Here is a 144,179-nt window from a genome sequence, read left to right on the forward strand (position 1 = left end):
ATAGATATTACCAAAAACATTACCAGTAATGGACCAATAGCTGAAACAAATATTAACCCAAGCATTAGTGGACTGATATCCAAAACAGATATTACCCCAAAGCATTAGTGGACCAATAGCTGAAAAAGATATTACCCAAAGCATTAGTGGACTAATAGTTGAAACAAATATTAACCCAAGCATGAGTGGACCAATAGCCGAAATAGATATTACCCAAAGCATGAGTGGACCAATAGCTGAAACAGATATTACCCAAAGCATGAGTGGACCAATAGCCGAAATAGATATTACCCAAAGCATTAGTGGACCAATAGCCGAAATAGATATTACCCAAAGCATGAGTGGACCAATAGCTGAAACAGATATTACCCAAAGCATGAGTGGACCAATAGCCGAAATAGATATTACCTAAAGCATTAGTGGACCAATATAGCTGAAACAAATATTAACCAAAGCATTAGTGGGCCAATAGCCGAAACAGATATTACCCCAAAGCATTAGAGGGCCAATATATAGCTGAAAGTAATATTACCACAAGCATTAGTGGACCAATAGCAGAAACAGATATTACCCAAAAGCATGAGTGGACCAATAGCTGAAACAGATATTACCCCAAGCATGAGTGGACCAATAGCCGAACTAGGTATTACCCCAAGCATTAGAGGAAAGATAGCCGGAACAGGTATTACCCCAAAGCAAAAAAAATACTTGCATTAAGACATATGAACTTAGGAGTATCAGTGAAGCATTAATGCTTTGTCATTAGTTTCTATACAGGTACACAGTGATCACGGTGTTCGTACATTCATCTATCCCCAGTTCTAAATCCCCAACTCCTCTGAAACTGTTGAATGGAATTTAATTTTAACAAATTTTTTATCACATGATGACATTGTGCACATCCTATTTTGCTTTTCACTAGAGAGGGGGTATCACTTAGTGAACTTCGCATCATTATATATTACTACACTACCTTATGCTGCTGATCGGTGCCGTAGAACTGTCAATTCTAGCTTCATACGAAATCAAAATGCACCTCTTAAATACCTTACGTATACATGTGTTCTACGTGTATGAGAGTGGCAAGTTTACATTAACAGGTGAAATAATCGATTAGCATTGAACTTTCTGTAATATTGCTAAGAAACACATAGTCTCTGAGTTGTTTTGATTAAGAAACACTCGGGACATCACGGTCACAAAGGCACCTGATTTTAAATAGAGCATTTCACTTCACTTGCAGTTTGCCTATCCTAGCCGATTGACGAACTGTGGCGTCACACAACAAAGTTCAAAAGTAAACATTAAAACACAAGTTCTAATGAGCTTTTTAAATCGACACAAGGAATACACTTATTTTGCTAGTAATGTACAAATAGTGATTGTATATTACCAATCGACCTAAAATCTGCAATTTGCAGTGCACTAAAATGTGTAATTTTTTTAAGATTCTGAACCAAGTCCATACATGTATCTACGCCAGGGTTTATGGTGAAAATGAGAAAATCACTGATTGATTGGGAGTTAAGTTTAATTAAGCATTGAATTCGCCTGGATGTTGAAAGAAAGCCCAAGTCAGGGGCATTGAGTATTTGAGGATTAGCATCATTATTCCTTTATGTTTAGGACCACAACCCAAGAAATAAGTCAAAAATTGGGCATCATCAAAAGTGATACCCTGCCACAAAATGGTAAAAAAGGGGGATGGCAAAATGTTCAAAATGGCCAAACTAGAAATCTGTGGCTGAAATTAAACAATACCTGTATTTCATGGTACTAAACAACTGCGCAAAGTTAAAATCATTTGTTCCATTCTCAAGTTATCACCTGGAAACCATCTATGCAATGGACAGACAGACAGACACACACACAACCTTTTGGAAGGATATCACATAATCACTCGCCACTTCATGGGTAATTCAATGTATGTTGCTACCATTTGTCATTCTGCCCCTTTCTACCTTATGCTAGATATATATTTGTTATCCATATTTTTAACCATGACATCATCTTGTTTTATCAACATCAAAACTACATAATTTTAATTCTTGTCACTAATAGATCAGTCATCTACCATTTTATTGTACAGAACACTTCATATCAATTTTACAAAACAAAACAAAAATCAAAGGATGAAAAACAAAACAAAAATGAGAAATCAACAAAGAAAAGAATATTGATTAATAATGTTAATAAAACAATGCTAGATGGATCTACAACAATTCCAATATTTCTGGGATGAAAAGGGAACAAATTTTAAGAACAAATAACAATGTCAAAGTGTTGTGTTATTTCATACCATGTCTCTGCCTGACACTTACAGAGACTGACACTTAAATATTGATAGTAATAAGATGTTATACCAGGTCTCTGTCTGATACTTACAGAGACTGACACTTAAATATTTATACAAATAAGATGTTATTGCAGTTAAATTAAAAATCTTTACAAATCACACCAGAGTTCCACAGTGAAGAGTATATGAAATCTGACATTTCATTCTAAGAACACGAGTTCCAATAAAATTAACACCCATCTTTCCACATAATGTCTATATAATATTCATCCTTTAAATCATTACTCCTCTTATTTACATAATAACACAAAATTCAAAGTCATCAAAAGTTCAGAGTTCAAGCCTTTTTAACTTTTTTATCTTTTAGTAAATCTTTTATCAATACAGGCAAGTTTATCAAAATTATTTTAAAGACTTAAATGGAAATTTAGAAGATTCCATTAAAACATAATAACTTTTATTAAACAGCTATATTTATTATCCAATGAAAAAAAATGCAGCAGTCACATGATCACTCTGTGCTCTTCTGTATTGAATAACCAGAAGTTTCATAAGGAATACTGTGTCAGTTAGTTACCATCCAAGACAATGATATAACTTTCCTATTGGACATACAAAACAGCATGCTGAAAAGACAGCCTTGTTTATACACAGTATATATATGTGACTTAAATGTTTATGGCACTATTAATTGATGATCATGACTAAATCACATATTTAACAGCACTGCTACCATGGAAACATAATGTAACAATACAACAAACCTTACCATACTACAATGTGATCAATTGGTGACTTATAAAATTACTAAAAACAAAAACATCATGTGATTAAACCTGCTAATCTCATCCCTAGCTGGACAGTACTAATTTTGAACTTATTTGATCACATGGTGTAAACTTGGACAATACTAGTGATAAAAAGAAAGCAATTTAATTTGTGTTAACAGAAAGTAGCAACAATATCCATTCCAGATGTGATACTGATTATAATGGATTTAATCTATTAGTATATCTGTTGTGTAACAAAATGAAAAAGGGGAATCAAAATCACACCTGGTCCCAAGAAATAAGTATAATCATTAACAATTAAAACAATGATCATATGAATGAAGTACATGTATATACACATTACAACATGTATCAGCTTGCTAAGTAGACATGTATGTATACTGAGAACTATCATATATATGTGGGAAGCAACAAATACTCAAAAAGAATGATAACTGTGAAGACTGTATACTGATGGTCCAAATGTCAAAAGTTTCAACTTCAGATCAGTGAAAACAAATTGCTGCATCTTCTGAAAAAACTTCATATCAATGTAGGTCAATGCAGCATTACCAAGTTGTGCAGAACAACAGATTTTATACTAAACATCTATAGCCAACATAAACACATTCAACAATAAAGAGCTGTGCCATCAGTGCATGATTCACCCAACCCCGCTCATCTTGTATGAATAAAGAAATAAACAATTCACCTAAGTTTCATGGATATTGCTATAAGCACTTTTTGGAGTCGTTGTCATTGTCCAAATATGAGGAAATACTCACTTTGTATGATTAAGTTCTATAGCTCGCAAAATATAAAAATCAGAAATTTATAAAGATCTAACTAAAGATAGTAACTAAATTGCTAAGTGTTTTTTTAGTTACCAGTAATGTAAAAAAAATAATGAGGAATAACTCCGTAATTTTTATAAATAAGTCCCCAACTCAAGAATATCAAATGCAAAATTACAAAAATTGAATGGGAGTTCACATCAATAAAGATAAAACAATTCATCTGAGTTGGAATCATTTTTTAGTTATTGACAAAGAATGGTAAGATTCCTCTGTTTATAGTCCAATAAATGGAAAATGTAACATTGAAATTTATAAAAATGGTGAAGGAACCTTCAATAAAAAATAGGAAAAAAAATCCCCAATATTTCATGGATATTGCTTGAAAGCATTATAAAGTAATTGTCCAAAGTGGTATTCAGACAGTGAATTAGGGACGGACAGACAGAATACAGTACACAATGTCCATTGTTTAAATGACCAGACATAATTTGACTTGTTTGTGATTAATTTTCTCAGCTAGGTTCTGTATCCTGACAAGTTTGACGTGGTCAGGGTTATTAGCATTAAATACTCGGTAGACATGAAAGCGATTCTTCTTCTCCTGTGCAAAGTTAACCTGTGGATAAGATATTTCAAATATCTCCTTATTGTCTGAAAGGGTACTCTTCACTTCAATATACACTGTAAATTCTTCCTCTTCTGTGACCACGCCAACTTCGAAGTCATAAGGGAGACCTTGTTCTTCAGACTCATTACACCAGTGGATGAATGAAACATTGGGATTCTCATCCTTTTCTTTTTCTAGATATTGATGAACAATACTTTCTCCCCATCTCCCTATTTCTGTGTTATCTGGACCAGATCCTTTTGACATACTACTATCCAATATTCCTTCTGGTAGTTTCAGATTGTCTCCCTTGGCTAATTCTTCCACATCATATTCTCCAACTTCTTTCTCCCAAACTGGTAAACCTGAAATACAGTACAATATCTGCACTGGTATAAGGTCAAAAGTTTCCTCAGTAATGTATACTTATCCATTTTGCCAATAGATTAGTAACACCCATTTTTTTTTAATGCAGGTAGAGGAGAGGTTCACACTCCTTGTGAAGTCTACTTTCATACCAGAAGATGAGGAGATTTTTATGCTCAAAAGTGCACAATATTCCCAGTTTTTGTTTTTGGACTTAATGAAGGAGTATGTTGTGGATGTGTTTTGTATGTTTGAGTTTTTGTGAAATGTTGTTGGGAACATGTAAACGACTTTTGTATGTCATGGATGCATTTTGTCTGTTTGAGTTTATGTTAAATTAGCTGCCATTTATCCATAATCAAACATATATTATAAATGATGATAATTTGTAGAAGCAGCTGAATAAATATATCTGCTTTTATACTTTGGTCTTATTAATTAACCACTTGACCCAGATTATTTTGCAACATTTTACAAACAATAATTATTTTGGTCAATGTTACTCATATTGTTACATGGTTTTTGTCCAGCAAAATTGAATGAAAAGGGGCATAACTTTCATAGGTTAAGGTAACATCGAATTTACAATTAATATGAACAACTATCATGGTGTTCTTTTTTATCTACACAATTATAGTAACTTCTGTTCAGTTGTTTAAAAGCAGTTAATAGAGCTGACAAAACTATCTTGTGTATAGAAACAGTATGTCTCCCAAAAGAAGAAAAAGGAGGGGGCATAATTACATAAAGAAATAGTTTATAGACTCCATCATAACAGAGACCATACCATCTAAAAACCTAGAAAACATATATATTGCTTTATACTTCAGCACAAACATTCCCACTTAATTAAAGAAAATCATGCAAAATGCAGTTTTAGATAAGCGTTTAATTTAAGCTAGCATTAAGTACAAGGGAAGACTTTGAGGAGTAACAATACTAACATTAAACACTCATGCTTTAAAATGTTTACAGATGTTAAAGTGAAGTTCAATCCAAGTTTTTTTTTAAATAAGATTGGAGTTTTGAGACAATTATTATTCTATTTAAGGAGTGTCATATAGGTATCATGAAGACCATTGTTTCTAGTTTGACATGTGCTAAAATTTACTCAATGTTTCAAACTGAAAAGATTTTTTGAAAAATCATTACATTATTTATACATGAGCACAATCTGCAATTTTTTATCAAAGAAAGTATAAAAATGGCATACCTAAGCACTCCACATTTAAGGAAGCAATTTAAATTTACAAAAAACATTTGTAGTAAGAATGCCACAATAACTTGATGGTGAGGAAAATACGAATGGAAACATATACAATCTCCTTTATCAAAAATAGGACACATAGGAAATGAAGTAATGTCCAAAAAAAAAATCAGAAAAAAATGGAAAGTCAAGAGCAGTATCCTTTCATAAAGTTATACATTCTACCAAAAATGTAATAAAAAGCATTTGGAAATATAGAAGTTACTGTATGGTAAAACTACATGTACTATGATAAAACCATTGGACTACATGTATTACAATAAACCATGATATGGTAGGACTACATGTACTCTGATAAATCATAGTGTCTAAAAGGTGAAGTTAAATGTTAACAAGATTATCAATGTACATGAATACACTGTCTTAAAAGTTCCGTGCATAATAACTAACCATACTAAAATCATATATAATTATAGTTCCTATTTATAATCCATAACTTCAGTAAAATAAACAAGAAATCAGTGAATGATGGCTCACAAGTGATACTCCCACTTTCAATCAAGATATAGAATAAATAAACAAAGTCCTTGATAAACAGTAAGTTATCAAATATTTTTTGAAAATAAGAAAAAAAGCAAGAATGTGTTGAATTTCAAGCCACTGTGATGAGCAGTTGCTGAGAAAACTGTGAAAGAAAAAAATGACATTGACAGAAACACAGACATGGATAAACAGTATACTCATCTCCTTCAGACCAAGGGTATTATATCATACTTACTATACTCTGTGTATAAAATATACAAATTCACAGTTTATCTATTACAAAAACAGGCAAGCACAAAAGTGAAAAGTGAAGTCAGTTAGAGAATAGCATCATCAATTATTGTATGGTTTCTGCTGAAGAAATGGCATGATGTATAAATAGATTATCCTTTAGTAATATGTTTCTCCCATTAAATATGCACTTGGAAAATGTAAAATGGCATGACACTCTAATCACCACAGTGTTACTGGCTTAGAATGGGAGAAAGTATCAATGTCCACCGCCTGACTCTTATGCAGACTGTATACTTGCATCACCTTACAATATTTGATAATGCCATGGAAAGCAGTAAATGGGAATGTACTATGCATAAAATACCTAAAATGGCAGGTTTCTTTGCCATAGGGTGGGAATGAGAATCACCTCCAGACGTCCTCCTCCTCTTCCCTGATAGATTTCCTTCATTATCACAAGGTTGTGCAGTCTCCTCTGGTTTGGGAGTAGAAGGAGTCTCCTGTTTGGTCTGATTCTCATTAGACTGACCATCTATTGACATTGGCTGATGATCATCTGATCGGATAATACTCTCTAAACCTCCCAGTCCTGGGATAACAGGTTCGGTGACACCATGTAAACCAGGAATTAGAGTTGGAGCCACTCGTCTTTCAACATTCCCAATGTCATTTTGGCCTGTAGGATGTGGCAATAAGCCACCTGTTTCTCTTCCATGTGGGTGAGGTAATAACCCCCCTTGTCCCTGTTGTGGGTGTGGCAATAATACAGTTCTGGGATGACCACCTTCACCTGAAGGCTGTGGTCTTCTCTCTAAAGGCTCTGTTGATAAATAAACATTGACATTTTCACTTTTCTATGGAATACACATAAAATGAAAATAAAACATATACGATACATGGGAAGACTTATTGTTGTTTGGTCAACCAATTTGAATTTCCCAACAAAGTATAAAATTTCCATGAAAACTTAAAAGACAAAAAACAAATCCATGAACTCAAAACTCCCCAAACTAATACAAATTTTACACCCCACAAAAATAGAAACCAACAAAAATAAGAACAGTGTATTATGTATTTTCAGTAGTTATTGTGGAACAACAAGCTGACAGCCGCAATGTTTCATCCACTTTTACTTACATAAGGATTTCTCAAGAGAAATATTTATGTACAATGCATTTTTTTTTTCAGATCTTTTTCTTATTCCCCCTTTTCTTTTTACAGATATGCAGAATTTCTTATTGAATAAAATCCTATATTTTAAATTTCTAAAAAATAAAATAAAATTTATCATGGTTCAATGTTTGTTTTGTACATGTCAGTCTGTTGACCTTTGAACCTCTAAACCTTATTTTTTCCATGCCTCAACTAGGGTCTTCATGTCGTAAAATGTGTTGATTTGTATAATCCATACACGTATATAGCTTGTAAATTTGGTCAAGTACTGCAATCGTATGTTGAAAGAGCAAAAAAGATGATCAAATCGACAAATAAGAAACATGTAATTTAATGAGAGCAGCTGCTCCATCATTATCGCTGTCTTAGTCAATACCACTGTCCTGTGGGCAGTAAAAATATCGTAATATTGACCAGTTTATCAAAACTAGTATGTTTATTTCATTGAGGAACCATATCCTTGATTTTTTTCATTTCAGAAAGCAATGCAAATCGTGTTTCTGCATCAGGAGAAGATGTGCGGATCGTCATATTTACATTGACAACTGCTTGATCACGAATGCGTTTCAATAAGGGGATAATCACATTGTGGTATTGACTGGTAAAATAAGGGGATAATCACATTGTGGTATTGACTGATAAAACTTCTTACTGCAGATTAATTAATACCACGTGAAAAGGTTTTATCCAATTGAAATTACTGATTTTCAATGATAAGAAATAATGGGTATTAATGAATGAATATGACAGTGCCATATAAAAGCATTCCTCAGTGCCAAATAAGCAACCGAAACAAAATTAAAGTACATTAACAATCGCTAGAAATACTTTAACAAAAATTGAAAATTGTACATACATTATCTCAGCCAACTGTTAACAAGTGCCTATCAATGGTATGTCATAATACACTCACTATAAACATGGTAGTTCAAACATATTGATTTTCGTCCATTTAATGTCCAAATTCAAATACATCATTCACAGTCTGAACAAGAGCAAACAACTATCAATTAAAAACAAATTAAATGAAAATTGGGAGGAATTAGAACAAGAAAAAGCTAAAGTATGGTTGTCAACAGAAATGGGAGAAATAGGTAGGGGTAGCAAATTTTTTTTTATCTGTAGTGGCTTTCAAGAGCCTTTCCTGAAAGAACTCTACAGTTAGGGTATTTCACATGTATGAAGTGTGGTGCTCTCCCAAACGGCATACTATGTTCTACAGTAAGGTTTGTCAAACCATGAATATAAGTAGGACAATAGGAATTTTTTTTTAGCATTTTTTTGTACCCTTTGTGGCCATACATACCTGATTCGTCTGTCTGTCTGTCATGCATGACCCTAACACCAGATGGTAGGTCCTTTACAGTTTTCATGTAGTCAGGAGCCTGTGGAGGTGGCCACACTTTAGACTCTCCTTGATCATCTCTCTTTGCTGAAATGTTAAAAGTCATTGTAGTAAAGCAAATACACTTCTGTAACTGTAGTTTAAGATAAGACATGATTAAGTGAGGTAATAAGTTTTCAGAAATATCATCATTGTAACAGAGACAATTTTTGCTTAGACAATATCATATGACAATGACTGTTCTTGGAAATAATGTTTGTTCTTTTTTATGAATAGAGGTGTCAAAAAAAAAAAAAAACAACAAAAGGCTCCCAGGAGCCTGAATTGCTCACCTGGTTAAATTTTTGCCTTTCAAAGGAAATAACTCGAACAAGTTGTTTGACAATTTTGACTCCATGAAGACTTCGGTAGGACTTATCATGAGGATCATTTCATCTACTGAAAGTTTCATTCTATTTATTATAGTTTTCAAGATATTGACTGAAAACTTCAAAAAAACATAACTGCTTGCCTTTCAAGAGTAATAATCCTTATATGGAGTCGTCTAACAACTTTGATCCCTTGAGATTTTTGTAGGCCTTATAATAAGAATCATTTCAGCAATTGAAAGTTTCATTCTATCTATCATAGTTTTCAATATATAGGCTGAAAACTTTTTAAAAGTCATTTTTCACCTCTCAAGGGCAATAACCTTTATATGGAGTCGTCTGACAAATTTGATCCTTTGGAGACTTTTGTAGGCCTTATAATAAGGACATTTCTGCAACTGAAAGATATTGGCCAAACCTAGCGGTTTTGGAGATATATGCAAATAACTTCTGTATGACCCCTATGTTCTATTTTTAGTAACGGAAGCCATGTTTTTTAACCGATCAAAAATCAAAATAGTCATTTTGTTAAGGATACTCTTAAAAAAAAATTTAAAAAATACCAACTTTCATTGAATTTTGTATAGCAGTATTGGAGAAGAAGATTTTTGAAAGTAATAACATCAAAAACGGCAAAAAACGTACAAAATGGGTAATAGCTCGGACATGGGTCAACAGATTTTCACCAAAATTTGACCACAGATAGATCTCATTTAACTGTTTCAGAATTTGACTAAACCTAACGGTTTTGGAGAGGTATGCAAAAATCTGCTGTCTGACCCCTATGTTCTAATGTTTTTTAACCGATCAAAAATCCAAACAGTCATTTTGTTTAGGATAACCTAAAAAACAAAAATACCAACTTTAATTGAATTCTGTACAGTAGTAATGGAGAAGAAGATTTTGAAAGTAATAACATCAAAAACATCAAAAAAACGTCCAAAGAGGGCAATAACTCCAACATGGGTCAACAGATTTTCACCACAATTTGACCACAGATAGATCTCATCATGCTGAATACTTTGACCCTATGTTAGAATTTGGCTAAACCTTTAACCTATGTCAGAATTTGGCTATACTTAACGACTTTGGAGATATATGCAAAAATCTACTGTCTGACCCCTATGTTCTATTCTTAGTAACGTCTAACATGTTTTTTAACCAATCAAAAATCCAAACAGTCATTTTGTGCAGGATGCCCTTAGGAACAGTCATTATAAGTTTCATGCAAATCTATTCAGTAGTTTCAGAGGAGATGTTTGAAGAAATTGTTAATGACCATGACGACGACAACGACGGACACCAAGTGATGGCAATACCTCACATGGCCTATGGCCAGGTGAGCTAAAAAACAAGATGGACTTATATGATTTATCCTACCTCTTAACCCGGGTTTGAGGTTATCCTACCTCTGAAACTGGGTTTAAAGATTATCCTACCTCTAGACCTAGGCTTATAGGCTATCCTACCTCTGAAACTGGGTTTATAGGTTATCTTACCTCTAGACCTGGGTTTATGGGTTATCCTACCTCTATACCTGAGTTTGTAGGATATCCTACCTCTGAACCTGGGATTGTAAGTTAGCCTACCTCTAGACCTAGCTTTGTAGGTTATCCTACCTCTAGACATGGGTTTGTAGGTTATCCTACCTCTATACATGGGTTTGTAGTATCCTACCTCTAGACCTGGGTTTGTAGGATATCCTACCACTGAAACTGGTTTTATAGGTTATCATACCACCATACCTGGATTTATAGGTTACCCTACCTCTAGAGCTGGGCCTGTAGGTTATCCTACCCCTAAATTGAATTTGTAGGTCAAATCTGGGTTTGACAGTTTTTTTCTGACCTGTAGACCTCGGTTCATAGGTTTACTTACCTCTAGACTTAGGTTTATCTTTCTTTACTGCATCTGACATTGGAGGCCAAGCCCTCATTGGTCCAGGTTCTTTTTCCTTTTGTTCATCTCCATCCTCAATTATCTCGCCTTCCTCAAAGTCTACCCCAACAGTTTCAACAGGTTCTATTAATAGATATAAAGCAAATGCTATATAATATCACATCAATCTCTTCTCAAAATATCAGACAAAGCAAAGAAGTGGCAACATTAAAATTAAAGCTGAAATTTTAACTGATAAAAAGATACACCATATTGAAAAATAAAGGCAATTAATACAAGCAAATGTGTCCACATGCCAAAGATGCCCATCCCAGGAACAATAAACTGGAGATGGATTCTGTACTGAGCCAAACATTTCAGATACAATACTTTCTATAGAAAAAGTTCTGTGACCCCCAATTTTCTTTTTTAAATATGAAATAATGTCAGCTGTTTTCATTATACAAATTTTTAAGAAATTTTATTTACTAGTTTTTGAACAGAAAGTGAAAACTGAAAATTCCCTACGGAATCTACATAAAATGTTGTAAAAAATCTCCTTATTTAGGCTAAATTATCTGGTTATTAAGTTTAGTGACCTACAATTTTACAGTGTGTTCCTTCAATGTCATTTTTGAGAAAAATTAGGAAAATCTATCTACTAAAAGTATAAGGTATGATGCACCTTAAATTCTATCTACCAAAAGTATTACATATAATCTACCTTAAAAGTATTAGGTATGATCTACCTTAAAAGTATTAGGTATGATCTACCTTAAAAGCAACAAAAACTCACCAGCAATAGGAAGTTATGCCTGACAGAGCCAAAAAGCAAAAACTACAATCACCTGAAGCTGTATACCAAATTTCAAATAATTTCTAAGAAGGTTGCCTGTAAAGTTTGATACAGGATAACAATTTGACAAGAATTTAAATGGCCCAATTATGGTTCTTATTCTCCAATTGTTCAACAATCCCAAAATCAATCCCAGTTTTCTGTTGGGAATATGGCACCCTGTGTAACAATTTCCATTGATATACATTCTAGTGAGATCCATTCACTTATACTTAAATCTAAACATCATGACATTGTTCATTATTTCTGAACCATTTTGGTCCATAATTCCTAAATGGTTCAAGTAACAACCACAAACCACAAACCCTTATGTGGTATGGCCCCTAGTGGTATAATTTAGTAAAGATCTATACACTCATATAATAAAGTTATTGTGTGAAGATGCCAAAATCGAAGATTGCAGCATGATACCATTAAATGTCCACAATTTCTTTGGACATAAAAATGAGCCCCTAACTCAAATTTCAAATACTTTTGTTATTTAGATATTAGAATTTTCCGAAATTTCAGTCAGTCCTGCCTAGTAGTTAACAAATTTGGTGGTCAAACTAGTATTTCTAACACATCTATTCACCTGGTTCAAGTTCAGGTTCAGGTAGAATTGGTTCAGGCACAGTCCATACTTCCATACTTGATGGTAAATCGTCAGCACTGTATCTAGACACACATTTATCTAATGTCTCAGTACCCTGGCCTGTAATACAACTATGTACGTCTGTCAGGAAGTTCCTAAAACATATAAAACAAAATATTGTGGCACGGCCAAAGTTATGATAAGAATGTTCAAAGGCACATATTTCTGATGTGGCCATGTTAATGTGTGTCATAATGATGAATCTCAACGACAAAAAGAATAAAATAACACAATGCCTCAAATTATTCCAACTTTGTAAAAACATACTTTAGTGACATTGACCATAAGAGTTTAGTCCTAGAACCAAGACTTTACTTTAGTGTCATTGACAATAAGGGTTTAGCCCTAGAACCAAGACTTTACTATAGTGTCATTGACAATAAGGGTTTAGCCCTAGAACCAAGATTTTGTGTCAACTTAGTACTGCAAATCATAAAAGGTGCATAAACATCCCACATATATGTAACATATACAAACTGATAAATAATGTAAAGTCCATGCATGTGACTTCTTAATCAGATTGGTTTAAGTTTGAAGAATTTGGTTCAATTCTTTTTACGGATTACTTAGTACCTGACTGAATATAATGGTGCAGTAGTGTCAGCTTGATGTTACAAGTAAAAAATTACATCACTGACCAAATCAACGGTGCAGTAGTGTCACCTTGATGTTACAAGTAAAAAATTACACCACTGACCAAATCAACGGTGCAGTAGTGTCACCTTGACTTTAAAAGTAAGAATTACACACCTGACTGAAATTAATGGTACAGTAATATCAGCTTGACATTGCGAGTAAGAACTATGCTCTTGACTGAAAACTATAGTACAATACTCTCAATTTATCATTACAAAAGCAGTTATTGTTATTGCAGACTGGAGCTATGAAACACACCTTAGTTCCCTAAAGCAGTGACTGTCATTGTTACTGAAGACTTTAGCTATAACTTTGTTTATTTCTCCATAGGACTCTATAGACTTGTTATGGAATATAAACTGATCATCCTTCAATGAACATATCTCAGATCTGATGGCATAAATATCTTCTGTGTTCCTAAACGAATATCGCACTTCTAATCTGTTAGTCTGAAAAAAAAATGTCAATGTTCCTATCTTTACTTTATAGCAGAATAATAAAAAAAGTAATTATTATTATTTTGCTATAAGCAATATTAAAAGAGTTCTCATTCACTTGTTTACTAACAGAAACATCTTCACAATTCGCAAATTTATTCATCAAAGTACATGTATTAAAAAGTAAACAATTTACATACTTCTTACTCTTTCCATAGTTTTACTATACAAAAGAAAACCTTGAAACAGTAAGACATAGTACAGCATTATCATTAGACATCCTCCAAATACCACAGATTCCCTGTCTAGTCAAACAAATAAAACAGACAATAAAACATCACTCACTGGTCTATTCCCTTCTCTACCATGGTATCTTACCTCAATACAGTGTAGTTGTCGTGATTGTATAGTGATATCATTGCGTTGTGTTTAGTGTCGACTGAGCAAAAGACGATTCTTAGACATTACACTTAAAGGAGGACCGCTAACTGATGTTTTTACATTGATGTGACATTTACACATAGAAACATAGTGGATGACTTTACAAAAGTGCTACAACGCTTAACATGAGTCACACAGTTCTCGTGATATTAAGAAAGTCAATAATCCTCAACAGTGGTTTTGTCATACTTTGGGCTATTCCATTCTTTAGCATGCTTCCTTACCAGTATCTCAATACAGCATAGTTCTGGAATACTCTGGCCTATTCCTTTCTCTAGCTGGCTGTCTTGACTCAATATAGAGTAGTTTTGCCAAGCTCTGGGCTATTCCATACTTTAGCCAGCTGTCTTACCTCAATACATTGTGGTTCTGCCATAGTCTGGGCTATCCCATTCTCTAGCTGGCTGTCTGACCTCAATACAGTGTAGTTTTGCCATAGTCTGGGCTATCCAAATTTCTAGAATTCTGTCTTACCTCAATACAGTGTAGTTTCTCCATACTTTCAGCTATTCTATTTTCTATAATGCTTCCTTACCACAATAAGGTATAGTTCTGCCAAAGTCTAGGCTATACCATTTTTAGAATGCTGTCTTACCTCAAAACAGAGTAGTTTTGCCATAATTTGGGCTATTCCATTTTCTAGCTGGCTGTCTTACCTCAATACAGTTTAGTTTTGCCATAGTCTGGAGTATTCCATTCTCAAACAGGTTGACATATACTAATCTATAGTTGTTATACAAAAATTTCTGTATCAGGGGAACACATTTACACATGTAAGCCTGTAGTTTGGGACAAGGTATAAACATTTCGGGGATGATATCCTCCTCTACCAAACCACTCAGATCCTCAATACCACACATCCTTAGCACATTAAGTCTGGCTTCATGGTTAATGAAATAATTTGATCCCCCTAATTAAAAAAGAAACAAAGATGATTTGACTTAAGTCTATTTAAATGACACCACACTGGACAGTAAATAGTACACCTAACAGGACAATAAATAGGACACAAAGCTGGACAGTAAAAAGAACACCAAAACAGGACAGTAAATAAGACACCTAACAGGACAATAAATAGGACACAAAACAGGTCAGTAAAAAGAACACCAAAACAGGACAGTAAATAAGACACCAAGCAGGACAGTAAATAGGACACCAAAAACAGGACAATAAATAAGACACCTAACAGGACAGTAAATAGGACACAAAGCAGGACAGTAAATAGTACACCTAACAGGACAGTAAATAGAATACCAATCAGGACAGTAAATAAGACACCTAACAGGACTGTAAATAAGACACCCAACAGGACAGTAAATAGGGCACCTAACAGGACAGTAAATAGTACACCTAACAGAACAGTAAATAATACACCAAACAGAACAGAAAATGGGACACCAAATAGGACAGAAAATGGGACACCAAATAGGACAGTAAATAGGACACCTAACAGGACAGTAAATAGTACACCTAACAGGACAGTAAATATGACACCCAACAGGACAGTAAATAGGAACTTAACAGGACAGTAAATAGGACACCTAACAGGACAGTAAATAGGACACTTAACAGGACAGTAAATAGAGCACTTAACAGGACAATAAATATGATACCTAACAGGACACCAACAGGACAGTAAATAGGACACCTAACAGGACAGTAAATAGTACACCAAACAGGGCAGTAAATAGGACACGAAACAGGACAGTAAATAGGGCACCAAACAAGACAGTAAATAGGACACCAAATAGGACAGTAAATAGTACACCTAACTGGACAGTAAATAGAGCACCTAACAGGACAGTAAATAGGACTCCAAACATGACAGTAAATAGTAACCTGACATGTTCTTACCAATAAAATATTCTTATTCATAAAAATCTTACGAAGGAGGAAGAATCCTATCTCCTGCTCTGGAGCTCTATTGCTTCTATTTAGACAAATTATGAGTTGTAAAATGAAATGGACATAGGGTAAATTTGCTGTAAAGACAAATAAAGACCTGAAAATAATAAAAATTACAGAACTGGACTCATGTCATCTGATGTACAATATAGTGCAGAGGTTTAAGATGTATAGGAGTTATTACTTTGATAACAGTTGAGAACCAAAGGAAGGGATAAGCTGAAGAACAAAAGGCTCCCAGGACCCTGAATTGCTCACCTGGCTATTTTTTTGCATTTCAAGGGCAATAACTCTAACAAGATGTTCAGGTCTCACTTACCACTTCTGGGTCAATTGGCCAACCCCCTATGTAATACCAAAAACAAAGTAATTGTAAGTCTATTTATTATGAGTGTTTTATTTCATTCTATTAATAGATATTGCTATCAAATTAAAGCTTAGAGAGTCTATTTTTAGAATATATGCATTATTTTTAACTAGTGCGTATGAATACTGCTGACATGACTCTGTAAATTGCCCCATGCTGCCATTTTTTTGTGAATGAAAACATGTGGTTTTCTGAGTATTTTGTCTTCAAGGTAATTTGGTGAAAAATTTAGACTATGACCGTACCATTTATACCCCAGTAAGAATATCCTCTTTTTTAAAGCTTCGTATTGGTATGCCACATTAAGGTCCCATTTGTCCTAGGAATTCACATTGGAACTTCGAAAATGTTAACTTTAACATGTAAAGTAATGGGAACGTCAGAAGTGGTTAGTGAGACCTCAACAATTTTGTCAACTAACAGTTTCTTTCTATCTATCATAGTTTTTAAGATATTGGCTGAAAAGTTCTAAAAACAGCATATTTCTCCTTTCAAGGACAATAACTCTAACAAGGAGTCTTCTGACAACTTTGATCCTTGCAGATTTTGCAGGTCTTATAATAAGGATAATTTCAGCAATGAAAGTTTCTTTCCTTCTATCACAGTTTTCAAAATATTGGCTGAAAACTGAAAAAAAGTATTTTTTTACCTTTCAAGGGCAATAATGCTAACAAGGAGTTGTCTAACAACTTTGATCCCTTGCAGACCTTTGTAGGCCTTATAATAAGGATCATTTTGGAAAATGAAAGAATTTGGCTGAACCTAAAGGTTTTGGATATATATATGTGTGTGTGTGTGTGTGTGTGTGTGTGTGAAAAACTTCTGTCTGACCCCTATGTTCTATTTTTAGCAATGGTGGCCATGTTTTAACAGATCAAAAATCTCCACATAAGTTCTATGACCACTGATAGATCATCATGCTATACACTAACAGGTTTTCAGTTACATGTGAAAAACTTCTGTCTGACTTTTTGTTCTTTTTATAGTAAAGGAGGCAACTTTTTTAAAGAATAAAAAATCCCCAAATCAGTTCTATGCAGAATACCAAAAGGACAATTTATACCAAGTTTGGTTTATATTGTTTCAGTAATTTCTGAGGAGAGGAGTGGAAAATTGCTAACAACAATGACAACAAGGAAGACAGAGACATAGACACCAAGCAAGCTAAAATGAATAGTCAAAATTGATTGAGAAATAAACCTTCGGCATCAATTTTAAATAAACATCTATTTTGGTCCATTTTTTGCAGAACGGAAGGGGCCAGTATCCCCATTTTAAAAAAGGAAGTTTCCTCTAGCAACAAGTAAAAATAAATCTAAATTTCATGACATTTGGTTCACTACAAATAAAGTTATCCTACGGAAACAAAAAAGTTAACAACACTGACAATGATAACGACAGCATCATAACATTATGCGACCGCAATTTTGTGGTCATATGAATATCATAAATCATTCAGTTCTATTTAAGCTGTATATAAACAGATTGTGATAGTATTGTTCAGTAACATCTATTTTCATTTTAAATCTAATACTTACTATGTCTATCAGAATGGAGACGCCTCTGATGGCTGGACTCCTCAAATAAAACAAAATGGACTTTGTCATTTTCATGGAAAATATTTTCATATTCCTTGCTATCAGCAATGACTGGTTTGGAATCAATAGAAACCCATGTTTTCCTCTTAGTCGGGATAACAGCCTGTCCCTTCAATATACCCAACATGCTCTTCCTCCAATTTTCACACAGAAGATTTTTGGTCTCTTTCTCAGGGTCATTGTCATCCACATACATCAGTTCACCAATTCTTGAGAATATTTTCATCACATCATCAAGCACTCTTGGTTCAACATGGCTCTGAGATCCAGCAGCATGAACTAGCAACTCTGCATATTCTTCAACTTCAGGAGATTCCTGAACAAACCCAAGCTTGAAAAATTCTTTAAGTTCTTTAGATTGAATGTACTTGTCATACTGAGAGAGAATCTTCTTCTTTCCAATATCAGCATGAATCTCCTCTAAAGTATCATGATATTTAACAAACAGTCCTGTTTTATCTTCCCACCAGACTTCTTGTCTGTTTAACATCTGTCCAGCCACATCAATTGAAAATCTTCTGTTTGTTTGAACACTACCAAAATCATATGCATGTATTCTGACTGGAACAAAAATGACTGGCTCCTTATCTAAGAAATCTTGAATCTGTTTCCTAGGCAGATTATCGCTCAAGTGTTTGTAGATCTTCTGTATGTGGTCATGTGAGGTCACAAAAAACAATGGTACATTAGGATCTGACCTTTGACCCCAACCTTTCAAACTGTTGAGGAGATCTTCAATGATGACTTCAAATTTCAGACCCAGAAACTTAGCAAATGTGCTTTTGCTGACATTAAACTCTACATCAGCATAAGTGACAGTGTAATGTAGAAGTTTGACTATATCTGTGAGGGGATAGTACAGAGTTGATGGAACTCTTGTTGTAACCTTCTCCTGGTATTTTGCAATGTTATTTTTCTCCATTGATGCTGTTACCTCAATGGCAGGCAACCAGTCAGTTTTTTTTAGCCAGATACTGAATGAGGAATCGACTTCTCGTTCCTGCTGGTTGTCTTTCCTGACTAACTTTGTTTTAGTGAACTTAGCAAACTGAGTATCCCACACCTGATCTAAGATTTCACACAAGGATGTCATTTGTGTTAGGTAAGAATTAGGAGCTGTGTTAGATCTTAGGAGGTCACGGATCTCATCACAACTATAGTCATCTATAATACAACCTTCCTTAAAATCTTCTGGATACAGCTGTTCTATGGCAACCCAAGCACTGTCTTTCTGCAACAAAACAAATGGAATAAAATTACCTCATTAAAAGAAAGTTAAACAACCATGATGTATATCATAATTCTAATTCCTAAGGTCCATCAGAAAAAAATTCTTTATATTTCAACATAATTATTAAATATTATTTCAAAACATATAGAAAACATAATGAGTTATATACCTAATCTACTAGTGTTTGTTCATGATGTCCTCATTGGTCAAAAATGTATTTTACGAGGATGCTGCAACGATGCAACATTATTTATGAGAACGAAAGTTGATTTTCTGAATTGTTCAATTACCTTGGTTTCTGTGAAAACTTTCCCCAAATGGTCAAACAAATGATTTGAAAATATATATATACTGAATAATAAGAATTCACACTTAAAAAAGCTTTGTTACATTTAAAAAACTTTAAAGCACATTTCTCATTAGTAATACTGTAATTCAAGAAGCCCAAATGACAATGTACTTAAGTTATCTTTACCACTGTGTTAGAGTCCAAGTCAACCTTCTGATGTCTAACTGTAATGAAGTCAGCTATACCAAGTCTAGAGAAAAATCTATGCCACTTCTGTTTATCTAAACTACTAGTCAGATTCTGTATGTACACACTGTCCAGTAAACACCAATCATATCCTGTAACAAATGGTTTTGTTAGATTGACAGTACAGGACCACATATTAACTGACATTATGACAATCAGTGTTGTCCTATTAAACAAAATTAGCACATTAGTTCGAACTAAAATGACTATAGTACTCGTAGGGAATTGTAATACATAAACAGATCTGTTTTTTTTTTTTCATAAATCTCATAAATCAAGGAAGTTTAAATGTGGTATAATCATCTATATTAAACAAGATTGCTACGCGTAACAATATGTACCGGCTGCTGCAAAAAAAAATTGAAATGCAAGAGCCCCACAACTTCTGTAAAATTGGTCAAAACAAAACTGTGGGGAAATATGATCAACTACATATGGTGACTACCAATCCTACCAAATTTGAACAAATTCCATAGAGGGCATTCTGAGGAGTTGCATCCACAATGAGTTCCTATAGTGTAATATGTATAAATTCAACATAGTCCCATAACTTCTGTAAAATTTAACAAACAAAATAGCGCAATATGATCAACAACATATGGTGATTAACAATCCTACAAACTTTGAACAAAATCTGTTGCGCAATTTCCGAGGAGTTGCGTCCACAAAGTGTTCCTATAGTGTAGTATGTACAAAGTCAACAAATTCTAATAACTCCCATAAAATTTGTCAAATCAAAATGTTCCTATAGTGTAGTATGTAAAAATTCAACAAAATCCCATAACTCCCGTAAAATTTGTTGAATCACAATAGCGGCACAATTTTATCAATTACAAAATGATGAATAACAATCCTACAAAGTTTTAACCAATTCTGTCAAGTAATTTTTGAGTAGTTGCATCCACAAAGTGTGACAAACACATGCACAGACGGAGGAACACCAGTATTTCTATGTCCCCTTCTATGTTGCAGTGGGGACAATTATCAACATAGTTGGAGACGTCAATTAAAAGCTTCCAGGAGCCTGAATCACTCACATGGTTCATTTTCCCCACACTCAAGGGCGATAACTCTAACAAGGAGTCATACTACAGCGTAACTTGAGAGAGATTTTGTGGATCATCTCATCAATTGAAAGTTTTTTTCTATCTAATATGCTTATCATGATATTAGCTAAATTCTGTAAAATACATCTCTTTTGCCTTTCAAGAGGAATAACTCTAACAAGGAGTCATCCCACATCTGTGACCCAATAAAGACCTTTCATCAACTGAAAGTTTTTTTCCTATGCATTAGGGTTTTCATAATATTGGCTAAAAAGTGCTAAAAACTGTCTTTTTTTGCTTTTCAAGGGCAGTAACTAACAAAGAGTCATCCTAAAAGTTTGGCCCAATAAAGACTCTTGAAGGCCTTATAAAGATCAATTCATCAATTGAAATTTTTTTTCCATCTATAATTATGGTTTTCAAAACTTTGGATAAAACTGCATAAAAATCATTCTTTATCCTTTAACAGCAATTACTCTTACAAGAAGTAAACCTACAACTTCAACCCCCAAAAAATCGCTATCATCGTTTATGAGATATACCTTGATATTAGCTGCTTTATTGTGAGCATGTTTTTTGACAGATCAAAATTTCCAAATCCAATTTTTGTGCAGGATACCTAAGGAACATTCATGCTAACCATCAATAATATCTATTCTGCAGTTTCTGAGAAGATGTTTGAAGAAAAGTTCACAGATGATTCTATGCTAAGTGATGGCAAAAGCTCATATAGGTCTTAAGGCCAAGTATAATAAAAATGTTGGCTGATAGACAGACATAACCAGCATAATGAGAAATATGAAAACCATACATGTATGTCAATTTCAAAGCAGTCTCCAATAAAGTTCCTTAAATATGTTTCAAAATCCCTTTCTGGGAAAAACTTCACCATACACCTAATTTGAGGTTTGATGAATGAATAGAAAGTTCCACAGGTAGTTGGCAAAGCATGAAACCAGATGTTCTAATTTTCTATGAAACAGGACAAAAAATACCTGGGAACTTCTGTGGTAAGTTGTACTTGTTTCCATAAACAGGTGTAAAATGTATGTTGTCACTTTTTGGATTTTTTTCTCCATGATTGGTCATTACCACGGCAACTTCGGCAAACTGATCCATATTAACCAATGAGCTGTCTTTTTCCACTTGTTCTTTGATATACACAAGATAGCTGATTAACACATCTCTACTCTTTGACTGCATAAAATAAATAATACATATTTAGTACTATCTTTCCTGTTCGTAACTAAAATGTTTAACTCAATTTTTTTATTATTTTTTTTAGAATAGATGCTTTGATTAAAGTCCAATAACTTGTCAACAAATGCAAAACTAAAGAGAGCTTTCTCTTATAAAGATGGATATTGTACTAAATAAATCATCAAACTCCATCAAGAAACTCTGAATTATCATACAACTGACCATAAGATGGACAAACAGACAGTGATACACCATAACACCATAACATGTACTGAAAAGGATGGGCATAAATTACAGATGGAAGTTAGAATTTAAAGGAAATTCCAGGATCAAATCCAAAGAACTCCATTGGAAAAAATACAGGAAAAGACCTTTTTAAAGCAAAATAGATCAAAGCTGCCTGAAACCAAAACTATAAACATAAACAAACAGATATTTGACTGATACAAACATATTAAATCATTAATACATCTTAACATGAAATTGATGGCATTGTGAAACTTGGTAAACCTCACTCAAAGTCAGTACCATTTCTGTCAAACTTGGTAAAACCCTCACTCAAAGTCTGTACCATTTCTGTCAAACTTGGTAAACCCTCACTCAGTCAGTACCATTTCTGTCAAACTTGGTAAACCCTCACTCAGTCAGTAACATTTCTGTCAAACTTGGTAAACCCTCACTCAGTCAGTACCATTTCTGTCGAACTTGGTAAACCCTCACTCAAAGTCAGTACCATTTCTGTCGAACATGGTAAACCCTCACCAATCAGTACCATTTCTGTCGAACTTGGTAAACCCTCACTCAAAGTCAGTACCATTTCTATCATACTTGGTAAACCTTCACTCAAAGTCAGTACCATTTCTGTCATACTTGGTAAACCTTCATTCAAAGTCAATGTCATTTCTGTCATGGGCTGCCTAAAGCTGTTATTCACTCTTTAGTGAAGTTGTGCACAAGTGTCCTTAAAACAATGTCCATTTCCATAAACAGTTCATTAACAGGAAGCTGCAAGCATTGTCGTGCTAGGGATATGCTCCCTGGTACAGGAAGAATAATCAAGGGAACCAAGGTTATAGCAGTAATCAAAAGAATGTAATCCAAGGACAAAGACCTGACATGAAAAATTTGAAATTGATCCATTCATTGAAGACAAGATGTCTGTGATGAAAATTTTCTTTATCATTCCATTTAGTGAAAATGGCAAAGTCCCAAGACACAGAAAGCACCCAAAATTCTTAACAACATTTGCCAAATCTATATAAAGCAACACATCCTCTGAAATCAATCCATCCACTGGATGCAAGATAACTGTGACAAATTTCGGACAGACTGATGAAAAAAAAAAGATGTACAAAGTGATTCCAATATAACACCCAATCACTGAGAAGGGGTATAAAATGATGTACAAAGTGATTCCAATATAACACTCAATCACTGAGAAGGGGTATAAAATAAAGTTGTAAACCAAATCATCCACATCAAATGGAGTTTGGTTTCCATACAACAAGAGGTTGAAATCAGACCAACATCACCTATATTTTCCATCACCATGAAGTAACATACCGAATTTCAAATTCATTTGACAAGAAGTAGTCTTAATAATTGAAATGGAGTAAGAATAAACAAAGAGAAAGGTGGATGGACAAGGATATTCCAAAATACCACACACAAATAGACATTCCAAGCTTAGACTGGAAGTACACATATATTATGATTGATAATATCTCGAGGAGACAATCAACAGACAGAAAGACAGACAGGTAGACAACTTATGTTCTAAACCCCAGACTTCAGTATTGGAAGTATATGATGGTTGATAACATCTCCAGGAGACAGTGTACAGACAGACAGACATACAGACAGACAACTTACCTTCCAAACCTCAGACTTCAGTATTGGAAGTATATGATGGTTAATAACATCACCAGGAGACAGTGTACGGACAGACAGACAGACAGACAACTTACCTTCCAAACCTCAGACTTCAGTATTGGAAGTATATGATGGTTGATAACATCTCCAGGAGACAGTGTACGGACAGACAGACAGACAGACAACTTACCTTCCAAACCTCAGACTTCAGTATTGGAAGTATATGATGGTTAATAACATCACCAGGAGACAGTGTACGGACAGACAGACAGACAGACAGACAACTTACCTTCCAAACCTCAGACTTCAGTATTGGAAGTATATGATGGTTGATAACATCTCCAGGAGACAGTGTACGAACAGACAACTTGTACAACAGTTTGTGGTTCTGAGAATTGACTTCATTATCAGGTGAAGCAAGGAACCAGGGATGAATGGTATTCATATCCTCCTGTAGTACAGACAGAGGATCTAAAATAGAAAAATAATCAGTACTGCACATACTTAAAAGATATGGTTAATTTAGAAACAAAACAATATGATATGGAAATAAAAGTCACACATATAATTTGATTCATCACGCTGAAGCTACATGCTAAATTCAAAACCATTCCAGTAATGAGCCTTTAGTTTTAAGCTAATGCAATTAAATGTAACAGACATTATAAAAACAGAACTGAATCTCTTGAAATTTAAAAATGAGATCAACACAGTATCAATAACTAACCTCTACTTCCAATCTTTGCCACTTGATCTTGAGACAGTGGGAAGAAAACAGTATTATCCTCCAAGCAAATATATTCCTGTGAAGCCAGGGGAATAATCTTCATCTTCCGTAGGGCGTTGTATGTCTCCTGGTTATCATGGAACTCATCTAGACTACGATAGACACAGGCTAACCATTTAGTTAGGGTCATCAGTCGTGTCGATGGATCTGGAAAACAATTTTGGTTTTTCGAATAGGAATCAGGAATCAAGTGTAATACACAGAAATATCCATATCACTGGACAACTTAATGAATCTGTACAACTGTTGTACCACAGATAAGTTAAGATGGAAATTTTCCATATCACTGTACAACTTAATAAACCTGTCAAACTGTTGTATCAAAGATAAGTTAAAATGTAAGTTCTGACAAATCAAAATAATAAGTTCCACTATTTGTAAACCTACCCATTTCCTCGTTACTAAGGGAGACAATTGCTTGACCAATCAACAAGAGATGTTTGGTTGTCAAGGACTCTATCCCTAAACATTGTATCAGGGTAGGGTTCAGATAATCACACACTTCTCTGTGAAGATAGAATAGGTCTAAATATTTCTGTAAAAATTCCGAGTTCACCACCTCCCTGACTAGACAATCATTCACTGTAACAACCTGCGTCGGAAGCTTCCATGATATAACTCCTGAAATATAAAAATATATTTATGTTATATTCTACAGGTATCAGTATCAGTTAAAAAGTGTTTCTCATATACATAAGGAAATCATGTACAGTTCTATAAACAAATCCTAAATCATCTGGTCATTACAAGGAGAAAACACACAAGTAGAAAGTTTTTGAAAGAGGACAAAACTATTATATATAAAGAATAACACAATTATAATCCATAAAAAAAATTTTAAAATAGAAGAAATAATAAGGAAAAGTGTTACACTGCTTTACTATGAACATGTTGTTACAGCCGTATTTTGGTGTGTATTATATGCACAATTTTACATCCAGGAATTGACAACAAGAGTTACAATCAAAACCAGAAATGTCCGATTTTCCCCGACTTTTGATTTTGTTTTATAAGCCATTTCACACATCCTGTGTCAATTTTATCCTGCTTCGAAATTAAAATTATCCAATTTATGTAGCTACTGATGTTTACATGATGTTTTAATCTGCATAGAAGTTTCTTTCCTTCACATATTCATAGGAAATACCGCATCAAGGTAAATAAATTGACCGATCAAGTGCAAAATATCAACTTTTTTTGTCTTACAAAATTTTACTGCAACATAAGTCTAAAAAACTTTTTTTCACACATTTAGACCATCAAAATTGCACTGCACACAATACATAAATGCACACTATACACACCAAAATACAGTATGTTATTTGGTAGGGTAATACCTCTGCTGTTAGGTTGTGTTGGTAAACATGGTCTTGCCCTGAGTTGTTTTAGTATCTGTGTAGAAACTGGCCTGAAGAAATCTAAAATTTCATCCTCTATTGGTACAAACTGCAGGAAGTTTATCAATGCCATCATTCCCTTAAATTCTCTATGGCTCTAAAATGAAATGATACAAATTAAGTGCTTCTAATGACCATCAAATATGTATTCAGATTGATCAGTACAAATACATATTCAGATTGATCAGTACAAATACTTATTCAGATTGATCAGTACAAATACATATTCAGATTGATCAGTACAAATACTTATTCAGATTGATCAGTACAAATACATATTCAGATTGATCAGTACAAATACTTATTCAGATTGATCAGTACAAATACATATTCAGATTGATCAGTACAAATACATATTCAGATTGATCAGTACAAATACTTATTCAGATTGATCAGTACAAATACTTATTCAGATTGATCAATACAAATACATATTCAGATTGATCAGTACAAATACTCATAGTCTTCCTTGGCAAGTAGTTTATAAATGTATTTCAACAGGCAGAAATAGAAGAAAAATTGTTTTCCAGATAGGTAATAAATAATTATAAGGTTTTTATAGCATTAATCAAAACTGAACTATGATAGTTGATAGATATAAAAATATGTTTACTAAAGCAAAATAGCAACAACAAACATTCGTACTTTTAACAGTGAGTATACTACTTCCACCACGTACCTTAAAAACTTCCAAGGCCTCCAGGAATAGTTTGTGTATTTCATTTCTAATCCACTGGTTCCATGCACTGTCTCTATCAACATCTTCTCTACTGGATGGCACATCAAAATCAGCTGTCAAATAGGACAAAACACTTAAGTCAACTTTCAAGCCATACATGGAAAATCAACCAATGAATATAATTTAAAGATTATTTTGCAATTTGTCAAGCATTTAAGTAGTTGTCTTGGTAAAAATCACACAAATTCAAATTGTGTAATATGTGATACACCCAAAAAAAAAGGCTACAATTTTTATTTTTGTTGGCAATTTGCTTTATAGGTCTATGTAATGAAATGTATAATTATTCATTCCTGCTCTTAGGAGATAATCAATATTTAATCTCCAACAGTTTCTATTGTATTTTAGTGTCATTTACCGAATTATCTCCCTTAATTTTGAATTCTACAGTCCATTCCATATATCTTTTTATCTCCTAAGAATAAGGATTATTTGAAAAACCGCATGTTAATTTCAGTTAACTATAGCATTTTAAACAAAATATTAAAAAAAAAATAATAATAATAAATAAGTAGGTTTTTCAAGCATGAATGACATTTTGCAGGACTCTTATCCAGACTTAAAGTGTCTTCAGATAAAAGACTTATTAATTGGATCTGTCATATGAAAGTTACCTTGTATGATGAATCTAAAACCATAACTTCTTAGAGGTAAGAAGGCAAACACTGGCTGTTTTGGTGGCATAACCTTTAAATAATAATAATACTCCTATATTGTTATAAAATAGAATGAGGTCAGAATTTGTCATGTAATTTGGCAGTTACAAATTTAATTAATAAGTTACGGAGTTACCAGTCACATTTTGTACTAACATTTATATGGGACTTGATTTTACTAAGCCAACCAAAAAAAGAGGAAATTGCCAAAATGAGAAGTAAACATACTTTAAAAAGATCCATAAAGGTAAATTCCAGATTTTAAAAGGCTGATTTCCACTTTACAGTGGAGGAAAATCAGGTTGGCATATACCAATTATTCACTGGCATAAGGATTAAAGTAACAGTAACTGATATGATCCTATAAAATTAACTAGAGGCTCATAGTCTTAGCCTGAATTCACTCACTGGTTAAATTCTGTCTTTCAAGGGCAATAAATTTAACAAGGAGTTGTCCAACAATTTTGACTCAAGAATATTTTAGTAGGACTTATCATAAGGATCATTTCAACAATAGAAAATTTCATTCTATCTATTATAGTTTTCAAGATATTGGCTGAAACTGTAAAAAAAATGTTATTTATCATCTTTTAAGGGCAGTAACTCTTACAAGGAGTCTCCTAACAACTTTGATCCCTGAATACTTTTGAAGGCCTTATAATAAGGATTATTTCAGCAATTGAAAGAGTTTGGCTAAGCCTAACCAGTGTTCTAGCTAGGATTTGAAAATAGAGGGGTGCAGGGAAGAGGGCACTTTAATGTGTGGCATGTTTTTTTTCAACAAAAAAGGGACATTGATTTTGTATGTTTGTGTTAAGTCAGTAATAAGAATACATTGATTCTCTGTCAGCGTGGTTAAAGGCCATGAGGTCTTTAATTTTGAAACGAATGAAAGTTTTAAGCAGGTCAATGAGTGCCAAGGCTACATCGGTTTTCAAAGACCCTGATGTAGCAAAAACATTGTCTACTATACATGACAAATATGTTGTCGTACCAGCAGACAAAGCCCAAAACAACATTGTTTTTGTCTGCAAAACGTTTTACATCCAATGTTTATTATCAGAGGTAGACATAGAAAATAATAGCAGTGATAAGACCTATACTGCTACCACTCTCTCCAAAGAAGAGATTGTGGAAAACCATAAATCTGTGCTATCCTCCTTAGGTCTCTCTACCAATGACGATGGCTGTGATTTACCGTCTATGTACTGGATTCCTCCACAAGAATCCATACAAACAACATTTCATAGCTGGATCTGTAAAATGTACCACCAAACCTCTTTCAAAACGTTTAACTTCTATACTCACAACTGTCAAAAAGGGTCTGCAGTCCTACCACAACAATTGTTACTCCTGTAGTGGTATCAATTCAATGTGGATCCTGAAAAATTCTTAAGATCTTTTGGAGACAATCAGTTCAAGACTATAATTTGAATATAACAGCATTAAAACCTATGATTTTTCAACACTGTATACTTCTATTACCTATACTCAGTTAAAATCCCAACTTAAAAACATTATACATCGTTGTTTTTCCAAAAAAGATGGTACACCTAGATACAAATATATAGTTCTTGGTAGAGATTCCTCATACTTTGTAAGAAATAGTTCCAAATCATCTTCCAAATATACAGAGGAAGATGTTTACAAAATACTGGAATTTTTAATCTACAACATATTTTTCCAGTTTGGTGGACGTTTTTCAACAAACAATTGGCATTCCAATGGGAACAAATTGTGCTCCTTTACTTGCTGACCTATTCCTTCACTCTTATGAGGCTGACTTTATAGCTGATCTGATCCGAAAGAAAGAATATCGTTTGGCTAGATCCTTCAATCTCAGTTTCCACTGTATAGATGACGTATTATCTTCAAACAATCCTAATTTCGGGGATTTGATACATCACATCTACCCAAAAGAACTTGAGATAAAGGATACTACAGACACTGTGAAGTCAGCCTCATATCTTGACCTACACTTAGAAATCGATGGTAAAGGAAAACTATTGACCATACTTTACGACAAACGTGATGACTTTTCATTCAGAATTGTCAACTTCCCTTTCATCTGTGGCAACATCGCAACTCATACATTATGCCAGAGCTTACAGAAACTATGCAGACTTTTTGTATCATGCTAGAACTCTAACAAATAGGCTTCTGGAACAGGGTTATGTTGCTACAAGATTGAAGTCATCACTACAGAAGTTTTATGGTCGTCATCATGAACTCGTGGATTGTTATGGTGTATCCATCTGCACCATGAAAACTGATTTATTCAATGGGTAATAGTTTTCCTTTCCTCGTTTGTCTACCCCGGACTTGACTTTTTATGAGCAACTTGGCAGGTGTTTCTAGAAAAGCAGAGGGTGCTTACTCTACCGGTGCACCTGGTCCATGCTCCAAGTTTTTAGTGGAGTCCGAGTTGCTCATTTGCTTTTGTTACTTTGTATGTATGATTTTAGTTACTTTATGTTCTTTGTTGTGTATGTCTGTTTTCCATGTCTGGTCTTTGTCCCTGGATTACATTCTTTTGATTATCGCTATAACCTTGGTTCCCTTGATTACTCTTTAATAAACAAACATGTGCAACATGCAATTGTTTACACTGGTAGTTCTACAAAATTTAGACCTGTTACCTTGAAAATATTTGTAAAATTAGTTGTGCAGTAGAAATTAATTATTAACCAATGATTGGCTGTCCATAAAATTGTTATAGATCCAATCGAGATTCATTTTCTACTTGTCAATGATTATCGGATAACCCTGGTCAGCTGATCATTACATGAAGTTTACCTGAAGGTTAATTACGACAGGATGTAGTTAATGAAGGTGACACTTCTTAATTGGCTTGGGGTAATTTATTAACAAGAGTGGAAATGTTAAAGGGCCATTCAGGTAATTGTAAATGGGCACTAAAGGGGTACTCAAGAGGGGCAGAGGGGCGCAGGCGTGATAGGGACGGGGCACGGCGCCCCTCCATTTTCCCCCAGCTAGGACACTGCTAACAGTATAGGAGATACATGCGATAAACTACTGTTTGACCCCTATGTTCTATTTGTAGTAACTGCAGTTTTTCAACAGATCAAAAATCCCTACATCAGTTCTGTGCAGGATACCCCAAGGAACATTCATACCAAGTTTGGTTCCAATTAGTCAAGTTGTGTCAGAGGAGAAGATTTTTGAAAGAAACATCATAAAATATAGCAAAAAACGTCAAAAAAGAGCAATATTTCCAACATGGTTTAACAGATTAGAATGAAAATTTTACCAGAGATAGATCTCATCATGCTGAACACTTATAAATTGGTCAAACCTAACGGTTTTGGAGATATATGCGAAAAACTACTGTCTGACCCCTTTGTTCTATTTTAAGTAATGGCAGCCATGTTTTTCAATGGATCAAAAATCCCTACATCAGTTCTATGCAGGATACCCCAAGAAACATTCACACCAAGTTTGGCTCTAATTGGTCAGGTAGTGTCAGAGGAAGAGATTTTTAAAAATTGTTAATGATAATGACGGATGCCAAGTGATGACAATAGCTCACATGGCCTACCGTCAGTGAGCTAAAAACTGATACTAAACAGTTGCATGATCTTATCAGTAACTGGTATTGAAAAAAAAGTTTTCCTAGAGATATTCAACAGTGACATAATGATTTCAGTAAATACTATTCAACAGTGACATATGGATTAATATCAAACAGTCCCATGGTATTACCAGTTACTGATATCAAACAGTCCAAATGAAATTATCAGTTACTGATATCAAACAGTCCAAATGAAATTATCAGTTACTGATATCAAACAGCCCAAATGAAATTATCAGTTATTGAAATTAAACAGTGGCAGTCAAATGTATTTATTTACAGACACATGATACAGTTTCTGATACTGAACAATGACATGAGAATTAATCAGTTACATCACTGAACATCAGGCACATTACTTACAATAAGATAAGTAGTATCAGAAGCTTTTATCAGCATTCATCAGTTATTGATATTGAAAAACAACCATGAATTACCATTAACTGGTATTGAACAGAAATGACAGGATAAGTCAGTTACTGTTATTTAACACTGACATAAGGATTTATCAATTACCAATACCAAATAGAATGACAGGTATTAGTATTGAAAAGAATGACTGGGAAATTGATATCAGATCTGAGATTTCACATATATCAAATTGAGGAAACACTTTGACTTTAAAGTACCTAACAGATATAACTGTAGCTTACCTTGCTCAGGAGTGACTGGTCACAAATTGGGAAGGCTAAGGCAATCTCTGTTGATTCAACTTCAACACCTGACTTAGCCTGTAAGTGGTGGTTTATATGTAAATCAAGGTTTTAAAAAAAATACACAAAAGCACAACATAACATTACTTCAGGTGTACAGAAACAAGACGACTACCATAGATATTAAGGTTTTATTCCAAAAACCTATGGAATTACGTGTAAAACATTTCTAACAACATGATATATGGTATACAATGTGTAGCCTAAATTAAGAACCTTGACCTTTGCAAACCTGTTAACCTACTGAATGTTCTAAATGGGAGATTTAGTGTGACAACCATTTTCATAGAAAAAAAGGCTAAGTTTGCTAGATATCAAAGTACAAAGATAAGGCAAATATACAAAATATATGATAATCTTGTTAAACTACCAAGGGATTAAAATCAAAATGTGAATAATATGTACAACAAGATGATGAATAATGTGTTGATTGTTTCTCAATTATTATCATTTTACATCAAAATTGTATCAATTTAATAAGCCATTTAAAACATAATTTGTGCAGAGGGATATTTTGGAGGAGAAATTAGTGAACACGGGAAACTTGTGTCCCCCACAAGGGAGACTTTGTCAAAGAAGGAGATTGATCCAAAAAGAAGGAGTCTCCCTCCTAAGGTTAACAGGTATGCCTTTAACCTACAACTTATGGTATTAATGGCTATACAAAAAACCTCTTAACTGTATTCATGAAGTGGGCAAGAATGAGTTTCAAATGGCTAGACATAGTAATCCTCCTAGTTAGGCAGTATACCCCCTATCCTTCGGAGGATGTATCAATAGCCTTGTTTCCTGCTACCAGCAAGAAATAAATAGGGAGAAAAAATTATTTTATTTTTCAAATACATTTTACATTGAGTTAAATCAGACTTGAAAAGTGCTTGAGCCAAATTGGCCACAAAATGTTCAGAGTAGGTAAAAAAAATAGAGTAGGAAGGGTTGCAAGATACAAGACATTTTTTTTTGGTTTTCTTGCCTTTAATATCACATTACTATATTTTCCACTACAGTTTAGGATACTTTACACAAAAGACAACAAGACTGTTGAACATGGTAGTTATGTGGGTCAATACTAAAACAAAAAACAACATAATTGGTGATATTAGTGCACCACTGATAATTTTTCAGTCAAAAAATATAAAATAACCAGCAGTTCATATAATGATGTATATATGAGAATTAAGTTAAACAACAAAAAAAACATATGCTTCCTAACTTTGATTTCAGAGAAAAATAAGTGTAAAGGGAGTTCTAAAAAAATTGTTTAGAAAAACTTAGAAGTAAATCTGATATTGTTAACATTACCTGTAATGATATCTTAGAAGCATCCAGCATCTTTTTAACAACCAGCCATCTGTCTATACCATCACTGTGTTCTATTTCTACAACACCATCACCTAAATCTCTCCGTCTCATCACCTGGATAGAGTTCTCCACCTAAAATATGGAGATGAGAAACATGAAGCACATCATCACCTAATTCTCTCTGTCTCATCACCTGGATAGAGTTCTCCACCTAAAATATGGAGATGAGAAACATGAAGCACATCATCACCTAAATCTCTCTGTCTTATCACCTGAATGGAGTTCTCCACCTAAAATATGCAGATGCAAAACATGAAGCACATCATCATCTAAATCTCTGTCTCATCACCTGGATGGAGTTAAAATTCAGAATATAGTACATGAAGTGCACCATCACCTAAATCTCTCCATCTCATCACCTGTACTGTTCTCTACCTAAAATAAAGAATAAGGAAACATGAAATGCACCATCAATCTATTGATAAACACTGGAATGATTTACATCTCACCTCAATGCTAGAAATATGAACTAACATACAATATAAACATCAGCTGTCTTTACCTTGTTGTCAATGGTGATCTGTCTCAGTCTGTGTAGAAACAGTAGCAAGGATGGGTGGATATCATTAAACCTGGCAGCTAAGGATCTGGTATGAACCTTCATTTCATCTTTCAATGGTAACACAATTTTTGTTGTCCATCTGAAAATAATCATTTTTTAATGTTTAAAAACTAGAACTATGAGCAAAACTCAATTGGTGATACCTCAGGCTCCCCTCCACCAGAAAACATATAAGAGACCCCATAAGTGATTTGCAGCATTCCAAGTGAAAAACAAAATTAAAGGTGCATAATGGCATCATGTGATAATGAACTTGTGAAAAGTTCCATAGAGAGGTTTCAGAGGAGTTACAGATTAAAAAATGGTCAACAAAATCCAAGTATTGCACCAGGAAACCTGTAAAGTCATTTAAATGAAAATACAAAATAGAAGGTGCACAATGGCATCACGTAATAAAGAATCTGTGAAAGTTTCATCAAATTCCATAGTGCAGTTTCATAGGAGTTGTGGATTAGAAGATGGTCCCTTCTTGGTCAACCAATGATATAGTCCATGTCCAAAGTCATTCAGATGGAAAAACAAAATAGGAGGTGCACATAGTACAAATGGCTCATTTTAACTGAAGTGATCAGAAAAGTTAACAATAAAATCTGGGATTGACACCAGAAAAGCAATACCATAGTCTCCCCTTCTGCAACTTTTGTCACAGGTTAGACAAGAATAAGAGTGTCCAGAAAACCTAAATCACTCCACTGGGTACTGGACTGTACACAAGTTATTTGTTATGACAAGTAAGGACAGAAGATTCCCCATAGTGTCGTAACTAGTTTGTAGTGGGTATTCAGATCAACAACCCTATGAAGTTTAACAATATTAGACCTGTGAAAACAGGCCAATCAGAATCATTGATAGCCACTCGTTGCATCTTGTCTAATCAAGCAGAACCAAAAAGGGATCATTGCATAAGACCATCCATTAATCGCTGGCAGAACAATCATTGTTGTGTAGTGGATCAGTTGGAACCAATCTAGAAAAATCATACTAAATAAAATATGAATCATACCCAGACTCCGTGTCCCACTTATCCTCTATCCAGTGGGGTAGAATGTATCCCATAGGGCCACTCTGTACATCAAAACAGATATGGTAGCCTTTAGAGTGTACTTCTGGTCTATCTGTCACCCGAAACACAGATTTAAATCCTATTCCTTTCTGACCTGAAATACAAATTTTTGCATATTTTATTGTCAGAATGCAGAAAACATGCAAACCACATCCTGACAAAATAGCAAGAATTATCATATAGACAGGAGTGATTTACCAAATGTTCCCTGTGTAAAAATTTTGGATAATTCACATAGTGAAATAAATTTGGCAATTTCAATCTTGGACTTTCCCACCAAAATGTCACAAACATCACAACATGTATATCAATATGCAGTTCAAAAAAATTTGAAGTTTATGTCATAAAAAGGATCAAATAAGGGAGAAAATCTGTGTAATAAATTGGATAATTAACTGGTAAATAAACAATAATACAATGTGCCAAGAATGCATCATCATTTAACTTATGAAAAAGTTTTTAACATTTTTAAAGTAAAATGGGATTTTATAAAATAAATACTTACCATCATAAATTCTGAGTAAGTCCATCTGCGCAAGTCAAGCAGGCGGAATCCCCTATCTAAAAATATCATCCAATGGGATGATCTTATAATAGCCATCTACCATTTATTCATCCATTTAATTTTCAAAAGTAAGCACGAAGCTATACAAAAAATAACAGGGGATGAAGGGGAGGCTGGGAGGGACCTATAATTTATGATATTAAGTATTTATTTTATAAAATCCCATTTTACTTTAAAAATGTTAAATTTTATTACAATAAATACGTTACCATCATAATTCTGAGTAAATTTTAAAATTAATAAAAAACACAGAATCTAATGTAAAGCTGAATCCCCTGAACCAGAAGATGCAGGAGGTAAAACAACTTTTTGTGCCATTATCAAAGGTCCCAATGAAAATAAGCCCTTGGCTTGGGAAGACAATGATCTTAGGTAATGAGAAATGAAGGAATTTTCAGTTCTCCAGAAACCTGCTGATAAAACTTTCTCTACAGAAGTATTATTAAACAGTGCCCAAGATGTAGAAATAGCTCTAACATCGTGGGCTTTAATGTTCAGACTAGACAGAGATTCTTTACTAGAAGAATTGTAAGCTAACTGAATGGTCTTACAAATCCAGGTAGATAATGTTTTTTGCTGATAAATCTTTAACATTTTTCTTAATAGGAATAAATAGCCTAGTATTGGTCTTAGCTCTAATACTACGGGTTCTTTGTAAATAAATGAGTAAAATTCTAATAGGACAAAGAAGTTTACAAGTAGTATTGATAGGCAATGAAGGTATAACTATTGGCTCTGAACCTCTACTAGGAATCTGATTTTTGCCTATAAAAAGCTGGATCAGTTAAAAGAGTGACTGAAGATTTATCTCTATTGAACCCTAAACATGAATCAGAAGTAGACAGAGGATGTATTTCGCTTCTTCTCCTACTTTAAGCTAATGCCAGTAGAAAACAACATTTGTATGACAGAAATTTGATATCTACTTCTTCACCTGGTTCAAAAGGAAAGGGTTTTAAAAATGATAAAACCAAACTTAAATTCCTGGAAGGAATTAAAACCTTCTGTCTAGGACGTTTAAGTGTAAAATTCTTAACTAAAAGAGAAATGTACTCATTACTACCAAAAACAGGACCACCAGACAAGTGTATAGTTCTGGAAATAGCAGAACGATAACCTTTAATTGAGAAGGGAGACAATTTATTATCTTCAAAAAGGTAAATAAGAAATTCCGCTGACCGCTGAACAGTAATTTTGAGAGGATCAATTTCCTTCTCACTACACCAATTACTGAAGATTGTCCACTTAACATCGTATACGATGTTGGTAGAGTCTCTGACTGCTCGGTAGAGATGTCTGGCTGCTTGTTCAGAAAAGCCTCTCTCCTTGAAACTATCCCTGAGAGAAGCCATGCAAAAAGATGTAGATTCTCTGGATTGGGATGAATCTTGCCCTTGAACTGGGAAAGAAGATTGTGTCTTACCGGTAGTAAGAGTGGACAAGCACAAAACAGTTGAAGAAGATCTGGATACCAAGCTTGCTTGGACCAAGCTGGAGCAATAAGAATGATCAGACATTGTTCCGAAGCAATCTTCCGAAGAACTGCTGACAGAAATCTGAATGGAGGGAATGCATATCTGAACATTCCTTCCCAAGGAAAACTCATGGCGTCTACTGCATAAGCTTCTGGGTCCGGGACAGGAGACACGAACACCTGAAGTTTGAAGTTGAGACTTGTTGCAAATAGGTCTACATGAAGAGATCCCAATAAAGAGTAATTGCTTGTAATACTGACTGAAGAAGTTCCCATTCTGTATTCACTGGGGCTAGAGTTCTCGATAGAGTCTGCTAAGACATTGAGTTTCCCAGGAACATGACGAACTACTAGCTGAAGCTGAAGTTGATTGCAAAAAAGAAGAATTCCTTTTGCAAGAAGAAAAAGAAGAAATAGCTTGTTCCCCCCTTGGTTTTTTAAGTAAGCAACAACCATCGTATCGTCTGATGCAAGAACAAGGGACTTGTTTTGCAGAATATTCTGAAAATGAGATTGCCAGAAGAACTGCTTTCATCTCTAGAAAATTGATGTGTTCTTTCAGTAAGTCTGAGCTCCAGACCCCTGATACTGAACAACCTTCCAGAAACAACCCCCAACCAAGGTTGGAGGCATCTGTGAATAGAGTCTGATTGGGAACTGGAAAGGACAGAAACTGGCCTTTCAAAACATTCTCCTGAAGAGTCCACCATAAAAGGTGGGGAGACAATTCCTGAGGAATAATTGGAATTTGATATTCCCAATTCTGAGAAGATGGGAGCCAATGTTGAAGTAGATAAATTTGAATAGGTTGAATGTGTAGTCGACCAAGAGGAACAACATCTGCTAAAGAGTTCAAGAGACCTAGTACCTGAGAAAATTGGTGAGCAGAAACTGTTTCCTGAGAAAGAAACTGATGAATTTTCAATCTGAGGTTCTGAAATTATTCCTGTGGAGGTAGAACCAGTCCTAGATGAGTCAGGTAATGTTCTCCCAGAAAAGTAAAGTCCTGAGAAGGAATCAGATCTGACTTTTTCCAAGAAATTATGATTCTCAGGGAAAGAAACAGTTTGATGACAAGATCCATGTTTACAAGAAGCTTGTCCTGAGAAAGGTCTTTCAACAGAGAATCGTCTAGATAAGAATGAATCTGAATGGCCTGAGAGTGAAGATGAGCTATGGCAGTCTGCATAACCTTGGTGAAAACTAGAGGTACAAAAGATAGCCTGAACAATAATGCTCTGAATTGGTAAACCTTGTTGTTCCAGACAAACGAAGAAATTTTCAGTAAGAAGGACGTATTTGAATATGGAAATAAGCGTCAAATCTAGGGAAGTGGTCCACATCCCTGGATGAATTGAAGCTCTGATAGAACAATTGGTCTCCATCTTGAAATGGGGAACAACCAGATAAAGGTTGAGAATGGACAGGTTGATGACTTGTCTCATTCCTCCTGTTTTCTTTGGAACAAGGAAAATCTGAGAATAGAAACCTGGATCTGTTGATGATACAGGAACTTCCTCTATTGCTTTCTTTGTCAAAAGACAATCTATCTCTGCTGACAGAAGAGATATTTTTTGCAGATGAGTCGTGTTGGACATTGGAATAGGAACTGGTGAAAGAGGTGGTAGTTCCTTGAATTTTAGAGTTGATCCCCCCCGAATTACTGACAATACCCAATAATCTGAGGTATTATCTTTCCATTTTGACAGAAAATGAGTTAACCTCCCCCCTACTGGGATATGAGAAAGAGTAGTTTTGTAAAAAACCTCTGAATGATTGAGTTTTGTCAGTAACGTTAGGGAGGGCAGCTTTCTAGGTGGAAGGATTAGACCTCTTACCACCTTTAAAATTACCTGTTTGGCATTTAGAAATCGTTTTCTTAAAACTACCTTTCATACCACCCTCAATGAAAACCTTCCTTCTCTTTTCTGTGGAAGGAAAGGAAGAACCACCAGTAGACGAACTACCTCTCTTATAATTATTTCCCGAGAGAGAAACGTTCATCTTTACTGGTGCTGCAGTATGATTAAGCTTTTTCTGAATCTCGACAAGAGGAAGACCAAAAAGTTTGCCTACCAATGGAGATTTTAACAACGAATCCTTCAGGCTGTCTGAAACTCTAGCTTATCCAGAATCTCAAATCTTTTGGATAAAGTAAAATTAGCCAAACTTCCCATAAGTAAAAGCTGAGAAGAGCCCAGAGCTTTATCAACCTGAAGTAAAAATGATTTTACTTCAGGAGGAGGAGCAATATCTTTCAGTAAGGGAGCTACAGCAGACAAATAATGTTCTGCAGTACCTAGTACATGAGAAGCATTTCTAAGAAGATTCTCAGTTTTAGACCAGACAGACTGAGAAAGACACAGTCCTTCCACAGGCTTTGAATTAACTGAAGAAGAAAAAGCTTTATCACAAGAAGGAACCAACTTACCCAAAGTGGAACTGAAAATATCATAATCCCTAGATCAAAAATGATCATTAAAGGAAGTTATACCAAAACCACTTACCTTGGAAAAATGAGACTCATTGGCTATGATACCTTCGTTAATAGTTTGAAGAGAAGTGGACATGTGATTGGATTCTGGGAAACTAGTATGAGACTTGGGTAGGTCATTAGACATACCACAAGAAACTTAAAAAGTTGAAGTGAGTCTCTTAGGTTTGGGAGGTGACTGAAATGGCACCTTATAGATGTCTCTCATAATAGAGTAAACTGAATCTCTAAGATCCTTCAAAGTAGAAGAAGTATCCTCACTTCCAGCAGCTTTGTTGGAATTGGTAGGAGACCGACCAATAACAGAATGAGCAGTATTACAAATCAAAACATTCTGAGGAACCTGATCCCTAATTTCACCTTCTTCACCAGAGGAAAAATGACCTTCCTGACTACCTGGGACCAATGAAAAGCATTCCTCATCATCACTATCCTCATGTTCACTTTCAGAGTTGTGAACTGTAAGAAGTGGAGTCACAGAGGAGCTAGGTGTGGGTTGGTTGGTATTTTTCTCCAAAGCTGTGAGGCGATTGGAGAGAGCAACAAACTCAGAAGATATGGATTGACGTAAGTCATCTAAAACACTCTTAAACCCATCTAATGAGGGGAAGAGTTAGTAACCAGATTAGACTGACACCTAACAGAAGAGGTAGGTGCAGTTGCAGGTATAGTAACACCACCAGAAAGCACTGCTACAGAAGGAGCAGGGGTTGACAAACTAGGTGTGAAACTTTGAGGACCAATAGGTCCAAAGTTGTTACCATCAGGCCAGAAACCTGGAAAAACCTGAACAGGAAAACCTGGATAAAGGTATGACTGAGGCCAAAGATGTCTTGACAAATACATGGGGTTATTAGTCGAGGAGGGCAAAGTAACACCACAGTAAGATACTGGAAGCCTTGAACCAGGTAAATTTAGACCCATAGAAACACCAGGGGTACAGGAAACTGAACCCGTGGTGTCTACTGGCCTAGATACTGTAAGATTTACCGCACTTATAGTAGGGATTACTCAATTATTATCCATAGAAATTCTGATTGGTTGACATTTTTTTTAACCAAGTAATAGATATGTTGTGACGTTGTTGATTTTGAATCCAAAAGAATGACAAGAAATAACTGAAATATGTTTTCTGTCTATTCAAAATAACTTGAATGCATGTGGTGCATCACTTACCAATATAACCAAATTTATGTTTGCCCTTTGTACTCCTGCCCACATCACAGAGTGCTCTGATATTCTTCTCCTGGAATCCCTTTTCATTGTTCAGTACTATAACACCATCAGTCTGCATAATAAATTTAACTCCTGCAATATGGTTATTTCTAGTGAGAAATTCTGGGTAATCATTGTCATCTGCATTTTGAATAAGTTCCAGGACAAAGTGAGTGTCTTTACTATAGAGATCTTTTGACAATCTATCTAAACTTCTTCCAAGCCTTTCATCTTGAACTTTCTTCAATCTTTCACCATCCTCATTTAATTCTATTCCAATACCAAACTCTGACCTTCTGATATTATTGACAACCTTTTCACATTCCTTCTGTTGCCTCTCTTCCTCTGTCATAATTTCCATGTCAGAATCAGAGTCTTCAGCAACATCACCCTTTTGACTATCTGTGGTTTTCTTGGTAACAGTTGTCTGCTCTTCATTCTCTACTTCCTCTTTAATCTCATCTAAAACTTTATTAGCTGCAAGAAAAACAAACGAACATTAGTTGTGCAGTGGATGTGACAAAATACAAGACCAATCAAATTGTAAGAAAAATATGAAAATGTAATACATGTACAAACAGAATGTTACTTCGCAAGATGTAGCTTGATATTTCCACACTTAATGCTTACAAGATGTCTGACATTTAAGTTGGAAAATCTCCCTTTGCAGGTATTGGACAATAATTTCATTTCTTTATGCACATCTGCATGTGATACATAACATTCCCTTAGTTTTTTTATCATAATTCATTGAGCATTTAAAGAGTTGCTCTTATGAGATTTTTGACATTTAAACCCTTAATTTTCCTTTGAAGGCATCAGATGTTTATCATATTTATTCATGCTTCCTTGATTCCTAACCCTCTGATTAAGTTTAATTAAAATCCAGTTCAGAGGAGTTGTGATAACAAAATAAGTGGACAGATGAATAGATATATTATACACTTGTGGAAGCCATTGAAGAACATAACATATTTTCCTGTTGTTTTTGTACTAAATTCTCCTTCAACTTAAAGATTAATGATGTCACAATTTAAATTATATTGTTTCACTAACACCAAAAGGTTATATAAAGATGAAGCTGGGGTAATTCAGAGCAAAATGACAAGTGTGAATTCATGGATGGAGGGACAGACAAGGTAATTTCTATATACTCTCAAACTTTGTATGTGACATCAAAATGTTTATATTTTACTTCTTTTCGGTAATTTATTCCCAAATGATTAAGACATTAATCATCTTTAGTAAATCAATACCTTTCTTTTGCAATCTGGAGGGTGTGTAACAATTTTATAGAGATCCATACATTTTAACTAAGTTGTTGCTGGAAACCAGACAAATTTTGGATTAATGGCTCCAATTCTCCCACAGATCATAAACCACAAATCAGGGACAGATTTACAGATGACAAATAAATTCACTGACAGAAACACTACATCTAGAATACATTAGGTCCTTACTATTATCTTGTTCATTCTGAGATTCCTCATCTCCTGTAGATAGTTCTATAATACTCGTTTCTTCCTTGATTTCAGTCTTTATTTTCCCCTCCTCTACTGATACAATCTGTATATCATCATCATCATCAGAGAGTATCGAGCAATGACTGGATGTTACTGATCTAGAATCGCTATCTTTGTCCTGAACAATATATAATAAACTGTTTACTGTAGTTAAAATGGATTAAGTTCAATACCTTTTGGAACCTCCTTAATTTTTTTATACATAAAAATGTAGCTTCATTTTAACATTTCACTTCAATTTTGGTATTTTCAAACCTGATGATAGCAGCCAAATATCATAGTATATGAATCATTTTCTAACAACATAAAAAACATTAGGGTTGTTGTCTCCTTGACATATTCACCACATTCATTTTTATTATACTATCCTTAAACTGACCTGTCCTTCCTCATCATAGTCATCTAGGACAATCAAATCTGCTTCCTCATCATCCATCATGACATCATCCTCAGGTACAATCTCCAAATCAGTCATCAATATCTGACATTTCTTTGCAATCTGGTTGGTCCATTCACCAACACCTAACATACATCCTAACTCCTGCAGACGGTTCGTCTCTTCTGGAGATTCACAGGCAGATAGAAGTAAGTACTTAGATTTGGATGATCCAACAACCTGACCAAGGGGCTCCAAGAATATCTAAGATTGTACAATGATAAAGTATCAATATTAAACAAGTCAACAAATCTACTACATGTATATAACTGTGATGACCCTATCAATCAAGTCAATGAGGTCAATTCAGAATGAACCAGGGAAGAATTGGGTAAAATAAATCAGGAAATTTCAGTGTTTGCCATTAATATTAAGTCAAGTGCATTCCTTTACAATTTAAATTTGTGACAATTTTCCATATTTTGTATGAACAACTAATTGATTTAAAGCTGCATTAACTAATCAGATGATCACTTCAGGGGCATTCATTTTACTTGGATGTGACAAGGAAGAGTTTACAAATACTTTTACTTTCATGTTATGTTCACTTCGATGTGAAAAAGTTTACCTGATTAGCTATTGAAACACAGCTTTTGATTGGTAAAGCAGTGAAACACTTTAAAACAAATCTAACTGCCTCAGATATAGCTTCTGATGGAGGTGCTCCTGAAATAGAGTCAAACAAAATAATAATGCTTCACAGGGTGCACCTTGATAAAATCACAAAAGTCAAACCCTGAACAGTTGGGCCAAGTAAGGACACACCATTCAAGCTTGATACATCACTGAATTTTGATTGAAATAAAATATCTGAGACAGGAAGACTTTGACCAGAATCAAAGTCCCCCTTTTGACCTTTGTTCATAATGGTTCTAGACACAACCCCCAGAAATCAACCAAAATTTCCTATGGTTGTATGTGACCTTGTGAAACTATTGTAAAGAAATCCATTCACTAAAGTAAAATAATTGTCTAAACATAATAAAAATGCTTGTTTCTGGCCTCTTTTTGGCCCCTAATTCCTTTACTGTTTTAAAAAGTCACAACCTCAGAAATTAATCTAAGACTTCCTTTGGTGGTATAGCAAAGAGATCTATTTATTTATAGTCCAGTAATTGTTCCGCTTGTTTCTGGTCCCTTTTGGTCAATAATTCCTAACTGATTCAATTCACAACCCCCAAATTTATTTCCAGCCTTCCTTTTATGGTATGACATCTTGTTTAACAACTTCAAAGATAGCTACTGTGACTGTCCAGACATAAAGGATATTCTAGTTTCTGGTCCCTTTCTGGGCCCTTATAACCATACTGGGTATTAAATATATCTTGGTTTAATGTGTACATGTGTATGCTATTGTTGATGTTAATGTCATATAATTATAACTGTTTATAAATTATTCAGGCCCTTAATTGGAAAATAAAACTTGTTAATTTATATAAAACCAAACTGCAACACGACATTATTATTAATGGATATACATTGTTTAGTTCTTTAAATAATTCTCAGATCATTACTTCTAAAAAAACAAGTGCAGGAAATCTCAGGAACATAACATACTACTGTGAACATTCTATTGTTCATGGGGTACCAATTTTCTTGGTTTTTGTGGGAAGGTCAATCCATGAAATTTGGTACCCATTGAATAAGAGATTTCCATTTATGTGAATACTGAAAACCTCAAAACGATAAATTCAAGAATCCATGAACTTGTGTTGAGGTTTTTGTCTTTTAGACATCATACCTTATTATAAGTGAATTCCTTGTAAAACTAAAAGAATTGTGAGCAAAGCTCACAAGGTGATACCCCCAACACCCCAGATACCATATAGGATATCCCAAAAAAGATTTAAGCTAAACTAGGGGTGCACAATACCACAATGTAATAAAGAATCTATGAAGGTTTCATCAAATTCCATTCACTGATTTCAGAAGAGTTGTGGATTAGAACAGGGGACAGACAGGCTAACAACGGACACCATGATCACTTTATATCCCCACTTTTCAAGCAGGGATATAATAATGAACTTGGTGATTTTTGAGCAAGATTAAATACTTCATATTTTCAGGAAGATTTATAACTTACCTAATTAATTTACAGTATGACATACCTGGTGAATTCTCAGTAGGATCACTGGCATGGATGGTAAACAGATGTGATTTCATCTGATTAGCTAGCAGTGCTAATGGTGAGTTCTTCATTCCTTTATTAGCCACTATCAGTGATAACAACTGACCACACACAGTCCTTGGATCGCTTTGCACTAAAGCTTCATCAAACAGCTCAGTAGATGTCATGCTGGTTAATTTTAGCAGAACTCCTGGTCTGGTCTCCATACCAGCAATGTGATAAGTGAACAGTTTCTTCCCACCTTTTAACAGAATTGTAGATAAAAAACTGAACTTGAGAAAAATAAAAATTGATGTGTAACTACGATAAACTACAAATGGTGACTTAATTTGAACAAAATCCGCCAAGCGGTTTCAAATGAGTTGCGTGAACTTGTAAGACCAGATGGACCAACTGATGTCCCCTTCCACATAGTTTTCTTCTTTTTGAAAACTCACAGTATCTACTTCTATGAATATTGTCAATAATGATATCTTAAGTAATTTCTCATATAATATTTTACTTCACAAGAACAACAAGTATACTAACCATCAACAGAAATAGTACCAGTACCACCATATTTCTGTATAAAATCCTTCAATTTACCAAGTTCTGGTTCAAACACTAAAGACCAATGACTCCATGTAGCCATATCCTCTAGCAAAGGACAGTTATGTAAACAGGCTAGTGCGGACTCTTTAGTCTGATGTCCTAACATTCCTATCTTAGAAGTATGGCTCTTCCTGTAACATAAATAAATCTGGTTTCCTTCTCAACAGAATTCTTTATTTTGTTGTTTTGAAACAGTAACCTTGACCTTTGATCTACTCACCTCAAATTCAAAAAGTCCCCTCATTCAAGCTTCTATTAAGTGCAATACTTTTAGCCACAGCAGAAAAGTAAAGAAATCAGCTTTATGTCCGTCTATTCATTCCAAGTTTAGTAAGATGTGGCAGTTCTGATGAAACTTATATAAGTGATCACTTTAGGGGAAGACATAAATCAATTTGTGTCAGTAAGAAAAAAGTCATACAGGTATAATGAAATATATTTAGAACTAAAAATATGTTCAAATACCTGACTTCTCTGAATGAAATTTAAACAGCTCAGACAATGAATATGGAAAAACTTTTTATAATTTTGGGGTAAGTAGGTCAAATATCAAGGTCATGCATACATACTGACAGAATTTTAGCAATAAAAAGTTGGTTTCCAATAGCATATCTTCACAAACCCTCATAAATTTATCCTAATATAAACAGTGGTAACACTATACTATATCTCTAAGGTGACTTATCACCCCTTTGCTTTATAAACTGATGAACCATTTTGTTTTCTTACTTATATCATCTGTCAAGTTTAAAATTTACCAGCAAAACAGCAGGCACAGAACATCTTATCATTTTAATATATAAAGTACCTAATTTCAGTTCCCATGGCAACTTCAAACACCAATGAATGTTCCTGATACTGGTGTTGTCCTGGTTTCTGTGCTGCTGTTATTAGGTTGGCTGTTTTACCATAACCCAACTGTCTACCTTCCTTAACATGGAACTGATTACATAGGGCAGAGTCAATGTCTTCCTCCTAAAATATAAAATACATCAATGTCTCCCTCTTGAAATATAAAGTATATCAATGTCTTCCTCCTGAAATATAAAGTATATCAATGTTTTCCTCCTAAATTATAAAATATATATATCAATGCCTTCCTCCTAAAATATAAAATGAATCCATGTTTTCCTCCTTAAATATAAATATATCAAATGTATTCCTATTCAAATATAAAATATATATGTCATCTGTATAAATTAATGTTGAATATTTTTAAAACAAAAAATAATTTTGCATTATGATTCACATCCGGAAGGTAATAAAAAGCCATTTAAAACTACTTTTTCAGGTCAAGATGATGAAGATGATAAATTCTATGATCTTAACCTTCATTTAACTTAAGGATGTCAAATTGACAGCATATCAGTTTTTCTTGCCAAGTCCCATATTTGCTATGAAAAGGTCCATAACTCAAAAACAATAGCAGCAAAAATTATGAAAACAAGTAATTACTTCAGTCACTTTAAACAGTGTCAACTGATGACTATCTATATATAAAATATGACTTTTACTCTGTGCTTTATGTTGTTATTAGCACTAATGTTATTCACATACCCTTTTATTGAAAAATAATTACAAAAAAGTATAAAATTGACCACCTTTAGTCCAGCAAAACAGAAAGAATTGGGAAAAGTGTGTTCCTGCACTGTGAAATAATACTTACTGACTCCTTGCCACACTGGAAACATTGGTGTATAAAACTGAGGACATCAGTATGGCTGGGTTTATATCCACTCTCAGCTTCACTGCCAGATGATCCTCCTCCTACAGATGTACCACCACATTCTTCTATCAACTACAGAACAGAAAACACTCAAATATAGTACTGTAGGACAAATACAATATGTATAGAGGTATGGATTTCTCATCTAGGAAATATGAAACCAGGTGGGATCAAATACAACATATATAAAGGCTTGGATTACTAACCTAGGAAATATGATATTGGGTGGCCAGAAACTTGATCAAGTAGAACAAGGTAAACCATTTATAGTGGTCCCTTCTTACAATTTCTAAATCTTGGTTATATAAGCATCAGCAAAGATACATGCAAAAATTTGTTCCTCCAATGGTTTTAACTTTGAGCAACTGCAGCCATCCTTGGAGTACCTGTGCCACACAAAAAGTGGATCAATTGTAGACAAAATTAAAGTTCACAACCTTATGAAGTTTCAAAACATAGGTAGCTGTAATTTCAGAGAAGTATTTTTTTTTAAATGGCCAAATAAAAGCTTGGATGGCCTATGTGGCAATCTTTCAATATATCTATTGTACTCTTTTGACTACTGATTTAACCAACTTTGCCCAGTGGCAATTTTGAGCTGCCTGTTTGAACTGCAATGTATCAGAAACAATTCACCATAATGGAAGAGGGAGATTTGGCACTATAAACATGCTTTAGCCTATCATTTCCATAGTAAATATCTGTATCAAGTCAGTGAGGTTCTTTATGGTTTTGATATAAACTTTCCTTCTTTTGCCTTAAGATTTTCAGTTCAGTAATTTTGTTATTACTGTTTATAGACTTTGGTCACTGACACAAAGTGATGGCATAAGTTCTCTTGGTTTAGATAAGCTAAAATGTTTAGTTAACTCAGTCAGACACACAGATGTAACAATCCATCATGCCTAACTGAAAAACAATGCTTTTGTTCAAAGTCTGGAAGGAATTTCAAATTCTTACCAATAAAAATCATAGGGATACACTGGTGCATACGGGAAGCAGTACAATGAATACAGAAAGAGATATCATGTTTCAATGTTAACAGACTATGGCATTATTTCTTCATGTAAATATTTACCCCTTTAGCTTCTCGTAGTATAAAATGAAGAAACCTGCCATAACCTATCTCCGCAAAACATGGGAAATTATGTTCTTCAGCAATCTTTTCTTCAATTTTGTCCAGAAGAATCAATGTCAATGTTCCATGCTGCAAACATCTTGTAAGATATTTCTCTACATCAGCAATAATGACAGCTAAAACAAAACAATAATAAAGATATACCTCACATCAAGGAAAAAGAGCAGATATAAAAAATGTACAATACATCAAGCTACCTTTGTGTTGTTCTCTCTCTTATTTTCATTATAAACCTGGAATTAAATATTAGGACAAAATGACTTAATCTGGGCCAAGCATGTAATATGTTATTCAGTCATTACAGGATTAATTCCTCCATCCTAACCGTTTGTACCATTTTAAACATGGGGGATCTTTCTTCCAATATTTTACTGCCTTTCCCATCAAAAAGTTATATGGCAATTAGAAAGTGCAAACAAAATACAGGCTGACATTTTTGCACTTGAAAGAGTTTGAAACACTACCTGATGGAGTTTACATTGTTTTTGAAATCGAATATGTTCTTTTATACAAAAAAAAAAAAGTTTAGATAAGATACATGAATTATTTTTATATAGTGAACACAATGATATTTTTCTTGGATTATTGGTTAATCTGTTCTGATCAATTCAAGAGATCCCCTGTATCCAGCTGTCAGTAAAAATATATATGAAATAAATAATTTAGAGACTTTTGCCATAAAGCTCACCCTTACCAACAATATCAGTTTCCACAAATTTTTGAATATCCAAAGTTTCAGTTTACTAGTTATGAGACCTAGTGCCAAAACATTGAACTGAAATATATCCAAGGTCCAACCTTTATAAAAAGGAGAAAGTAAGACATTACTCTCTTACTAATTTTATACAGGATACTAGTTTCAGTTACATGTGAAAATAACTGTTGTAAAGAAAGAGAAATCACATGATTCACCAAGATGTTGCTGACAGATGTTTACCTTTTGGTGGTTTTACTTTTTCTTCTGTGGTAATATCCACAATGTTTTCCTTCTCAGGAGGAGCTAGCAGCTCCATGGCAGATTCTTCCAATACGGAATTACTAACACAAATAGCTAAATGGAACAAATTTCTACCCAAAACATTGTCTCTAATCAGCTCTAAAAAACTGTCTATAGTTGACTTTAACTTGTGTTGCTGTCTCTTCTGTTTTTGGCTTTGAGCATCATCCATTACAATTGACATTATCAAATTAAACTTCTGGAAGATCTCCATGATAGCAATCTCTGGGGAAAGTTTTAAGTAGTGGTTTCTAACTTCCCACTGAGCATCTGATGAAGTGTGCATCACAGTCATTTTAAACTTCTGAAACACATTCTCAATGTCTTTTTTCAAACGTTCCTTAAATCCTTCAGTCAATGCTCGTGTAGTTGATCCAATATCTCTCTGGGCCTTCTTCAGCACCTAAATCATAAATAATTAAACAGATTTCGGCATGAAAATTCAAGTTCACAATGCACTACAGTAGTCCCTCTATTATGTGGCCACCCATGCTTCAATCCAAATCTGGCCACATAATAGAGGTGGCCTCTTGAGAGAGGTTTTGCCAATGGAAGAATAAATATTTGTTTATTTATAGTATTTTTCAGATTATATAATGTCTATATTTTTATTTTCATAAAGTCGTCAGCTCAAACTTTCAAGGCTTGAGCTTGGGACCTTACGCTGAAAAATGATTTGATTACAATACGTTAATTACATTCGTAATTGGTGTAAACTGCAATCACATGACTTAGGAAACCAAAAGCTGCCATTCAAGGACTTTTATAGTCAAACCAGCAATCGATTGACGAAGATACCGATCATTGAAACACGCTGCTATCAATTTCATGAATGAATATGACAATGTTATATAAAATCCTTCTTCCTTGTTTCATCCTTATCTGAATATGCAACTTTGAAACTGTTAAAATATATAAACTATAGAAAACATATTTACAAAATTCTTTACTGGTAAAAATATTATTGGATCTAGTACTACAGAGTTATCAATCCTAATATGCAAATTTATGCCCATTCATGTAAGGTATGTTGTAACACATTCACACATGCCACAAACTAAAATCAATTGAAAGTGTGACCTAAATGGCTAATTGCAACCAGATTAAAAGGTTCTGCATCTGAATTGATCAGATATGTTAGATACATCATTATCTTAATATGAGTTTTTCAGCTTGTTGGTACAAAATGTACACTGTGATTGAGAAATTTGTTTGATACTAAGAGCAGTTTTCTAGGGGGTAGGGGTAATATTTTTAATTTATTAAGTTATTATGAAAATTCTTTCGTGAAAATTAGGTTTTCATAGTTTTATTATGAAGACAATTGAATTATCTATTGAATGATACCAAATTTAAGACATTTTGGTTAAGCAACAACTTTTGTAATCAAACTTGTGCAACTTTTAATATGAGAAAAAAGAAAATCCTACATTTTGCAATTTTAGATAAATTCTGACTATGAAAATCAAAAGCAGTCCAGAAGTATCAACTGAGATAGTACTAAACAGAAAATACCAAATAGGCCATTTTTCACTGAAGCATAAATACTCTAGGGGTTTTGACATTGAAAATTATGTCAATTTAAGAGATTTTTTTCGGAGGGGTAAGAGTATAGTTTTTTCATTTTACTCAAACACCTAAGTGTTACTGCAACAATTTTGATATACATGTAATTGGATACCGGAGATATTTGGCTGCCTGATGACACCTAAATACAATGTATGTCAATTTATCTTGTTTTGTAGAAAGAAGTAAGAAGTAATTTAAGAAACCCAAAAATTGGATTTTTGCCTAGAACGAGGTACAAAAAGTGACCAGAAAAAAAAAATACAAAAAGCTTCAGTTTAATTTTGCAAAAAGAAGACTGATAAAAAGGGGATATAAGAGTACCTGAAAATCATATTCTGGTTGATGAGTGGGGTGTATGTGGGGGGATGTTATCTCAGTCAACATACCAATAAACCAATTATATATCTGGCTGATGGGGAAACACCAGTATTATAGGGGTTAAAACGAAAATAAAACACACAACATCAGGATGCATGGCACAAATATTTCATTCTGCAAGAATTACTGGTTATATTGTGTAAAAGTATAGAAAAGATAGAGAAGACATTAGAAAAGTAACTTATTTTGTCACAAAATTGTTTACCATTTTTTTCAAACAGTTTTACAGTATACAATGTATATTTGTCAGTACTTACTTGTACACCTAAAATGAGACTTCTAATCCTGACACCAAGCTGGAAAGCATTATCAGCTTCATACTTGTCTACTAAATACTCCATAAAATCTTCTAAATCTACCCTGGCCATCCACATCTGTTTCTCTGTCAGATAGTTCCTCAAATGTTCCAGTACATCAAGTGTTGTTATGTCAGGAATCTCCTCCATATCAGTCGGAAACTTGAACATTTGATAGATAACAGGCATTCGCTGGAGGGGTCCAATATTTAACTTGTTAAAATCACTCTTACCTGGAGCAAATTCTTTCAAACATTCCTTTAACTCATGTAAAGTGCAAATGGACCTCACCTTAATAAATGCATGTACATAAGCATTAACTTTGGCCATCAAACGATTATGTACATTGACTGTTTCTATCTGGTCAACATATCTAACTCCCAGGTGGTTCATGTGTCCTACTTGAAATCTTTGTATTAACAACTTCTCTATCCTTTCACAAGAGACATAAGAATCAGATTCAGCAATGATCTCAATACATTCCTGTGCAGCATTATCTAATTGATCTTTAGTTGGCTTGGCGTAGTGATTTACTCGCCGAATGGGAGCAACACGTAACTCCTTCTCTTCAAATCTTTTCTTATTAATAGGTTTGGCAATAACATGTAATGTTTCGTATGAAGCTGGTTCATTAGGGAGGAGATCTGACGCTAAATAAGAGTTTTTCTTTGGAGGAACTGGAGTTTTCATGTTGCTCGGGTAACCAACAACTTGTTTAATTGTTCTTGGCCTGGATGTGGATGCATGGGAAGTTCCTGACATCTCAAATGAGAGAAAATTAGAGGATAAATCCTGCTTTGATGGTTGACTGTCATCAGTAAGATCAATGACAGATTCTTGAACTTCACCTATCCAAATATTCATGGGTTCTGATTTTACTGCACCTTGACCCCACTGGGGACCTTTAAACTTTGACTGAATGTAACTCTCTTTAACTCTATATAAATTAGTTCCTTTACTATTATTCAATTTGGTTCTTTCAATGGCATCAGAAAACTGTTCAAGTAACTGATCTAAGTTCAACCCAGCTTGCTGTGTCAATTTCCCCTTGTATTTTCTGGCATACTTCCCTAACAACTGTCCATGTTTGAGAGGACCACTTTCTCTAAGCAAATCAACCAGCCTCATTTTGATTAAACTTGCAGCCACTGTTCCTTGAGATGGTTGAACATTCATCTCTTCTGATTCTGAGCTGTCATCATCAGAATCACTAGACAGAATCTCATGACAGGGTTGGTGGACTGGTGCAGGAGGAAGACTTGGAGTTATCAACCTTGGTGCTGGCATTCTCAAACTTTGTGGCTGCATGCGGTAACCTGGCATTAGCCCTCTAGAAGCAGCTGAAATCTGTTGTGCTAAGAATGCATCAGTGGCCATCTTGGGTGGTTGCACAGCTGCTCCCAATGCAGGCCATTGGGTATTATCAAGTGAAGGAGCTGCTATTGTACATGGAGTAGCCACAAATGTCTGGTGTGGGAAAGAACTTGTCTGTCCACGGTCAGTTTGTACATCAAGTTTTACAGCTGAGAAGCTTGGTTTTAAACAAATGTAACCTTTACCATCACGATTCTCTTCATAAATCATATCCTTAAAAAGATGAAAGGCTGCATCCATACTGGCGATTCTGAATTCAGAATTTCTTAGTTTTAAGTTTGAACTGCCCATGAGAAGTGACCAAACATTGATTTTGAGGATGCCATCCTTGTGTTCCAAAAGAAGTCTGTAAAGGTCTCTCTTTAACTCCAGTCTTTTTTGTTCAGTTTCTGGTGGAATTAAAGGCATTATGATTTTATCATAAGTACTTCACCTAAAAAAGACAAACATATGTAGAAAAGTTTAAATTATTCTTTCAAAAACAATAGTATATATTTTATTTGTATAATATGTTTCTCTATGGTTGTCTCATAAAAATATTACATATTTGATTTCTAATATTAAAAAACCCTCTTTTAATATTAAAAAATCTTTTTTTGATATTAAAAATTCAAGTGAATTTCTAATATTAAAAAATCATTTTTTCAATATTAAAAATTGATTTTCTAATATTAGACAATGGATTTGTTGTATTCAATTACAATTTTTTAATATTAAAATCATTTTGTAATATTAAAAAATGTGACTGACTTTGCAATATTGCAAAGTGATTTTTTAATATTAGAAATTCATTTTCTAATATTACAAATTCAATTTGCAACCTTATTAAATGTGTGATATTTTGTAATATTACTAAATCAGGAATTTGTAATATTAGAAAATGAATTTTTAATCTTACAAAATGAATTTCTAATATAAAAAAAACATTTCCTGATATTAAACTAGAGGCTCAAGAGAGCCTGAATCGCTCACTTGGTTAACCATTTGCTTATTTGAAAAACTTGAGGAAGGAGACAGGTTAAGTTAAAATCAACTAAATTGTCAAATGCAGGAAATGCTTTTCATAGCATTTTCATGACCTGAACCAGAATTTTGCTTAAGGCAACAATTTTGGAATTTTTTTTCAAAAACCTGTCTTATGACCCATAAGTTCCATTTTTAGTATAGGCAGTCATATCTATTCACGGATTAAAAATCACAACAGTCATTTTGAGCACAATACACTAAAGAATTATTATGCTTATTATTATTCAATGATCTTAAATGGTTTTAGAGAAGAATATTTTCAAAGCTGTTCATGTGAAAAAAAAAAAACAACAAAAACTGTTTCAGGGGTCATGACTCCTACTTTAGTCAATGAATGGTTATGAAAATTTCAGCATAGGCCCTTCTCATAATGCTTAACAATTTTACCCAATGGTAGAAATTTGGCAATGGTTTTTGAGTTATTTGCAAAAAACTGCCATCTGACCCCTATGTTCTATTTTTAGTAATGGCGGCAATGTTTTTTTCATGGATCAACAATCAAAATGGTCAATTTGTGTGGTATACCCTAAGAAACATATATGCCAACTTTCATTGAATTCTGTGCAATGGATTTTGAGAAGATGATTTTCAAAGTTGCATATGTGAAAATACAAAAAAACTGTTTTAGGGGCCGTAACTCCTACATCAATTGACCAATCGTTTTGAAAATTTTGGCATAAGTCCGTCCCATGATAATGGACAATATTACCCAGACACAAATTTGCAAAAGCCAACGGTTTCTGACTTATTTGCAAAAAACTGCCATCTGACCCCTATGTTCTATTTTCAGTAACAGCGGCAATGTTTTCTCATGAATCAACGATCCCAACTGTCATTCTGTGTGGGATACCCTAAGGAACATAAATGCCAACTTTCACTGAATTCTGTGCAATGGATTGAGCTAAACATGACTTTGTAATATCAAAAAAGTTTGTTTTCTAATAATACAAAATAAGTGTTTCTAATATTAAAAAATGATTTTTTAATATTACAAATTTATTTACTAATATTATAAATTCATTTTCTAATATTACAAATTTCATTTCTAATGTGACAAAACCCTTTTTTAATATTAAAAATCCAATTAAATTTCTAATATCAAAAACGATTTTTAATATTAGAAATTAATATTTTTTAACATCAGAAATTTTTTTTGTAATATTAAAAATGTGACTGATTTTGCAATATTGCAAAGTGCTTTTTAATATTACAAATTCATTTACTAATATTAAAAATTCAATTTGTAATATTACTAAATTAGGAATTTAGAATATAAGAAAATGAATTTTTAATACTTTAAAATGAATTTCTAATATTAAAAAATACCTTCTAATATTAAAAAAATGATTTTGTAATATTAAAAAATCATTTTCAAATAATACAAAATTTTGATTTTTGTCCTACATTTTGCATTGCCATGTCAGACATTGATAATTTAGATAATATATCATTTTGTGAACATATAAATGTGCTATAACACTTCCTTGGTGTTAATGTTATGGACCATACCTGTAATTCATCTGTTAATCCATCTACCTTATTCCTTCTGTCTCATCTAAGTCTAAAATCAACAAATTATAACTTCTGACTGCTATTTACTATATTCATATCTGCTTTCAGTTTTCAATTATTAAGAAATTAGATTGTCTGACTGATGTATGAAATTAAGTAAATTTATGCAGTATTTCCAGGAAGTAAATTATCTATGCAACTTTTGAAAAATTAAAAATCTGTTTTTACTTTCAATTTCATCACTATTACATGTGCAAAATGTACACATCTGAATCAACAACTGCATAGGTGTTAAGGTTACAGACCACCAATTCAACCAATGAGCATTTGGAACGTACGCAAAAATAGTCCTACGCAGAAATTACCCCTGTTCCTCATAGTGCTGTGAAAAAAGTTCTCATCTCATTTAAAAAATTTAAACAGTTTCTGAAAGGAAAAACATTTCTGTACATTTTATAGGTGCATTTTGCTTCTTGTGATGTGAAGCCTAATCTCCATAATGATTTCTAAATATACCCCTATCTTGTGAAAACACTGGGATTTCCCATGCTATTTATAGACACTTCACTTCCGGTGACCAGTACTGCACTGCAAGTCTGCTAACCCCACATGCCATTCTGAGGATTGTGAGCTGACATATGTAGAATCATGCTGATATATAGTCCTCTGCAGGTTAAAGTTAAGGTAAAGTCCAGAGAAGCCATTGAATATTGTGAAATTAGCATAGAAGCCTATGGGAAGTGGAATTAGTGGTTTTTAGCCTTAAGCTGAGGCCATGGAAAAATGATAAGTTTCTTGGAATAGCTTTAAACTACTTGAAGATCTTGTAAACTTTGCTATGAGAGGAATACACTACAAAAATCCTTCAAAATATGCAATTTTTTAAGTTATAGGTCCAAATTATGGGAAATTGGTCTTTTTGGCTGAAATTTATGTCCTATCTTGTGAAAAGTGTAGAAAACTTAGTAAAAATATCAAATATTTAACTTTGAGGGCTATATTTACTTAAATATGGTGGTAATCAGCACTTGAAATCAAGTTTTGTGTAAATTTGAGCAAAAATTTGATTAGAAATGAGGAAAAACTCACTTTCATTACTGCGGTTAAGGACATATAAGCATTTCCCTATGGCAACATGGAAAATGCATTTTTGAGTACTTTTTTTGCTTTAGGTGCCCTTAACTTGCCATGTTTTATTGTGAAAACACTGTATTTACAAATTTAAAGCCAAAGATATCACCTTTTGCGAAAATTTAAAGATTTAGGGTTTTTGACATGTGATCAAGAAAAAGGGGGAGGCATGTCAGACATAAATTTTTAAAAATAGACCAATTTTTCAGAAAATGACTACTTTTAAAGGCTATCTCTTTATAAATATTGTTAAAAAACAAGTTGTGATTGATTTTTTTTTATTTGAAAAGTCAGAAAAAGTTCTTTGCAAATATTTAATGCATTTAAGTATGGTAGAATATTGTCACTTTTTTGCTCGCGCAACTTGGTTACCCTATATTTAAAAATCAAATATTTAAAAAAGTGCTTGTCACATTTCACTGAAACTTTGCAAATGCATGCAGTATGTGTATAGGAAGATACTTGTATAGTTATATATTTTTTCTAAGACAGAAAGTGACCCTTTAGGTTACAGACCACCAATTCAACCAATGAGCATTTGGAACGTACGCAAAAATAGTCCTACGCAGAAATTACCCCTGTTCCTCATAGTGCTGTGAAAAAAGTTCTCATCTCATTTAAAAAATTTAAACAGTTTCTGAAAGGAAAAACATTTCTGTACATTTTATAGGTGCATTTTGCTTCTTGTGATGTGAAGCCTAATCTCCATAATGATTTCTAAATATACCCCTATCTTGTGAAAACACTGGGATTTCCCATGCTATTTATAGACACTTCACTTCCGGTGACCAGTACTGCACTGCAAGTCTGCTAACCCCACATGCCATTCTGAGGATTGTGAGCTGACATATGTAGAATCATGCTGATATATAGTCCTCTGCAGGTTAAAGTTAAGGTAAAGTCCAGAGAAGCCATTGAATATTGTGAAATTAGCATAGAAGCCTATGGGAAGTGGAATTAGTGGTTTTTGCTAAAGGCAACGGTTTTTGAGTTATTTGCAAAAACCTGCAATCTGACCCCTACATGTATGTTCTACTTTTAGTAACAGCAGCCATGTTTTTAATGGATCAAAAATCCCAACATTCAATTTGTTCTGAACACCCTAAGGTACAATCATGCCAAGTTTAAAACCTGTCAGCCCAGTAGTTTCAGAGGAGAAGATTTTTTAAAATTTGTCCACAACAACGATGACGACGACAGACGCCAAGTGATGGCATAAGCTCAATTGGCCTTTGCCCAGGTGAGCTAAACATGACTTTGTAATATCAAAAAAGTTTGTTTTCTAATAATACAAAATAAGTGTTTCTAATATTAAAAAATGATTTTTTAATATTACAAATTTATTTACTAATATTATAAATTCATTTTCTAATATTACAAATTTCATTTCTAATGTGACAAAACCCTTTTTTAATATTAAAAATCCAATTAAATTTCTAATATCAAAAACGATTTTTAATATTAGAAATTAATATTTTTTAACATCAGAAATTTTTTTTGTAATATTAAAAATGTGACTGATTTTGCAATATTGCAAAGTGCTTTTTAATATTACAAATTCATTTACTAATATTAAAAATTCAATTTGTAATATTACTAAATTAGGAATTTAGAATATAAGAAAATGAATTTTTAATACTTTAAAATGAATTTCTAATATTAAAAAATACCTTCTAATATTAAAAAAATGATTTTGTAATATTAAAAAATCATTTTCAAATAATACAAAATTTTGATTTTTGTCCTACATTTTGCATTGCCATGTCAGACATTGATAATTTAGATAATATATCATTTTGTGAACATATAAATGTGCTATAACACTTCCTTGGTGTTAATGTTATGGACCATACCTGTAATTCATCTGTTAATCCATCTACCTTATTCCTTCTGTCTCATCTAAGTCTAAAATCAACAAATTATAACTTCTGACTGCTATTTACTATATTCATATCTGCTTTCAGTTTTCAATTATTAAGAAATTAGATTGTCTGACTGATGTATGAAATTAAGTAAATTTATGCAGTATTTCCAGGAAGTAAATTATCTATGCAACTTTTGAAAAATTAAAAATCTGTTTTTACTTTCAATTTCATCACTATTACATGTGCAAAATGTACACATCTGAATCAACAACTGCATAGGTGTTAAGTAAGAGCCTCCAAATATTTTATAAAAAAAAATCAACATTTTCACACTTAAGTGCCTGCGGGATATTTAGCCACATTTGGTACTAGGAAGTATCTTCTGTCTTTTTTTAATCGTACTAAATTATTTCATTCTTGTCAAAACAAACTGATCTTGAACCTGTGATTAAAAACAATTAAGTAACTATCATTGTAACTTAGAGAAACATTGTGTGTCTCGTGTCATCCTTCATGGGATGAGATGTCACAAGATATCGCCACAGAGATATTGGAATTAGGTTCAAATAAGGTCTATTGCAAGACAATATGTCATGATAACAAACAAAAAAAAACAGCAAATCTGTGGCTTTGAAATTTTTTTTTAAGGGAGGGCTCCCACTTCGTGTATGCAAGTGATAAAATATTAGTAAAATATTGCTACCTAGTTGTTGAGCACTTTAAACAATATAATATTAGTAGATAAAAATATGTAAACATCAAGATAACACTCTAGTGTCAAATATGAAATAAATTGCTACAAGGGTCAGAGCTTAATGCAGTTTATTACAATGCACATACATCTCTTACAAGAAAAAAGAAGATACGAAAGCAGTTGAGATGACACTTTAGTTGTCCAATTAAGAAAAGAATGCTTGAAATTTTAAATTTTGACACAGCAAATGTTTCTAACACAAAATAAATGAGGTTTAAAAAATTAAATGGGGAAAATTGTTTATTTATGGGCCAAAATCGAAAATTAAATTACATGTTTACATTTGACTTATCAAGCAATCCAATAAGAAATTAGCCAAAAGACAATGTATACACTGATACATATACAGTTTTATCAAATGCTTGTTTTTGCGTACCCTTTCGGCTATTTGGCCAAAATCGTGAATCGCGTGTTTCCAGGAGTGTATGCAAACATTTACTGTAGTCTGTACTATTACTGAAATAGATCAGGGAGTGTAATATAAATCCCTGAATAGATCAACAACTAACAAGTTTCAGTAATCTGCACTTTTGCAGCGAAAAGTAGTTTTACTACTTGTTAATGTGGAAATCTTTAAACTAAGTTTCACTTTCCCTCACGTTTTTTTTTTTTTTTTTTTTGGAAACAAATAATCTTTCGTTACTTCTCTCGCTTTGTTCTTATCATTACAGATATAAGATAACCCCCGAAGTTTACCGATTTAAGAAGTTGCTAAAACATGGTATTTCAAATTCGATAATTTTAGTTCTCGCCAAATCGAAACAACCTATGAATTTTTAATCGAGTTAAAACTATTTTGTCTAACATCAAAATCTAAGCACTTGGCCTAAACTTGAAAACAGGAAACAGAGCAAACAGAATAAATACAATTACAAATGAAACAGAAGATGAAGTGATAAAGTCATCACACTAAGAAGTATTTTCAGCACTTTAATAATTATAACCAGAGAGCTATGATTTAATTCATTTAACAAAGTTTAACACAATTATATTTGAAATGGTGAAATTTTATCCAAATATAGGCAAATTAAATCTAAATGATACAAATACGAATACGAAAACTTCATTTAGATTAGGTACAAATAATAAGACAACATATGCTCTGTTGAGCTTTTAACAGAATTTCTAGGGATAAAAAATCACATTAATACAGTAGACAACTAGACGTTTTATTGATCTTGAACTTTATAAACCATAAGCAAGTCAACTACTCCCACTATCGAGAACTTATTTCTATTTTTTTTTTAAGGAAATCGAAATGTATCTCTCACCACCTTTTAAAGTTCCAACGTCCTTACATGATGCATGGTCGTGTGATTACAGATTGCAATAGAGAAAATGTATCTGCACTGATTTTAGTAATAAGACCTAGCTATGTTGCTCATTCGATAGTGTATCAATCTAGCTATTGAGTGTCAATTTCGGTGGGTTCTCAATCTTGTAAAACGCACACGTAATTCTACATGGAGATATCTTGTCTCCGTGAGAAAGAAACTTCATATCAGTCAATTAAATTGTGATGCCACCCGTAAAACTTCTGTAGTGATGATATCAACACCGGATGAACATATCCCTGACTTTGAAGCTTAGTTGACAGTATCTGTACTTCACAATGAAAGTCCGTGTACATATCACATACTCAACAATAACGGATCAACTGTGAAAAGTGTATTTTCTCTTTAAGCTTGTGTAGGTATATTGCCAATAAGAAATGGGAAATTTACACAGGGAAAGTCGGAATCATTACGTTCGTCATACAGTTTTGATTTCAAACGCACTATATAATCTATTTTAAAATTAATTTCTAGGTGTGAAGCAGAAGAATGTGTTTAAGTTGTCTCTTTAATATCAAGTTCATTTGAGTAGATCAGATGTAAATAACCCAAATAAAGCTTTTAATTTTCTGTTACTGAACCCTGTATAAATGTTATTAATATTGTTTCATGGAATATTGAGAGTTTAAAGACAAAGCTTTATAGAGATCGTAACTCAATTGACCAAATACTTGTGTCACATGATATTATTTGCTTTATAGAAACATTCCAAAAGTTTGAAGGTGAATTTATAACTGTTTTTCCTGAATTTGAATGTTTCGAAAATTTTCGCAATGTAGATAATCAGACTTATGGTAAAGCTTCAGGTGGTTTACTTGTGCTGGTAAAGAAGTCACTTTTAAACTATGTAAAAATCAAACAAATACTTAAAAAATATTCAGACATGATTATTCTACATTGTCAAATGGGAAAAAATGATGTTATTTTTCTATTTTTGTACATCCCACCTGAAAACTCAATTTTTTATAATTACCAAAATACAGATAATGGTATAACTATTATTGAAGATGTATTATTTGAAATTCATACTATGTATGGTGATATAGAAATTATTTTAGCTGGTGACTTTAACGCTCGAACAGCAGAAATATTTGAATTTGCATCTGAAGACAATGACAATTATAATCCTGGTCTTCAATATATTTTTGGTAATGGCATAAACGAAGAATCAAACATGCCCAAACGTAAAAACAAAGACAAAATTGTGAACACTTTTGGTAAATCTTTAATTGATTTATGTAGTATGTATGATTTGTGTATTATAAATGGTCGAAATAATGGTGATATAGATGGCAATTATACTTATGTTTATTCAAATGGAGCTAGTACAATAGACTATATTATAACTAGCACTAGTTTGTTCAAAAGAGTCACAAATATGTCAGTTTTAAATTGTGATTTATCTAAGCATTTTCCTATGTCTTGTGCTTTAAAACTTTTTTGTAATGAAAGCATGAAAACATGCACAGAGAACACAGATGAGTTGATAAGATTCAGATGGAATGTAAATAAAAGCCAATTTTGTAAGGAGCTTTATGATGATACTGAATCTGCAGAAGCAGTTTCAAATCTATTAGATTTACTTGATGTAGATGTAAATGAGAGTGTCAATTGTTTAACAAGTCTTTTGCAAAACATTTGTAAAAAAGCTGGTTTGTTATGTATTAACAAAGGTGGTAAAAAGATGTGTAATCAGCCTGATTGGTTTGATAAAGAATGTCAAGGCTTAAAGATTAGAAAATGTAAACTTCTAAATGATTTTAGGGCTACTTATGATAAAAAGATATTATCTGAGTACATAGAAACAGATCAACATTTTCAAAAATTATGTGATGTAAAACAAAAAGATAAAAAACAACACAAGAAAGAAGAAATTATTAGTGCAGCTTCTAGTAATGATGCATGTAAATTTTGGAAACTTGTAAAGTTATATGTAAATTTTCAAGGTAAATCTGAAACTGATATTTCTTGTGTTGAGTGGAAACAATATTTTAATGATCTGTTAAATCCAAATACTACAGATAAAGATATTGATTTTTCAGACTTTGTAAATTTTTTTGTGAACAATCATGACAATAATTGTCAATTATGTGACGAAGAGTTATCTTTCTTAGACAATGACATTACTGAAGATGAAATTATATGTGAATTAAAAAAGCTGAAAAACAATAAGTCACCTGGTGATGATGATATACCTAGCGAATTGTACAAGTGTTTGTCTACTAGAATGTTACCTGTACTTTTAAAATTGTTTAATAAAATTTTACAAACTGGTGACTTCCCAGAAAGCTGGGTCACTGCTATTATCATTCCTTTATATAAAAAGGGTGATAAAAATTATCGTGGAAATTACAGAGGTATTTCTTTACTATGTGTCTTATGTAAAATATTTATGGGTGTAATAACCAAACGTCTTACATTATGGTCAGAATTAAATGAAAATATTGCTGAAGAACAAGCAGGTTTTCGAAGTGGCTATTCCACTATTGATGATATATTTATTCTTACAAGTATTATCATGAAATATTTATCAAAAAAGAGAGGTGTATTGTACTGTGCTTTTATAGACTTTTCCAAAGCGTTCGATTGTATTAATAGATCAAAACTGTTTTATTTATTGATAAACAAGAATTTACATGGAAATATGATAAGACTTTTACAAAATATATATAGAACTGTTAAAGCAAGGGTTAAAAGTACAAATGGTTTAAGCAATAGTTTCAGTTGTGATACTGGTGTGAGGCAAGGTTGTGTTTTGAGCCCTTAGCTGTTTGCGATGTACATTAAGAACTCGCTAGTGAGATGGAGTCAAATGGTGGTAATGGAATATTTATTCATAAAGACTTTCATGATTTAATGTTGTTACTCTTTGCTGACGACCTTGTGCTTATAGCCGATACGGGTATTGATCTTCAGAGATGTTTGAACTGTCTAGCATCATATTGTGATAAATGGAACATGACTATAAACATGGACAAGTCTAATATAGTTGTATTTAAAAATGGAGGTGTTCTGTCGAAAAATGAAAAGTAGTATTATAAAGATGAACTTCTCAAAGTTGTAAGCTATTATAAATATCTCGGAATCGTGTTCTCAAATCGTCTTAAATGGACCGTTTGCTGTAGAACTTTAACTAACCAATGTGAGAAGGCTTTAAATATTATTAAACATTGCTTATGTAAGCTTAATTGTAAAGATATGAACATTGGATTTAAACTGTTTGATTCTATGGCTGCCCCAATATTATACTATGGTGCAGAAATATGGGGTTTGGACAAAGTAAATGACATTGAAGCAGTACAGAATAAATTCTGTAAATGATTATTAGGAATTGGTATGAAAACGAACAATAATATAGCTAGAGGTGATTGTGGTCGTTACGAACTTTTCACAAATTATCTGTGCAGACCTATAAAGTACTTTTTACGTTTACAACGACTTGAATCCAACCGATTGCCTCAATTGTGTTATAAAATGATGTATGAAGCAAACAGTAATGGGCGTAAAAACTGGTGTACAAAAATACAAACTGTATTATTTATGTATGGTTTTGGTGAAGTATGGGAAAATCAAAGTGTAGAAAATGAAGTATTATTTTTTGAGATTTTTAAACAGAGGCTTAAAGATGTATGTTTGCAGAATTGGTCAGAATATTTATCAAATTCCTCTAAATGTGAGTTTTATACAAAAGTTAAAGATGGAATATATGTAAATGAAAACATTCAAAAGTTGTCGTATAATCTACGTTGGTATATATATTCTATTTTATGTTCAAATCATAAACTTGCCATAGAAAAAGGTAGACATGAAAACAAACCACGTGAAAATAGGCTTTGCCAATTATGTAATTATCAAGTGGTAGAAGATGAATATCATTTTGTTTTAATATGTCCAATGCTAGCTGATATTCGAAAATGTTTTTTACCTTCTTGGTGTCAAAACCATGTGTGTACAGAGAAACTTGTAACTTTGTTCAAGTCAAAAGATGTGAACATTTTAAGAAATCTGGCAATTTATATAAAAAAGGCATTGTTAGTTCGAGAAGAAATGCTGTCAATTTGAAAATACTTGTCAATTTGATATCTTGTATTATGTTTTTATTTTTTTTATATTTTTTTTTGCAAACATAAATATTGTTATGTGTAATGTCTGTATGAGCTTATAAAGCTATTGTATAATATGTTGTGTTAAATATTGTTCAAATGATGTAGTTGGCACAAATTATTAATTACTTATTGTAAATTGGTACCGTGGGCTGGAGGCCTTTATAGTACAATAAACATATCTTATCTTATCTATCTTAAAGCTTTTAATAAGAGACATCATCTATACAACAGACTGGGGTCGAAGGACTGGGTTACTTGTTTCTCTTTTTTTTTACTGTAGTAACCCTGGTAAAAATCCCATTTCATACGAATATAGGAGTGCAATTTGTTCTGCAGGTATGCTAATGGTCTGCTGAAACATCTGTCTTCTAAATTCAACAAAAACTTGTCAACCAGAAAGTCCACCATTTTAGCCTGCTTCAGTAGAATAAATTATCCTCAGGCATATAAAAATAGCTAATTGAAAGAGTAATCAAGGGAACCAAGGTTATAGCGGTAATCAAAAGAATGTAATCCAGGACAAAGACCAGACATGGAAAACAGACACACACAAAGAACATAAAGTAACTAAAATCACACATGCAAGGTAACAAAAGCAAATGACCAACTCGGACTCCACTAAAAACTGGGAGCATGAACCAGGTGCACCGGTCGGGTAAACGTCCTCTGCTTTTCTAGAAACACCCGCCGAGTTGCTCATAAAAAGTCAAGTCCGGGGTAGACAAACGAGGAAAGGAAAACCATGACCCGTTGAATAAATCAGTTTTCATGGTGCACATTTATACACCATAACGATCCATGAGTTCATGATGACGACCATAAAACTTCTGTAGTGATGACTTCAATCTTGAAGCAACATAACCCTGTTCCAGAAGCCTATTTGTTAGAGTTCAAGCGCAATACAAAAAGTCTACGTAGTTTCGGCAAGCTCTGGCATGACGCATGAGTTGTGATATGAACACTCCATTCACAGGTGTTGAAAGGATGTTGCCACTGATAAAAGGAAAGTTGACAATTTTGAATGAAAAGTCATCACGTTTGTCGTTAAGTTTGGTCAATAGTTTTCCTTTACTATCGATTTCTAAGTGTAGGTCAAGATATGAGGCTGACTTCACAGTGTCTGTAGTATCCTTTATCTCAAGTTCTTTGGGGGTAGATGCGATGTATCAAATTCCCGAAATCAGGATTGTTTAAAGATAATACGTCATCTATATAGCGGAAACTGAGATTAAAGTCTAGCCAAACGATATTCTTTCTTTCGGATCAGATCAGCTATAAAGTCAGCCTCATAAGAGTGAAGGAATAGGTCAGCAAGTAAAGGAGCACAATTTGTCCCCACTGGAATGCCGACCGTTTGTTGAAAAACACGTCCACCAAACTGGACAAATATGTTGTAGATTAAAAATTCCAGCATTTTGTAAACATCTTCTGTATATTTGGAAGATGATTTGGAACTATTTCTTACAAAATATGAGGAATCTCTACCAAGAACTATATATTTGTATCTAGGTGTACCATCTTTTTTGGAAAAACAACGATTTATAATGTTTTTAAGTCGGGATTTTAACTGAGTATGGAGAATAGAAGTATATGGTTTTGAAAAATCATAGGTTTAAATGCTATTGTATTCTGATAATAGTCTTGAACTGATTGTCTCCAAAAATCTTTCGAATTTTTTATGATCCACATTGAATTAATACCACTATGGGAATAACAAGTGTTGTGGTAGGATTGCAGATCCTCTTTGACAGTTGTGAGTTGAAAGAGATTTGGTGGTACATTTTGAAGATCCAGCTATGAAACTTAGTTTGTATGGATTCTTGTTGAGTTTAGGAATCCAGTACATAGACGGTAAATCACAAACATCGTACTTGATAGAGAGACCAAAAGAGGATAGCAGACTTTTGGTTTTCCACAATCTCTTCTTTGGAGAGTGTGGTAGCAGTATAGGTCTTATCACTGCTATTATTTTCTGTCTACCTCTGATAATAAACATTGGATGTAAAACTTCTTGCAGACAAAAACAATGTTGTTTAGGGCTTTGTCTGCTGGTACGACAACATATTTGTCATGTATAGTAGACAATGTTACATCGAGGTCTTTGAAAACCGATGTAGCCTTGGCACTCATTGACCTACTTAAATCTTTCATTTGTTTCAAAATTAAAGATCTCACGGCCTTTAACCACGCTGACAGAGAATCAACGTCTTCTTGTTCTCGTTTTATCAATTTATTTGTAAATAAGACTCCTGCCTTATTATTAAATGATATTTCCCTTTTATGAGCAATGACCATTGTATTAATATTAATGGAGAATACCACAAGTAAGAAAGCCCCTTGCTCAAAATTAGATGTTTAATGAGATTGGTACATTATACAAAGGAAACAGGGTAATTTTTAGCAATTGATATTTTATGTATTTAGAAACAAAAAAGACAGAAAACTGTAAGTAATTTAGTTTCGATACAATGACACGGTACCATATTACACATAAAAAATAAGCAACTTGTGTTTCTTTGAGTCCTTAATTTATTATCATAAGATACGTTGACATCCAGGCTGAGGTATATAATATTAAAAAGATCAAAGAGGGCATATAAATATGTAGTAAATTGATGACCATTGATAGGCAATAAAGCATCCACTAAGTCTAGGGAGTGTATATTAAAGTCCCTGGACTTAGAAAATCTAAAAAAAAAATGCATACTCCAACATTCACTCAAACTGTACCTTAACCATTTTACTTCATCCAGAAAAAAACAAGATTGAAGACAGGTTTACTGCACACATATAAAATAGAGAACTTGACAGGTTATAACATCACATATACATTGATTTAGCTCATTTTATATGTATGAAGAATTGAAACTCAATAAGACTGGATTTATTTGTCGAATTTGGAATAATTCAATATAAATCACATAAAGCCCAGCACCTTGAATTTAGCAGATAGGTTGGGATTCATCTTTTTAATGTGTGGGATACAAGTTGGCTGTGAATGTATTTTTTAGGACTAGGTTACTTTTTTATTATCTTTGAAAATTCTTGTATGGAAATTAGTTTTTATTGGTTTCAAGATGTAGAAAACAGATTGAATTGTCCATTAAATGGAACACCATTCACAGGGGATTTACAAACGTGAATACTAGTACAGCTGCATATTTGAAAATGGGAGCAAACCCCTGTGCCTAACGTATAAATTGTGATACTAGCTACTAAACAGAAAATACCAAAAAAAATAAGCCTTAACCTATATAATGTAGTTTTTTTCATTTTTGGTGGGGTAAGGGTATATATTTTAACTTTTTTGGTGGGGTAAGGGTGTATATTTGACATTTTAACTTTTTTTATACCAATAGAAGGCTAAGATAATAACATATCAATAGAGAATTACCCAAATGATAGGCCTTGATAAGCCCCAAGGAGGGTAGGGGGCTTCTTCATGAAATATATCTTTATAAAACATGAATTCTGAGAGTATTGTGTGCACACCAATGGTGTCCTCGTCCATCTGCACATATCACAGAACCTGAAATTTAACAAGTACCACCTTGCAAGGGCTTGATTCTAAAACACAAGTTAGATCTGTCTAGCAGAACAACTCTTAATTCATCAAAATGTAGCTACATACCAAATATCAAGTTTATGTCTCGAAAAACAATAAAAAGTATATACAGCTTGGAATTTGTTTAAAATTTATACTTTCAAGGGTCACAACTCAGCAAAAACAAAATTCAATCTTGAACTGTAACTCATTAATACGTGCATATCTAAGGAAAGGCAAGTTGGGCACACGCCCCCTTTAAAATTGATATATAAAACTAATTTTTCACAAGTTCATTCCCCCTAAAAATATTCCTGTCTTTCTTCACTCTGTCCCTTATCTCATTTATACCACCCTAACCTGAAATCAATTCAGAACTGTGGATGGGAAGATGATCCCGCCCCTCCTGATGAAAGTATGGCTAAGTCCACGTTTTGCATCATAAAAACCAAATTGATTCAGCTGAACATGCAAAATATGAGGTGGAAAATGGCATCATGTGATAAGTTTGAGCAGTTTCTGAGGAGTTGCAGATGAAAACTGTGAATGGAAGGACTGAAAGCTCACACACTAAATAGCTCTTGCTTTTCAGAGAATGTAGTATGATAACTTCATATATTGTAGTATGAATAAAGCACTAAAGCTGTTACTAGTTATTTTAGAAAAGGCTTATTTCAAGTTTGGAGGGATTATATTTAGTAAAGGCAGATGTTAATATAAAACAAAACTTCCATGAAGTATTAACGTTTATAGAATAATATTATACAAATTGAACAGACATCAGTAATGTTCTGAAGAGTCCTCTAAATTGTTACCAATGTCAAATTTACTTATTTGAACAAGTTGTACCCTAGACTACCTTAAATGATAAAATTCTGTGCATTTCTTGAAGTCATGAAACTATATAATATTCCCATGCAGTTTGTATCTGTTCATTGTTTTACTACTTTCAGAGCTTTTCTGGCATTTTCTACAATATGTTTTTTCCATTCCTCATAGTCTGATTTAGTTGTTTCTTCTTCATTCTCATCTTTAGGTCGTTTTTGTGGGGATATGTCTTCTGTAAAATAATTTCACATGGCTCATATATATATATACATGCCTATATGCACAACAGTAATAAAAATCTAGAGAGAACAAATTTTGGAATATACATGTGAACCTTCTGCCAGATTGGTGAAACCTCCTGTCTTAAAATAATATATATTGTAAAAAAAATAATTTCAGATTTTAACTGAGTGTGAAATTACCGGAGTACCAAATTGGGGTGATTATGTAAAAAACAACGAAGTGTTCAACACTCATTTGCCTGTCAGTCTTCCATTTGCGGCACGGATGTTAGAGGTGAACATACAGGTCTATCTTTACCCTCAAAGCAAAAAGGTTAACTTCTAAAGCATGTATGAAAGTATTAAAACATTTGATATCCAGTGTTCACATCTGACACAACCCAGGTAAATTAGATTACTTCAAGTTAATTCATGATGTAATAATTTTAAGTGACCTTTTGACATGTGACTGGATTACGTCACATTCCAATGATAAGGAAGGCTACAAAATTTGACAAAGATACTGAAAAAATGTTGAATGTCGCTATCAAAAGACTACATAAAGTTGCAACCTATTATGAAGAAAATTTGACGATTCAATAACTTCCTGTTCAGATGTCTAAACTTCTAACCATAAATTCAAAATCCCTTGGCGTGAGTTTCAAGGTTAACACAGGTATAAATAAGTGATATACATCTTTTTTTTTTATTATGTCGATAAGGTCTGGTGGTAAAATTATTCCAGAAGGAATATAGATGAAAATGCAAACCTTGACATAATTTTTCTATTTCATCAGCTATTGCAGACTTTCTTTTCTCTTGAACAACCTTTTTATTTCCTGAAAGGTAATGAATAACACTTAATGACTACATTTAAGAAGAACTAATGTTACTATAGTTCTATAGTACCATAGTTCGTGGGGTATCAATTTTCATGGTTTTCGTGGGAATGCCAAAACATGTAATTTGGTCTCCAAAGAAAATGAGATTTCATTGGTGTATATACAGAAAGCATTAAAACCAAGAATTCAAGAATCCACGAACTTGGTTTTTTTTCCTTAATTAACAAAAATTGCTATCCACGAATTAAAGTACTTTCACAGAAATAGTACAAAAACAACACTTAACATGATTAAATTTCATGTCTGATTTTTCTTTGAACTTCCACATTCTTAAGGACATCAGTAAGTGGTATTTAAGCAGTTCACAGACTTAATAATTATGGTCTGAACTTCATTTTAACAGCACATCAAATTTTATATAACAAAGATGGTTTTGAGCACCTAGATAAAAAAAGAAATAAGTAAACACAACACAAAAATACATCTATCTTATATCCCTCACTTGTCATGCATTCCGGTATTCAAAACATTTGAAATTTCTATTTAGAAAGTTTAATCTTTAAACTAACTAAAAAGTAATTTAATTTTGCAACATTTTTTTTATTATTTCATAGTTACTGAAAAGACACTGGTTGAACTTCATAGAAAATGAAATGTCATCTCGATTTATAATAGATATGCCTGCAACTGAACATATTCTACACTCACCCCCTTTTCTAAAGTGTTTAACATGGAAATGAAAATGAAAAACAAAAGAAAGTTTTCTTTCATTATTTTACCTCAAAAAATTAAAAGCATTTTTCAAATCATGTAATGAATCAATAGAATCAACAACGTGGATCAAGAGATGGTTGAATAAATGGAAAATATTCAGGAAAATTAAAAAATTCAATAAACCATTGAATACAGCATTCTCACAAGAAGGATTCCAATTATTTTCAAAAATAAAGAGTATAAAAAACAAAACACAGAAACAATAAGTAACTAACCCAGTAACTTAGTAGCTATTTTCTCTAACTCTGTCATTAAAATATCAAACGTTTTCCTCTTCACACTACATACTTCAATCAGTTTGGATCTGTCGATTTTAATCTTTAAAACTCTACAATAGATTACAAATTTAATTAAAGGATTATCATATCAACTGAAATTTTCTCTATATCTTTTATTATCATTCAAGATATCAGCTTAACCTGTCATTTTTTGGTCATTCAAGGCCAATAACTCTAATAAGGAGTTGACATCCTAATTCAATCCAATACAGACTTTAGTGTAGTGCTTCTACCTGAACAAAAATGGTCACCTCTGTTTTCCCCTATTATACATTGTAGTTTTTTAAGAATGAACTTATAATATAAGTGATTTTATCCCTGTGTCAAAAAAAAAAAAATTAAATTAATAAACATGGCAGCAATGTTTGTTGCTTAATTGGTATAATTAACACTTGTATTTAAGACAAAAGCACTAATCATGATTTGGCTGAACTTTAAGTTAATATGTGCGGTGGTTTCAGATGGAATTTTTTATAGTTCAGGTTTTACATTAGAAAAGACAAAGACAACACATTTCAAGAGATGATAATAGCATAATACATGATCATTCACTTGAGGTATTTGTGGATGCAACAATAGTTATTGACACACTAAACATAGGGACTTACAGTTCATTATGGACACAATATTCAGGGTGCATACATGGATCCCTTTGTACCTCATTACCTCAAAAACAGTTAACAATATGGTTAATTCAGTAAGCAATCTTCTTAAAGCTCTTGTATTTAGGCTGGGATTTTCATGTAGAATCCCATAAAAATTTTTCTATAATGCGCTAAAAATAAAAAAGTTTTTGGGGTGTGGTCCTCTTTGGCCCTTTATAATTTGCAAACTGTCAAAGATATCTGAAATTTGATTGAAAAAATGCAGACAAAGATTTTCACGGAGGATCTACGAAAAAAAAAATTCTAAATCAAACCAGAAATAAATAAGCAATGATCAAGAAATCAGAAAAAAATACTTGTTTCTGGCCCTTTATTCTTACTTGGCTCAAGTCACAACCCCAAAAAACAATCCCAGTCTTATTTTTGAAAAACAAGTGTCTACTGACAATGACGATACGGATGACAACAACGTCATACAATATACGAAGTCAATACTCACCGTCAGCACAAAGTGAGACGATTTCATAAACATTGGACTAGAGAAGTCAATACTCACTACAGACAGCACAAAGTGGGAATATCCCATAAACATTGGACCAGAGATGTCAATACTCACCTACAGACAGCACAAAGTAAGAGGATTTCATAAACATTGGACCAGAGAAGTCAATACTCACCTACAGACAACACAAATTCATAAACATTGGACTACAGAAGTCAATACTTACCTTCAGACTGCACAAAGTAAGATGATTTCATAAACATTGGACCAGATAAGTCAATACTTACCTACATTGTACAGACAGCATGAAGTGAGAGGATTTCATAAACATTGGACCAGAGAAATGAATACCCACCTACAGGCAGCACAAAGGGAGGATGCCATAAACATTGGACCTGAGAAATCCATATCAGCTCCATTAAATGTATCCTCATATCTAAAAAACATCATGTAGGCTATGTACATCCTAAGCAGAAAGAATTGTAGAAATACTTTATGCATGGTATAACAAACAATATATAATGGTATTTCATGAACTTTGTATTAACAGGTAACATGGATGTGTTAAACAAAGGTTAAATTTTCAATATTGAAATGAGGTAGACTTGAGATTATCTTGTTTCCTAAGGTTTGATTAAATCAGAGTAAATTCAAAATTGAAGAGGAGAAAACGGAACCTTCTTTAAAAGCAAATTTTTAGTTGTTTCAATAGATATGTCCTTGTTTATGCTTTAAGAAAATAACAGGTACAGACAGCTCTATATTAATGTACAAAATTTTAACCATAAATATCCTTACGTTTTAAGAACTTGTCTTGCAAGGTCTGCTGCTGGTGTACATCCAAATTTAACAGCTAAATATTTGATTGTAGTGGGTTCCTCAAGTCCAAGCATGCTTTCTAAAGTCTTCAATCCATTGATATAAATCTTTTTGTTTACCCCTGATAGCCTCATGGCCTCTGTCTATTTTTGGTTTTTAGGAGAAAAAAAAAGAACCAAAGTTTACCACTATGTGCAAAGTATTAATAAAATCTCATTGTGTTAACATTGCATTCCTCCATCTCAAAGCATTTCAACTCTGAAATTTCTATGGCAACACACAATGTATTCTGCCAGCCTACCAAGAAAACATAAACATTAAAATATATATATTTTTAAAATTTAATGCAAGAACACACTATGAGCACTGTGCAGTTCTTTTGATTCAATTTTAAATTAATGAGAAAGATACTGCTTGACTGTAAGTCGTCCTACATGAAACTTGCTTCTGAATATTTAGTGCATACAGTTGTAACTGTATTATATTAGAAGAAATCAAAAGAAAAATTGGAAAATGGATGTTTGTAAATAGAATTTACCGGTAATGTGTCAGCCGCATTAGTAAAAGAAACAAGATCGTGCTTAGAAGTTAAAAATGGGTAAGGAGACACAGTACAAGTCATATCATGCAAAAGCAATATACAAATATCTAAGCATTCCATGTAAAACAAGCTGGAAAATCTGTTACAAAAATATCAATTATATACCACCTGAAATATCAATAAGTCGATTGTTAAATAGGAAGTAGATGAGCGAGGAATCTGAAAAGGAGAGACATAGTACAAGTGATCATGCAAAAGCAATAAACCAAATATTTAAGCATTATTTGTCATAGAATCTGATTCATAGATTGATTGTTGTTTTTTAACGCCGTTTCGGCGACTAGGGCCACATCTCGGCAAGAGCATTAAATAATAGAATCTGAGAAATCTGTTACGAAAATTTCCATTAAGTACCACCTGAAAAACTACTAAGTCAATCAGTAAACAGGAGGTAGATGAGCAAGGAACCTTGAAAGGGGTGGCACAGTACAAGTCATCATGCAAAAGCAATATACCAAATATCAAAGCATTCCCTCCGACATTAGCTGAAAAATCTGTTACGGAGAGTATAATATACAGAAGGATGGAATGACGTCAGGATGGACAAGGTGATTTCAATATAGCCCCACTTTAATGAGTGGGGTATACCGATAATATTAACAATCATTAAATCACCACAGGACATTAAATTATTAAAATATGATGTATGGTATAGTAACTTTCATTCTAATGTAGTGAATACATGTAATTGTATATTAAGTAATGCAGTGTTAACTATAGTCTAAGCTTCCTACAACCCTGCAACCAATCTCATTAAAATCAGATCTCTTACAAACAAAAACAAACAAAAAAACAAACACTATTTATCCTCAGACACTGAGGTGTACAAGAGGTCAATCAGTTTTATACATACATGTACATGTTATAAATAGCAACATATATATATACACTGCCCTGCAACCCTCTTCTTTTTTATTTGGATACTAATTTGTACAGTAATCCTACTCTTTTGACCCAACAAATCAATATCCAAATAAAAAGGAGATTTGCAGGGTCAGAAGAACTATGTTTACAAAACAACTTAATTATCAATTTTCTCAATCATCAAAAACTTGAGCTCCATGTTCTGTTTATTACATTTCATTTGTATTTAGTTCCTTTTCAACTTGGCTATTGTTCATTTATTTATTATATTATATTCAATCATGAAATTGACAACTTTAAAATAAGAATTCAAGAAATTACAAAAAAATACTACTGTGATAATAAAAATATTGTCAACTTCCAAAGATAACACTTTGTCAAATTGACTGTGATGTCACCAATAAATAGAATCACTAGTTTTTAATGTCATGATAGAACATCACATCGCATCCTATCAGGCACTCGTGATGCTTTTTGTCTAGACTTCAAAACTGCCATTTTTCTGTAACTACATACTACACCAAAAAATTACCTTGGCAACTGGCTGACCTGATCCAGAAGAGGCTAAATCTAAACACATAACTACACAACATGACCCGGTTAGATTCAGAGCACCCAAACTTGTACTCCCAACTCTTATCTCAACAAGCTGTAATAATTCTTCTGCCTTTCTGGAATTAAAAAAAACAGTAGAGTTAAATACAACATACTTGTAAAATGTCTAAGTATTAACAGAAAATTAAATATATATGTGACTTTCTACTCTAAAGGTTAGCAACAACAAAACTAGAGGCTCTACAGAGCCTGGCTTGATCAGCCATATTCTATTTTTGTAAAAGTGGCCAATTCTTTTCCATGATAAAAAATCCAAATGGTTTTTTTGTGCAGGATACCCTAAGGAATAATCATAACAACTTTCAATGAATTCTGTCCTGTAGTTTCTGAAAAGATTTTTTAAAGTAATAAAATCAAAAATAGCAAGAAACGTCCAAACAGAGCAATTACTCCCAACATGGGTAAGTAAATTTTCATGAAAATTGACCAGATAGATATCTTCATGATGAACACTTTTATTCTGTCAAAATTAGACCTAACAATTTATGTACATGTACAATGTATATGTGAAAAACTGCTGTCTCACCCCTTTGTATTATTTTTAGTAATGCCAACCAATGTGTAGGATACCCTAAGGAACAATTATACCAACTTCATTTGAATTCTGTTAATTATTTTCTAAGGAGAGATTTTTGAAAACTGTTAATAGACAACAGATGATGGTGATTGATGCCAAGAGTAATCAAGGGAACCAAGGTTATAAATCAAAAGAATGCAATCCAGGGACAAGGACCAGACATGGAAAACAGACATACACAACAAAGAACATAAAGTAACTGAAATCATACATACAAAGTAACAAAAGCAAATGAGCAACTCGGACTCCACTAAAAACTGGGAGCATGGACCAGGTGCACCGGCAGTGATCACAAAAACTTACATGGCCTTTGGCCAGTTGATATACAAATCTAAAAAATATTACTCCTCTTCTGTCATTTAAATTTCATGCAAAATTAAGTACATTTTGTATCTACATGTATTATTATTAGTTGATAGAGATGACATAACTTTCATGTAATACAGCAGGGGACTGAAAGAGTTATCAAGGGAACCAAAGTTATAGCGGTAATCAAAAGAATGCAATCCAGGGACAAAGACCAGACATGGAAAACAGACATACACAACAAAGAACATAAAGTAACTAAAATCAAACATACAAAGTAACAAAAGCAAATGAGCAACTCGGACTCCACTAAAACCTGGGAGCATGGACCAGGTGCACCAGTAGGGTAAGCGTCCTCTGCTTTTCTAGAAATGCCCGCCAAGTTGCTCATAAAAAGTCAAGTCTGGTGTAGACAAACGAGGAAAGAAAAACTATGACCTGTTGAATAAATCAGTTTTCATGGTGCAGATGGATACACCATAACGATCCACGAGTTCATGATGACGACCATGAAACTTCTGTAGTGATGACTTCAATCTTGTAACAACATAACCCTGTTCCAGAAGCCAATTTGTTAGAGTTCTAGCACGATACAAAAAGTCTGCGTAGTTTCGGCAAGCTCTGGCATAACGCATGAGTTCTGATATGTACACTCCATACACAGGTGCTGAAGGAATGTTGCCACAGATGAAAGGAAAGTTGACAATTTTGAATGAAAAGTCATCATGTTTGTTGTAAAGTCAATAGTTTTCCTTTACCATCAATTTCTAGATTTTAAAACTTTCCAGAACCTTTACGTATATATCTCTGATTAAATTTATTAAGTTTCTTTTAACCAAGTTGGGGTAATAAAGTTAATTTGTCACAAAGAGAGTACAGAGCTCAACTGCAATATGCAAGTTAGTAGGGTGCTGCATCATACAGAATGATGAGAACAAAAATCCACCATCCTGAAGTGATATGTTGCAGAGAGAATGTAAAATAACAACAGATGACCCTGAAAATTATTTTAAAAAGTAGAACAATTCCTTGAATGCCCACAAATTTACATTGTAACTGATAAGCAAAAACAGACTGTACTTACACGTACATGTACAATATGTTTACATTATGAGAATGTCACATTGCAAACCATGTCATCCCTATTACTTTCATTCCAAACCCAGTTCTGAAGACAAACAATATTAAAATGCCAGAATTTAAGGTCAAGGAACAAATGCATTTGCCACTCAAAACATGTATATACATTTTATGTATTGAAATAATAATTCATATATAATGACAATTTGTTTTCAAATAAATATGATTGAATTACATGTACAATGTATCAGCTAAGTACATGTATGGCATGTGCCTACGACTGCTTGCCATTTACAATGAAACCTTATACTTTCGAGAAATACTGTGCTCGCTTATAGGCATGAAATACCTATTCCATGATTAATACTTTTTAACAAATTTTTTTAAGGCTATTGTTCATGAATTTCTATCATATTTATAATAGTTGAGCATGATGGACTTGGCAAAATTCACAACACCAAACAAAACTGAATAATTCAAGAACACATTGTTTGTATGCACCACCAGAGTGTGTGTATCAATAACCTGGGGAGTTGGTACTGAGTCATTTCGCCTACATTCCTGTTCACCTCTATATGAAATGTGTTGAACAATGAAGATTTCTGTGTATGGGTACTTTATATAAAATATATAATAAAGGAAAATAAATAAATAATAAAAAAAAAAAAACAAGTGGGTTTATTATGGTTTTCATTGAAAATATGTATTTCAATACCGATTTTTTTGTCTCTTATACATGCATATGCATAAAGAAAATGATTATTTAACAATAAGTAAAAATGAGGAAAGGAAATTATTTCCAAAAACAAAATGCCAAATAATTAAGTTTCTGCATGCAATTAATCAGTTTCGCAATTAAATTAATTAAATGAATAATTAATTGAATACACAAGCATGGCTTGGTTGTTTGTTTAATATATAAATGATGTTTTTTTTTAAGATCAAGAACGTTCTAGTTGTTAATTTAATCAATTAACATTTGTTAAACTAATTAAACTGTAATTAAACATATTGAGAAATTAAATTGAAAAAAATAACTTACTTGAAAGTTTCGAGAAATGTGACCGAAAAAGCAATTAGAAATATCAAAGAAATTCACATTTCACAGCTTGGTGCTTTGAAGTTGTCCTTTTCAGTATATAAAGACGACATAATATGGAGAGTTCTCATTACTCCCCAAAACTATGCAGGTGAACTTATGTATTACGTGCAACAAAGAGGTTCCTCCTCGACAGAATGCAGTGTCTTGTGACGTGTGTGATAAGTGGCAGCACAGACTTTGTGGCACTGGTATGTACGAGTCTTATTTTTAATGATAAATTTTTAGTTCATTTGTATAGTATTTCTTGTTATTTTCATTTCAAATATTTTATTGATATAAAGCAAATGGATTAGACAACAGGCAATTGTTATTTTGAATTATTCATTACTTTGATCTAAATTTTGGACTTAATGGGCTCCTTAACATTTTTGTAACTTTTTAGACTTACTTAGGGATGGAAAGAAATGAAATAAACTTTTTTCTACTGGTATCACACTCCAGACTTACAATCAGGCAAAACATGGTGATGGTCTGAACTTCATATGTGCACCATGTGAAGAACGGAACTGGACGCAACCAGAAGCACCAGCAGAACCCAACCCAGCACAAGCAACCCACCACCAGCAGAACCTGAGCCAGCACCAGAAGAGGTACCTGATGACCCAGACATGTCATTAGATGGTTCTTTTGACATTTCCAAAAGAATAGCTGACCATGATCCCGAACCACAAGAAGTGTGAGTATATGAATATTGGTCAACATGGCAGTATAAAAATAACAAACATTAATTTTTGATGTCATATAATCTTATCATTCATAATTTTAAGAATTTTTCAATTAAAAATATTAAAATTTCAGAATATAGGTAGTAGCTCAGCCCTTCAAGAACGGTAACAGAGGTCAGCTGTTTTCTATCAACTTTTTTGTACACATAAACAAAAACATGAAACAGTTTCCCTTATTCTTCGCCATCATGTCAAGTAAGACCAAGGAAGGCTATGATGTTGTAAGTATTTATTTAGTCCTTTAATTTATTAATTAGATGTAAGACATAATAAAATATGCTAAAAACTTGCTGAACTTTACAGATAAAAACATATATTAATATTTAATTATAAAAATGTATAATATTGTCCATACAGAATTTCATTACACCAAAAAGAACAGCAATATTTGCAAGTATTTATGTGTATAATATGTTGATTATATATATTTCAGGTTTTCCGGCATTTGAAAGACAAGTTGGAGAATTTTGTTGTGGAAGGTTTTGTCCTAGACTTTGAGCAGGGTAGGTTTATGAATTTTAATATTATTTTTATATTTGAAAAATGTACATAGCTTAAGTTGCACATGCATGACTATATAATTATTATTAAATTTCTCGCACATCATTTATTACAAAATTATATAAATATTTCAATATGGACAATTCACATTGTTTATATTTATAAATAATAATTTATTATATTTATTACACATCGTTTGTTATAAAATGATCAGAAATATTTCAATATTGAATATTCACGATGTTTGTCTTGTGTAGGAGCCTGGCTTTCTGTGAGACAACAGTTTCCTGGTGTTCCAATGGAATCAAGCTGTTTGGCAACATGTTCAACAGTGTGGTCTTGTAGCAACTTATGGTCGGCATCAGGCAAAATTATTTCACATGATCTTCACATGATTTTCACACGAATTTAGCAAATAAACTAAGTGACAGAGTTCACGTGAAATTTGGGTGATTGGAGCCTTCACCTCAAATTCACATGAAATGTTCACATGAAATTTCTGTTTAGTGAATTTCACATGAAAATCATGTAAACTTCATGTGAATTTCACAAGAATTCCATGTGAAGCTCGATTAACATGAATTTCACGTGAAAAATATTTGCCAAGCAGGTCATGGCTCTGCATTTCTTGCTACCTGCTCACATCAAGAATACATTCAACAACTTTAAAGACCATGCCAACTCAGACAACCTACGAATGCTGACACAGTACATGAGAAGACAGTAGTTTAACACCACCACCATGCCAGTACCATCCTGGTGTGTGTTCCAACAGCAGATAAGAATCAACTATGATGTTGAGGGTATGTACAGTGTTATTCTTTTACTCTTATTTTATTTGATTATTATTAAATCATTTAAGTATTTATTTCCTCAATTTTGTAAAAACTGAAGACAATACTTTCATGTTCATTCTACATTATGTATATCACTACAAATTGTATTTATGTTACCATATTCTTGTAATTTATTTCATTCATATTACATCATAATTTTATGTTCAATTTTTTATTAAGGTTGCCATCACAGAATCAACAAGATATCTGCAGTAGATGGTGTTGGTCTCTACAAACTCATACCAAGGCTTTGACTTGAAGAACTGATAGCAGTTGCAGTCACAGCAGAAGATCTGCACCAAGACGTTGCCTGGCAATACACCAGACTCCAAACCAAGCTCCAGGAGACATGGGATAAGTACATGAAGAATGATATGTCAACAACCACTTTCCTGAAGACAGTGGGTCATCTCTATGGGGTTGACCACTAGTGAAATGACAAATGTTGACTTAATTACTATGTGCTTGTGTTGCATGTGCTGTTGACTGCTTTTCTTATAATGCAATGTGCTTTAAAAATATTAGTGCTCTTTTACCCGTGTGTATGATTGAATGTAGAAAGTACTGTTTTATGTTTGAATATATGAATATAAGTGTATGAATGAATGTGTATGTATGAATATACGAATCTGTTCTTGAATATATTGTTATATTAAAATTAAATATGAAAAAAATGCATTGTTATTGGTTATATTATAAGTTAAAATTACCGATAAAAAATCAAAATAAAAGAATAAAAACAAAAAACCAAAAAAAACCAAGCAAACGAATGAACAAATTAAACAAAACCTTAAAAAAAATGATGTTTCACAAGAGAGAGAAAATACAATACATTTAAAGCCTCATATCTGATTTACAAATAACTAAAATGAGTGTGGAAATTCCTGTTCCTAACCTACGACACATGTTGATTATTTAACGAGGTAAATACTTAAATAAACAACAAGAACATTCCTACCTGCAATTAATTGATTTATCATTCTTGATCTACGACTGGCGTGTGCCACATGTTGAGTAACACTTAAATATCCACAAAATAAAAAAAAGTTTTTGTACACATATAAGGTGCTACTGGAGGCTAAACTTACATGGCCGAAGTTCACTTAATGTAATTTAATATATATGTTGGTAATTGTTATATTGGCTTTACTTACCGCATTATAATTTTAAATTTCACTTTCTGTATTGAGCATATCTATTAACTAAAACATCATTCTAATCGTAAATGACAAGTTGCAAATGACAATGACACCATAGGCGAAATAACCCAAGGCGAAGTAGTATATAGGCGAAACGACTCAAGGCGAATAGGGAAGTAGGCGAAACGACTCTTTCAACTGGTTTTGTGGCGAAACGACCCGGATTCAGGAAGTTTGATCAGTAAATCACTGCTCAGCCTGCGCGATTAGACCATGCAGACCACCCAGTCACTCAGTAGCCCTGCAGGGAAACTGATGTACTCATACAGATAAGATACCCTTGTTGGAATCGTGGAATGACCAACCAAAGAATTCTACCACACCAGAGGCTGAGTGGCTGATAGCTGCGAAACGTAGCTCTATTTTTACGCATTTTTTTAACGTTAGATCGCAAAATCCAAAAAAAAAAAAGATCAAGAGCTACGATTTCGCAGCTAAGTGGCAGAGAACAGTCAGGCCACTCAGGCCGTCAGGGACTCGTAAAATTAAAATTGAAAATTTCTGCGCTGTGCTCTCAAAGTCAAATGCTTAAATATCAAAATTAAAATGACCTGACGATGGACTGGTTTGATATGTTAAGTTTCTGTGCTAAATGTTTCAGTGCACTTTTATTCATTTCGCTTACGACAGCAGTTGTTGTAAATCAGCTGGTCACCACTTCCTCTCCTAGAATTCCCGCGTTTTTTTCTGGCTATTGTTCAAAACTTAGCCGATCGGAACTACTCGGAAGTTTCCGTGTACATTGAGATAACAGTTTTACTGTCTGAGGAGTTCCGATTTTAGATTTGTCGAAAGGAATGCTAGACGTTTCGAAACCTGGTCGTTTCGTATCAGATCGATTCGTACCTCAATTGAGACGTTTCTTACCTGGGTAAATTTCTAAGTGGAATGTTTCGTACCTGGGTTAAATTTCATAATAAGATGTTTCGTACATGGGCAAACTCTTCCCGACATAAGGCAAGATTGTGAAGACATGGTCATGTTTATTAGATATATTGAACCATTTAATATATCAGCTGACCTTTAAAAGTTTTCAAACTGCACTGGCTACGGTCATATTTTTCAAATCATTTAGATGAATCTTAAAGGTGAGAGATAATTTGACAGAAAATAACTGTGATGGAGCGTACATTAACGTAGTAATCTATAAGGACCCTTTAAAAAATAACAATTCTGTATCTTTCTTTTTTCTTTTCCGTTTAAGTACAGTCCTCCACTGGAGTATCGTCGTACTTTTATGGTCGATGCGAGAAAAACATCTGTGCAAATTTGTACAGTGCTGTGAGTGATCCATATGTACAGTGCGATTAAAAACGACGATAGCTGTTTATCTGACTTGGACGGACTGCACTCCTGACTTGAAAGTATCAAGAGAGCTGCTGGATATCAATGTGTCTGGTAGCCCGTTCCACAATCTTATAGTGTCCGGAAAGAATGAGTATCTAAATACTTTTGTTCTTGCGAATGGGACGAGATAGCTGAACTGGTGGTTTCGTCTGGTGTTGGTTGTGCGTGATTTTAGATATGCACCTGGTGGCAACCAGACCATGTACTACACTGTATGTTAAACAATAGGTATTAAACGTCTCTGTGTGATATAACCTAGGTACGAAACATCCCACTTTGAAATTTACCTAGGTACGAAACGTTTCAACTGAGGTTCGAAACGACCTGATACGAAACGTCCTGCATCCGGGCGTCGGGTCGTTTCGCCCTTTTTCCCCTTCGCCCTCTCGTTGTTTCGCCCTTTATCCCGTTCGTCCGGGTTGTTTCGCCCTTACTGCAGGGTCGTTTCGCCCTCATTGGATATACATGTGTTTAATTGGCTTGTGTTGTGACAGGTAAGAATACATGTTTATTCTGTGAATAAAAACTTGAATGTTTGTATAGTAGGGGTTGATCTAATTGTTAAATCGATAGATACTTGTACTGGTATTCCTTTTTCTTTCAGATAAAGCCCATCAGTTGCTGATTCTGAGGCAATGTCACAAGAGATATTTATTGAGAAATGAGAAAATTGGAAGATATTGATAACCAATTATGTTATTATATATCTTTTTTGGCAGGGCCTCGAGAATAAATGTGATATATGGTGATGACAGAAGAGATTAATATAAGTTCTGAACATTTATTTAAATAATTCATGAGTATAAGAGCACAATTACTAGCACATTGTTACAACAAACTGTTTACATAGTAAATGACAGGGTTAAAAATACAACATGATCATGGGAATTATAAAAGCACTAATTATAATAGTCACTACATCGTTCAAAAACACTGGATCACAATATCATCAGTCGCAAAATCGGTATATATATCCAATCTTCTTGAGGAACGTTGTTGTCATCTGAGTGGAAGGTCCTGGTACATGGTCCACAGTTCCTTGAGTTTGTCGTCCAGTCGGTTGTAGCGGCGATTGGTCTCCCTCGCAAGGTCATCGGAAGCAACACTGATGGCGATGAGTTCAGCCTCCCTTCTCACCTCGGTGAACGATGCCCAAGCTATTCGATCTTAAGATCAAACGATTACCGCAATCAATGCAATTACATACGGGTTAAAACATTATATACTATTACAAATTAATTAAGTTTAATACTGAAGCGGTGAATTCAATTAAACAAAGGTATAGTGTAGATCAATTTAGAACTAATTATGTTAAATGCCGTGAATACAATTAAATATGGATCAATAAATTACCTACTATTAAACATTAATTGATTTAATTGCTGAAGCTGTGAATGAAATTAGCCAAAAATTTAATTGAAAAGAAAAGATAATGCATTCTATATTGTTTTTGACGGGTCTCACTAATTAGCGACAAGAAGTGACAAGAGCCGACAAGAAGCGACAAGAAGAGAAAAATAGCGACAAGAAGAAAACAAATAGCGACAAGAAGAAAATAATAGCATAAAGAACAATAAAAAGCTACAAGAACCCTCAAGAAGCGTCACAAAATCAGAAAAAGCGACAAGAAGAAAAATTATATAGATAAGAAAATATATTTTCATTGTTTACAGTAATGGTATATTAGATTCTGCTGCACATTTTTGGCTAATATATTAAAGTCTCACCAGTATTTTTTAAAGTGTAAAGTTTCCTTTTTTAAATTTAACATTTATTTTTAGCTACAAAACTTGACAAGCGACAAGAAGCCGACAAGAAGCGTCAAGAAGAAAAAAAGATCCGAAGAACAAGATTTTTATGTGTTGCCTGTCTTTACATTCGTGCCAATATTGACTATACTTGTATCCGTTTTAGTGCACATGTTTCGACTACTTAAGTCTCATCAGTAACGCTCTATGCCAATTTTTTTTTAAACTAATTAATTTTGCGTTAGACATGTGCTGAAATTTTGCCAAATATAAATTTTGAATATAAATCTTTGATGAGAAACTTGAATGTTCTTTTGAAAATATTTACTTTGGAATTGTCAAATATCAGTTTTAATGCACATGTTTCGACTACTTAAGTCTCATCAGTAACGCTCTATGCCAATTTTTTTTTCAATTAATTTTGCATTAGACATGTGCTTTAATTTTGCCAAATATATAAATTTTGAATAAAAATCTTTGATAAGAATATTTAATGTTTTTTTTTAATATTTATTTAATATTTGTCTTGGATTTGACAAACTGATCTTTTTGTAAAGTTTGGTTTTCCTTGAATCAAAAACGAAATAATTTAGATCAGTTGTTCTTATTTTTTTTTTTTTCATCGATTTAGTAGGATATTTTTATATATTTATTTTTGATATATATTTAGGGGTTTTCCAAAAATAGTGTTCGTAAGGTGTGTACGTTTTCTTATGAAACAAAAACTTTTTTTCAGAATTATGAAGATTTTTAAACGAATATATACATATATATAGATTTTCTTTGTTCGTTTTTTGTTTTATTGACATTACATATATACATATTTACAAATTCTAAGCCAAAACGTGTTTAATGGACACAAGTCTCTGTTCCGTCACTGAAATTTGACTTTCTTAGCAGACATTGTCTTAGCCGATCTCACTCGTTTTCTCTGCCCTGGCTTTCATGCACATGCATTTGTTTTGGGGATTACCAATCCCCCATCGGTAGATGTTGTTACTGTGCCCTTATCAATAGCCTTGCTACCGTGACTCAAGAATTTTTGAAGAACAAGTGCTCTCTCTTTTTCAGATTTGCTCTGCCAGAGTGACTTTGTACACTGCAAGTGGCTAACTTGTGTGTTTAATTCGTAGTCTCCGTGTGCGTACAGTGCACCTACGATTAAGCTCTCTTGCAATTGAATTTCCTTATGGATTTTATTTACCAGCTCCGGCAGTTTTTCTGGTTTCCAATCCTGATTCAGTTTCAGGATGTGGTTCATCGATTCGCAGTTGTTATTTTTCCATTGCAATGGAATTCTTGAGTCACCTTTTCTTGCTTTGTACACATATTCCTTGATAGTAGGAATAACTTTGTTTGTGAGATATGGACCGACAATGTCTTCGTACTTGCGTTCAATATCAGTATCATGATAATCGGACTCATACCTTTCCCTTTTCGTTTTAGCTTGTGTTCTTGGAACACTGTTGTTGTGACAAAGCAAGCGCCATGATTAAAAGTTTTGTCAACACCAATGATAGAAGACCTGCAAGCATTGGCAAAGTGTTTCATTTGAAAATCTGTATAACAAATTATATTTGGTGGCTTGCCAGAGGTCTGCACTATCTCTTTTAAAAATGGGTGTTTTGCAGAATTCATATTGATGACAGTTTGCATATCATCAGCAACATTTTGTCTATGCGAAGGGTCGCTGCTCTTTTTCATGTTATATTTTAAGTTCTGTATAGACTTTGAGTCTCGAGGTTGATGTTCAGAACTAAAATTGTCTGTGAAAATTTGTTTAACTGACTTGCCAGCTTCAATTTCAGTTTTTACTTTATTCTTAGTCTCTGGTGAAGTACGAATGTACTCTTGTTTTGTAATCCTAGCATTGCCATGTCTATTTATATTCTCAATAGGATATGTTCCTAAGTATTCAGCAACTGCTTTATTCATAGTGTCAATAGAATAGCCCGGCATTTTATCGAACCAGCTGATTCTTTTCTTGTACATGTTGTCCCTTTTAAGGGAAGCATAATAGCGTTTTAAGACAAATATATTTGAATCATCTGGTTGCGGTTCTAAAGGGACAAATTCCCTTTTAATTTCTTTACAGAAAAGGCCATTCTTTTTGACACATGATTGCAGAGTGCCATCTTGTTTCCGAACATAATATGTAGTTTTGGTAGATGTGGTTTTCGTATCCCATGTTCCACAATCGTCCCAAAACTCCATTTTCTTCGACTTCGTTTTCCTATTTATGTTCTTTGTGTGGTCCAACACAAAATAGACATTATCTTTGACAATACGAGGAATGTCATCATGAGTAGCATTCTCATTCACCAGTGTATCTATTATTCTGTCTAATGATAGGAATTTATTATTTTCAAGTTTGCGACATGATTCTGCTGTTTCTGTTTCATGTGTAGACAATGTGTGCATAGGGTTGTCTAGATCTGACGAATTAGTGCCCGACTGCAGGTCGTTTACCTCACTCTGATCGCCAAGTTTGTTATAAGAGTCATGGCTATTGTTTAGGCAAGATGCCTCATGCATAGATAATGCAGTGGTATCATTGTCGGACAGACCAAGTGAGAGTCATTGGCAGTGCTATTAAGAGGAGGAAACTCCTCCGTGCTCTCTATATCAATGATAGATATATCTGCACTGGGTTTCACTAAAGGAACAAAATGGTCTGGTGTCCATGTACCAGTTTTATTAGATGCAATGCAAGAACCTGTCCAAAGTATTACTATAGGTTCTTTAGCTTTCCCTTGCAATGGTTCAAAAACCGTGTTTAAGATGCCAATAGCCTTGTCCATGAAGCCATTTATTGGAGGATAAACAGACTGAATCGGACAGCCCATAACTGTTGCTGATGCTAGTATTGTCCAGGCAGACGAAAAGCTTCTATTCTTTGCTGCTTTTAGGCATGACTCATCATATGATTCAGTTACTATACTTAAACGATCATTTAAGCGAGTTTCGTACTTGGACTTATTGCTGACAAGTTCAATGCAAGTTAAAACACGAATTCTACTGGCTAGATGTTCATTACCCGTAACATCGACTGATAGAGAGTTAAAGAGACAATTTCCATCACTAGACACACTGACAGGTTTTCTATCATTTATTAGCATATTATGTTCATTCAATATGTGTCTAGAAACCTTATCTTCTGTCAGAGCAGACTGTGCCGTATATGTAAAATCAGTCTCATTTCTTATTCTAGTCAGTGGTTCTCCCCTGAGTAATATGGTTTCAACTTGCACTGCCTTTGTCAGTAATTTGTTATTTGCAGCATATTTCTCTAGTCTACTTAGAGAGAGATTGTAATCAAAAGAACAATCGCTAGTGCGACAACATCGTGAACAGACAAAATCAATGTTTTTGCATTTAGTTAAGACTCTCAACTGATCTTTGCTTAGTTTCTGACATTTGCTGTGATACCAAGCTTCACATTGCTCACAGAATACACAAAGATCTATGCAGTCTAAGCCACAGTCACCACAAGGATTCGACATCCTTATTAAAAGTTATACTTTTACATTTACCCAAGCTAATTATTACATTAATTACATGTTCATTTGCATAATTATATTCATTTTATTATTCACTCGAAATGATCAAAGAATAATTTGCTTGCAAATTAAAACTAATTAACTTAATCTGACCCACGTGCCGTCGTCAATTACACGGCTTCATGTTATTTCCTGAAGGTAAACACGTGTGTATGAATAATTATGCACAAGGCCGCCCCAAAACAATATACAAGCCAATTAAATTACAGGAAAAAATAGACAGAAATTAATGCTTATCTCTTAATCAATCTGAGGTTGCTAATTAATTTTTCTTTTTTCTATTTTTAGTAGTATATTTCTTTATTTTATTACTTAATATCTTTTGAATTTGTATAACAATTCTTATTGGGTTGATTTATTTTTTATTTTTATTTGCCTTCTTGTCACTATTGTTTCTTTCTTGACGCTATTTTGTGCCTTTTTATCACTAATTTCCTTCTTGTTTTCTCTCTTGTCCCTAATTTTTTCTTCTTATCGCTATTTTTCCCTTCTTTTCGCTATTTTTTTCTCTTTTTATCGCTAGTTTTCCCTCTTGTGGCTATTTTTTTTTTCTTGTCGCTATTTTTTTCTCTTTTTATCGCTAGTTTTCCCTCTTGTCGTTATTTTTTTCTTCTTGTCGCTATTTTTTTTCTTCTTGTCGCTATTTTTTTCTTCTTGACGCTTCTTGTCGGCTTCTTGTCGCTTCTTGACGCTTCTTGTCGCTTCTTGTCGCTATTTTTTCTTCTTGTCGCTAATTAGTGAGACCGTTTTTGACAAGCTGTCTATGCAGTTACGCAATATTCCGAGAGAGAGAGCAAAATCTTCGATCTTTTTTTCTCTAAATAAATAAATAAATAAACAGATAAATAAATAAATAAATAAATAAATAAATAAATAAATAAATCGAGAACGAAGGCTAAAATAGAAGTAAATAATATTTATAAGGAGAAATTCCTTATTAATATGGAAAGGGCGAAACGACCCACCATAAAGGGCGAAACAACTCGCATAAAGGGCGAAACGACCCGGAACCCTGCATCCGTCGAAAGCACTTTTGTCACATGACCAGAACATGGTGGGAGTTCGGTAGCGGAAGTTGATTTATGTTAATGTTATCGACTGATTTTCTTTGATTTTGAGTAGATGAAAATGGTAATGTACTTCCAAAGAGAAGAATTAATTATATAACAACATAATTGTTCGTTACAGTTTGGCTTGGCATGGATGTAGGTAGTCACATGCTTGTAGTCAAATTTTTTTTCTTTTTATGTCAGAATTCAGATTGACATCGGTTTTTCTTAACCACTACTCGTTGTAATAAGAGCACTGCTGCTGTATGACATTGTTTAAATCTTTGGCAGTTTGTAGTCGATATGGTTCTGACTTCTTTAACTACATAAAGATGTAGATTAGTGTCTATAGTTCTGAATAAAAACCATTCTACATATGTTCATTATGAGTGACAGAATTGTCTACTTGCAAGTACAGTTTGTAGATACACGTAGGTCCAAATATGTGTGTATTATAGGAGAGTTTTGCCAATCACATTGATAATGTCATATTCACTAATTTGCATATCATTATGAAGTGTCAAATAGGTTGGCAATTAAACAACTAAATAATAATTGGCAATTTAATGATAACAATTCACATCTTCATATCTTTATAAATACATGTATGTTATTTTACATCCAATTTTGGTTCTAAAAAATGTTTCATTTTGATAAAATATTTCATATTTTGTATGTGAATTAAAGTATAATTCTTTCAATTGAACAATAATTTTGTATTGATATTTATATGTAAACCTTTATATAAAATTGTTATTAAAATTTTATTGCTCATACAATCTAATTACCGAATAGTTATTTAGAAATTCTAACACTAGTTTCAAGCCTACTATTTTGCCCAATATTCAATTTACTATTTGAATTTTTTTATTTGCCTATTTTAAAGCTGAAATAAAGCTACACAGGCCTTTCATTAAGAGGCGGTACCAGGTATTTTTATCCTTCTAAACTACTGAAAGGTACATTGTGTACTTCCAGAAATTTAAAATTTCATACATTTTTATCAAAATTATGAAAAGTACCTCCTACAAAACCAAAGGTACCTGCATTGCAAAAAAAATAATGAAACCCCTGTCTGCATACTAACATACAGAAAATAGAAGCTGTTGTACCATGATCTAGTCACAAGGAGGGTACTGAACTTAGCTTCTACACAGTTTTCCAAGAATTTTCATAAAATTGAGAAGAGTAGGGTTAGTTTTAAATAAAATGTTATTCCTTTCAAAAATCTTCTTCTCTGACACTACTTGACCAATTTGGAGCCAAACTTGGTATGAATGTTGGTTGGGGTTTCCTGCATAGAATTGGTGTGGGGATATTAACCCAAATAATCCAGTCCCTCTCCATATCCATTTCACTTCACTCTTGAGGTTAATGGAGTGATCTTAGGGAACGTAATATAACGACTGGATTATTCTGGTTAGTGGGGATGTATGATTTGTCGAAAAACATGGCCGTTTTTACTAAAAATCGAACATCAGGTTCAGACAGTAGTTTTTCACATATATCTCCAAAACAGTTAGGTTTAGCCAAATTCTTTTAATTGCTGAAATGATCCTTATTATAATGCCTACAAAAGTTTCCCGAGATAAAAGTTGTCAGACAACTCCTTGTAAGAGTTATTGCCCTTGACAGGGGAAAAATGATGGTTAGTTTTTACCGTTTTCAGCCAAATTAATATCTTGAAAAATATGATAGATAGAAAGAAACTTTCAATTAGTGAAATGATCCTTATGATAAGTCCTACCTAAGTCTTCTTGAGCAAAATTGTTGGACAACTGCTTGTTAAATTTATTGCCCTTGAAATGCAAAATTCAACCAGGTAAGCGATTCAGGCACCTATGAGCCTCTTGTTTCTGTATAAAACCATAAATATTATGGATATCTTATGTTGTATTTTGTAGCCAACCCAACAATTATCCCCCCAGGAAGAGCAGGAGAAGTTATTAGAGGAGGCTATCAATATTGTGAAGAATCAATCATTCCAGATGAAAAGATGTCTGGTATATAAAGTTTTAATCATCTTAATATTTCAAAATTATTATAGTGGTTAGCCTGAAATACATTGTATATTTGTCTGTAATAATCATCACTTGGTAATGTGTTTAACTTTTACATATGTAATTTAAAGAATTTTATTTTGTAGCTTTATTTGATTTTCATGTATTTTAAAATACATTCATTAAACACCATCAACATTAAAAAAATACATTAAGTTCAGAATATACATTTAACTGTACAGTTAACAACATACAATACTATAACTGTATGAATCACTTGTTTGATGAATATATTCTCTTTCAGGACAAGGGAAAACTGATGGATGGTCTGAAACACGCCTCTACAATGTTGGGAGAACTTAGAACGTCAATGCTTTCACCAAAAAATTACTACGAATTATGTATCCTTTGTTGTTAATCCCTAACACATTAAAGACAGGGAAAGGAATATGTGTAGACATTAAGTCATTTACTTGTGATTTTTTAGTGAATAGCTATGGATGTAAAATGCAAAAAAAAAACACATTAAAATGTGACGTTTTTATTATAATTTTTGGCAATTGTATGGATCTAACTTGTGAACCCAAGCCAATTTGTTACTTATTAATAATACATGTACATATATGTAGTATCATTCTAGCAGTTTTTTTTTTATCTTTCAAGTTGATTTGGTTAAAAATGACTTTACATTAACTATGCCAAGGAAGTGAATTTATTTTCTTTTATTCCTGTGTGGAAATATCTGAATTAATCACATGTAATCATGAAGTAATAGAATTAATTTGACAAAAGCAATCACATGTATTCAGTAACATTTGAATTTATGAGTAATCATGTAATCAATTACATTTTTAACCCCATGTTATCATGATGTAATCGATTACTACATTTGAAAGAAATCTGCCCAAAGCCTAATTTCAACTATACACTTTGAAAGAAATGGTACCCATTACACCAATTTTCTTAAAAAGGCTCGGCGACTTATATTAAAGCTGCTGGGACAAGTTTATGTTGCTCTATAGATTAAGGTCATCATTCTAAATTATATGGTTGTCTCCATGACCTGAATGTCAATTTCCTATTTGATAAATTACTTCCATCTGTAACAGATATTCTTCGTCTTTCACTAGACTTGACCATCAACAAGAAGCCTGTCAGGTGTCTTGTATGAAGTAGGAACTTCTCACCCTTCCAAAGCACCTAGATTTACCCCTAATATTTAGTGGGATTTCTGTTGTTTTTCTTTGCCTACTGTTTCAGATTCTTTGTAGTTAAAATGATTGGGTATAAGGAAGATATGATGGTTTTCTTTTGTAAAATCTCCTACAATATCAATGATTTATAAATCATTAATATATATGTGTGTGTGTGTGTTTGTGTGAATATTTTTGCCCTTCACTTCCTTAACAAATAAAAGATATGGCTATATCTGATGAACTGAGATATCTAGAACTATATCTTGTGGATGAATTTCAGAAAGGTAGAAAAGTGGCAGACCTATATGAATTAGTCCAGTATGCAGGAAATATTGTCCCTAGATTGTAAGTACTATGTGTGGCTGTGACACATTAATTTCAGTTCAATTTCTCAAAACTCATTAATTTCAGATTTTTCATTTTCAAGTTATGACACATGGAAGATTTTCCATATTTGTGCAATACTTTACTAATACTACTATTGGTTTTCATGAAATTTTGGTGAATGGTTATGAAATAAAAAGTTCAAGACTTCAGAAAAACAAGAACATAAAAGGCTGTAGAGGTTAACCTTCCTTTGAATGAGCAAGTATCTGAAAAACAAAATTTGAAATATATCTTTTTTTGTACTGCTTGTCTTATTTCTTTTTATGTTGCTATTCAGGTACTTGCTGATCACAGTAGGAGTTGTATACATAAAATCAAATGAGCTGTCCCGTAAAGATATCCTTAAAGATCTGGTAGAGATGTGTCGAGGTGTACAACACCCATTGAGAGGACTATTTCTCAGGAACTATCTGTTACAATGTACAAAGAATGTCTTACCAGATGTCGAGGAAGAGGCAGCAGGGTATTTATTCACCATGCTATATTATATATAAACTTTCTAGAATGTTTCTTGTCATTCTGTCGGTAATGAATAAAAAGACATCATATACAAATGTATGTTTACCTGGATTTAAGTCCTTTACATATGTTTTGTAGAAGTTATTACCTTTTTAAAATAAAATCTGATAATTGTTACATACTGATAGAGCAAAACTGTAAGCAGATAATATTCATACAGGAGTTAAATCTGTAAAAGTATGTACAAAAATTCATGACACATATTTGAAATATTTAGTCTATTGAACATTTTTCAAATCAAGATTTACAACATTTTATTCCCAGAAAAGACAGTGAAACTGGAACTGTAATGGATTCCATTGACTTTATCTTATTAAACTTCTCTGAAATGAACAAGCTCTGGGTCCGTATGCAGCATCAAGGTCATTCAAGGGACAAGGTCAAAAGGGAACAAGAAAGAAGAGAGTTACGGATTCTTGTTGGTACAAATCTTGTCAGACTCAGTCAGCTAGAGTGTATTGATATTGAAAAATATAAAAAGGTGATTTTTATCTTTATGGTAGTTGGAAAAATAGAAAAAAATAAAATTCATATTTTATCGTAAATTTTCATCAATGTTTTATGTAAATTTATATTTGACACATTTCACTTAAAAATTGATTGGTCATTGCTATAAATGATATTCATTTCCTACAGAAAAATGTAATGCAGTCTTCTATTTTAGGTTGTATTACCAGGAGTTTTAGAGCAAGCAGTCAGTTGTAGAGACCCTATAGCACAGGAATATCTGATGGAATGTATCATACAGGTAATAAACTTTATGGTCAAGAAATATAGTATGTAGATATCAGTGTGTGTTTAGATTCTGCTTCACTCTTGTTAAAAGTTCAAAATATCTCAAGTAAAACATTGTGTAAAAACCTTTTGTTTTTTTGTAGGTTTTCCCAGATGAATTTCATCTTCAGAATTTAAACTCATTTTTGAGAGCTTGTGCAGAACTACATGAAAGTGTTAACGTCAAGAACATCATCATCTCCTTAACTAACAGGTAGGTGTCAGGTCTGTCGATTGACAGGTAGATGTCAGCTCTTTTACAGACATGTACATTGTAGGTGTAAGTTCTGAATGACAGGAAGGTGTCAATATAAATAATTAGCATTTAAGTGTCAAGTTTTGCTTTTGAGAGGTAAGTGTCATTTTTGTTTGGCAGGTGTCAGTTCTGTTGGTTGACAGATAAATGTCAGTTCTGTTGGTTGGCAGATATGTGTCAGTTCTGTTTATTGCCAGAAAGGGGTAAGTTCTGTTGGTTGACAGATAAATGGCAGTTCTGTTCATTGATAGATAAATTCAGTTCTGTTGGTTGACAGGTTAGATTTCAGTTCTGTTGGTTGATATGTTAGATATCAGTTCTGTTGGTTGACAGGTTAGATCACAGTTCTGTTGGTTGACAGGTTAGATAGCAGTTCTGTTGGTTGACAGATGGGTGTCAGTTCTAATTGTTGACAGAAAGGAGAAAGTTCTGTAGTGTAAAGGGTAATTGTAGGTCTATTACTTGTACCACCTTCCTGAAAGATAAGAGGTAAATTGTTTTACTCATTTGGGATGAGTTCATGTGTGTCTCTGTTTGTCTGTAACACATTTTTCTGCTATACTTATCACTTTAATTACTCTTCACTGCATGATATTTCAACAACAAAAATTCTACTGGAATGCACCTATCAAAGAATGGGATTTTAAAGCCTTCACTTCCTTTTTTTTTAGATTTTGTTTGGATTTGATATTTCCTTTAGACTCTACCTACAGCCATTTGATATATTAAATCCCAAAGTGACGGAATATTTCAGAGTTAGATACAGGTGTCTTTTAAATTCTAATACTATGCTCATGAAATTTCATTAATACATTGTATTATTTTCAGACTAGCACAGTTTGCTCAGAATGAAGAGAGTAGTGGAATACCTCCAGAAATACAACTGTTTGACATATTCTCACAACAAATAGCACAAGTCCTACAGGTTTGTTACTACAGATTTTAGGAGTTATTATCATCATTAGATAAAAATTTTTAGAAAGGATAAAAAAAAAGAGGATGAGGATTTGAAACTCAAGGAATGCATCTGCCTTTCTCAGTGCAGTAGTATTTCTCAGTGCAGTAGTATTTTCTCAGTGCAGTAGTATTCAAAAATATTTTGGCTAGAATCCAAGGATAAACTTAAGTAAGAAAATGTAAGTTACCAATAATAACCCAGTACTATTTTTACTATATTTTACAGAATCGACCAGATATGCCACCTGAGGACATTGTTTCCATGCAAGTGGCTCTTATTAACCTGGCACTGAAGTGTTACCCAGATAAAGTAGACTATGTTGACAAAGTTTTAGAAACTACAGAGGAAATATTTAACAGAATGAACTTAGATCAGTATGTAATTACAACAGAACTTATAAGGGTGTCCATGGAAAAAAAACCAGGCAGTCGGGGCAAAATATTTCCATTCATTAGTGATCACAATCTTATGTTTTATAAAAAATGAATGGTAGTTTGTAATTTGAAATGATGAAAAATGAAATAACACAGAAATTCAAGTAGAGGGAAGTAACTCTTCGATCTGTTTATATATAAGGCCATCATAAAAAATCCTAGATTCCTATCCTGCATTGTTAAAAATAAGGATTGGGCAGGAATTTTATATCAATTTGAATTGGAAAAACAAAACCAAAATAAAATTCAGTGAGGGTGAAAAGTTTGGTGGGGAGGAGATGAGAATCTAAGATATTTTTTATTTTGGCCTTAGATGATTTGAATTTTGAAAGTATATTCTTAGTCATCCACTTTTATTACAGAAAAATCTTAGTCCTGTCAGATATCATTTTGAGTCTAACATAACATTGAGTAAAAAAAAACCCATAAGTGGGGTATTTTGACTATGTGATGCCCACATTACAGGATCTGCCTAATTTCTGTTTGTATCCGAACAATCATTTACTGTGGTACAATGTTTAATATATTTTGACACTGAAAACATGAAGAACTTTAACGTTTCAAAGGTTCACGATAGGTTTGAAATTTAAACTTTTGAAATAACTTTGTACTCCAGTCTAGAACATGGGACTCCAGTGGCTAAAGAACTAATGAGACTAATGAAGATACCAGTCGATACATACAATAACATCCTGACAGTCCTACAGTTACAACACTTTGGTCCAATGTTTGAATACTTTGACTACCAAAGCAGGAAGATAATGAGTTGTTATATGATAAACAATGCATTGGAAAATGAAACACTCATACCAAGTCAAGAACAGGTAAATGTGTTTGAGGAAAATCTATTTTCAAATTCTCCTAGTTATATTTCTAATAAATGTAGGTTTAGCAAGCAGTTAAAGATTGTGTTTCTTTAAATAAAAATTAGCAAAACAGATCAAGTGAAACATCACATTAAAATTACAATGTAGAATGGTATATGTGCTGGTAGTTAAAATTATTCTTGAAAACATTGTGAAGTATTTCATCTTGCCATCAGACATGGAGCTTACTTGTTCTGTTGCTTACCTTACTAATGTGGTACGGTATATCCATCAATCTTTCTATCAGTTAAACCCCTCATTGTAGGCAGCTATAACATGAATTGTTCTTTCTTTGTCATTTTTTTCTCAGTCACACTGATATTATGGCATCCATGTCTTGTGGAGCAATTTCTTCTTATATTTTGTACCACATTTCTCAGCTATTAACAATTATACACAAAATGAAACTGTCTTTGAAATGTTGTTTTAAGGATTTCTGTTTCATAATAAGTGTTGATTATAAACTATTTCTTATTAAACAAAAAATACTTAACTGAAACTTTGATATCAATACAAGCTAAATACATGTATTGGATTTCAATACGAGCTCAATACATGTATTGGGTACATCATTGCAAGCTAAATATCAGATATGTGAATTGTTATTATCATGGAAGGTTAACCAGTTATTAATGTGAGTGTAATTATATGTTTTATATTTTTCAGGTTGATGCTATTCTGGGTATTGTAAGTGTGTTAGTTCAGGACCAGTCAGATCAGCCAGAAGAACCAGATGACCCAGAAGATTTTGCAGAGGAACAAGGCATTATGGGTAGAATGATTCATCTACTACAAGCAGAAGATCTGAATCAACAATATCTTGTATGTTGGTAGTTTTTTTATATGAATTTTACATGTACATTGCAATGGTATTTGTCTTAAAGTTTCCCAATTATTTTCTTCACATTCCTTGAAATCTTTAAATAATTAGGATTTTCCAGAATATAAAGGTCAATATGCCATCTAACTTATTTTAAACCTGTAAATTTTCACAGGGTGATATTTTAGTGTATTAGAAGGTCAAACAATTTTGAGTGGGGGAATTTTCGTGTGAAAATCTTGCTGAAATATTAAATTTCTCGACTCCCGACAGTTTGAAAAAGAGACTGACTTTATCAAACGATTGTTTGAAGCAGTAGGAATCCCTTCTGGGCCACTTGTGTAACTGTTTACTGGTGCATGCGCAGAGATGTATTTGTCAATTGAATCATAAATGTTTTGTAAACAAAATACTTATTTTGCTGTAAATAATAAAATTATGTTTGAATTGGTTTGTCTGTGAACATTAGAAGGTGAGAGTTTACATTTCAAAAGATACACATGTATTAGATATTTAATCAACAAATACTATAACTTAGTGAAAATTAAGCAACACATTAGGCTTCCCTCAGTCCAGGTCTTCGGTCACCTCTCATAATTAAATCATGGAAACACGAACTATTTACATGGGGGTTATTTTTCCAGGATACTTGTTTTTTCTTGGCACGAATGTAGAAAAAATAACCCCTACAGGAAAATTTCCACTTTTACAATATTATTAATACCTTATAAATTCAACAATAGTTTATTAATACACTTGAGATTTGTTGAGATAAATTGTTAGATTCATAGGTATTATTTCAACTGAATATAGGAATTTAAATTTAAGGTAAATCAAACCTATTACTCTAAGCATTCTTTTCTGTCATCTTGCAAAATCATAGATGTAAATAGTGTGAAATGATGTAAAAAAAATGCCTTTAATTTTTTTTTTTAATTTTTGCATAAACCTATATACAGTAAAATTACAAACATTAATTTATTTTAAAAACCTTCTTACAAGAAGGAAATAATTGGTGGGAAAATGTGCTATAGAAATGTAATGGGAGCTTTAGTTTTTTAAATATTAAAAGAAAAAAGGTTGGGAGAACCCCAAAATATGAAATATTGCCAGGTAGGTGTTCTTTATACATTATATATATTTAGTTTTTTAATGGTAGGCAAAACAGTGAGAATTTCCTACATTGTCTATATACAGTGTTTTAAATATAAGCCTATATTTAGGATCAATTATCCAGAAAAAAATTTGATGACCTATGTTTTTAATCATAAGATTTTATAATATGTTCGTTCAAGGTCATCTTTGAGAAAAATTAGGAAAATTTATATACTAAAAGTATTAGGTATGATCTACCTTAAAGTGACATGTAGTTTCAGATTCAAATGACTGTTATTTTTTGTTCCAGATTTTAAACACAGCCAGAAAACACTTTGGTAATGGGGGAGACAAAAGAATTAAATTTACTTTACCTCCAATAGTATTCTCAGCCTATAGATTAGCAATGAAATATAGGGAGGTACAGGAAGAGGTTTGTATTACCTCCAATAGTATTCTTAATCTATGAATAAGCAATGAGATATGGAGAGGTTTGGCGAGCAAAAATAAAAAATTGTGATTTAATTTCATTAGTAATTTTCTCTATGATTTGATAAAAATAAATGTCATCATCTCATTATGACATATATTACTATGTAACAATGACTTCATCAACCTTGATAAGTTAAATGTTGATACTACACTTAAATTATAAGTTTCTTGTCTAAGCCTGTGGTACAAACTGGATAAAAACATAATTTGTATGTTATTTTGTGTGATCACATGATTTGTATGTTATTTTGTGTGACCACAGGATTTTATGTTATTTTGTGTGACCACATGATTTGTATGTTATTTTGTGTGACCACATGATTAAGGTTATTTTGTGTGACCACATAATTTGTATGTTATTTTGTGTGACCACATGATTTGTATGTTATTTTGTGTGACCACTTGATTTGTATGTTATTTTGTGTGACCACATGATTAAGGTTATTTCTTCCTGTATAAAAATTTTTGGGCGGTTATTCTTTAAATCTTTATTTTGCATTTCAGGATGAAAACTGGGAAAAGAAATGCCAGAAGATTTTTTCATTCTGTCATCAAACAATAGGAGCACTGATAAAAGCAGAGATGGCTGAAGTTCCATTACGATTGTACTTACAAGGTGCACTGGCAGCCGGACAAGTCGCTTTTGAAAATCATGAAACAGTAGCATATGAATTCATGTCACAGGTAAACTATTCATGAATAGGTCAACTTAGTCCCTTGATTACATTCTTTTGACAACCGCTATAACCTTGGTTCCCTTGATTACTCTTTACTACAAATCATTTATTTTATGTCAGTAAATAAAACTGGAACCATAAATCTAATTATTATGTGTGGTCCCCTTTCGGTTTATTGATGTTCAGTTCACTAATGTTAAAGTTATGTTATTTAATTATAGAAACTATAGGTGTACTCTGTATATTAATGACATTTTCGCTGTTCCATAGATTTTTTTCTGTTTTAAGTTGCAAACTGTTGTGCAATTGTCCAGTTACTGGAACCATTTTTTGACAGCTGTAATATGTCCATCTGTCTGTTTCAGAATTTCTTTTATACTGTGGTTTCAAATAAGGGTAACAAGGTGACATGGTGTTGATCACCTGATATGGCTCTTCCCCGTGTCACTTGACTGAGACAGAGATTAAACAGTGTAAACATTCATTTACAGAAATTATTGTTCGTTGGGACCTTGACTTCATGGTTCAACACTAACCATGAAAACCATGAGAATAAATACACAAAGAATTAAAAATGAAACTACAGTATACACCCCACAAAAATTGGGATTCATGTATGATGTGCTTGTGCAAGGCTGTTGATGTAATAAGTACAGCAATTCTTGCTGACAGAAAACTGACCTAAATTTGTAAATACTATTTTTCAGGCTTTTTCATTGTATGAAGATGAAATAAGTGACAGTAAAGCACAATTAGCAGCAATATCATTAATCATTGGAACATTAGAACAAATGTCATGTTTTGGTGAAGAAAATCATGAACCATTAAGGACACAGTGTGCTCTAGCAGCATCCAAACTGTTAAAAAAACCTGATCAGTGTAGGGGTGTTTCTACATGTTCTCACCTGTTCTGGTCCGGTCGATCCACTGTGTCTGAAGGGGAGGTAGGTAGAGCTCACTCCATCAGTTGTTGTAGTAATTTTCTATTGCATGTAATTCAAAATCAGATACAGTAGACTTTTGCTGCATGCTTTCTTTTATTGAAAAACTGTTTTTAAGTTTACCTGAAAAGCATCGCCACACAATCATATCATAACAAGTTCTTACTACTTAGTTATAAAATTCCTTATAGAAATGGACAATAGTTGTTAGAGTGTAAATGAAATTTTTATTTTATTCTTTCACATTTATTGAAATCCATCTGTGACAAGAAAATTTAACAAATGCTTTAAGATCTGACAGGACTGCCAAGCTTTCAAGACACCAATGCTTGACATTTAGCAAAAGTTGTAGATCAAATTCAAAATGGCTGAGATTTAACAACCTAATCTGGCAACTTGATACCCCAGAAATCCCTAGGAACCAAATATGTTTTGTAGGCTGTATTATGTAAATCAAATACCTCTGTGTTCATCAAGAATTCAGTTCAAAGTTGTTTGGTGTTACTGTACTTTGTAAACCATGTCTATAATATTTGTCACTCCAGACTGAGATTTAACAGATATTTACACAAAAGAAACACTTCCTATACTGTAATTAAGAAATAATTCATGGAGGGGGTAGATTTGTACTCATTTTAACATGAGTATGGTATTTATATTTGATTATTTTACAGACAGTTTTAATGGGTCAATGGTATCAATAGAACCTTTGATGTAATTTAAAGGACCATTTCAGTTGAACCTTATATTTATATGATATTTTGAAGTGTGGTCTACCATGTCTTGTTTCTTATATTTCATTTGATTTTGTAGATGAAGGATGGGAAACGAGTGACAGACTGTTTAAAGAAAGGAGTTAAAATTGGGAACCAGTGTATGGACAACTCAGTACAAGTCCAACTGTTCGTCGAATTACTGAACCATTACATTTATTATTATGAAAAAGGCTGTGATCAGGTAAACAATTACTTACAAACTGTAAGGCCTCTTACAAATAATTTCTTCATTCTCAAATTTTTACCTGTGTTTAAGTACTGATTTTAATACCATAAATAAATCAATATAATAAAAGCAAATCCTTCATTATTTTTTCCACCAATTGACAATGTAAGGCTGTAAAAATGTAAACAGAAATGGTGCCTTGTTGTTAAATTTGATCAAGATCTACCTAATAGTTTTGAACTTATTGCAGCAAAGGGTGGAAGGACAATATACGATGTGGAGGACGATTCTGTGTAGGAATCAGGCAATGAATGGCACATCATTTTTCTCAATTTGGTCTTTTTTGCCTCAAATATATTAAAATAGATCTAGAAAACAACTGTAAAGCTATTTAAATTAATCCTGAAGCAGTGGTGAAGTAGATATTTTTTGACTGCTTATATAAGGAAAAAGTTTGGGAAAATTTTCCCACTATTTTTTCATAGAGCATTTCAACTAAATTTGAACAATCAATATCTTAAAAAGGCAAAATTTAAGAACACTTTTGACAGTAATTTATTTAGGTATGCAATAAAATATCTGTATTTTTACTTCATGTTCCACACCTTACACACATTTTGCCTGACTCTTACATGGAGAAGTACTTAATATACAACATGGAAGACGACACAGTCCATGACAGCTCCATACCATTACATAGCATTCAACATGGAGGATGACATAGACCATGACAGCCCATACCATTATATAACATACAACATGGAGGATGGCACAGACCATGACAGTCCCATACCATGACACAACATACAACATGGAATACGAAATACGAAATAGACCATGACAGCCCCATACCATTATATAACACACAACACGGAGGACGGCACAGACCATGACAGCCCCATACCATTATACAACACACAATATGGAGGACAACACAGACCATGACAGCCCCACAATGTTATACAACATACAACATGGATGACGACACAGACCATGACAGCCCAATACCATTATACAACACGCAACATGGAGGACGACACAGACCATGACAGCCCCATACCATTATACAACACGCAGCATGGAGGACGACACAGACCATGACAGCCCCATACCATTATACAACACACAACATGGAGGACGGCACAGACCATGACAGCCCCATACCATTATACAACACACAACATGGAGGACGACATAGACCATGACAGCCCCATACTATTATACAACATACAACATGGAGGATGACACAGACCATGACAGCCCCATACTATTATACAACATACATGTACAACATGGAGGATGGCACAGACCATGAAAGCCCAATACTGTTATACAACACACAACATGGAGGACAGCACAGACCATGACAGTCCCATTCCATTATACAACACACAACATGGAGGACAGCACAGACCATGACAGCCCCATTCCATTATACAACACACAACATGGAGGACAGCACAGACCATGACAGTCCCATTCCATTATACAACACACAACATGGAGGACAGCACAGACCATGACAGTCCCATTCCATTATACAACACACAACATGGAGGACGGCACAGACAGCACAGACCATGACAGTCCCATTCCATTATACAACACACAACATGGAGGACGGCACAGACCATGACAGCCCCATACCATTATATACAACATGGAGGACAGCACACCATGACAGCCCCATAACGTTATACAACACACATGGAGGACAGCACAGACCATGACAGTCCCATACAATTATACAACACATGACATGGGGGACAGTACAGACCATGACAGCCCCATACCATTATATACAACAGCAAATTAAAAGTTACAATTACATTCTACCAGTATTACCTATAAAAATTAATTAATTGTAACTTATTTTGTAGGTTACCACACAAGTATTGAATCAATTAATAACCAAAATTAAAGAGACAATATCCAGTTTAGATGCCAATGAAGAAACAGAACAAATCAATAAACATTTCCAGAATACTTTAGAACATATAAGACTGAAGCAAGAGATGTCAGAAGATGAAGGCGTGTCTTATCAAGATATTCAGATCTAGACTCTTATCCAATAGCTGAATTTTTTATATGTGGACACGCAGGAACATTGTGACCTTTAACATCGTTTGTGTCATTTTCTAAACTTATAACAGCTGAAATTATTATTTATTTCCAAGCAACTTTTGATAACACACCACCAATATTATTTTATCCTCTTAAGGAGTAGAATTGCATTCATTGAAAAAACTGAATACTGATCTTCAGTTTCCAGTGGTGTATCTAAATCAATGTGGAAGCATTTCCTAACACAGAAAAGGAGAAGGAATTTATTTTGGTTGGTTTCTATAACAAGCATATTAAAGCATTGGCTTCTTGAAAAAAATTGTAGCTGCAACACTGTCTTCCTACGTAGGAAAGAGTTTAAAGAAAGTCCATGTTTTGTGTTTGGGACATTTTAATGATATTACTTCCACCGAGGTATTAAATATAAAATGCACTTTTGAATAATGAAAGAAATGTGCCATCTTATTCATTTGTAATGTGACCAAGTTTGACAAATCATGGATATGTTAACTTTATCCAGTCTTGTTTTTGAGTGACAAACATAGATAATCAAGGATTAATACCAAATTTTTGAAGTATGTGCATTGTTTTAGAAAACAGTTCAGTAATAATGTGATACTTAAAGGCATATTTGTTTTTGTTGTTTTTTTTTAATGATAAACATTAAAAGTGAGAATTTTAATTCGAGTTCTTTAGTAACAAGTGTATCAAGTTTGACCTTCCATATTTAATGATATGCTGTGAAAATTTGTATTCTTGGTTAAGAGTGTATGAAGGCATCTGTTAAGTCTTCAACTGTAGTTGATTTGCTTAGAAAATTCTTGCCTCTCTTGGAAAATAAAACTCAAATGGTCTGGATGCCTCATTTTAAAATTATAAACTTGATGTGAGGGAGTTAAATATATTTACAGAACCTTTAAAATGTGTATTCCTTGTACTTTGAAGCATTTTAACAGTCAATGGACTATGTATGAACAACCTTTTCAAAGAATAAGACTGTGACTATAGTAATCTTTCTGGGAAGAAAAAATCATTTTAACAGTTCAAAAATCATTAAGGATTAAGTATCATCCCTGCCTTGTTATATAAAACTTTATATTCCTCATTTGAAAACAGAAGAAAATCATGAACAGAATGAGCAGAACATAAATAATGTCTGAAACCTTCTATAACTGCTCTTAGTACTTGTTGTTATACGTAATTCGGACTGTTTTCTAGTTATGCCCCTTTGAACTAAACTCCAGTTTACTTGAAAGTACAAAAATTCACAAAAAAAATTTTAAAATAAAAATGTTGAAGACATTTTTAGCTCTATGAGAGAAAAACCACACTTTTAGTTGGAAATTTCCAAATTAGCAACATTTCAAACAGTTTAGTTTGCATTCCATGCTATCAATAAAACAATCTTAAAATAAGATGGTTGACAAGGTGCTTTATAGTTAAAAATAGTAATTATTGATTCATAAATAAGGCACATAATGGGTTTACCATATCAGTTTGTGATCCAATTATGGCTAGTATCCATAGCCCAACTTCTTAATATCTTAACATAAAGCATACATCTTATCCCAGAAAGACTAAAACCTTGTCATATCACTATACCTTTTCATTAAACACCTGTCCACCTTTTTCTACAAATAACCTTTCATAATAGCAATTACTACTGGTTGTGTTTATTTACTTAATCAAAAAGTCATCAATAAATTAAGTCTGACTTAATTAAAAACACAATCTGTATCCTATGTTCCCATGGAGTAATTATAATTACAACTTGATAATTACAATTTGTCCAAAAAAAAATTGGACTTCAAATTATGTGTACTAAAAATGAATTTTACCATTTGTTTTTAATGATTTTTGAATCCTTCAGGTTTGCCAGTATTTTCTGGCCCTTATAAATATTTATCACATGTACATGTATGTGTATGACTGAGGTATATTGTCTACAAAAGTATGCATGTGATTTTAATTTCCTGCAAAATACTGTTCCAGATATAAAAAGAAATAAAAACAATTTTCTTTTTGATTTTATTACAAAAAGAGCAAATAAATAACATTTTTACTACACAATTTACAAATCAGTTTTAGGCCCCATCAATGGAATTGCTTTCATTTCACTTTTCATGCATAAGAATTCGCCCATGACTGTCATTATAGCAATGCCTATGACATTAATCACCCACCATGATGTAGTCTGAGGAAAATGTCCACTGTATATCCAGCAGCAAACAAGATGAACAAAATGAGTTGTGATTGCAAAGTCTAAGCACAGTTTCGTCCTCTTTACAATGTACCACAGCCCTACAGCACTAAAAACAAAACTAGTTAGTATTTTGATGCCAATTGTATTATTTTATTTTTATAATGTCAACAAATTTTGCAATGTTGAAATTCCAAGTAACTAGTTTTTGTAATGGTCAAATAAGCACAAAAATAACACTTTAAGAAAAGATTTTTTTTTTACACTGGGAAGCAATTATTATTTTTCTAAATGCAGAAGTTAATGCCTGCAGATATGTATTTTTGTAAGAATCCATGAAATTGAATACCCTTACAGTAATTGCACAATTACAGGTGCTTAGGACTTTTTGAGATAAAATTGTCATTTATGTCAACAAAATACCCAAATTATCATGACTTTTCAAGATAATTTTTTGTGACTTTTATTTATCACGATGACAGAAATAGACTTCCATAGTATTGGTTCCTAAGTGTTAACCTTATCTCATCTGTGATGGGGTACTGGTTCCTAAGTGTTAACCTTATCTCAACTGTGATGGAGTATTGGTTCCTAAGTGTTAATCTTATCTCAGCTGTGATGGAGTATTGGTTCCTAAGTGTTAACCTTATCTCAACTGTGATGGGGTATTGGTTCCTAAGTGTTAACCTTTTATAAGCTGTGGTGGGTATTTGTTTCTAGTATAATTTTATATAAGCTGATGAAGTATGTGTTCCTAAGTGTTAAGTATCAATATACAGTGTCTTTCTGTGAATTATTTCTTTGTAGAAAAATCTTAAATTATTGTTGCTTATTGTGTCATAGATATATCTACAACTAGAATATTTTTTTGACATACCTGGTTAAACTGTTGAGAAAAAACCCTATGACATTTACCCTGCCTGAGTCTTCAAAGAGATCTAAATCCTGCAAGAATTAAAAGATCAGAGTATTCATTGACAAACCACTTCTGTGATAACCATGTATAATCTAAATTGTAAGATTTAAAAAAAAAATTGTTTTCAATTAATTCCTACAATGGTCAACTTCAATGTCATACATGTGTAAATCAGAAGCTTCGCATAGTGCAGCATGATACAACCGCAGTGGTTGATACCTGAACAGTTGGGGTAAGTGTGGACAAAATATAAGCTTAGACACACAAAAGCATATGGACTTACAATTAAAAATGTTCAAAATCAGATCAAAAATAAAATGTGGATTTATTCGATATGGCCCCTTTGACCCCTTATAACTAGAAAACCATAGAAATATCTGAAATATGATTGAAAAATGCAGGCTGGGATATTTATAAGGAATCCAATTAAAAAAATTTTGAAATCAGACCAAAAATAAAAAAGTCTATTTTAGTGGGTGTGGCTCCCTTGACCCCTTATAACACAAACACCGTAAGAGATATCTGAAATCTGATTATTACAAGCAGGCAGGGAACTTTACGAGGAATCCAATAAAAATAAGTTCCTAATTAGGATAAAAAATATTTAAAAAAATTTCAGGTGTGGCCATTTGAACCCTTACAATTTTGAATACTGTAAGATATATCTGAAATCTGATTGAAAAGTGCAGGCAGGAATATTTATGAGGAATGAAAAAAAAATTTTAAAATTGGACCAACAACAAAAAAATTGACTCTTTTCGGGTGTGGCCCTTTTAATCCCTTATTACTTGAAAACTGTAAGAAGCAGGCAGGGATTTTTTGTGAGAAATCCAATGAAAAAACTTTGAAATCTGTCCAAATATTAAAAAGTCTATTTTTTTGGGTGAAGCACCTTTGACCCCTTATAACTGCAAAACCGAAAGAAATATCTGAAATCTGAATATAACAAGCAAGCAGGGATTTTTATGAGGAATCCAATAAAAAAATATCCTAATTCAGATAAAAATTATATAAAATTTTCAGGTGTGGCCATTTGACCCCTTATAATTTCGAAAACCATAAAAGATACCCGGTATCTGAAATCTGATTGAAGAAGGCAGAAAAAAAAATTTCTAAATTGGACCATAAATAAAAAAGTTGAATTTTTTGGGCATTGACAAAGTTTTAACCCCTATAACTTGAAAACAGTCCATAATACATGAAATCAGCTGATAAATTTGTTTACCAAATTAGGAATTAGGAATTAAATTAGGAACACAATAAAAAAAGAATTAAAACAGAAAAAAAAACAATCATTCTACATAGATTTTAATACATGTAATAAAAAAATAAAAAAAACCACCTATTTTCACCCTTTTTTCTAAAATGGTAAGGGAAACAAAGTCCAAATTAAATAGGAACCTTCCTATAGTGGTAAGTAAATTCATATCACAATTCCAGAACAACTGGTCAACCACAACTAAAGTTATCACACGGAAATGAAATGTCCCAAGACAATGATGACAACTGCGCTATAACATTACATTGCATATGTCTGCAAATTTTTTGCTGCACTGCTACACGTATCATGCACTGCAGAATGTATTCTTCTTAAAGAACATATGACTGTTGTACTAAAAATCTTGACTTAGACAGCTGTAGGTTTATTTAAGAAATTTGCTGTTGATTTTGAATTGCTTGGAATAATAAATGTTATAAAATACTTCCTCTTTCAATATGTTTATACGATGAATGTTATGGACATTATTCCAAATTGCGAAATCTGGAATTTTTCCAGAGTTACACAGCTCTACTGGACAAAAACTGGTTAAAAAATAAAGATATTTTATAACAAAACATTTGTCTAAAACCTTGTTGTACGGGGTACTTCCAAAAAGATCATATCGGACATTAATTTTCTTTCGTAGAAAGTAAGCGCATTGTTCGGCTTTTGAAATTGATTTTCTACTTAAAATCTATCAACAATGATTTATCGAGTGAATTCCTCCCTAGCTCTTCATTGAGTGACCTGTCATTTTACCCAAATAATCCTTACTAGAAGTGCAGAAAGTATAAATTAATGAAATAATAAGACACAAGGAACACATTTCAGAGTTATTTTAAGTGTGACTAAAATAGTTTGAAAAACATCTCAGTAAGAACACATGTCCTAAATTTTGACTTCAGAAGAACCTTACAAAACACAAGACTGTACAAGACCTATCACATAAAAGTTCATGGTTGCATGATGTTTCTAAAAAAATTCTATTTTTTTCTGGGATACATGTGGATAGTAAAGCCCCATTACTGACAGAAACAAGTACATTGTAAGCAAAACAAATAAAAATAAGACTCTTTTGTGGTAAGTTGGTGAGCATGCTCAATATACACTTCCGCAAGGTAGGACTTGGGTAAAACAAAAGAATTTTCCTCGCGGAAGTGTATATTGAAAATGCTCATTGACTACCCCAACATTAGCACAAAAGGGTCTATTGTCGCATAACTAAATATTTTTACAGGACTAGACTGTACTGCAGTGATTGGGATTAGAGGGACTATGCACCATTTATCACATTCCAGCTGAAAATGTCCCATTTAAATAACATTTTCTTACAAAAAATTTCAAAGAATGGCCCATAGTAATTATGAAGATCATTAAAATAAAAATGACACATTCTCAAAGTGTTAAATCACTGGTACTGTAGCCATACTTGTGATATTTAGACCTCCATTTATAAAAAGACAAATAAACTTACTATCTGAGTGAAAATTTGCTCTAAAGATGCGTCAAATCGACCTGCAATGTCGAGTAAATAGATAAAAACTGTGTAGGTAACGTAAAATTGACATTGTAGAGCTACTATTTGAGATATTATAAGTCTTGGGTCCCAAATGAAACTTCTAAACTGGCCTGGCATTTTAGTTAAGCCGTTCCGCAACAGCCTCAACATCACACAAGTTCAAAATCGGGTCAAACATTAGCAATTGAAAAGATTAACACTTAATAAAACGGATTTGTCAAGTTTTCATTTTCGTCGATGTGGTCACGTCATTTGTGCGTTTGAACGATTTTGTAAATTATTTATGTTTTCCGGAAATATGGACAAGAACTTTTTCCGGAAAATACAAACAAAAACGCATTTTATGTTTTCTTGGAGTTCAAACAATCTCATAGAAATTGAAAAAAAATTGATACAAATACAATTATTGGAATGGACAAACCTGGAATTAAATATTACTAATGTTGTTTTATTAGTCCTAGGACAAACTTAATATATCTAATCACAGACCTGTAATTAAAAAGTGTAATTAACTATATGTCTCTTATCTAATGTGCACTCCTTGTTCCAACACATAACGATTGAATATATATTTATCCTCTTTTGTGATATTTCTTGTGGTGTCGAAATACTAGTCCGATTTTCCTCTGACCCAAGCTGCAACCCTCCTCTTTTTTTGATATTGATATGTCGGGTTCAATATCCAAATAAAACAGAGGAGAGTTGTAGGGTAAGAGGAAATTCGGACTATCGAAATACGGTCCACTTTTCCATCAGTAAAACAAATAAATATTGCAAATAAATATTTATGCCCGCGCGCTTTAGAGATTTTTCCACTCCTTTCAACTCACTGTACATACGTAAGTGTGTCGGTCATAATGTGACTTTTTGAGGGAGTAATCAGTTGATTTCTAAGGGGTAAAGGGGGACAAAGATCAAAATTTGTGTCCTGAATTTTTTTCAGAACGATTTCTGACCTGATTTATTATCGATAGTTGTTCGATAAAAAAGAGAATGCTTTCTCTGCCGTTGTCTGGTCCTTACTTACAATTTTTATTGTAGCCCGGGTTGCTTTGGCCATATTGAAATTTATAAAATGACCGCCATTTCAAGTTAGCCGCCGGTCGAAAAGTAAAAAAAAAATATAATCGTTTAAGGGATGACTGTTATTTTTTTTCGTCCTAAGAATACAATAACCTCAATCACGTGGTGCACACTAAATAACCTGTGTAGCGGTTTATTTTCAAGTGTGCTTCACGGGTATTTAGGTTAATTCAAATAGAGCGAAAAATGTAACAGTCCTTCCTTATATTTTGATTTTAGTATCAAAATTCAATGAGTAAACCATTGAAAAAAGGTTGATGACGTCACAATCATACACAAAGTATGAGATGATGGACACAATTTTTTATCCAATCAGAAAGCGTGTTACTTATAAAATTAAATTATAGAGGCGTACAAAGTTATATTTAAAATGCTCATGTAACAATGGGGGAGCTGGGGAGCATCCTGTTACATTGTGTGTAAAAAATATAGCTAGTTTATTCTTTAGTTTCTATTTATGTTCTTTTAGTCAATTTGTGTTATTTAATGGTTCTGTGTCTTATCTGCTTGGTCCTGGATTATGAACATCATGTCCCAATAATGTATCTCGTTAGGAACAGACCATTTACTTCTCAAAGAAGGAGACTGGGGTTTAATGTTAAGTTGGGATTTTTTCAGCAGCAACTCGAGTAAAAACATTTGGGGGGGGGAATAATGAGTCATATTTTTTTCTGTCCATGGCTGAGTAAAAAATAAATTGAGCTCAAATTGGGAATAACTTTATTTTTTTCAAAATACTAGTAATCCCAATACAGCCCCCTAAGTATAAATATGGTCAGTGCCTTAATCTCGATCGTCTTTCTTTGATTGTTTGCATGTATAGGCCATATAATTTCGAAAATAACAAAACTTTTTACAATATAGTGAAAAAAAAACAATGCAAAAGGTGCATATCAATCTGTAAGATGATATTACGTCTTCTTTTTTTCAAATCGTGACATGCAAAAGAAGATAACATGTCTACCACAACAGCCCGTGAAGGTGTGATGTATTGGTCAACTCGAATACTTAAACAGCGATAACACACTTAACAAATTTTGTTCTAGTCAGAATGCGAGTTTTTCGTCAATCAGTAAACATTAAAAAAATAGGCATAAAGTTACAGTAGAGAACTACTGCATAAAATAGCTGACTAACGTTGTCCAGCAGAGGCACCATAACTGTATTTAGTAGACGACCTTTAAAATTGTTTTCTACCTTTTTGATGTCACAGGGGCCGATCCAGACACTTTGAAAAGGAGGGGTGCCAGCCGGAGTTCCTCAGAAAATATGGAGTGCTAGCACATTATTTGCCATTTTTTGTCAATTTCACCTTACTCAAAAACATTATACATCGTTGTTACTCAAAACAAAAAAGACAGTGCACATAGATACAAATATGTAGTTCTTGGCACAGATTCTTCATACTTTGTAAAAGTGTAATCAAGGGAACCAAGGTTCTAGCGGAAATCAAAAGAATGTAATCCGTAGACAAAGACCAGGCATGGACAACAGACATACACAACAAAGAATATAAAGTAACTGAAATAATACATACAAAGTAACAAAAGTAAATGAGTAACTCGGACTCCACAAAAAACTGGGAGCATGGATCAGGTGCACCGGTAGGGTAAGCGTCCTCTGTTTTTTCTAGAAACTAGTAAAAAATGATTCCAAATCATCTTCCAAATATACCGAAGATGTTTTCAAAATGCTGGAATTTTTTATCGACATTTTTTGTCCAGTGTGGTGGACGTTTTTTTTAACAAATTGTAGGCATTCCAATGGGAACAAATTTTGCTCCTGTTTTCGCTGACCCATTCTTTCACGCTAATGAGACTGACTTTATAGCTGATCTGATCCAAAAGAAGGAACATCGTTTAGCTAGATCCTTTAATTTCTGTTTCCGCTATATACATGACGAATTATCGTTAAAAGATCCTAGTTCCGAGGATTTGATACATCGCATCTACCCCAAAGAACTTGAGATGAAGGATATACGTACTACAGACACTGTGAAGTCAGCCTCATATCTTGACCTACACTTAGAGATCGAAGGTAAAGGGAAACTACTCATGACTGTTCATTCCGTATTTTCAACTTTCCTTTCATCCATTCGACAGCTGCGTATTGAGTTTTCATATCACGACTCATACGTTATGCCAGAGCTTGCCATAACTACGCAGACATTTTATATCGCTAGACTTATTACAAACTTATTACAATTAGGCTTTTGGAACAGGGTTATGCTGCTACAAGATTGAAGTCATCACTACAGAAGATTTATGGTTGTCATCGCGAACTCGTGGATCGTGATGGTGTATCCATCTGCACCATGAAAACTGATTTGTTCAATGTGTCACAGCTTTCCTTTCCTCTTTCGTCTACCATGTACTTGACTTTTATGAGCAACTCGGTGTTTCTAGAAAAGCAGGGGATGCTTACCCTACCGGTGTACCTGGTCCATACTCCAAGTTTTTAGTGGAGTCTGAGTTACTCATTTACTTTTGTTACTTTATATGTGTTATTTTGGTTATATTATGTTCTCCGAACATAAACGTATTTAAAATGTTTTATGATTTACAAGTGTGTGTATCATAAAAAAAATGGAGTAATTGTTTTTGAATTATTCAAATATAAGCACAAGCAAATACAGTATACACATTTACATACAAGCTCATGGTAGGATTCGGAAAGAAGCTAGATAGTTTATACAAAGTTCCGTGTCCTTAAGAGTAAACTTGCAAGAATATTCTTATAAATAAGATGCATGTGGAATGATTTTCATAATTGACTAGTAAATAAGACCAACGAATAGAAAAAAAATGGAATTACAAAATTGGTGTAGAGATGCAGTACATGAAAGTCATGCATTCATAAACCTTTTACTTTTGATAATAAATTTCTGAACTTTAAGAAAAACTTCTACATTTTGTTCAGCATTTAGAATATTTGAGCCATACAACAATACATTTACAGTAATAGGTACATTAAGTGCCATAGAAAATATGATTTCGTTTCGTAATAAAGTATATTTGGGACAAAGAGCAAAAAATGGGAAGTTGATTCGACATGACCACAGGCGCAATTTGGGGAATTAACAAGGTTACGACTAAACAGATGTTCGTTGAGTGAAGCACCGTTCATTCGCAGTCTGGCATGTAATATTTGCCCTAGTCGTGTACCAATAAAGTAAAGATTCGGACATTTTACCAAATGTTCCTTAATCTTATTTCTAAAAATGTTAGTAGAACTAGAACTCCTGGTATTCTGAGGAAGTTTGTTGCTGGCAGAAAGTATTCAGAATAGAAGTTAGTTCTCGTGCGAATTTCTAAAAGATTTTGTGATTGTCTAGTATAATGTCCATGCAAGGAATCAACCGAGTTTGGAATTAACGATTGCAAATACTCTGGAGTTTCCTTGTTGATAATCTTATATAATAATATGAGTCTATGTTTTTCCCTTCTGTCTGAAAGTTTTTCCCATCCCGTTTCCTTATACAGTTTATTGATAGATGTTAATTTAGTACCTCCCGGCCCAATTCGCATAGCTTCTATCTGAACATTTTCTACCTTGTTAACTAAGAACATCGTCTAATTGTCACAAATAACATTACCATATTCTAAAATTGGCCGAATAAATGAAAAATACATTTTCTCTAAGGTGATTCTGTCAAGAATGAAACGCATCTTTCGTAAAATATTAATCCTACTATAAGCTTTTTTAACTATATAGTCAATGTGGTCATGACAAGAACCATTATTTGAAAAAAAATGATACCAAGATATTTATGGGATTCAACTTCCTGAAGGTCCTGGCCATTCATCAGCAAAGGTGGGTGTAATGGCTTTACTGACTTACGTGAGACAATCATTGATTCAGTTTTTTGTGGATTAAATTTTACTAGCCACCGACAAGACCAACGGTGTATCTTTTCTAGATCACAGTTCAAGATTCCCGCAGCATTTTCAGGAGTATCTACAATGACGTATATACTAGTGTCATCTGGGAAGACATTGATCGACGTACCAGTGTCAGATACTATATCGTTGATAAATAGTACAGTCTCAGAATGGAGCCTTGCGGAACACCCGCTTTAATTTGTCTCCAATCTGAGTTACTTCCATACAAGACAACCCTTTGAACCATCCCCGACAAATAATTTTTAAACCAATGTAGCAGCGTTCCCGTAATTCCGTATTTGTCTATTTTAAATAAGAGTCCAGCATGCCAAACACGGTCGAATGCTTTACTTATATCACAAAATACGACTCTTATTTCTTGACCACTATCAAGAGCTCGACCACTATCATTCGAAAAACTAATTGATTTACAGCTGAATCGTCCTTGTAAACCCAGACTGACTTAAAGTGATTATCTTGTTTTCCAACAGAAAATTATGGACGTGTTTATAGACACATCTTTCAAAGCATTTAGAAAGAATGCATAATAATGAAATTGGACTATAATTTTTCACTTCACAGGGTTATTATTCTTAAAAATAGGCGTTACATTTGCTTTCTTCCATTCAGTTGGGAAGACAGAAGTTGAAAGTGACAAGTTAAAAAGTTTGCATAATGGAAACTTTAATACAGAAGCTGCTTCTTTTAACAAGCGGGGGTTTATCAAATCAGGACCTAATGCTTTATTTGTATCCAAGATTTTTAGCACATCTTCTACCTCACTGTCATTAAGAACACATTCACCGAGTTGTTCTTCAGAACCGGTACGAGGGGGAAGTTCAGCATCTGTTGTATCTAGAATTGATTGTAGGGCAAAGAAGTTGTTAAAGAGATTTGCCTTGTCCAGGTCATTTGTAATCAATTCATTATCAACCAGTAATGATGGGATACTAGAATGTGAGGGTTTAATTCCAGATAACTGGTTACATATTTTCCACCAAGACCGAGATGAACTGTTAGTGTTACTCAATTTATTCATAAGATCTGAGTGATGCTTATCACGTGCTACTCTAACCCTTGATGTCACTAAATTTCTAACTTGTTTGAATTTATTCCAATCAGTCGGGCTACCAGAGCGCTTAGCTTTTGAGTAAAGGTGTTTTTTCTTTCTAGTCAGTTTTGTTAATATTATTATTCAACCACGGTGGATCAGACTTTCGAACGGTAACTATCCTGTTTGGGATAGTATTTTCTGCAGTGGTAGAAATACCTTTAACAGTGTTGTCAATATCATTTGAATAAAAAATATTGTCCCAGTTAGTTCCTGCTAATGTATTTCGGAATCTATCAAAATCTCCTCGATCAAATAGCCAAATTTTACACTTGAAAGTTTTTTGGGTAGGTTTTGAGGCATTGATAAAACCAATGATAGGACAATGGTAGCGTAACTGGTCGAGGAGATGGGGACCAACACTAACATATGGGATGAAAGAGGGGTTGTCAGTAATTATAAGATCAATCAGGGATGATGAATGCTCAGTAAAATTAGTAGGTTTTTCTACCAATTGGTGCAAACTATATTTCGTACAGATATTTTTCGTTTTTGGGTTATTCATAAATTGATTGTCATTAAAGTCACCTGTTACAATGATACCGTCATAGTTAAATTCGTTCACAGCCGACTCTATAGAATCATCAACTTTGTTCCAAGTATCAGCGTTACTCCCTGGGGGTATATAAAATGTACCATATAACGCCTTTTTACCATTAATCTTTAGCTCTAACCATAATACTTCAAGGATATTAAACTCTAAATCAGATCTCATCTTTGCATATATATTATCCGGAACATAAACAACAATCCCTCCCCCATTTTTTCAGGACCTCTGTCCCTTCTGAAAGGTTTTTGATAATTCAGAAGTTCTATAGAGTCGTCTGAGTTATTGCACTTTAACCATGTTTCAGTAAATGATAAAATGTCAAACCCATTATATTCAGAATATACCATATCAAGTTAAGGTAGTAAACTCTGTACATTCAAGTGAACAAATGATATACATGTAGAAAATGTTTCATATAAACTAGAGGATACAAAATATGAGTCAGTTTCGGATAACAAACTGGTATTATTATTTGATGGACCAGGATTTTTCTCAATACCAGACATTATTAGTAAAAATTCTATAACAACACATATATGCAGTTTATATATGCACTGTTTGGGTGTACATTATCACGTGTATTATCTTGGTAAAAATCTTTAGGCATTGTGTTTGCGAAAAGTAATTTTTGCATGACTAAAGTTGTTAGATCTGTATGAAACCACAATGAAATAATTAAGTTCAGAATAAGATATTCATGACAGTTTCCAAAGTCATAAGACAGACGCATCTCATACAAAAAAGGCGAGTGAAAATATAAGTGAGATAAGTAAGACAACATATATACAAAATTGACAAAAGGAATAGCTAAATATAATGTGCAATGAAACATGATTATGTGATAAGATACAGAGATTTCAACATACATTTAATCACGATGAGACGTTGTAATTAATAGTTAACCAGAAGAAAAAAAGAATTCTCCCTTATATTTAGAAAACAGAGTTGCCTATAAAAAATATCACGTGTTCCTTCTAAACTGAAATCTGTTATTCATGCGGTAATTGGTTCAAGGTCAAGGTACGCTTGACTGGTTGATTTTACTACGAAATAATTGGCGTAAAATGGGCGTTTTAAATTATAGTAAATTCGGAATAAATTACAATTTTAAAATGACAAATTTGAAAGAGCTGAACTGAAGATGGACCATTGCATAATGCCGAAGTTGAAGGCATTTCAATCGAAACAATAATATAATGTAATGAGTTATATCAGTGTACAAATGATCGGACAAGAAGGGTACGTAGAAAACATACAGAACAAGTATACATGACATGTAACTTGACTGAATACACGTAACATGTAACTTAACTATAATTCTTTAATAATAAATAGTTTATGAAGTTGGAGCCACAGCATCTGCGTACGATTTAGGTCTTGTCGGGCTAGCAATTTCATCAGCATTATGGGGTGGATAAACAATGTTGGTGGCAGATGCGAAATTGTCAGCAATGCACTTTTTCAAAGCAAAGTCCGTTGTAATAGCAGTTTTATGGTCTCTTTTATCCTTCATAAATATTTGTCCATCTTCAGTCCATGTCTGTGAGATGATGTGTTTGTTCTTACGTTGCCTATCCCTGTATGCTAACGAATTGCGTGTTTTAGTTAGATCTTCATTTATTGTCACGTGGCTGTAAAGTTCGCCGTCTTTGAGATACTTACTTGCTTTCAGGATCCCATGTTTTGTGATAGGGTCTCTGAGACGTACAATAATTTGTTGTGGCCTAACAGTACCTTCTGGAAGACGTATAGTCTTGCCAACTCTGTGCGAGCGAAAAATGTCGCCGTCCTTCAGACTGTTTTCTCCTACCGTTTCTTTAATTCCACTTAAGCACACCAGTTCAAGGCGGTATATTGTTCTAATGCATCTACGTCTGTCTTAAGTTTAGAATTTTCATTTTTAAGTGAATCTATTTGTTGTTGTAGAGGCATTATGACCTCTTTAACGCACGAATCTATTTCTTCTTTTATGATAACACTGATTGTTTGATTAAATTCTTCTTTAAGAGCAGTTCTCAATTGTGTGACAGTTGATGTCAGATCTTCAGACTGTGGTGCAAATGTTGTGGGTTGTGGAGAGGGGAAACCAGACGTTGCACCCTTAGTATACACCGGCGACGACATTGTATTTTGTTTTTATAATCACGCTCAGGAGGGGAAGGTTTACTATTTCTGCGTACGCGAGAAAAATCAGGAGTGCTGTGTTTCTGATTCTACATATGTATTTCGTTATTGATTGATTATTGTGGATAGTTGACCGAAGATATAAACAAACAATTTGAGCTGAGTTCTGAGTTCTACTCACACAGTCGTATAATATATTTATTCTCCTTGGTAAACATCTTTTTCAACCTGCAACTTATTACTTCAAGGTGGAATATTTCAGACTACATGTATGCGAAAACTATGTCAAAAAGCACTTTAAATACTCATTATTTACCAAAAGTCTGTTCTCAAAAAAAAAATACTACAGCCATTCCACAAGCATGCGCAATCTAAGTTTTTACTCGGAAGTTACGTCAGTGGCTTGAGTATTGTAAGTATAAGAATGACAAAAGGGTTTCTGGCAGATAGCGTCACGGACGGAAATGCTGTCTTCAAATTAATGCGTGATTCTCTTTTAAACTTTAAATATTTCACCGATATTCCAATTAAATGATATTTCAAACATTTTAAGTACTCATTTTCAGCTAAATATTGTCGAACTGGTAAATCGAGACGCCAAACTATTTTTTGCGCTTCGCCACGTAGTAATTTCAAAGAAGATAGTCTAAAGCCAATACAATTGAATTGGGGTTATCTCTCTTTTGGTGGTGTTGGATTTTAGCTATTCCTCGTGAATGGTATTATAATCAAAATCATTTTATCAAGAAGCGTCACAATCAACATCATCAACTGCCTTTTTTCAAGTTTAAGGTCTCAAGAACGTAAACAAATGTAGTAATCTTATTTTCACGATATTTGTGTACATCTTTGTTTTGTTTTGCTGCAGGTTGTAAGGGAAATATGGGTTCAATACCAAAACATACTCAAACCTTAGTCAATGTCATGACCGGCACTCTAGCACATTGCTTAAAAAAATAAACATCGGGAACCTATCTTGCAGGTTGCACGCCAAGCGACTTCCGAGTTTCAGCACCTTCGGTGCTTTGATTGATTTTATATCGGAGGCTTAATATTTTGACCACTGGATAGGGCTAACCCATTATACAAGAAATATGCACGGACGGACAAACAGACGGGATTACTATATTCCCTAAACTGTGAACATGTATTTTTTGTTAGCTAGACTGAAAGGCCTGCATGAGTCTGTTTTAGAGATTTTTTCAATAGGGTACGTTTGTGTGTGATGTTGTTTGTAGACGAGACTTTGGTTACAATATTATTTCATTCGGAGTTCACTCTGGATTTTATATTCAAGCATTTGTTTGACACTGAAGATTTATTTTACCTTAGCAGGTCTCAGTATCGTATTAATTTTCCCATATACTTCTATAGTGAAGTGCATATTTTTAGGATTTAAAAAAAAATATGTAAATTGATTCAATAAAACTTTCACTTATGTAGCATTTCTAAGGACATGTGAAAAAATAATTTCCAGCAAAGAAAATAGGGTGAGTCCACGAAGATTGGACAGAAAAGAAGTTTTGAACTATAAATAGCCATTTTCCCTACTTTCACTTTCGTTTTGCACTCAACAAACTAACCTTTTCAGTGGAACATTTTTATGATATTATGTTAGATTTTCTTTTAAAAAAGTTCTTCATCTTACAGTGTGATGTTTGCTCTATTTTGTAAGTCATTGTTTTTGACAAAACATTAGTTTGTAGAGAGGCAAAAAGAAAATGCACTATATTTTTATAGCATCCATGTTTGACGTACACCCGCTCAGGGATGTGCAATACGATACTGGTACCAGCAGGGTTGTGCAACCCAGGATACCAAGATAGCGGATCCGCCAAGTGGGTGTAGAATTGCGAGGTAAAAGTATGATTTCTCTTAATTAAATGCATAGATCAGGCTCGTTTTAGGAAAGGAAATTTTTATGTGATTACAGATTTTGACTATCTATTTTTTTATGGGTGTGCAAGGAAGTATATATCCGAAATCAACAGTTGAACTTGTGGTAATAATGGAGAGTAACGGAGAGTTCCAACGACAAATTTTGTCGGAAAAGAAATTTCAAAATAACATTGAATATCTTCGTATAATTTCACTTTCGTGGGTGGCAATATATAGAAATGTGTTACGACTAAATTTGGTCGTTTTAAAACCAACAGTAAAGATCAATATATTTTGTGTTTGTTTACAAATTATCCCCCTTTGTTTATGGCAATTAACGCCTTCAGCTCAGATAGAGTTGTCTGTCTTAGTTGTCGTTAATGAATTACTTTGAACAATTAATGTAAAAATCATGATATTTATATTATTTACATTTAGTTGGATAATATATATATTTTTGATTTTAAATGAAATGTTTTAAGTGTCAAATCATGTATTATAGTACTACTAATAATTTTGCATTTCAAAATATTGCATAATACCATTTGATGTGTTCACATTGAATTTAAAAAGTATTGTGAATAACTCCAACTGGTCGACGAAGAAAAATACACGATGAGTATCTGTATTAATGGATAGTTATATGAACTGATTTTCATGATGCCGATTGATGCTTCTTGCGTGTCTGTTCGTTAAGGTATTTCTTAAATTTTCTGAGTCTTTCTCGACTAAACTTATTTTCTGTGTTTCAGGTCATATGTGGAGGAAGATAAATATTGGAGTAAATTCGCCTTCCTGTGGACATATTTGTAATAAAGTTTTAGATCTGAATAAATATAGAAGTTAAATATATTTTTATGAATGAATTTTAGCCCGGTCAATGACTATATTAGACACGACAAGTATTAATTGACAGACCCTGTGATATGAATCTTGGTGTAATCATGAGACTTATTTTAAAGCAAACATAAACAAATCTTTTTAAAAACTACAAGAGTTTATTGTAAAAGGAAAATAATCAAGTCGACTTTATGTTTTATTTTTAAATCTTCAGGTCTTGAAGAACTTTTAGGAAAACCATTGACACCAATCATTGTATCGATACATACAATTTCATGAGACAATAGCACGTTCATGTTACGCAATGACTTAGAAAGTGTAATTTACTCCCGAGTTCCGGGGCAAACGCTAATGCAGAAAACACCTAATTAAACTTGTACACTGGGTATACGCATGCATATAAGAGTGATTGTTGACTTATTTAGACGATTAAAATACACACACACACATATATATATATATGTATATAGAAAGGTCTGAAAAATTCCCAACGAAGTTAGAATTGTCAAATTTGCGATGCAAATTTTTTGTCGTTCCCTCCGCGGGACTCGAACTCGTACTGCTGTGACATCTATGGCAACACCGCCTGCACAAAGTCCAGCGCCCTAGACCACTCGGTCAGCTAGGCTATATAAAAAATATAGCTTTCGCTGGCCGGGTCATTCCTCCTCGTAGGATTAATCTAGGGCTGTAACTTAGTACACGATGTATGGTAGTACGGGACAGTTCATTTAGATGTTAATATGTAGGATAGAGGATCAAATTAATGATGCATGTCACCACAAATCAATATTATACAACGTCTCAGAATGTGACGACTCTATTTGCTACACTGCTCCATCGGATCAAATTGATACAGGGAAGATATATAAACGTATAGAAAAGTCTGAAAAATTCCCAACGATGTTAGAATTGTCAATTCTAACAATTTGACAATTCTAACATCGTTGGGAATTTTTCAGACTTTATACAGGGAAGATAACGTTAACTTATAGAAGGGTTTTATTTCATGTTGACTTTCTGATTACATCTTTAGTTTGTATTTGATTGTTTAAGGTATTGGCATTATATCTTAATGAGGAAATAAAGACACGAACGAATAACAAAGGAAAAGAGTCTGTTTATACTACATTAACCGAAACAAAAACAAAATATGCTCACAAAAAAAAAAGAAAAGAAAAGTCTAGTAGTCTTCAAGATGTACATCTAAAACTGTTATCATATCCTTCACAACTTCTAAATACCTCAACCATGGACCAGAGACTATATAATACTTACTATCAGGAATATAAAGTCCATGTCTTATTGGGTTAAACATGCAACTGAGTTCCAAAATTAGTGTAAAAGTTACATGATCAAATTATTTCTTTTTTAAAAAAACTTGATGCTGAATTAGTTGGATGTTTATATAAACAAAATAAATGAATGAAATGTATTGTGATGCAGGGGTGTTTCAGAACTCCTGCATCCAAATACATTCCATTAATTTAATTAACGTATATAATATTCCAATTTTTAATTCAACGTCAGTCTGTAACAACTGAAAGAACAAAACCACTTTGCGAAGTATGTACAAAAATCAAATATTTGAACGACCAGGCATGGAAAATAGGAATATTGACAGCTATCTTTTAGAAACATTTGTCATATGTATCGATTAAGATAAAATTTTTATTAATGTAAAGAAGCATGAAATGTATATTTATAACCAGTCTATGTCACAGGCTGTTAGAACGGCGAATTTTTTGTCTATACTACCCCATCAGATAGTAATGATAAAGTACTTTAATAAAAGTCAAGTAAAAAGGTCCGTTTCAGACATGGTATAACTAAATACCCAAAAAATCTTCCACACCTTTTTTAATGGGTTTCTCTTCCCTATAGTATAATACCCCTGACCTTAGTCTTTCATTAAATTACGTGTATAGTTTCTAAATTCTGGACATATAAAACAGTTTAATTTCACATATACACTTGTAGAAAATTAAGTTATCTATAGTGTTCGGAAGAAGGTGAGTGCATATAGTGTAAAATATAATAATGATACTGATCAGTGTGACCACTCTGAACTATGGTACCACAGTTCATGTCAAGGTATATCCATAGGTAATGATACTTATAATATGTTATCTGATAGCAGACATGTTTGGCTATGCCTAAGATGTGCACTACCAAATTACTCAAACGGGTTGTATGAATCACTTGATTCACTAACTGATACCACACTCTTTGAGTCCTTACACTTAGACACGTCAACATGCTCAGATATCATTGACCAACCACAGGCAACATCGTCACCAAACCAAGCGAGAAATAAGAACATAAAAAAGACTAAAACTAAGAGACCACCTAAAAAACGCCTCACTATACTTAACATCAATTGCCAATCATTAAAATCTAAAGTCCCCGAAGTACATCAAGTCATTAATCAAGTTAAACCTGACATTATCGTGGGAACTGAATCATGGCTAAAACCAGATATTAAAGATGCCGAAATATTCTCCAGAGACACATATAACATTTATAGAAAAGATACAGAAGAACGAACTGGGGGAGGTGTATTTCTTGCCATCACTACAGATATGATTTCATCAAAACAACCTCAGCTAGAAACAAACTGTGAAATAACATGGGCCAAAATAGACATCACAGGTCAAAAATCTATTTATATAGCAGCTTACTACAAACCACAAGAAAATGATATTGAAAGTGTAAACCAGTTAAGCAAATCACTACAAGCAGTGCCTAAAACTGCACACACTTGGGTAATTGGTGACTTTAACCTCCCAAACTACAACTGGGTAACTGATGAATATAAACCAAACTGTAAATACTCAAATCTATACAATGAACTTTTTGACATCATGAATGACAATAATCTTGAACAAGTTGTAAAAATACCCACACGAAATGGAAACACACTTGATCTATTCTATACCAACCAGCCGTCACTAGTTCACAACACCAGAACACTTCCACCAAATGGCAACTCAGATCATGACATAGTCTTTCATGAATTATGCATTGAACTTGGTAGAAAATTAAAGACTCCCAGAACAATACACCAATACAAAAAGGCAGACTGGGAAAAGATAAAAACAAGTATCATCTCATACAAAGAGTTTTATTTTAAAACAACAAAAAATAGTACAGTAGAAGAGAAATGGCAAAACATCAAGACTGAAATAGATAGTCTGATTAAAAAAATTGTTCCCACAAAGCAAACCAAAACCAAACAAGACCTTCCTTGGATAAACTATGAAATCAAAAGAACCATAAGAAAAAGAGACCAAAAATACAGGAAATATAAATCAGCCAAAGCAGAGAAAAAACCAAACCTGCTAAAACAGTACAAGTCACTAAAGAAACAAGTGCAACATCAACTTGGAAATGCTTACTGGTCCTACATAGAATCAATCATAGTCACTGATATTAAAAATGAGGAAAACGGTGGAAAACCAAGCAAAAAACTATGGTCATTCATAAAACAACAAAAGAGTGAAAATACAGGAGTATCACCACTGAAAGTAAATGGAGTCACCCACACAAAACCATCAGAACAAGCAGAAGCATTAAACAAACAGCTTCACTCAGCCTTTACAACTCCAAAACCAATGAAACTGTCACATATCACTGAACTAAACATCCTGAAGTCCAAAAAACATCCACAACATCATATGGAAGACATTCTAATAACATCGGAAGGGGTAGACAAATTACTAAAAAACCTTAACCCCAACATAGCCATCGGTCCAGACAAAATCTCACCACACTTCCTTAAAGAAACACACTCAGAACTTATACCAGTAATAACAGATCTCTTAAATTCATCATTAGACACAGGAATCGTACCATCAGACTGGAAACAAGCTACAGTCACACCAGTGTTTCAAAAAGGTGCTAAAAGCAAACCTGAAAACTATTGGCCAATTTCACTCACTTGTATTCTCAGCAAAGTCATGGAACATATCTTAGTATCAAACATTTGGACAAACATAACTAACTCTGAGAATTCCAACATGGTTTTCGATCTAAATTATCCTTTGAAACTCAGCTAGTTACATTTATCCAAGAAATTACTGACAACATGTCTCATGGAACACGAACAGACGTAGCCGTGATGGATTTTTCAAAGGCCTTCGACAAAGTTGACCATCAAAGACTTCTCTTAAAACTCAAACGCATGGGCATAAGTAACAAAACAGTCAACTGGATCAAATCTTTCCTTAACAATAGGCAACAGAAGGTAGTCGTTGATGGTCAAGAGTCTGGCAATTGCCCTGTTCTATCCGGAGTCCCTCAGGGTTCGGTACTGGGCCCATGCCTCTTCTTGATTTACATCAACGACATGCCAAACACCTTATCAAGTAAAACATGTCTCTTCGCCGATGACACTATAGTCTATTTTACCATAACTTCAAAAACTGACTGCAATACACTTCAAACTGACTTAAATAAATTGCAAAAGTGGGAAGAAGAGTGGTTGATGTCCTTCAACCCAGACAAATGTGAAATCATCCACATATCTAGAAAGAAGAACCCTATAAACTTTGAATACACCTTACATGATAAAATTTTAAAATCTGCAGACAAAGTTAAATATTTAGGACTCACCATATCAAAAGATCTATCATGGAACAGCGATATAAATTACATCACGAATAAAGCCAACAACACTTTAAGATTTGTCAAGAGAAATATTAAAACCAATAACATCAAGACTAAAGAACTAGCATATAAAACCTATGTAAGACCTCAGTTATAATATTGTAACATCATTTGGGATCCTTGGCAGCAAACATACATTCATAAAATAGAAATGGTTCAGAGAAGGGCAGCTAGGTACACACTAAATCTATACAGTTATCAAGATAGTGTCACAAAAATGTTACAACAACTCAGCTGGCCAACACTACAACAGTGCCGGCAATTTTCTTCACTCGTCATGCTATATAAAATAAACAATAGCTTAGTCAACATAAATAGTCAAGTGTACCTTATACCATCAAGAGATCATGAATTTGTACTGCCTTATTCACCAGCAAATTACCACTCTTCATCCTACTTTCCACGCACCATAAGAATGTGGAATAATTTACCATCAGAAGTGGCTCTCAGTCCAGATCTACCATCATTTAAGTCTGGGCTGCAACAAATCATCTATAACTAACCAATCTCTACGTTTTTATCTTATAGCAAAAAAAAAATGAAAAAAAATGTAACTTATCACTTGTAAATGTCTTTGCACTAATTATAAATTTTTATTTTACCCACATGCGCCTCCTAGTATTCTTCAACAGACTGAAGTTAAGGAGTAATCCGTAGATGTAGATGTAGATGTAGAGTCAGAGGTAGATCTAACTCGAATAATTCAAGCCCTCGCCGTCATCGATTCTCCGAATGTAGCGATTGATAGTGAGTGCAATATAATGACTGAATTATTCAGCTAAGGTAGATCTCGCTGTTTAAAATGATTTTCAAGACAGATGCACTTCTCGCCAATCTGCTCACTTAAATTTTATTTCATAATAAAAATCGTTGTATGAACTATGATGGCTCATATTAGAGAACGAAGTATCAACATTTTTTTACTAATACAGATATTGTATTAGCTCTAACACAGTTACAATAAGTGCTTTTTGCCAATCTTAAAATTACATAAATTGAACGTATTTAACATACTTTATATATAATGTATAGTAGTTACAATGTAGCTTATTGAATTGAAGTTATAAAGGGTTATGAAAATACAATTATACATCAAATGATAAGACTTTTTCTTTTTTCCATGCAATCTGATATGAAATTGGAAGATAAGATCAGTAATTTAGGATTTTTGCTGTTAAACAATATACTTAGTTTTTTTTTTTTATAATATTAAACATATCAAAGTTTTTATATAAAGAAGAAATTTTCAGTTATAGTTCACCTCTTAGTGTGTTCTATAGATCACATTCAAATAAGAAATGTTCTTCGTCTTCAATGTTAATATGGCATACGAGGCATATTCTATTGTCATTTGGAATATTGAGGTGACTTCCTCTCTCAGTCATAAGCTGATGAGAGCTAATTCTTTTTATTGCTGCTCGGACGTTAAACCCCAAACAAACATTTAGCTAATTCTTATATAGTTTGGATATCATGGATCTCTCGGCCAGTTTAGACAAATCGTCTATATAATTTGGTTTAGTTCCAGACCTATAAAGTTTTCTATAAAAAGATAATTTTGAAGAATTACTGATATATGAATTTTGGTCTTATGTTTTTTAATAAATTTTTGGCATGACATTGTTTCACAGGAGAAGACAAAAAAATCAGTTGGCGAGAATTACTTGCTGGCGAGAACTACTCCTTGACCAGTATATTGAATTAAAATAACTAAACAAAAAATAAAGAACCAAAAAAAAAAAGAAAAAAACCAGGTAAAAACCTAACATACATTGTAGTATTATGTAGAGCTGGAGAATTCTAATGAAGTTAGTGTTAGTTTTGAAGCAGTTTTTAGAATTTAGTGCTGAATGATATTTCCATCAGTAAATGACTACAACTAAGATTAAGATGAAGACTAGTTTATCAGAAATATCAAAAATAGAATGATGTCTTCTGCTTATATACAGGCAATAAATCTGAGGGTGGATTCAAGCAGGGGTGTGGCGGGCATGCACCCCCCTAAAATTTGCAAAGCATGGGTTTTCAGGGGTAGATTTAGGTAGTTTTAGTTTGAAACTTTAATTTCTTGCTAATTTTACCACAAATTAAAGATATCTACATTGCACCCACTCCAGAAGAATATTTTAAAAAATTAATCTTAAAAATTTTTTCGCCACGCTCAGCTCCACAAAATTTTAACTGTGCGCCCCCTATTCTAAAATCCTGGATCTGCCCCTGAAATCCATATATAAAGTATGAACAAATAAATATTTAATATCGGATATAATGTCTTAACATGGTTATCAGTTAGTTTTATCAAAAGCAGACTGCGTTGAATAAATTCACATATTTATAACAGTTTGCGCAAATTGTACAAGACTATACAAAGTGACTGGGACAAAGCTTTATTTTCTTTGAAGGATAAAATGTCTGTTGAATTGTTCTACATGTAGTTGGAAGATGAATATTATTTCTCTGCACACAAATATAATATGATGCATCTTGCATTGAAAAATAATAATACTTATACTGTAGGTTAGAAAAAAATTAATAGATAGACAATTGTTTACATAATGTTGTTTAGAATTCTTAAGTATACTGTGTATCTTTACGAAAATACATATTACTGTGTAATACATGAATTCACACTTTTGATTTTGCTCCGAATGACCCCAGATTTGTCTCCACCTTTTGACATCAATGAAACAATGTAATTTTAAATTGTGACATCATTAATCTTTATTTTGGAGGAGCATTCAGTATGAAAACAACAGGAATATATATTATTTTCACCAATGACGTCCACAAGTGTAAATACGTCTATTGTAATAGATGACTTTTACATTCGCCATTTACATCAAACCTGGTTGAAACTGGATCACGGTTTTATACCAGTTCAAATTAGTTTATTAAATAAAAGTCACATGGAGCATAAGAGAACAATATCAATGCATGTAAAGAGAAAGAATATAGCTGTCACAATTCAAAGGTAGACAACTCAGTTCATATGTACAATGTATACTTGTATCTAGTAGAATCAGCGACAGAATACAAAGAGTGTCAATTATCAGTTTCCTTTGTTAATTATACTCCGACTTGAAAATCTGGAAACATTTCTGTATACACTGGCCTCTTCATTACTCATCAGCCAAATAAAATTACTATCATTATTAAGTATTGAAATATTCTTTTCTTATTATAGCAGCTATCAATGTAGATTTGTCTTGTAGCTACATATATTTCACAAGACATTAAAATGTGTTTTTCAACCTCCATTTCACCAGAGGGGCTATTATTGCATGTTCTGTCATTAACAGTTGTTTTTTGTATTGTATATCTACCCAATTCAATTAGCACCCTATATTTGCTGGTTCTGTATCTACTATGTTGAATTTACAGTGTTCTCCCCAGGCCCTCAAAGTCCTGCGATTTACAGCACTATTGACTTTGAGCGCTGCACTATTGACCTCAGTACTGTGCTATCTTGCTACCAGCACTGTGCTAAAAAGTTCAATATGAGGATTGAAAATTAATTATGACAGGAAACATATGTGCCCTTAGGTCATTTAAGGTATACTACAAGGTATTTAGCTATCTAGAAACCAATAGCAGTAAACACGTTATGGTCTGTTGATCACCGCATGACCGCACAGGTGTCTGAAGCAATTGCTGACAAGATTCTTAGTTACTTTATCATTTTCATTATAAATATCAATGAGATAATTTTCAAATTTGAAAATATTTTTGTATGTTCTATATGTTCTCAGTTTCTCACTGCTTTAAAGTTGTTTTTGTTTCAAACTCACTCTTCATAGATTTTACTGTTTTTGAATGTCACATTTTTTTCAAAGGTATATTAAATTGATTTGATTCTTGATTATTAAAGTTAAGTATATTAAATTTCCTAAGAATGTTTTGAGATGAGCTTTACCAGCAGTTTTGACTATTTTCAACCATAAGTTGATATTCTGCAAGTGCATGGGATAAAAGATTATCATTTGTTTTATCATTTTTATAGTCTGCAGACAGTAATGATGGTTCTGTTCTTAGATTTTATGAAAAATAAAACAAAATTTAGATAGCCCAAAGAACTACTATGAACATTTTTCAAGTAGTCCTCTCCAAAATTAGGGTGACACAGGACTACCCAGGGGCGGATTTAGGCAGGGGAGTGGCAGACATGCACCCCCCCCCTAAAATTTGCAAAGCGTGGGTTGTCAAGGGTAGATTTAGGCAGTTTTAGGTTGAAACTTTAAGTAGCTGTCTTTGTAAGAATCTTGTAAAATCTGAAAAATGTGATACACCCCAAAAAAGGCTACATATTTTTATTTTTGTAAATAGGTTGTTTTATGGGTCTATACTATGAAATGTGTAATTATTCATTCAAATCGGCCTGCTCTTAGGAGATAATCCACATCGAAATTCCAGTAGATTCTATTGTATTTGAGTGCCATTTACAGAGTTATCTCCCTTAATTTTGAAATCTACAGTGCATTCTATAGAATTTTTATCTCCTATGATCACGGGTTATATGAAAAACCACATGTCAATTTCTGTTAACTATAACAATTTAAACAAAATATAAAAAATAAAAATATGTAGGCTTTCCAACCATGAATCACATTTTGCATAATTCTTAGGTGGAGTGCTACTTAATTTCTCGCTAATTTTACCACAAAAGATATCTACATTGCACCCACTCTAGAGGAATACTTCAAAATTTTAACCTCAAAAATTTTTCGCTCATTCCGCTCGGCGAAATTTTAACTGTGTACCCCTTTAATCTAAAATCCTAGATCCGCCCCTGCTACTGGACTACTGTTAGTGTCGATCACAGCATTTTTTGTAATTATACCTATTGACCAACTTTCTGGATATATTCCAGATGATAAAACACTACTGTATAATTTATTCAATGCTGGTAATAGTGTAAACTGGCCATATTTTAGCATTAACATACAAAAAATGTACCATCATGACTGCTGCTCTTGTGGTTCTTAAGTTTACTATATAAAGAAAGGATATCAGATTTGAAGGCTACAAGAATAGTAACAGTTGATGGAAAAAAGTCTCAGAACATAAAAATATTTGAAATGCTTTTATGATATACATTTTTTGTACATGTACATGTATGTATCATTTAAAAATTCTTTGTAGGAATCGTTTCTGTTCCCTTGGCTCCCATTAATGTGTCTTACACCTGTTTACCTCTGGAAAGGAAGTCATCTATTGTAAATACTGAAATATTTCATTGAATGATTGTGTGAATTGTTTTTGATTTGACCCCTTTTTGACTAATGTTTGGGAGTGCATTATTGTTGCCAGACTAAATCAATTTATACTCACTTATATTATGACAGGTGTCACTTTGTGTCTGAGTTCAAACAATCACTTCCTAACTGCATACATCATTTCCAAAATATGTCACTTCCAACAGAATGATTTTGAGCCATTTACATTTTAGAGCATCTACATATATATAGGATATGGCTGATGCCCCATCCTTATAATCATAATTGTTATTTGTAATTGCTCTCAGTGGCTGTATGTCCATGATTGACTAAAACTATTTTCGTTTTTTTTTGTGTGAAATGATGCTCCTGTGTATCTATCCATAATATATTTATAACAGGAGAACAAGTGGCTATTTGTCACTGTGTTCTTGGCCTTAGAAACAATGTTCAGATACAATGTACTTCAATATTCATAGTTTGATCTGTATTAGTATACATTGCATGATTTAGGCTCTTTCATTCCATAGTCAGATGGTTTGTAACTCTGTTCTAGCCAAAGGTAGGCTCTTTCCTTCCATAGTCAGATGGTTTGCACCTCTGTTCTAGCCAAATTTAGGCTCTTTCCTTCCTTAGTCAGATGGTTTGCACCTCTGTTCCAGTCCAAGGTAGGTTCTTTCCTTCCATAGTCAGATGGTTTGCACCTCTGTTCTAGCCCAAGGTAAGCTCTGTCCTTCCATAGTCAGATGGTTTGCACCTCTGTTCTAGCCCAAGGTAGGCTCTCTCCTTCCATAGTCAGATGGTTTGCACCTCTGTTCTTGCTAATGGTAGGCTCTTTCCTTCCATAGTCAGATGGTTTGCATCTGTCTTATTCTGAACTTTTAATGTTTCTTTGAAAAGGCTGTTTAATTCAGAAGGATTTCTTAGTATATTAATTGTTTCAGAAGAATGGCTTAGTCTTTCACACAACTTCCAGTAAGTCGAAGAAACATCTACAAAAAATTTCATCACAATATAGATCAGTTTGTTCCATTCATTATACTGCAGGATGTGTTTGATTGTATCCAATATCCTGCGTATCATTTCAGCTTCTTTGTTCAACTATTATTAGAGTAATATATAACTTGCAGCCAAACAATGCGCAGTTATGAACATATTTATAGACGACCTTTTTTTAGCTCACCTGGCCCACTGGACCTGTCCATCCATTTGTCCCATATGGTTTCCAGATATTACTTGAGAATAGACAACAAATTTATAATTTTAAAGTTCACATAGTTATTTAATACCATAAAATACTTGTTTACTTAAATTTTCAGCAAAATCCAAAATGTAGTTTTGCCACCTCTCGTTTTTCCATTACATGGCAAAGAATCACTTAATATTCCATGATAGCCCTATTTTTGGCATTTACACGTGTATTTGCTAAACCATTAATTCTCAGATGAGGAAATGTGTTCAGCATGAAAAGATCTATTTGTGATCATATTTTTGAGAAAATCCAGTAAATCATGTTGGAGTTTCTGCCTACACTTTGGTACTTTGAACATCTTTGAGGGTTAATTTTTATGTTATTACTTTAAAAAAAATCTCCTGTGAAACAACCTACTTGCACAGACAGAATTCAATTAAAATTGATATGATTGTTCCTTGGGTATGAGCATTGGGATTTTTTATCTATGAAAAAACATGGCCAAAATTTGGGGTATGGAGACAATTGTGATATTGAATGTGTCCATTTAAGATTTTGTAAACTTATGCTTGGTCTAAAAAAGTGAACTCCAGACTTTATGGCGTATGGAGAATTTGGACGATAACCTCTTGAGGTAGCAATTAAAGGTTTGTTTGTTTGTTTGTTGGGGTTTAACGTCCGAGCAGCAATATTTCAGCTATATTCAGACGATGAACATGAAATTGATGATAAAATGAACATGAAATGATGATGAAATGAAAAAGGGATGGGACAATAGGGTCGACAAATTTTGATTGCCACTGGAAATAGGGAGAGGTGGGTAGGGTGGCAATTTAGCCTCCTGTGGCGGAGCCTTATGGGTCCTACTCCGGGAGAATACCACATTAGGGTTCTTTAACGTGCGAGGAACGTGACATCTTTCCCAACACGGTGCACCACTATGGTTTGCGGTCAGGTTTTCCGTATTATAGCCTGACAACCCCAGCATGTAACACGCCAGGGGTACCCCATTCCACCACCTGGGGCACACATCCCAGTTGCTCTGTGGGCAGAGTGCCCTAGCCCCCGGCTAGGGTTCTGAGCACTATTTAGTCGCCGTTTATGACAAGCTTAGCGCTGCTGCAGGCCTATTCTTTTAACACCCGGACCAGCACGGGGCGGTAGCAATTAAATTGCTCATGATCAACTATTGGGCTAAAATTGGTGACAGGTAAACCAGAAAAACTTCCCGTTTAATTCTACAACTCTGCTTTTTTGAGACATAATCAAGACATCCCTTGGATAAAAAATGTGAAACAAATTTTTGATAACTGGCTTGTCTTTTATATGAAATAACCAGATTTTTTATAGTAACGGATTGCTTTATAACACTGTAAAACAGTCTCTTATGGATTAATTCACATAATCTTGGCATAATTTGGTACAAACCTCTCCAAAGGCATTAAACTGCAGGTTTTACAAGGAAAAACTGAAATTTGAAAACTATTTTGAAATTTTTGAAGACAAATGTAGAGATATTTATGCTGTTTTAGGACCTGTAATACTAATATGAAATTGCCCATTGAAACAGGTTGCTGGAACAGTATAAGTAGAGAAAATAGAATATGCAATTTATGTGCTAGTGGAGATTTGGGGGACGAATTCCATTTCTTGTTCAAATGCTTCCATTTCAATAAAAGCAGAAAGTAGTATCTCAATATCAAGTTCACAAATAATCCCAACATTATCAAACATATAGATTTAATGAACTGTGATCGGTTTGTAGAATTAACAAACTTATGTAAATTCATGAAGATTATTGACAATAAGTTAAACTCTCCAGGATAGTAAATGATATGATATGACCATTTATGGCTTAGACTTTATTTATCCATTTGTATATAGTTGTATGTATAATGTTATGCTCCTCTATAACATGTACTTTTGGTAATTGAGGATAAAGATATAATACAAAAATAGAATGTAGCTTATCAAGACAGGTGAGTAATATTCAGGATCTTTAAGTGTAATACCACTATTGTGGAAACCAGTTGCCTGCACATACAAGAAAGTAGTTCGCAATGACATGAAGTAGTCCCATTATTGCACCCTGTCATTCTCTTAGTTTAGTAGAGGTATGCAAACTTGGTGTATGAAAGTTGAATAAATCGGCAGTAATCTAAAAACATTTTCTTTATTCTAGGCCCCTTGATATGGCTAAATTTCAAAACAAAATTAGTGATTTCTGCACCTGTCTGCTTTCACTTTACCATTCTTTCTTAGAAGGCATGTAAGTTATGTTACTTATTTTATGAGAGTTAAGGTAAAGGGTGACGACCATTATGAAACCCCTCCAGCGCCATTTGTACTGATGTAAAGAATTTTGAGCCTTATAAATAGCTGAATTTAACATAGAAAGTAATGGAGACCAGAATAGTGTATGACCCCTTGAGAGTCTCAATGTGTGAATTCAATGGCGGGTCCAGAGAATTATGTGAAGGGGCCCCCAAAAAGAATTCTTGACAGGATCACCGGTGAGGATTATGAAGTGATCCAAATTTGCTAGGGGGGGTTTGGGAGCATGCTCCCCCTAGAAAATTTGGAAATATCAAACCTCAAATCCTGCAATCTGAGGGTATCTTGAGCAATTTTTCAAAATTGCAATTTTCTAAGGGGGACCCCCCTCCCCCTGGATCTGCCGCTGGAATTCTAGCGATCTTTATTATTTCCACTGATGAGTTTCTTCTTTTTTTCAGTGATAGGTTCCAATGTAGTTTACATAAAAGATGTTTTCATCAATACTAAAGTCGTTTCAAAAGGAAGAGCAGAGATCTGGTAACCAGAATAGTGACTTAGAGGAAGATGGATTTTTAGTTGTTGGACAAAGCAGGAATGAACAAACAACAATTAAGACTATTGAATTTGACCAGAAGATTGATAGGCCACCAAGTTATATGGAGGTAGGTTTTCAGACTAGAGGACTGATAGACCATAAGTTATATGGAGGTAGGCTTTAAGTACAGAAAATTGATAGGCCACCAAGTTATATGGAGGTATGTGTTAGTGGGCCACCAAGTTATATGAAGGGAGGTTTTCAGACTATAGGATTGATAGGCCAAAAGTTATATGGAGGTATGTGTTCAGTCCAAAAGATAAGTGGGCCACCAAATTAAAAGGAGGTATGTTTGACTAGAGATTATATGGAGGTAGGTTTTCAGCTCAGAAGATTTATAAGCCACCATGTTATATGGAGGTATGTTTCAGTTTGTTGTTTTGGTCTTTGCACCTCTTAGGGTTAATTAAAATTTTAATTTGACATTTAAGTTTCTGACCTTTTCCATTATTGCCTGATTTTCACAAAAACTTATACTTAATTTGTTATCCTTTTAATTTCTTTTACAAATTGATCAACTTAATCTGCCAGATAATTGTCCCCCGCAACAAGTCACAAGGGGGCGTGTAAAGCTGGGTGTCCGCACTTTTTTTGAAATGCTCCTACCAAATAAGTTTGTTTTTGGTACGTAGCCTTATTTTGAAGAGTAACAGATTAATTTTGACTTTGTTTAGAGTTGAATGATTTTTATGGAAGTTATGGCCCTTGGACTTAGAAAATTTCAGTGAATTTACAGTTTTCCCCGCATTTTTAGCTCACCTGGCCAAAGACCATGTGAGCTATTGCCATCACTTTGCATCCATCGTCGTCGTTAACAATTATATAAAATGTATGAATGTTCCTCGGGGTATCCTGCATAGAACTGATGTGGGAATTTTTGATCTGTCGAAAAACATGGCTGCAATTACTAAAAATAGAACATAGGGGTCAGATAGTAGTTTTTCACATATATCTCCAAAATTGTTAGGTTTAGCGAAATTCTTTCAATAGCTGAAGTGATCCTTATTATTAGTACTACAAAAGTCTTCAGGGATAAAAGTTGTCTACTCTTTGTAAGAGTTATTGCCCTTTAAAGGGGAAAATGAAGTTTTTTTTTCAATTTTCAGTCAATATCTTAAAAACTATGATATAGTAAAAGAAACTTTCAATTGTTGAAATGATCATTATGATAAGTCCTACCAAAGACTTCTTGAGACAAAATTGTTGGACAACTTCTTGTTAAATTTATTGCCTTTTAAAGGCAAAATTCAACCAGGTTAGCAATCCAGGCTCCTGGGAGCCTCTTGTATTGTAATGCTTTTATCAGTTGATTTTAAATTTTGTACGTAGTCTTACTATGAGAAGTTGCAGATAAAGTTCGACTTTGGTTTTGGTTGAATGATTTTTTACGAAAGTTACTGCCCTTGGACTTAGAAAATTTCAGTGAATTTTAAATTTTCCACTCTTTTTTTATGGGGGACATTGGAATGCTGTTCTTTTATTAACTGTCCATCAATGCGACCTTTTGCTTCTGTTTGTGTTGCCATAGTGGCTCAAGAGGTGGCCGTTCAAAAGTGAAACCCATGTTCCCAAAAAACCTCTAGTCCTATATAACCCTAGTTTGTAATATTGTGTATATACTGCTGACCATTCCTTAAAACAGAATAATCTACATAATTCTTGTTCAATTGACAGGTAACAGAAGAAAAAGACTTAGCTATGTTCAATACAAGAACTACCAATGTTCCAAATGACAGTGCTCAATATTCTAATGCAGTGATGGACAACATTGGTCATCCTTTACAAGATGTTCCTTTCTCTATAAACCCCCAGCTACAATTAATGTGGGGTGTTGGGCAAACAGGACTTCCAATTACTAGACTGTATGATCCTTCCAAATATGAATATGACTTTACTTTAGAATATTCAATAGTCAACTCATCGTGAACACATAATATTGATTAAAGTTGTTATTCATTCATGCTATTCATGGATTAGTGTATTGTATACATACGGTTTACCCTCCCGGTCTTAACGACAATATCATGGGAATTAAAAACATCTCAAGAATAAATTCGGTCACCAGTTTCGATATAGTTTCTAATCCAGTGCGTAACAACAGGTCTCATGGACACAGATTAAATGGCAATAAACGAAATCATTGAAATAACAATACTACGGTTCCAAATCTCATTGCAATTTCTAAAAACAATGGACGTCATCAACTTTTAGCCAAACAATGTTCAATACTGGTCACTAGATTACACACTATTCTGGGGGAATATACCAAACTTTTCCCGAAAATTTATTGTCCAGAAAAATATACAAAGTATTTTCTAAAAATTAAATATATTAATAAAGGTTTTGATATCATCAACATTGTTGTTATTTTGAATGATCACAGTTAATGAACCTATCCCTGCTTATTTTGAATGATCACAGTTAATGAACCTATCCCTGCTTATTTTGAATGATCACAGTTAATGAACCAATCCCTGCTTATTTTGAATGATCACAGTTAATGAACCTATCCCTGCTTATTTTGAATGATCACAGTTAATGAACCAATCCCTGCTTATTTTGAATGATCACACAGTTAATGAACCAATCCCTGCTTATTTTGAATGATCACAGTTAATGAACCAATCCCTGCTTATTTTGATAATACTGAACTGCCTTCTATTTGCTATATTAACAAAAATCCAACCCGTAAATATGTCTTTAGTTACAGCAAATAATGCGAAGATGTGAACATTAAGGAAAATACACCAATATTCTGAAATTGCAATCAGTCAAAATATATTTATTGTCTTAGTGTCGTTAGCGACTCAGAGGTGAAAACATTTTTTCAAAAAGGACCTTAGTATCGTCTTTCGGCTACTATTAATTGGAAAAATATGTAACATCAACCAGTACTCATTCCATTCGTATTGTATTAAATGGATAAAGTGTGAGAAAGTAGACAAGAAAGCATAAGATGGTTATGAAAATAGTTGAAATCCGAATAAAACATTTTGAAGAACTTTTTACTTCTAATAAAAACATAAATGTCGCATGTTTGTTTTTATTCCTGCTGATAAAGCTGCAAATAATACTGTTAATTGACGTAAACTTTATTGTGAAATTCTACAAAAAGAAATTACAAATTCGCCTACATTCCAACTGACTAAATTTGTAGAAAGTGAAAATGTGAACAAACACAAGCTCTTCACTATCTCCTAGTAGCATGAAAGTTCCTACTACGTACTGCTTTCCAAAACGCCTTATAATGTAGATTTATTTCTACGTACTGCTTTCCAAAACGCCTTATAATATAGATTTATTTCTACGTACTGCTTTCCAAAACGCCTTATAATATAGATTTATTTCTACGTACTGCTTTCCAAAACGCCTTATAATATAGATTTATTTCCTCTTTTAAGTTATTACTCAACAGCCAAACTTTAATTTTACTTGTGCGATCGATACCATAGAAAATCTTATAACTATTGTAAAAAAAACCTGATGAAAATAGTCACTGTGGAATTTCATTATTTTTGACGTGTTAATAACTTGCCTACGAGTAATACTGCGAATCTGTTCAAAGTTTTGATTTTCCACACTTTTATAGTTCACTTCCACATACTTCCATAAAACAAAATGGCATATCTTATCGTATGGTCCTTTCATAAATCGGGATGTGAATATATTGTTCGAATTCTTTTAGATCATTTTAAGTAGTGAAAAAACAAAAAAAAACTACGTTAATTGGACTTCTTTTGATATGCTTACAGCACTCGAAGTCCTGTTAGACAACATTTTCATTCGCTTTGGCGACACCGTTTATCGTCAAGTTGTGGAATTGTGCACCACTTATTGTGGACCTCTTTCTGTATTGTTACGAATTACAGTTTATGACTAGAATAAGTAAAAACCCTTTCAAACAGTATTTGGCAGAGAAATTAAATAACACCTTCTGACATTCGGACGATATACTTAACGACGACTATCTTGCAGAACTTTCTTTGAATAAAGCAAAAATTGATAATAGAGAATCTCAGTATTTATATCGATAAAAGGAATGTATTTTAATTCCCTTTTGTTAACTATCCGTTCTTAATGGTGTCGCCCCATGTCACCATCATATGGTGTTTACATATCACAAGTGGTTCTATTTTGCTCGTATTCGTAACAATGTTTCGGTTTTAACGATATAAACGAGAAATTACTACATCAATGTGTTCGATATCACAAGCTGTACAAGAACCTCATTCTCAAATACAGATGTACTTGTAAACGATTAATATGGGTGGGTATCTCCCACCTTATAGCTTATGGTAATATTCTTCACAAAGCACGGAAAACTCAATACTCGCCATATAAGTTGACTAAACCGTTGAATAAGTTAATTTGTAAGGGAAATAATTATGATATTGTCAAATCGTTAAAGATAAAAAAAAAATGGTATTAACAATTAACGTTGATTCGCTCATAGGGATTTTACATAGAAACTAACATATTATATTTAAAAGCAATTTCCGGTATGCTTATTGTATGATTTATGAAGTACCGTGCTTCTCAACCCCGCTTGGAAAGAACTGGGATTGATTTATTGTATGATTTATGTGTTAAAGATATGACACTTTATAAGACATCCGTTCTTTGGTATATACCTTCTATTGAAGATATGTCACTTAATGAGACATCCGTTGTTTGGTATATACCTTCTATTTAAAACATTGCACTTTCAAATCCAACGTTCCTTGGTATATACCTTCTTTTGAAGATATATACACTTTATGAGTCATTTGTTTCTTAGTATATACCTTCTATTGAAGATATGGCACTTCAAAAGACATCCGTTCCAAGGTCAATACCTTCCGTTGAAGATATGGCACTTTATAAGACACCCTTCCCTAGGTTAATACCTTCTTTTGAAGATATGGCACTTTATATAAGACATCCGTTCCTTGGTATATACTTTCTTTTGAAGATATGACACTTTATATGACATCCGTTACTAGGTATATACCTTCTGTTGAAGATATGACACTTCATAAGACATCCGTTCCTAGGTATATACCTTCTGTTGAAGATATAACACTTTATGAGACATCCGTTCCTTGGTATATACCTTCTATTGATGACATGACACTTAATGAGACACCCGTTTTTTGGTATATACCTTCTATTGAAGGTATGGCAATTTATAAGACATCCGTTCCTGGGCATATATATTCTGTTAAAGATATGGCACTTTATAAGACAGCCGTTTCTTGGTATATATATTCTATTTTTAAAGATATGGCACTTTATAAGACATGCGTTCCTTGGTACATACCTTCTTTTGAATATATGATTCTTTATAAGGCATACGTTCCTTGGTATATACCTTCTTTTGAAAATATGGCACTTCATAAGACATCCGTTACTTGGTATAGACCTTCTTTTGAAGAAATTGCACTTTTAGAGACATGTTTCATTCCTTGGTATATACCATCTATCATGAATTTGGTGTTTTTGCACGCAGTGCAATTATGGACACTATTGATAAATACTGTAACGTAACATTTTTATCCATGTAATGTCATTTTGAATAAACGTATTTGATAAATTGGCGCGTTATCTCAGCATTCCCCCGTACAAATCATAGCTGCCGTGACCAATGGAGAAGAATAAAGCCATCCGTAGAGGACACAGAAGTGCCGTCACATGTTTCATTAACAAGACTGATTAAAGGATTGAAGAACGTCCATCCGGGAGATTCGCATAGCCATATATTCAATGGAGACAAAACAGGAGGGGTTTAAAACTTTAGACAATCAAATCATAGAAGTCGAAGACATGGAACAGGAGATTCTTGATACGGACGATTTCAACTACAACATGGAATCAAATATTCGCAGGTACAAGGAATCACTGGAAGAATGAAGCTCAACGCAACGACAGGTGAGTGAACAAGCACATTCCTTATCCCATTCTTTATCTGTCCTCAACCAGAATTCCAATCAAACACACCACCAAGAATCCAATATGAACACTGAACTCGCAACCCAACCCAGCGTTTCATCCTTGCCCAGTTTCTACCATAAACCACCAAAACTTGATTTGCCTAGATTTAACGGAGATATGGGATGGATGCCTTTCTAGGACTCATTCAAGATCACAATACACACCAATCCGTCCCTAACAAATGGACAGAATTTTAGTAACTTACGGTCACAACTGAGCCATTTTGCCAAACAATGTCTATCAGGATATACCCTGTCAAGCGCAAACTACGAGCAAGCGATATGCTTGTTGAAGGAGCGCCGATACATACATGCAAAACTCGTTAGAATGACCTAGCCCATCATCTCATTCAGAGGACACAGTTTATGCACACTTTACGATAGTATGGAATCGAACATTCGAGGGCGTGAATCACTTGGACAATCGCAAGACAGTTTTGGTTCACTGCTAATTCCGTTAATTCTCAAGAACCTACCCATTGAAATGAGAAAATATATGACACGTGAACACGGAAAAAAGAGTTAGGATATTCGCTCGTTACGGGAGGCCATATCAAAAGAAATGTACGTCAAGGAATCAAATTCCGCCGACAGTTACACATGCGTAGAGTATACACTAACCGCATAGTTCGTCAAAGTCGCAATGTCTAAACATCGTAAGAGTAAGAGAATAGTCAGTCAACCCCACTCCCATTCTAAGCCGTCACCTAGGAAACTGAGCACCAAACAGTGCGATTACTGTAAATGAACCCATCACCAATCCGAATGAATATGACACTGCCTAGAAACGTTTCGCTAGAATCAAACAGAAAATGCTGTTTGAATTGCTTCGAAAACCGCAAGGCATCAGAATGGAAATCAAAATATTCGTGCCGTATATATAACAGGCGGCTCTCCAAGATCCCGAATCGCTCACCATGTCCTTTTCACTAAGTAAGTAAATGTATCATGCTTTAAATTTGTTGCCATGTTTGACAAATATTGCTGAAAAAGAGCATATATTGATGAATGCTGTAAGTACAAAAGAGTATCTAAGGCACTATAAAATGTTGAAAATGCCTTCAAAGTGTTTTTAGAACCTCTGGAAAATATTTAGGCAGAGGTCATCCTATGCCCTGTTATTCTACCGGATCTGAGGGTGCATTAGCCCAGTATACATTTGCTGATTATGAACATAAAATGAAGTTAAACCATGGCTATCCAACATTTTTACCATTCACATCAGGAGACCATGTTTACTATATAAACCAATTGTCGTTGAAATCAAATCAAGTATAAAAATTGGCAAGAAATTTTCAGCCCAGAACGATCTTTTATCATCATTAAATTAAAACACTTAGTTTCCTAAATGAACTAAAAATCATTGGAATCTGAGCAACTGGTCAAAATGGTCACCTAAAAATTATTTCAGTACTGCAAGACAACTCAGAATATCATGTTTATCTTTTTGGAGTAGCTTTCATTTTTATTATTTTTCTATAGGTGAGGAATAAAATAGCAAAAAAAAAAACATTTTCAGCCCTATCTTCTACTTTCATTAACGACGGCCATGTTTTTTTTGACGGATGAAAAATTTTAAATGGTCAGTTTGTGCAGGGACCCTACAAAACTTATTTAATTTTATTAAATTTTGTTGCAATTGGTTTCAGAGAGTTGTACACGTGACAAAAGACCAAAAAACTTGTTTAAGGGGCCATCACTCCTACAACAGGCAACAAATCATTTTGAAAATTTTGGCGAAGGTCGGTCTTCTGATGGTGAACAATATTACTCTCCATCAGAATTTTGCTAAATTCACCTTTTTTTTTTTAAACTTTTCACCAATCAAAATTCCAAACGGTCATTTTGTTCAGGATACCCTAAAACAGTAATACCAACTATCATTAAATTCTGTACAGTAGATTCTGAGGAGAAGATTTTTTAAAGTAATAACATCAAAAACAGCCAAAAAAAAAAACATCCAAAAGGGCAACAACTCCAACATGGGTCAAAAGATTGTCACCAAAATTGCATCACAGATAGATCTCATCATGGTGAACACTTTTACCCTAATGTCAGAATTTGGTAAAACCTAATGGTTTTGGATATATATGCAAAAAACTGCCGTCAGACCCCTATGTTCTATTTCCAGTACCGACGGCCATCATTTTTAACAAATCAAAAAACCTAAATAGTCATTTTTTAGTCAGGATACTCCACCAAAAAAAAAACAATCTTCTAAAGTTTCGTCCAAATCCATTCAGTAATTTTCAGAGGAGAAGATGTTTGAAGAATTGTCACGACGACGGCAACGGACGCAAAGTGATGGCAATAGCTCACTTGGCCTACGAGAGAGATTCGAAAACCGCAGTGAACGAGGTAAATGAAGAAGATATATCCACAGCAGCGTTATACAGTACGCATGAGAGATAAATGAACAAGGTGCGCAGGAATAATGTCTTACTGAAGACAGCCGTATACACCGTTTCCAACGGAACAAATTCAACCACTGCACATATATTGCTAGATGAAGGCTCACAAAAAGTTAGTAGAGAGTTTGAATCTTAAACCTTGTGGAACGTCAACACTCAGCATAGCCTCATTCGGAGACCTTACCCGAAATGTCAGAAATTTAAAACTGCAGGACACTTTCAGTCGATGTTCTTATCGTTCCAACCATAGCAGCACCATTGACAAACCATACACGCCCTGAAGTCGCTAGACTTCCCGTATTCTAGGTACTGAAATTAGTTCATCCGGGTACAGAGGATGAAAATTTCTATGATAATTATAGTCGATTATTGAGGTATTGTTGAAAATAAAATTGTAGGTGGCGACGGCCCACAGTTGTCAAATAAAAACTCAGATACCTTCTATCTGACCCAATATTCAACAGTAATGTTTCAGCTGTTATAACAACAATGATGACTGTACTTGTACAAAACAAGCGAGAAGATGTAGACTTAGGGAGATTCTGGAACTTAGAATCGATAGGCGTAACTGAAAAGGAAACATTGACCCAAGTTTTTATGACAGGTATGGATCAAGTAATTAACACGAAAATGGTAAATACACAGCAAAACTACCATGGAAAGATGACTTTGATGAACTACCAAGTAATTACCACATCACAA

The 144,179-nt window shown here is 33.5% G+C and overlaps 5 protein-coding genes, 3 long non-coding RNA genes and 1 pseudogene across 20 annotated transcripts; 4 read left to right on the forward strand and 5 right to left on the reverse strand.

The window, feature by feature from the left end:
• Window positions 1–2,062: 2,062 nt before the first annotated feature.
• On the reverse strand, window positions 2,063–60,058 carry LOC148615519 (uncharacterized). 7 transcript variants are annotated; one of them, XM_088581794.1, is made up of 34 exons: window positions 59,961–60,058; window positions 58,640–58,691; window positions 55,653–55,704; window positions 51,705–53,550; window positions 49,441–49,903; window positions 48,444–48,619; window positions 47,306–47,437; window positions 46,448–46,614; window positions 45,577–45,770; window positions 45,029–45,289; window positions 43,489–43,586; window positions 42,864–43,124; window positions 42,422–42,602; window positions 40,923–41,438; window positions 35,154–35,307; window positions 34,091–34,229; window positions 33,529–33,660; window positions 32,167–32,244; window positions 27,880–27,952; window positions 27,206–27,318; window positions 26,467–26,623; window positions 25,517–25,750; window positions 25,070–25,276; window positions 24,632–24,813; window positions 22,266–22,467; window positions 20,165–20,316; window positions 18,399–19,689; window positions 15,245–15,498; window positions 13,969–14,159; window positions 13,015–13,169; window positions 11,585–11,728; window positions 9,300–9,425; window positions 7,185–7,643; window positions 2,063–4,835 (listed from the first exon to the last, which is right to left on the reverse strand). In XM_088581794.1, exons 4-34 carry the CDS (start codon window positions 53,523–53,525, stop codon window positions 4,333–4,335), a joined length of 9,216 nt encoding a protein of 3,071 aa, XP_088437920.1. In that variant the 5' UTR covers window positions 53,526–53,550; window positions 55,653–55,704; window positions 58,640–58,691; window positions 59,961–60,058; the 3' UTR covers window positions 2,063–4,332. The 7 variants fall into 7 exon arrangements, with proteins under 7 accessions (XP_088437920.1, XP_088437919.1, XP_088437923.1 ...); XM_088581793.1 differs by having other exon boundaries at window positions 59,915–60,054; XM_088581797.1 differs by having other exon boundaries at window positions 7,230–7,643; window positions 59,782–60,013.
• Window positions 60,059–69,122: 9,064 nt separating this feature from the next.
• LOC148615520 (origin recognition complex subunit 6-like) lies at window positions 69,123–83,370 on the reverse strand. 3 transcript variants are annotated; one of them, XM_088581812.1, is made up of 8 exons: window positions 82,290–82,487; window positions 77,306–77,389; window positions 75,256–75,394; window positions 73,238–73,401; window positions 72,795–72,875; window positions 71,270–71,382; window positions 70,209–70,277; window positions 69,123–69,449 (listed from the first exon to the last, which is right to left on the reverse strand). In XM_088581812.1, the coding sequence occupies exons 2-8, from the start codon at window positions 77,311–77,313 to the stop codon at window positions 69,322–69,324; spliced, it is 702 nt and encodes a 233-aa protein (XP_088437938.1). In that variant the 5' UTR covers window positions 77,314–77,389; window positions 82,290–82,487; the 3' UTR covers window positions 69,123–69,321. The 3 variants fall into 3 exon arrangements, with proteins under 3 accessions (XP_088437938.1, XP_088437939.1, XP_088437936.1); XM_088581813.1 differs by lacking the exon at window positions 77,306–77,389 and having other exon boundaries at window positions 82,290–83,370; XM_088581810.1 differs by lacking the exon at window positions 77,306–77,389 and having other exon boundaries at window positions 82,216–83,364.
• Window positions 83,318–85,246, forward strand: LOC148615521 (uncharacterized). Its single transcript, XR_015922001.1, has 2 exons — window positions 83,318–83,505; window positions 83,616–85,246. It is a non-coding gene; the product is annotated as an uncharacterized LOC148615521 (long non-coding RNA).
• A 254-nt stretch (window positions 85,247–85,500) lies between these two features.
• On the reverse strand, window positions 85,501–88,262 carry LOC148615522 (uncharacterized; annotated as a pseudogene).
• Window positions 88,263–89,310: 1,048 nt separating this feature from the next.
• On the forward strand, window positions 89,311–104,471 carry LOC148615523 (vacuolar protein sorting-associated protein 35-like). Of its 2 annotated transcripts, none has more exons than XM_088581814.1 (17): window positions 89,311–89,450; window positions 91,273–91,371; window positions 91,673–91,769; window positions 92,786–92,909; window positions 93,229–93,414; window positions 93,735–93,951; window positions 94,135–94,218; window positions 94,349–94,458; window positions 95,329–95,425; window positions 95,684–95,832; window positions 96,509–96,716; window positions 97,425–97,580; window positions 98,984–99,106; window positions 99,670–99,849; window positions 100,550–100,786; window positions 101,597–101,740; window positions 103,606–104,471. In XM_088581814.1, the coding sequence occupies exons 1-17, from the start codon at window positions 89,442–89,444 to the stop codon at window positions 103,783–103,785; spliced, it is 2,400 nt and encodes a 799-aa protein (XP_088437940.1). In that variant the 5' UTR covers window positions 89,311–89,441; the 3' UTR covers window positions 103,786–104,471. The 2 variants fall into 2 exon arrangements, with proteins under 2 accessions (XP_088437940.1, XP_088437941.1); XM_088581815.1 differs by having other exon boundaries at window positions 89,366–89,524.
• On the reverse strand, window positions 94,707–97,083 carry LOC148615524 (uncharacterized). Its single transcript, XR_015922002.1, has 2 exons — window positions 96,964–97,083; window positions 94,707–94,975 (listed from the first exon to the last, which is right to left on the reverse strand). It is a non-coding gene; the product is annotated as an uncharacterized LOC148615524 (long non-coding RNA).
• A 1,329-nt stretch (window positions 104,472–105,800) lies between the features above and the next one.
• Window positions 105,801–109,945, reverse strand: LOC148615525 (protein SYS1 homolog). The gene is made up of 3 exons (XM_088581816.1): window positions 109,641–109,945; window positions 106,867–106,934; window positions 105,801–106,098 (listed from the first exon to the last, which is right to left on the reverse strand). The coding sequence occupies exons 1-3, from the start codon at window positions 109,833–109,835 to the stop codon at window positions 105,861–105,863; spliced, it is 501 nt and encodes a 166-aa protein (XP_088437942.1). The 5' UTR covers window positions 109,836–109,945; the 3' UTR covers window positions 105,801–105,860.
• A 9,737-nt stretch (window positions 109,946–119,682) lies between these two features.
• LOC148615526 (uncharacterized) lies at window positions 119,683–121,160 on the forward strand. 2 transcript variants are annotated; one of them, XR_015922003.1, is made up of 3 exons: window positions 119,683–119,769; window positions 120,175–120,291; window positions 121,065–121,160. It is a non-coding gene; the product is annotated as an uncharacterized LOC148615526 (long non-coding RNA). The 2 variants fall into 2 exon arrangements; XR_015922004.1 differs by lacking the exon at window positions 119,683–119,769 and adding an exon at window positions 119,776–119,924.
• Window positions 121,161–123,005: 1,845 nt separating this feature from the next.
• Window positions 123,006–137,453, forward strand: LOC148615527 (uncharacterized). 3 transcript variants are annotated; one of them, XM_088581819.1, is made up of 4 exons: window positions 123,006–123,164; window positions 126,440–126,603; window positions 134,961–135,164; window positions 136,772–137,453. In XM_088581819.1, the coding sequence occupies exons 3-4, from the start codon at window positions 134,991–134,993 to the stop codon at window positions 137,021–137,023; spliced, it is 426 nt and encodes a 141-aa protein (XP_088437945.1). In that variant the 5' UTR covers window positions 123,006–123,164; window positions 126,440–126,603; window positions 134,961–134,990; the 3' UTR covers window positions 137,024–137,453. The 3 variants fall into 3 exon arrangements, with proteins under 3 accessions (XP_088437945.1, XP_088437946.1, XP_088437944.1); XM_088581818.1 differs by having other exon boundaries at window positions 123,007–123,164; window positions 126,440–126,567; XM_088581820.1 differs by lacking the exon at window positions 126,440–126,603.
• Window positions 137,454–144,179: the final 6,726 nt, after the last annotated feature.

The sequence above is a fragment of the Perna viridis genome, chromosome 5 (assembly GCF_037379345.1).
Source record: "Perna viridis isolate PV_CMFRI_1.1 ecotype Kerala chromosome 5, ASM3737934v1, whole genome shotgun sequence".
Lineage (NCBI taxonomy): Eukaryota > Metazoa > Mollusca > Bivalvia > Mytilida > Mytilidae > Perna > Perna viridis.

Bases quoted from the DNA above. Each gene is read 5' to 3' on its own strand.
- LOC148615519 (XM_088581794.1), bottom strand. From the start codon at position 53,525: ATGCCTTTAATTCCACCAGAAACTGAACAAAAAAGACTGGAGTTAAAG. The intron at 46,615-47,305 runs GTAAGTATTATT...TTTATATTTTAG, and splicing joins TCCAGTGTGGCAAGGAGTCA to GAGGAAGACATTGACTCTGC. The intron at 43,125-43,488 runs GTAAACTTTTTC...GTACAATCTTAG, and splicing joins GTGTTTCAATAGCTAATCAG to ATATTCTTGGAGCCCCTTGG.
- LOC148615520 (XM_088581810.1), bottom strand. From the start codon at position 82,280: ATGAATAAAAGTGCACTGAAACATTTAGCACAGAAACTTAACATATCA. The intron at 72,876-73,237 runs GTAAGGATATTT...GATGTTTTTTAG, and splicing joins GCAAGACAAGTTCTTAAAAC to ATATGAGGATACATTTAATG. The intron at 71,383-72,794 runs GTGGGTATTCAT...AATCTATTGTAG, and splicing joins TCCCTTTGTGCTGCCTGTAG to AGTTTTAAAGATTAAAATCG.
- LOC148615523 (XM_088581814.1), top strand. The intron at 95,833-96,508 runs GTATGTAATTAC...TTTGTACTCCAG, and splicing joins AACAGAATGAACTTAGATCA to TCTAGAACATGGGACTCCAG. The intron at 96,717-97,424 runs GTAAATGTGTTT...TATATTTTTCAG, and splicing joins TCATACCAAGTCAAGAACAG to GTTGATGCTATTCTGGGTAT.
- LOC148615525 (XM_088581816.1), bottom strand. From the start codon at position 109,835: ATGTTGAGGCTGTTGCGGAACGGCTTAACTAAAATGCCAGGCCAGTTT. The intron at 106,935-109,640 runs GTAAGTTTATTT...TAATTCTTGCAG, and splicing joins AGCAAATTTTCACTCAGATA to GATTTAGATCTCTTTGAAGA. The intron at 106,099-106,866 runs GTATGTCAAAAA...TTTTGTTTTTAG, and splicing joins TTTCTCAACAGTTTAACCAG to TGCTGTAGGGCTGTGGTACA.
- LOC148615527 (XM_088581819.1), top strand. From the start codon at position 134,991: ATGTTTTCATCAATACTAAAGTCGTTTCAAAAGGAAGAGCAGAGATCT. The intron at 135,165-136,771 runs GTAGGTTTTCAG...TTCAATTGACAG, and splicing joins GGCCACCAAGTTATATGGAG to GTAACAGAAGAAAAAGACTT.